The sequence below is a fragment of the Antechinus flavipes genome, chromosome 3 (assembly GCF_016432865.1).
Source record: "Antechinus flavipes isolate AdamAnt ecotype Samford, QLD, Australia chromosome 3, AdamAnt_v2, whole genome shotgun sequence".
In the NCBI taxonomy this organism is placed as follows: domain Eukaryota; kingdom Metazoa; phylum Chordata; class Mammalia; order Dasyuromorphia; family Dasyuridae; genus Antechinus; species Antechinus flavipes.
In genome coordinates, this window is record NC_067400.1 from 324,372,399 (window position 1) to 324,477,365 (window position 104,967).

The 104,967-nt window shown below is 37.3% G+C and overlaps 4 protein-coding genes and 1 pseudogene across 7 annotated transcripts; 4 read left to right on the forward strand and 1 right to left on the reverse strand.

Moving 5' to 3' along the window:
* Positions 1 to 1,705: 1,705 nt before the first annotated feature.
* On the forward strand, positions 1,706 to 14,468 carry LOC127554211 (casein kinase II subunit alpha'-interacting protein-like). Of its 3 annotated transcripts, none has more exons than XM_051985571.1 (3): positions 1,706 to 1,975; positions 9,980 to 10,032; positions 11,893 to 14,468. In XM_051985571.1, the coding sequence occupies exons 2-3, from the start codon at positions 9,999 to 10,001 to the stop codon at positions 14,403 to 14,405; spliced, it is 2,547 nt and encodes an 848-aa protein (XP_051841531.1). In that variant the 5' UTR covers positions 1,706 to 1,975; positions 9,980 to 9,998; the 3' UTR covers positions 14,406 to 14,468. The 3 variants fall into 3 exon arrangements, with proteins under 3 accessions (XP_051841531.1, XP_051841529.1, XP_051841530.1); XM_051985569.1 differs by having other exon boundaries at positions 9,984 to 10,032; XM_051985570.1 differs by lacking the exons at positions 1,706 to 1,975; positions 9,980 to 10,032 and adding an exon at positions 10,164 to 10,253.
* Positions 14,469 to 20,729: 6,261 nt separating this feature from the next.
* LOC127557947 (AN1-type zinc finger protein 6-like) lies at positions 20,730 to 21,761 on the reverse strand (annotated as a pseudogene).
* Positions 21,762 to 25,778: 4,017 nt separating this feature from the next.
* TF (transferrin) lies at positions 25,779 to 74,557 on the forward strand. 2 transcript variants are annotated; one of them, XM_051985572.1, is made up of 19 exons: positions 25,779 to 25,911; positions 26,667 to 26,711; positions 30,417 to 30,560; positions 33,337 to 33,500; positions 38,481 to 38,589; positions 41,407 to 41,595; positions 43,429 to 43,573; positions 45,459 to 45,514; positions 46,904 to 47,082; positions 49,982 to 50,153; positions 52,272 to 52,423; positions 53,508 to 53,598; positions 54,128 to 54,184; positions 59,217 to 59,372; positions 60,994 to 61,141; positions 64,380 to 64,447; positions 67,803 to 67,987; positions 71,537 to 71,726; positions 74,336 to 74,557. In XM_051985572.1, exons 3-19 carry the CDS (start codon positions 30,518 to 30,520, stop codon positions 74,368 to 74,370), a joined length of 2,139 nt encoding a protein of 712 aa, XP_051841532.1. In that variant the 5' UTR covers positions 25,779 to 25,911; positions 26,667 to 26,711; positions 30,417 to 30,517; the 3' UTR covers positions 74,371 to 74,557. The 2 variants fall into 2 exon arrangements, with proteins under 2 accessions (XP_051841532.1, XP_051841533.1); XM_051985573.1 differs by lacking the exon at positions 26,667 to 26,711.
* Positions 74,558 to 76,680: 2,123 nt separating this feature from the next.
* NDUFB11 (NADH:ubiquinone oxidoreductase subunit B11) lies at positions 76,681 to 78,038 on the forward strand. The gene is made up of 3 exons (XM_051985576.1): positions 76,681 to 76,905; positions 77,565 to 77,695; positions 77,868 to 78,038. Exons 1-3 carry the CDS (start codon positions 76,696 to 76,698, stop codon positions 77,992 to 77,994), a joined length of 468 nt encoding a protein of 155 aa, XP_051841536.1. The 5' UTR covers positions 76,681 to 76,695; the 3' UTR covers positions 77,995 to 78,038.
* A 1,289-nt stretch (positions 78,039 to 79,327) lies between these two features.
* On the forward strand, positions 79,328 to 102,031 carry SRPRB (SRP receptor subunit beta). Its single transcript, XM_051985575.1, has 7 exons — positions 79,328 to 80,344; positions 85,517 to 85,611; positions 86,447 to 86,524; positions 87,668 to 87,750; positions 94,133 to 94,269; positions 95,691 to 95,745; positions 100,000 to 102,031. The coding sequence occupies exons 1-7, from the start codon at positions 80,197 to 80,199 to the stop codon at positions 100,211 to 100,213; spliced, it is 810 nt and encodes a 269-aa protein (XP_051841535.1). The 5' UTR covers positions 79,328 to 80,196; the 3' UTR covers positions 100,214 to 102,031.
* Positions 102,032 to 104,967: the final 2,936 nt, after the last annotated feature.

Genomic DNA, 104,967 nt, shown 5'->3' on the forward strand with positions numbered 1-104,967 from the left:
AGCTGAGATTTCCTACTATGAGAATTCTGTGGCTATTATTTCATCTGTGGCTCTAGTTCCAAAAGACTCCCAAATGGGGACAATTGAGCTCAACAGGCAATAGTTGGGTCCTCTGAAAAGACTGTTCCCCTTACAATGTTCTTCTGGAATTTTTGTCAATGACTTATAAGCTTGGGATAGTATCAAATTGTTAGATTTTCTAGTGAAGTTGTCAGATACAAAATGATGATATATAAATTTGTTTAGGGGGTTTGAGTAGCAGATAGAGTGCCCCTATACTTTGGAAGCCTTATCTTCCTTCAAAGTTCAGTTCAAGAGTCAGCTCTTACAATTCTGGTTGATGGTGTCAATCCTGAAATAACTTTGTAAGGAAACTTCCTAATATTTTGCATTTAATGATATTGTAATGCCGGAGAAACTGAGGCAAGATAGAGATTAGAGAGTTTTTAATAATTTATTTGAATGGGAGAGATTTACTGGGACCAAATTAGGATCAATGTTTTGGTCCCAGTGCTGAATGAGACTATCGTCTCCAAGAATCCAGCATCCAGCCAGCATCCAGCATCCAATGCAAGTTCTCCATGACATATTTATACACAGTAGCCAAAGGCAGGGGGTGGAGTCCAAACAAGCTGGAAGTTAAGAAAGTATCAGACTCCAGACACAAAGTCTGGAGTCCCCCTTTCTGAGTTTACACATTGGCAATTTATAACCTTAGAGCAAATAGCCCTGAGTTATATCAGTCTTCATGAACCAGAATGGGGGTTTGCCATTAAGGGGATTAAGGCAGAACAATTAAGGAAGCTGAGGCAGAATCAATTTAGGGAAAATGAGTCAGGACAATTAAAAGAGAACTGTGGCACAACAATATGAGTTCATATAATTCTTCCAATAGAATGCAATAAGGTCTCGTCTCCCCAGAAGCTAAGATGATGAGGGGTGTTTATTTGAAATTGTATAAAAGATTATCGTTCAGTTGTATCTGATTCTCTGGGAATTCATTTAGGGTTTTCTTGGCAAAGACAATGGAGTGGATTGCAATTTCCTTCTCCAGCTCATTTTACTGAGGCAGACAGGGTTAAGTGACTTGCCCAAGGTCACATAGCTAGAAAATATCTGAGGCTAGATTTGAACTCGAAAAGATAAGACTTCCTAACTTTAGCCTGGCACTCTATCCATTGTGCTGCCTAGTACTAGATAAATATTTTTGAATAAATAAATGGTTGGTTGAAAGGGACATGGGAAATTGGATATGTGGCTTCAATGTTCTACTAAAAAAAGAGTCATATCCGTGCATGGATGAACTTTTTCTCTTCTATCTCACGTCTCAGTGCTTAAATAAATCAATCCTTTGACTTTCTTCACTGTCCAACACTTAACATAGTATTGGTACATAACAGGTACTTAATAAAGGCTTATTAAATGACTTGAAAGGAGCTATGAATAAGGAGGAGGGCAGCTAACTGATGAGAACCAAAAGGAAAATGAATGTTTTATATAGAGCCAAAATAGAGTATTGCTCGCGTCCAGTATCTCCTCACAGCTCCATAGTTCTCTGAGGGCCCCTGACTGCCTGCACTGACTAGTCCCTTAAATATGAGCAGGACAGCAGCTCTGCCTGTAAGAGGACAAAGGACAAGTGGTGCTTTATGATGTCAAGGCCACTTTAGGTCCTCTGGCTGGGATAAGAGAGCCAAGGCTTTAGTGCTGCACTAAGTATGTAAGGAAAAAACATCTACTTTTCTTTGTATCCCAGCACACGGTCCTCTCCAGAGAGAGTGCTTACTCTTTTGAAATGACTGGATTTTTATTTTAGTTACTTCATAATTCTACAGAACCAGTCCCTAACTAAGTAAGCCTTTCCCTATTGGAAAATCTTGTAACCATAAAGAACCACAAGCAAGAATCAGGCTGGCTGAGACTGCTAATCATTAGAACATTTGAAACACCCTGCTCTTCTTGGAAGTTCCTAATGGTAAGGTCTTGGTCCTCTAGGACTGACTCTGATTATGGAGGAACTTTTCCCCCAGGGACAAATGTGATATGTAGTCTTATGGGGCAAAAGGAAAGGGACGGAAATTGGTGTTCAACAGTGACAACATAATGATGAGATTTAGATTTGGGGTACCCAAATGAAATTAGGGTTTCTGGTGATCCGGGAGTTAAATAAGGTCTAGTGGCGGCACAAGGGTAGGGAGTTCTGAGGATTCCCTTTCTGGCATGCAGAGATCCTCTGTAAAGGAATTTACAGACCCAGAAACCTAGATTGATAAAATAGGTTTATTATAGGGATTGGAAGTAAGGTTCTGGTTAAGGAAATAGGTGAGGGTAAAGAGAAGAGGGCACTGGAAACAGTATTTCAGTGGGCAGAGACCCTTGGCGTGCCAAGCGTAGAGCTGGCATGTTCGGACCCTCTGCAAAGAGAGGGTTTTAGTTTGACTCTTTTATAATAGGGGACTTTGGCTACAAGCTGAAGGGGGCTTGTGGGTGAAGTCCCAGGTTGGCTCCTGGGCTAGAATTTGAATCGAATTCAATGGGTTTCAGGGCTGAGCTGACCCCACCCAGATAAGAAAGATGAAACTGTTTGTGCTTGGGAATCCCCTCACTGAGGCAGAGTTGAAGGAGATTTTCTTCTTCAAGGCTTTTCAGAGTCCGGGGTACCCTCTTCATTTCCTCCTCAAGCAGTCATCTTCAAATGCATCTGGGATAAAGGGGCAACGATCTCCTCTGAACTGCTTCAAGCTGGCAAGGGTCGTAGAGATTTGGGGGGGGTGAGGCGTGAGGTATGGGGTTTGTGTCAGCAGGGCATCTAACCGTGTTTGTCCCAGTCAGTCGTCCCATGTTCTCCTGGCTGAAGAGCAGTTGAGAATCTAAAGTTTGAAGCCTAGAGAAAACAGATCTTGGGAGCAGATTAAAAGTGGGGTGTCATCCCAGGTGGAGATGGCGACAGCAGGAAATGCATCAGGTCCCTTCTGTGGGCTGCCTGTAAGGATGCTGATGGCCCATTTAACTATCAAAGAGAAGTAGGAGAAAATGCTGGGAGCAAAAGATTATTTGCCAATAGTAAAAGGTGTTAAGCAGCCTAGAGTTTAGCCCTTTCACTCTTAATTTCCAGGAAAGCTAACTTCTGGGGTTAGGATTAAAGAATGTGGACTCAGAGAGTCAGAGTAGGCAGGAGGCCTTGATGTCTAGTAGATTTAATAAGCCACTGATATTTTTGTGAAGCAGGGTCTAGGGATGGGCGTATCCTCGCTTGTCAGGGCTGCAGATCAAGATAAGAATGCAATCTGTTAACTGTGCTGTTTTTTTTTTTTTTTTTTTTTTTTTTTTTTTTTTAAATAATAGAGAGTTGGTTCCTTGTTACGCCCCTATGGACTACTCTAACCTGGTAGCTCCTCTTTGAGCTATTCTTAATGCCTGTTCGTCAATGGCACAGCTAGGCCACACTTACCCGTCTTCAGGCACTAACCCGGATCCCACAGAGACGGACCACCAGTAGGTAGGGGTGAAGCAAAAGAGAACTTTATTCTTAGATAGCATATATTTATACCCCCTTGAGGATCTGGGGGAAGGGGAGGTCCTCTAGGAACCAGGACAGGCAGGTCATAACAGGATTGGCCAGCGAAGAAGTAGGGAGGCGTGCTAGGCTTTGAGAGCACTAAGGAGGGAGATGTGGTACCTGGGCTCAGACACCACCTCCTGGGGCTATGCCCCACCTCCACGTAGGAATCACCTGTGCCTCAGTACCTGTCATCCCTCAGGTCCTCCCACATGCCTTGAACTGCATTCCTTGCTTCTAGAGGCTTTTTAACCCTTACAATTCCTCAATCTTACCAGAAAAATAAGGAAAGATCCTGAGCCTTCCCTCCTCCTACTTTCCCCACTCTTTATGGGGAAGGGTGGAAGGAAGGGGTCAGAAAGAGTGCAAAGTATCAGTGCTGCCTACCCAGCTTACCAGCCCCTGAGGTGTTTGGATTGTCCTGGGGTAAAAGGGGAAACAGGACCAGATCCCAGATTCCCACTAGAGAGCAGGACGCTGGGGGGCCAGTTCAACCCTTGTGATGTTCGCTGATGTGTTGGAAAGGCAGTTCCTCCAGTGTTCCTCCTGCTCGAACTCAAGACAGGGACTGGGATCTCTTTGGACAGTTTCCCTGGCACTACAGGCCTAAGTCTGGGAGAGATTTGTATCAAAAGGACACCTCCGCTTTGGGTGTCTTTTCAGGAGGCAGAAATTGCCCTGAGAAGAAAAGAGCTGAGAGTCTCAGGTTACAGAGTTAAAGGAAAAACCAACAGCCGTTTTGAGGGCTAAGGGGGTGAGTGGGTCCCAGGTCTCATTAGCCTGGGAGTTTTTCAGCTTTGAAAGAGACTAGTCTGCTGGGTGTGTTTCTCTAGCCGAATTTTGTCTGAAGGTAGAAGTGTTAGAATGCAAAGGAGGCTTCTTTCAAGGGCTCTAGAGAGTTGGTGGGTGCATCCCTTTCAGCTAATCTAATCAGTGTTTTTGAGGTTGAGACATTTTTCTTTTTCTTTTTTCCGGTCCAGTGTGTCTCTGCATTAAGAGACAGCGTAAAGGTAGGAGAATAGGTCCCAAGCACCCCAATTCTATAGCTTTTCATTCTCTACAGGCGTCCCTAAGAGAGAGAAAGATATGGCAAAAACCTTAATTTTTGTCAATTTCACAGGCGTTTTCACCATAGACGTCTCTATGGGAATTACTCTGCAGAGCGTTAGAGCTCCAAAACAGTATCAACCATGTCTCAGGATGTTGAGCTGCCCTACCTCACTATAGAAAGGCTTACTGAAGAAAAAAAAAAAAAAAACCCTCATGAACAGTCACCAAATGGGAAATCAGAAAAACTGAACTCCTTAGACTGAGGCAGGGGCAGAGTTCTCAGAGGACTGAAAATGGAATAGGACTCTGACAGGGTGGGGTGAGCTACCAGAGATAAGATGACATAATGGGGGGGGGGCACTCTGGACAAGGGGAGAGGCATTCTGATACTCTAAAACATAAGATCTTTTATCCTTATCAAGTATTCTGATAAAGAGGGAGGGGAGGTTTTGCAGAACTGAGAAGGCGGAAACCAAGGCAGGACTGAGTCAGGATAATTAGGGAAACTGAGTCAGGACAATAAACCAAACTAAAACTAGAAAAATACAAGGACTTATGCAAAGACCAGTTTCTCCCTGATAACCCCAGAATTATTCGTGTCAAACAGCATTCCTCATTTAGGGAGACACTCAGGCCTCCCTGTTCAGGTCCTCTGCAGTTAGGGAGCTTCTCAGCCAGAGATGTGCAGTTTGAGGTCTGTGGTCATTTGTGCATTAAACTCAGCCTCGGCTAAGTAGCAGTGCTCAAGACAGTCCTGCTGCCCCAAGAAAGTACCCCAAGTCTGTCAGGGGCTCCAAAAGAGGAAAAGAGTGGGGCCTGGAGTAGCTCCACCTGTCCTCTCTCTATGGAACAGGAGCTGCTATTAGGAGACAATTTCTGAGCAAATTATGCAGTTAGACCTAGGCAGGCAACCCAAAACTATTAAAGTCCCGATATAAAAATGCTGAAATAGTAATTAAGGAACTGGGTAACGGGAGTGGAGAAACAGATCAGAGAGATTGCCAGTCCCAGGACAGGTGTCTGATTTCTGGTTGTTTCTAAAAAATAATCCCCAAAACTAAGTCTGCCAGGGCAATTCCAGCAGAATAAGGGAATTCAAAGTTAAAACATAACCCAGCAAATCATAGTCCAGTAAATTTTAAGCAAGGAGTTAAATAATTTCCAATTCAATCTGAACTGGAAAGTTCAGGCAGGGCAGAAGTGTCTAAGAAAAATACATCAGTTTCCCAATTTCCTGACCAGTTTCAGTTTCCTTCCTCCCTTTTTTACACGGAAAAGAAATTATCAGATTACCATTCCACTTATAAATCCCAAGAATGAATCAAAATTTATATACATAATAGACTAGTAAGTTTCCTAAAAATCCCTCAAACATACAGCAATAGTTAAACAGTTTTAACAAATCCCAGTTTTAGCAAATTTTAAAAATAGATCAGTTAACTTAAAAGCGGTCCTATCTCTTGAAATCTTTTGCCAAAGCCAAGCCTCTGCAGAAAGGGGCTGGAACATACTTAGTTGGGGGGGAAGAGAAAGAAGGGGGGATTCCATGTGGCTGCCCTTCCCCCACTCCACCTCCCAAGAGGCAGGGTTTCACCCCAAGCTAACTAGGTGCTAACAGAGAGCAGTGGGTGAGTTTAAGACAAAAGATCCCTATCCCACCCAACCTTTAGTGGGGTGGGGGTGGGAGTGTTGAAACTTTTAGAATAGTCAAACCTTAATTGGAGAAACATGGCCCCTTTCAAGTAAGTTAACAGATCTTCACCCCAACAAGTTCTTAAGATCTTACATTCAAAGATAACCAAATCTAGCCTGCAAAGGCAACAGTAAAATTATTTAGACACAGTGATACAGTTAAAATGTTAACAATAATTCAACCATTTTCCCACTCCCCAATATCAGTCTAAAGTGGTTAAGGAGTTTTCTAATAGTTTCAGTCTTTCCCTCTAACTCATTTCCTGCTGCAGTCAGGGAATGAGAAAAGAAAAGAGAGAAAGAAGCCATCTTTACTCTCTTAACAATGTAATTTGCCTTGATTCAGAATTTTATTCCCCAGCCATCATTCCAAAGGTCTTTCTTGAAGCTGCAACCTGGTCAGAGCTGACACTTAGAAAAGAAACTGTTAGTTGTTGGCAGGGGCATAGTTAGGGCTCCTCTGGCGAACTTGAGGGCGGGGTAGCTCATCCAAGCCCCAAGTCTTGCTGGGAGAGCAAGAGACTGCTTACCTCTGTCCAGGGAGTAGCAGCCGTGGGTAGAGACATATCTCCAAGCTCACCCCAATTCAGTGACCATCAGAAACTCCATTGTATTTAACAGTAGAGTGGGAGAAGGGCTCAAACATGATTCTCTTTAAGTTTCTCCAGTTATCACCCCAGAATAGATCAAAGAGAGCACTGGCCTGGGACTCTCCGAGAGGGGTGGGGTCCCCAGAATGGCCATGTGTCTCTCCTTGGTCTTGGGGGGGGGTGTTAAAGAGACACTTCCAATCATGTCTTGGAATTCCTGCCTGAATGCAGAGCTTTCTGATGAGAGAGAGAAAAAGATTAAAAATGCCTTGAGATGCAAAGGAAGGGCCTTTGTCTCTGGAGAGGCTGGGCAGAGGGAGTTTCAAGCATCTCTGCTCATCCTGGTCCCACTATCTCTAAAAATAGAGTGTGACAAAAAGAGGCCTTTTTCTTCCTGGAAGAATACTGCACCAACAGCTCAAAAAATTGGGGTTCCGTTCAGTCACGAAATTATGTCTAGTTTTTGGGGATTTTCCCGGTCAGGGAACCATAATAATGAGATTTAGATTTGAGGTGCCCAAATGAAATTAGGGTTTCTGGTGGTCAGGGAGTTAAATAAGGTCTAGTGGCGGCACAAGGGCAAGGAGTTCTGAGGATTCCCTTTCTGGCGTGCAGAGATCCTCTGTAAAGGAATTTACAGACCCAAAAAGCTAGATTGATAAAAGAGGTTTATTATGGGGATTGGAAGTAAGGTTCTGGTTAAGGAAATAGGTGAGGGTAAAGAGAAGAGGGCACTGGAAATAGTATTCCAGTGGGCAGAGGCCTTTGGCATGTCAAGCATAGGGCTGGCATGTTTGGACCCTCTGCAAAGAGAGGGTTTTAGTTTGACTCTTTTATAATAGGGGGCTTTGGCTACAAGCTGAAGGGGGAGTCCCAGGTTGGCTCCTCCCTGAGTTTCAGTTAGGGCTAGAATTTGAATTGAATTCAATGGGTTTTAGGGCTGAGCCAATTCCATCCAGATAACAAAGATGAAACTGTTTGTGCTTCGGGGTAGGGTCTCTCACTGAGGTGGAATTGAAGGAAATTTTCTCCTTTAAGGATTTTTAGAGTTTTGGGGTCTTCTCTTCAATAATACCAATAGTCAGCTCAAGGGCAGGTCTCAGGTTCTAGTTCCTGGACCTTATAGTGCAGCTTGCTTTTGACTCATGGACAATTCAGGACCAGGCCAACTTCTGAATGGATTGTGACAATGGAAGAGAGGGGATATTGGAATGGAATCAAGAAGACTGGGTTAGGAGAGTTTAGAAGGGGGGTTCTTAGCCTATTTTGCTATGTACCCTCTTTGGTAATTTAATGAAGCCCAGAATAAAGTTTTTAAATGTATACAATAAAATATGTAAGTTTACAAAGGAAACCAATTATATTGAAATATAGTTATTAATTTTTTTTTCAAGTTCCTGGACCTCAGTTTAAAAATCTCCAATTTAAAAGGAAAGACTAGATGATCTAGGCCAAAGATCCAAAGTATGGATGTGGTATTCCAGAGTAACTTCAGTTTAATATCTTAGGGATTGTCCAAGATATTGACAAAATAAGGATTTTAATTTCAAGAGAGTAGAATCAAAATAATTCCAAGTAATTTCTAAGTCAATTTAAGCCTAGTTTTCCAGTTGCTTACTGTGTATTATGTGCTAGATTTGGGCCAGTTGTTTCTCCTTAGTTCTGGAAGAAGATCATGACAGCAGAGAAGTGACACTATGACATGCAAGTGAATTGGATTTAAGGTAGGGAAAGCTGTACAAGATCACCTGCCTCACTCTCCCCTCCAGAGCCATCTGGCTCCAGTGGCCAGATATAGATCAGGATGACTGTAAATGGCCCTGGATGCAATGGGAGACCTTGGCCTTTTTAAGCTAAAGTCTTTCCAAGGTCTCAGTTTGTCTGAGGCAACTCCTATTCAGTGATTAAGATTAGATAGCAATTGAGGCAAAGAATCTCCCCTTTCACCTAGTCAAAAAAAATCTTAATAAATGAATCAATGAATCTGAAAAGGCCTTCAGGGTTTCTTGTCAAATCAGAAATAATTGCTATTTACATTCAATCTGAGTCAATCAAGATTCAAATAAATATCAAATGGGGTCTGGCCTAAAACCTATTGGTGGTCAATTAGAATCAGATTGGTTTTGTTTTAAGTCTTGGTCCTTTAGAGAGAAATCTAGATGATAAACTCCAAGATATCTTGGAAGGATTCAGAGGTGCCTATTTGGAAGGAAGGAAGGAAGGGAGGGAGGGAGGGAAGAAGGGAAGGAGGAAAGGAGGAAGAAAAGGAGGGAGGGAGGGGAGAAGGAAGGAAGGAAAGAAGGGAAAAGGAGGGAGGGAAGAAAGAAGGAAGGAAGGAAGGAGGGAGGGAGGGAAGGAAAAGGAGGGAAGGAGGCAAGAAAGAAGGAAGAAAGGAAAAGGAGGGAGGGAAGGAGGAAAGAAGGAAACGAAAGGAAGTAGGAAAGAAGGAAAAGGAAGGAGGGAGGTAGGAAGGAAGAAAAGAAGGAAGGAAGGAAAGAAGGAAAAGGAGGGAGTGGAGAAAGAAGGAAGAAAGGAAGGAAGGAAGAAGGAAGGAAGGAAGCAAGCAAGGAAGGAAGGAAGGAAGGAAGGAAGGAAGGAAGAAGGAAGGAAAAGGAGGAGGTAGGAAGGAAGGAAAGAAGGAAAAGGAGGGAGGGAGGGAAGAAGGAAGGAAGGAAGGAAGGAAGGAAAAGGAGGGAGGGAGGTAGGAAGGAAGAAAGAAAGAAAAAGAAAAAGAAGGAAAGAAGGAAAGAAGGAAGTAGGAAAGAAGGAAAAGGAAGGAGGGAGGTAGGAAGGAAGAAAAGAAGGAAGGAAGGAAAGAAGGAAAAGGAGGGAGTGGAGAAAGAAGGAAGAAAGGAAGGAAGGAAAGAAGGAAGGAAGGAAGCAAGGAAGGAAGGAAGGAAGGAAACAAGGAAGGAAGGAAGGAAGGAAAAGGAGGGAGGGAGGTAGGAAGGAAAGGAAGAAAGAAAGAAAAAGAAAAAGAAGGAAAGAAAGGAGGAAGATCCCTGAAAGTGTCATCAATCTTTAGTAGCCATTTTAAAAATCAGAGAGAGAACTTTATATTCCTTCATTAATATGTTGTTTTCTCAAGGAAGCCCTTTAGAGGAAGAATGGAGGTCAGAAGGGCCAGGATACCTCTGAAAGGTAAGAACTTTAGTTTTCAGTCATTTCAGCGAGGCTCCCATCACAAATGAAAAGAGCATCGCAAATAGAATCACAGGGTCTGGATTCACCTTTTACCTCTCTCATTTTACTTTGCTTAACCTCTCAGGACCTCAATTTACTCATATGTAAAAGGAAAGAAGTGGACAAGATGGTTTCCAAGGTCCCTTTCCACTCAAGATGGACTGTCTCAACAATTTCTTGTGTGGCTCATCTAATTATTCTAGAAGCTGTAAATTTTAGATATAACATTATAGTGGAAAAAATAATGGTTCAAACATCTAAAAACCTGAATTCTAATGCGGCTGCTGCCACTTATTAGCCATGTGTACTTTGGTCAAGTCAGACAGACACAATTTGAGCTCAAACTAGCATTTATTAGAAATGTGGTCCTGAGCAAGTTATTTAATCTTTCTGTCTGCACATTTTCTCCTGTTTAAATGGGGATAATAATACCTATTTCTCAGAATTGTTGTGAGGATCAAATAAAACTTTTGTAGTAAGAAGAAATAAGATATCTGCAAATCTCAAGTGTTATATAAATGCTAGTTATTGTTAAGTCACTTAAATGCTCTGAAATTCAATTTTCTAGGTTTCCTTTCCTGTCAGTGCACCATTTATTAGATGTACATAGAACTTAAAGCAAATTGCTTAAGCCCTCTAGATCCTAGTTTTCCTCATCTGCAAAATAAGAAAGAAAAAAATACTTGTAATTTCTCCTTGTAGGTTAGGAAAACAAGTTTTTTGTTTATTTGGTTAATTGGTTGAAATTTTTGTTTTTAGAGGAAAAGTATTATATAAATGGTTGCTTTCTTTGCCTGATATTTTCCTTAAGTTCAATGAGCCTCCTATCTGGAAAAAAATGAGTATATGTTTAAAAAAATTGTGAATATAAAGTTTTTATAGCAAATGTAAGTTATCTCCTAGCTAATGCTTCCACAGCTCAATGTTCTGTAGACCCCCTTGTAGACTCCCCATACATATGTGGTGGATATATAGATACATGTGGATATAAATACATATATGTATGACAAATATATAAAATATATACATTTATATGCATAAATCTATAAAACATGTATAAATATATGAAATATGCAATGCATATAAATATATACATATGTGTAGATGTATAAAATATAAAAATACATTGCACGATATAAAATAATACATGTACAAATATATGAAATATATGCATATGTATAAATCTGTAAAATAAACGTGTATATGAAATATGAAATACATATGTGAATGAATCTATAAAAACATATGCATGTGTACATAAATATATAAATTATATGCCTTTGTATATGTGAAATAGATGCATATATGTATAATATATAAGTGTAAATCTGTAAAAGTATATGCACATGTATGAATATATAAATATATTCATATGTATGTAAATACATAAAAGTATATGCATGTGTATGAATAAAAATATATACTGTGTGCACACATAAAATATGTAAGTATATAAACATACATATGTATGAACATATAAATATATGTGTGTTCATATAAACACACAAATATATGTGTATAAATATGTAAAATATGTGCATGCATGTATAAATATATAAAATAAACACATTCACACATATTTATGTAATATTTTTGAATATAAACACACAAAATATATGTGTATAAATATGTAAAATATGTGCATGTGTGTATAAATATATAAAATAAACAGTCACACATATTTATGTAATATTTTTGAATATAAACACACAAAATGTATGTGTATAAATATGTAAAATATGTGCATGTGTGTATAAATATACAAAATAAACACATTCACACATATTTATGTAATATTTTTGTTTCCCTTACTCACAGTTTCTCCTGCATCAACAACTAGAAAAAGCCCCTGTTACCAGGCTCCACAGACGCTCTTACCATGTCCCCCACACCGGATTCCACCACTCTGGAAACAAAACAACAGGTCCAGCATAAAGCAGATGTCCCGCATCAACCACTTGACCCGAATCATTAAGCAAACACCCCCTCCCTGCTCCTGGACCAAAAGCACACCCTCCCCATGGTTCCAGCGTCTAGTTACATCTCCAAAGGTGCCTCATACCTATCCCAAAACAGGGGTAGCGCCAGTAGGCCAACTTAATCACCAGGCTACAGCTAAGTCATCCACACTCCACAGAGGGCATCCACGGGCCCCAGCCAAGCCTTTTCCTAGGCCCAACACCAGGGCCAGGAAAACTGATGTGTCATTAAAAGCTGATAAACAACAACTTGTGCTGGTACCTAGCTCCAAACATCAGCCTGAGTCTCCATTGCATCCCGATCACCAGACAGCGAATTCTCCAAGCCCTTCCTGTCATGTTTCCAAGATTAACCAAAGCTGTAACCAACCACCTGAGAAGCTTCCAAGCTACGACCAGAAGTCCCCAAGTCCACCACCCCCCGACTGCCAATCCCCTGAGGTTCCATCCTGGGAAGATCACAGGAGCGAGGATCCCACGTCCGAGGCTGAAGATATCCCTAGTCCAGACCCTGAACCCCCAGAGCAGGACCCACCCGAGGCAGAGAGCCTCGAGAACCAGGATGAGACTTCGCAGAAGTCCACTCCGAGTGTTACCAACTTGAAGCACGTCATAATCATACCATCCTGTGATAATCAGTCCTATTCTTGGGCCACAGCTTTTGAATCACCGAGTGAAGCTCAACATTCTAAGACTTCACACACTAACCTGTGCCCTAGGGAAACAGCATCACCGTTAAGATGTGGTGAACATCCGATGTCCAAGGCGCTGGGTGTAACGCCGTCCCATCCGGATCAAAAAACTAGAGTTGCGCTAACCCCCAGCCCTGAAGAGCAGGCTGAGCATCTACCGGTCCCCACCACCCAAGCCTCATTTCCAATGGAGGTAGAATGCTGGGAAATGACATCACCAAAGACAGACCATCAGGCTGCAGTTCTAAGAGGTCAGGATCAGGAAGCCTTACATCTCCAGGATAAAGCTTTACCTGAGGGACGTGACCACCTGGAGACCTCTCAGGTGAACAAGGTCACATCACCAAGAGCCAGCCACCAGGCTGCCGCACGAAGAGGTCCAGACCATGGGAAAGCATCTGTATTATCACTAGACACAGAGAAAAAGACTCTATCGGCCTCCAGCCATGAGACCATAACTCAAATCAGCCTTAACTACCAGGCTAGGGATATAGTAAGCCTGATTTCTCAAAGCAAAGCCAGTGTCTCAACTCAGACAGAAACGTGCTGGAAAACAACTTCAGTAGAAAAAGACCACCAGAGCACAATTCTAGACCAGAATGGTAAGACAAAACCTGTTAGGAGCGCAACCTTACAGAATACAAGTCTGCCTGGCTTCCACCAGGCACCAAGTCCATCCCGCGGTGCCCATCACTTGGAAAGTGTTCCACGCCCCAACACACAGCCTTCCTTTCCATCATCCCACATAAAATTGTCAGGGGGTTCAGTACACCACTTCACACCTAGCCCCAACACTCTAGCCCACCATAAAAACCAGAATAAGGCTGTATCAGGCTCCAGAAATTTCCGTCCGAATCACACACCTCCAATTAGGCTGAATAATCATAAAATACCTCAGGCAAGACCCAGTTATAGGACTAGATCTCTACCAATTCCTAACCATCAGAATGAGATTCTAATGGCACTAGATTCTAACCATCAAGGACCGGCCCGAAACGGGTCCCAACATCAGGGCCACACTGTTCCAAAAAAACAAGGTCCACGGGGTTTTAACTACATCAAACCATACATTATTGAGGGAGGATCTGTGCCTGCTAAAATTGTTCATGCCATCATCAATTCCATCCCTCAAGAGCAAATAAAAAATGACATCAGCAAGCAGATTCACTTATGGAGGATTGGGAATTCTCCATCTCATTGGCCTGGTCAATTCTTTTCCAGTAATTACTTGGTCTGTTTAATTTGTGTCTCCTGGATCCCATATGGCTGTCCCCATGTTCAAAAAACAAAATATCCATGTGTCATACAATTACTGGCCATACCAATGCTGCTGCCTGGTTCTAAGCAAAAGCTAAATGTGAAATTTATCTTCCAAGTGCCCCAGACAATAGCATGCAACATTTTCAGCCTCCCATATACCCATTATTGTTTTCAAAGGCCCTTAAACCGCTCGCCAGTATTTCCCACATCTTCCCATTCAGACCCGGTACTCTCTGAGGCCGTAAAGAAAAAATGGCTTCACTTCATCCTTGGCAAGAATCACCACCTAAGGGGAGAAACCACAATTAGAAGCCGACAGTCATGCATTAAAGAAATGCCCAGGAAGAGGCGTAGGAGCAACAGAGAAGGGCCAAAAGGATTAAGACAAAGAGGAAATTAAATAATCTTTTTTTCTCTTTGAAAAGAAATGAACTGAAAACCTCTACCCTGTATATATTTGAAACCTGTGTTCTCTCTGTCTCTGTCTGTCTTTCTGTCTTTGTCTCTCCTTCTCTCTGTCTGTCTCTTTCTGATTCTCTCTGTCTGTCTGTCTCTCTGTGTATGTCTTTCTCCCTCTCTCTGTCTCTGTTTCGGTGTCTCTGTCTCTGTCTCTGTCTGTCCCCCAACTCCCTTTCTCTATCTGTAGCTCTCTCTGTCTCTGTCTGTAGCTCTCTCTGTCTCTCTCTCTGTGTCTCTGTCTCTCTGTCTCTGTCTGTAGCTCTCTCTGTCTGTAGCTCTCTCTGTCTCTGTCTCTCTGTCTCTGTAGCTCTCTCTGTCTCTCTGTCTATCTCTCTGTCTCTGTCTCTGTCTCTCTCTGTCTCTCTGTCTCTCTTAAAATATATCAGACAGTAAGAAAATTTCAGTTAGCGTCTGTCCTGGGTATTCAAGGAGAAAAAGTTTTTTGTTTTCTTCTTCCTCTCATGCCATAATCTAACCTCTGGTAAGATAACTTCTACCCTGACTAACTCCCCATAGAACAAAATGGTTTTTTGTTTTTTTTTTTCTGTCTCCATTCTATATGAAAGTGGCTCGATGTGTCTTTCACCCCATTAGTGTTGATAAAGTACACCTGGTATCCACAATCCTTTTTATTCTATTCCCTCTTTTTCACCCAAACCCCAACTTCAAAGAAAACAAATTCCATATTTCAATGTTTAAAAAAATTCATAATAATGAATATAACTCTTCTGGAGACATATGTCAGTTACATCTCATGTCATCAAATCTCAATGATATATTCATGAAGTCAAATTTGTCTCTATATTTAGTATGTCCAGTTCATTTTCCTTATTAGCCATACTTTAAGGTCATAGGTTTTATATGAGTCTTATTTCCTGGATTTTGTCTTTTGTGACCTCCTAAGTGTTGCAACTCCCATTCTTCCAACACTGTACCAATTCTCTACAGTATTTAACTTAGTGAGAATGCATAAACAATTTTTCCTCTTCCTCTGTTCTAATTTTTAAATTCCTTTTGGTCAGATTTACAAAAATTGAGATAAATCAATTTTATTAACCTTTGTTAGGTATATTTCATTCTTGCCCAGAAGTCTGCCATTCTTATATCTTAAGCCATGGTCCAGAAACCATTTTTTCTTTAATAGTATTTTATTTTCCTAATTACATATAAAGACAGTTTTCAATATTCATTTTTATAAGATTTTGAGTTCCATTTTTTCCTCCTTCTCTCCTACCCCATCTCCCTCCTCAAGTAGCAAGTAATCTGATAATAAGTTATACATGTAAAACCATGTAAAATATATTTCTATATTTTTCAAGTTGTGAAGCAGCAATAGAACAAAAGGAAAAAATATGCCAAGAAAGTGAAAATAGTATATTTTGCTATACAATTCAGATCCCACTTCTTTTTCTGGATGGATAGTATTTTTTATAATTAATCTCTTAGGATTTTCATGGAACATTGTATAGCTGAAAAGAGTTGAATCCATCATAGTTTCTAATGGCACAATGTTACTATTGTTATTTATAATGTTTACTTGGTTCTGCTCATTTTACCCATCAGTTCATGTAAGTCTATCCATGTTTTTCTGAAATTTGCCTGCTTATTATTTCTTATAACACAATAGAATTCCATCACATTTATACTACATCTTATTCAGCCATTTGCCAATTGATGGGCATCCCCTCAATTTCCAATCAGACATTATTTTTAACTAGATGTTCATCTCCCTCTCTTTTTTTCTCAATTGCTTTTCATCTGCAAGGGTGAGGAAAACTTCTGCCCTGAATTTTTGGTTGAAGTTCAAAGACTGTAATTTTTGGTAATGTTCTACCTTTCTTCTGACGATATCATTTATACCTACATGAATCATCAGAATTAGTAGTAGTCATATGATTTGGCAAGATTTGGGAGGTTACTATCAAATCTTGGATACATTCTCCAAGAAGACACTTCTCTACAAGAATGATACAGCAGTCTAAATCCCCCAAACCAGCTCTATTCATCTCTTCTTCCTCTGACATTCAGTGGATGATCTGTTGCTTGAGAGTACCTATGAATAGATTCACATATCATCCCATGGAGCAAAAAGCAGATGGTTCTTATTCCTAATGTACAGCTTCCTCTTCTTTAGAGAAAAAGACTCTCCTTTTTGTTTCTTAGCCCCAAGTTCTCTGGTCCTTCTTCCTTTTACTGCTCTGCATAAGAATCTTAGATCTCCAACATCTAGTCTGAGTTCCTCTTTGCTTCTTTAGATTTTTTTTTCATTTTTACTCTGGAGCTATCCTCTTCCAGGTATGTCTCATGGAATTCTAGTTCTTTGAAAATAAAATCTGAAGAACTTCTGAACAACAGTTCCCCGGGTTCTGCAGTTATAGCAAATGATATCAGCTGGAGAATACAGTACTATGTACTCTTATGAGTTAATTGTGCCATGCTGTCTCTGACTATTAAAGGTGTTCACAATGTGAATGGGATTCATGAACTAGGATTTAGCTGCATGCTATTTATTCTGAAATCCAAATCATTGTTAAAAAAGTCAAGTCAAATTGAAACAAGTGGATTAGTACACTGGAGACCTTTCAGGGTAATGGTCCATTAATTTACATTTTGGGGTTCAGAATTCTCTATCATGCAGCCTCCTGCTGACTATTAAAGTTGAAAACATTGGTGGAACTTCACAGGGAGCAGTGGGTCCAAAGACTTAATGTGAATTTGGAGGGAACCTTATTAGAAAAACCCACCATATGAGTTGGAGAGTAGACTAGCTAGAGGCATCTAAGTGGCATAGTGGATAGAATACTGACCCTGGGACTTCAGAAAGACTCATCTCAGGCACATCTGCTTCAGTTTCCTCAATTGGGTTGAGGAAGAAGATGCTTAATATTTGTTCCCTTCTCCCCATTACAGCACTCTCCCACCACATTCTCTTCCCTAAGGGTGAGGGGGCGACATTTAACAAATTTGCCAAAGACACAAAAAAGTAAAAGACAGATAACATACTAGACAACAAATTGGGATCCAAAAAGATCTTGAGTAGCAGAACATCAGGCCAAATCAAATGAGATGAAATTAATATGAAATATACTTGGGTTTAAAAAAAACAACACATGAAAATTTTTTTTAACAAACAATGGCAATGTGTAAGAAAAAAAGAGCTGGAGCTTTGAGCCCAAAATTCAATATGAGTTTAAAAAATAAACACATGTGCTCTGGCATGTGAGAAAAATCATGTAATCTTGGACTACATCATTATAAAAGAGGCACAGTACCCAGGAAGAAAAAGGCGATATATGATCTTACTGTATTCTATCTACATCTGGAACACTGTTCATTTCTAATTACCACTTTTCAGAAGGACGATAATAAAATAAAAATATCCATGGAAAGATATAGAAAGAGTCATGAAGGTTCTTGAGTTTATGCCATATGAATGTCAAATGAGGAATGGATGAAGGAACTAAAGATCTTTAGCTTTAGAGGAAAGAAAACTTAGTCTTCACAAATATATTCAAGTATAGGAAAGAAAAACCAGGGTCCCAAAAGATGGAACTAGAATCAACTGGTAAAAGTAGCAAAAAGATAAATTTAGGCTTGAAATTAGGGAAAACTATCCAACAATTAGCATTGTCCAAAATTGAAATAGGTAATCCCAGAAGGTGATGAATTCACTTTCACAAATGGCTTGTCAGTCAAGGTTGGACATTGATTTGTTAAGTATGTTAGAGAGGGAATCTTTTTAAAGGGATGGCTTAGTAGAGGGGATCTTTTTGTTTTCCAGGTACTGGTTGAACTGGATAGCCTCCAAGGTTCCTCCCTTTTGTGAAAGTCAGTATTTCTATAAAAATAAAACAAAACCCCCAGAATTTACTCTTGTCATTTGACCTGGCCAGTTTATTGGAAATGCACCTGGGCACCTGGGTTCCATTGTTACTACGAGCTAGCATATATACGACAATTTAAGGTTTGTAAAAAAAAAGTTTACAAATAGCATCTCACTTTATTCTCATAATCCTGAGAAGTTTACAGAAGAAGAAACTGAGGCAGATGGGTCACATAACTAAGCCAGTGAATGAGACTGGGTTTGACTTTGTCTTCCTGATTCCACGTTCAGCACTCTATTCACTGCACAACCTAGCTGCCAATATTGAACGTTAAATATTTCCACTAAAGAGGAAATATAATTTTCTGTGGTAATAAAAGTTTTTATTGAAAATATATAGTTTAAAATGAAGATTATATATAATATATATGCATGTGTGTGTGTGTGTGTGTGTGTGTGTGTGTGTGTAACTATTTCAGTTCTATGTTCTGGGCAAAGAGAAAGGAGATACAAAAAGCATGAGGGTGGAGGAAAGGGGAGGGAGACAGACAGAAAGGAGAGAGAAAGGAGAGAGGGAGGGACAGAAAGAGGGAGGGAAAAAAAGAGAGAGAGGGAAGGAGAGAGGGGAAAATTAGGAAAAGGAGGAAAGAGGAAAAGGGAGGAAGGGAGAGAATAAAGCAGAAAAAGAGATACACAGAAACAGACATGGGCATAGAAAAAACAAAACAAACAGACATGCCCAAGACTTAGAGGCATACCCTTTCATGGAGTAACAGCTCCATCTTTTGGTTTTTGGGTTAATTGTTAAGCTGAAGTTCTTGAATGCAATAAAAATAGACAATACCAAAAATCTCTGCTGGGTATAATTTAATTTTTCTTTGTTCAGAATGTTCCACTGTCTCATGTTTTTAAACCTTGATTATCATGTTACAAAATAAAATATTATAGCAATTTCTATAGTCAGAAAGACAGAAAACAGTGCTTATAATAATTTGTATTTCTCAAGAGAAAATGACTCCAATAAGAAAATAATCATTTTCAAATGGGACAGGAACATAATTTTGAAAGTTTTTTTCATAATTATAATTTCATCACTTGTGCAAAAATAAAAATACTGATAGAAAATTCCAAGAATCATATTTTTCATTGCTCTTTTAAATATTAATATAATAAAATCCATCTAAGGGGAAAAAAAGTGTTTTTAGCCTCTCAATTCATACTAGTTAACATCATTGTGAAGAGAATTTAAAAGGGGAACTATGAAGCCTTCCACCATTACTTCCTATATGAGTCTCATAGGACCCTAAAAGAAAAAAGCAAAGCACAAGCTCCCAAAACAACCCACTTGTTTTGCTGTCTGTCTCATCTAATATAGGTTCAGTAGATATGGAGGATTTATAAATTCACTTTACAAATATTTATTAAGTTCCTAATTATGTTCTAGATACTGTGCACTGTGGATTATTCAGATATTTCAGTTATCTCATTTTATGTGACCCCATTTGAGGTTTTCTTTTTTTAATTATTAATTTCATTTTATTTGACTTTTCAGTCACTTGGCTAGTCATATAAAGACACGTAAGACATTGTGGTTCCATCTGGTTATCTGTTATCTGTCGTTCCTTGCATTAAAAAAATTCAGACTCAGAGATTAGTCAAAATCAGCTGGTAGTGTGTCTGAAAAATGCTGAAATAAAATGGTAGTTGTTTGTTTTTCCCCCTAATTTAATCAAAGTTAAGACTGGTGAATAAACATAAATACAGCACAATTACTTCAGATAATTCTTCATATCTGTGCAAATACAGACTGATGAACTTAAATGAAGTGAAACTCACATTTAAAAAAAGATAAATTCAAAAAAAATTTAATTCAAAAAAAATTTTAAGTTGGTATATATTGTCCTATTACAAATGATTCATATATAAATAGTTCGTGGATGCAAAGAAGATATGTTAACATGTAGAACCTTCGTTAATAAAAAACAGAAGTATCCACAATGATTGAAATGCATTCAACTACTGATACCTAATTGTGCCATAAGGGGCATTATCCAAAGAGAAATTATGCTGCAGAGAAAATGCTGCAGTGAAAAAAACATGTATGTTTAACTCTGGAAAAACACAGTCATGCTTGCTATAAGAGTCTTTTGCACTCAACTAAAATCAAAATGATCTCAAAATAATAATTGTAAAATTTACTTACATATTTTCAGCTACACAGCTGAAACTGTGTACACAAACTACAAAAAATGTTCCAAGTCATTTTCAAAACAAAAATAAAACCATCTTCTGATGACATGCATGATTAAAAGTTCTATGCAAGACCTTTGCTCTAAGTTCCCAATAACGAGATGGAGGAGAGAGAAGGGGGCAGAAGAGGAGGAAGCTCAAGTCAATTTAATTTGCAGATGATCAGAAGGATTTTTGTGTTCCAGCAAGAATTCAGATCTTCTGGATCTTTCCCCCAACACAACTACCAGATTTTCTTTTCCTGGTTTTCTCAGTAGTATCAACTTTGTAATTGTAAGAGCAATTGTGTACACCTGAATACCTGTGCACACCACATTTTTACACCGGCAGTCCCACTTTCTTCCTGCACCTTAAACAGTGATTTTTGTTTGTTTGTTTGGTTGGTTTGTCGAGTGACTTGTTTTGCTCTTCAGAGGGCTGCTATCACTGTCTGATACTGAAACTTGCAAATAGTCTGTCTCAGGGACTGCTTCATCCACAGACGTACTTTCCACTAGGGTAGGTGCTACAGAGTCGTTAAAAAGTGGTTGATTTATGTATAGGACTGCTTGCCATCTGGGGTAGGGGGTGGAGGGAGGGAGACAGGGGGAAAATCGGAACAGAAGTGAGTGCAAAGGATAATGTTGTAAAAAATTACCCTGGCATGGGTTCTGTCAATAAAAAGTTATTTTAAAAAAAAAAAAAACATTTTTTAAAAAAAAGTGGTTGATTGGAGATAGGGCATGGCTGCATAGATGGAGAAGACGTAGAATCAAATCAACCTTAGATTCTGACAGACCACTGACAAAAGTTGCAGGTAGGCTATTATTACTATTACTTGTTATATTATTTATTATTATTACTATATTACTTATCATTACTATTATTCTGTCTTTGAAGATGTTCTTTAGATCATACCGAATATATGCCATTTGTCCGAGGTCTTCATAAAATCCACAGTCAGTGGAACAAAGCACCGGCACTTGGCTATGTTTTTTGGGCCATGTTCTTCTTCCGTGCACCTGGAGGTGGCTCCCCGCGCCTCGGGACACAGCCTCCGAGCCACCGCCACCGCAGTGGGTGAATGGCACTAATTTGCCCAGGGTCACACAGGGTCTGAGGCTGATACTGAAAATCAGCTCCTTCTCACTCCTCGCCCAACGAATACAGAAGCCACCGAGGACTATTTGCGACAGACCTGGGACAGAGCATTCCGAGCTCATATCCGCCTGATCAGCCGCAGCCCCGACACATTGTAACTCAACCCTTAACACAGTGATGTTTTTAATCCTCTTCCAGAATGAAGGATAACAACCAATCAACTTTCTTGAATGCTGCTCTGTTGTATTTATAGTGTCTGTAGGACTCCCTAGTTATCTCAAATACCTCAAGCTGAAATCCTACGTTTTCTTTTCCTCATGGAAAAGTGGGTACTGCAAAGCATCTGTAACTAAATAAAGCATAAAGGATTTTCCCATCTCCTTAGAAAAGACAAACTACCTTTGTCCCAGAAAAATCATGTAACCTTTTCATGCCTTGGTTTCCTTGTCTATAAAATGGGAATAGTAATTGTTTTACATATATGTTTCATTTATTTATACAGCATAAATATATATGTATGTATATATGTGTGTATTGACTACTTCAGAAGAATGTAAATTTCTTGAGGATAGGAATGGTTTTATGTTTGTCTTTGCATCACAGAGGAGTATAATCCCCAAGACCTTCATTAGAGAAATCAGTTAAGAAAAAAAAACATAAACCAAAAAGCAACCCAAACCTATTTCTTCATTGATAATGTGTGAATCATTTGGTCTATGTAGTTCTGATAATTTGGAAATGCTGTTAGAAATGTGGACTCAAAGGATGCTAGACCATACAATGTGTATGTAGAGAGTGATACACATTGTCACTCTCCAATCAGAAAGTGTAATGATGTGTATGTAAAAATGTGTATTTTTCTTCTAGATTCACATATTACTCTCTAGACAGACAAACTTCATGGGTTCCTCTGAAAAAGAAAAGATAGCTTTCTTTATGGTTGATTTAGGTTTGAAAGAAACTTTACGGTGATAGAATCCAGTCCTTTAATGTACAGATGAAGAAACTGAGTCACTCCTAGAGAGGCTGTTACTTATTCAGGGACTTATCCACAATAAAGATATTAGTCTTAGGACCAAAAATTTTGGTGCAATTCCAAATAAAAGTAATTAACCACTTATTAGTTGACAAATGTCTGAAGTGATATTTAAACTCAGATATTTCTGACTCCAACTACTTAGCTACTCAGGATAATCCAATTCTCGGTCAAATTAAATAAAAACTTTCCTATATTTAATATCTTGTTAGCCTGAGTATTTGCAAAGTAGGGTCTTTTTAGGGGGAGCAAGAATCAGCAAGAAATTAATCTTTCTAGAATTCTCCCTGGGGCACAATCTAAAGAGATTGTATGTGAAAGTTTCTCCAAAATTATATCTCTGTCTCCATGTAAGAATTAGGGAATATCTCAAACCCAGGTTCCATTCATGTCGGTCTTTCTTACCCTATAGGATTGTTGTATAAGTTGCATGAGACAATGTATTGTGATTTGAATAATTAAAAATAATATGAAAATACGTGATGCTGTTATTACTTTTTTATCGAGATGGAAATGGAAATATGAGATAGTGTCTGGTTCAAGTTCTGCCTCCAAATACTATGTGACTTGAAGTAAGTTTTTCAACTTCACTATGTCCTAAGCAATTCTCCAAAATCATATATTGCCGAAGAGATACTGATTTGTGCCAATAGAAGAAAGTTCCTAATGAATTTTGTTTATCAATGAAATCACAAGTTTGGTCTCCAATAAAAACAAAACTTGATATGATATACTCAGAGAACTATTCAGAGAACTGAAATGAATAGTTCAGGAAGAAATGAAAAACATGGGAATTTTTCCTCTTTTATACTTTATAGCAGTCTTTGTGGACTCTTGTATACAGATGGCACCCCAAGTGTGTAGCAATATCTTGGAAGTCTCAGTTATTTTATGTCCTAGGTGAAGCCAGCTTTATTCAGTACCTGCTGACCTAGAGTTTCTATCCAGAATAGTAATGTGAGGGCAACAAAGCCAGGATTGTTTCACCATGTGACCAAATTTGGGCTTATTTTTCTCCAGAGGAGAGCCAATTCCTATTCTGATCAGGCTATGATGCCAAATATCCTCTGCCTTAAGAAAACTCCAGTTCCCCAATCCCAAAATCTATTGTTTTTGCCTCTTGGATTGCCCCATTCATTTTAAAAACAGATCAAAATCATCAGTCAGCAAAATGAAACTTGAAAGATGCAGTACCTTGTTGTCCCAGACAGGGGAGACAGAAATTATATTTCCAGGCTGTAGAGCAAACCCAGGTTTGTTTGCTTAGTGAATTAGAAAGTCAAAGAAAATTTTTATGAATTCAAAACAGAATGAAACCTTTATATTGACCATCATTGCAGTTAGAAAATCGCACTGCAAACTAAGAAAAGACACTTATCTGGAGGTTATACAACCAGGTGGTGCAGTAGAAAGAATACTGGACATCAAATCAGGAAGATTAATCATCATGAATTCAAATCTCTCTTCAAACACTTATTAGCTATATGACCCTGGCAAATCACTTAACCCTGTTTGCCTCAATTTCTTATCTATAAAAAATGAGCTACAAAAAGAAATGGCAAACCATTCCAGTATTTTTGCCAAGAAAACCCCAAATAAGGTCATGAAGAGTTGGACAAGACTGAAAAATGATTGAATAAATAGACCTGTCCCAAGGTACCATGGGAGAGGTTATTCCTTTATTGTGTATGTCTTGTATGTGCCTAAAGATTTACATACTGTCGCCCTGCATTGAAATGTGAGCTTCTTGAAGGCAGAGAACCGTTTCCTTTCATTGTATCCCAGCAATTAGCATAGTATCTCACAAAGAGTAATGTCTTAATAAAAGCTTATTGACTGACTGACCTCCACATTTGTGAACTTGATTTTCTGCCTGTAACCCTCTTCTTCTCGAAGCTGCACATAATGCTAAAATGTAAAACAATATAGTCTTATCTTCCTGAGGGTGCATGTAGATAGCTGAATTTGGATTGCTATAAACCACAGTTTTCCTGCTGCCCAACACTCTTTCTACCTCCTATCATTTCTATTTAATTTTTTTAATGTTCCATAAATTGTCTTCAAGTTCTGAGTAGCCATGGCTAGTAAAGAAGCCAGCACAGGATACAGACACAGGGAAACCAGTTTATTCACTGAAGAGTGAACACACATACAACATGTGTATCTGGTAATTCAGTAGATGGTAGCTATATATATATGACATATGTATATATGTATTACATTATATATTTATATACATATAAAGATACATATAAAGAGAGATCAAGAGAGAAAGAAAGAGAAATTGCTTGCTTCTGGTCAAAGCAGATTTAACACTTAGAAAAATAATCATAGCTAATAACAGAAACTAACTTTTATATACCACTTACTATGTGCCAGACACTGTTCTAAGCATGTTACAAATATTATCTCATTTGATTCTTACAACAACACTAGGAGGTGTTATTATTATTCCATTTTTTTTAGATATAGAAATTGAGGGAAACAGAAGTTAAGTAATTTGCCCTGTACCTTAGGCCAGATTTGAACTCAGGGGAAAAAAGAATGGCTAATGCTTGCTAGGAAAGAAAAAAATATGTTCTTGCCAGCACAGCCAGTTTTATTAGACAAAAAAAAAACCTTGTACCTTTTTTTAAAGAATCAGTTGATCAATAAACGTGAAGTATCTACTTCATGTTTTACCAAATAAGTAAAGAGAAGGATACAACTTCTTCATACTATCAAAGTCTTCTTGAGTCCTCTTGTACAATGATTAGAAGGAATGGAGATACAGTATAGAAGGTGACATTTTGCTTTCAACTGTCTCTTCAGTGGATGCTGAAACATCAAAAAGCAAAAATGACAAATACAGAACAAACTTATGACAACTCTTGACAGGTCACTTTTAGCTCTTAAAAACAACTTCTCTTTCCACAAAAAAATCAAACCAAACCAACATTTCTACCTCCTCCCCCAGAGTTTTACAAAAATTCTCTTATCTTGCATTCAAACACCACAGTTACTCTAAACATCTGGTTGTAGAGACATGAAGGTTTCCCTGGGTGGAATGGGTAGATAAAAACCCATACTCTGATGACTCTGGCTAATGCTCACTAATTGCACAAGTCAAAACATCCCCCATGATGTCATTAGTCCTCTCAGGATGTACATTGTCTTCTCCAAATGCTTTCCTTCTTACTGGGCAGAAGCTTTGTCTTTGCTGGCAAGAAGTCAATCTGAGGTGAAGAATTCAGTGAGGGTGGCGTGCTCCTGGAAGAGGTCAGCTTTTTACATGCTTTATGACATTTCCTCACTATGTAACCTGACTTCTTTAGTAGCATCAAGACCAAACTTTAAGGTCTGTACCATGTATGATGAGAAACAGCTGGTATATTATTTGTGCTAATAAAAAAATAATCATTTGAGTCTAAATATGTTCAGATTATTTAATAAGAAGGCACTCCTTAGAAGGCTTTGCTGGGGCATCCCTAGATCCTCTAAGATAGGGGCACTCTTGGCCCCCTACCAAATGGGTGGTTATATGTAGCATCTTTTGATTAAAAGCTGTGTCTATAAAACTAGTGAGACTGAGATCAGCCACCCTCTTTCTACCACAGACTTTTTATTCAAGCTCCTTTCTACTTCATGGTGAAGATCCCAGTTTACCTGAAGTGCTATCCTAGTGCCACAAACAGAACCAGTGAGAAGAGAGATTGTGATTTCCTGCTCTTCTTTTACTCCACTTAGAGAAATGGACCCAAGAGCAGGGACTTTTTGTCACCATTTATCTTCAGTTTCTCTATTTCCTGGGGTGGCGATCATTCCCACTTGACTCGGGAGTTTGAACCCTAGGGACGTTGGAATCGGGACTACAGCCAAAGTGATGCAGTCAGTGTGGCCGGGAAGGCCAGAGAAGCCTGGGACCCTAGCACGAGGAGGGTTTTGAACTTTTAATAGGCACTGTGTATTCTAAAGGAACTGTAATTAACTATGAACTTAATCCCTACTGCCTAAAGCCTTTTTCTCCTCCCCAGACAATAAAAGAGAGCTTGGGGGAGAAGAGCAACATTATACCTCGGGTAGGTAAGAGGGTAAATTTGTATATTTGTGGTTATATTGTTGGTTGAATATTTCCTTATAAAAGTGAATCTGACTGTTAGAGAGAAAATGAAATTTGATTCAGGGGGCTCCCTCTACACTTGAGGGAATACCATTGGGTGGTGCTGGGGCCATTTTCTAGAGCCATTTCCCCCTCAATCCCTCTGAAGGATATCAGAGAACCCTGAAACTGGGGTAAAATGTAATACACCTTGCTTCCAATTGTTGGGGGCCAGGGGTAAACCTAGATAACAGAAATATAAAAAAGAAAAGTAAATATTACACCCAGGAACAACATCAACAAAAGAACAACAGGGAGACTACTGAAACTTCTTTTTAAAGTACAGAAAGAAAGCAGGTTGTAAGAGAAAGTCAAATAGAAGAAGAAATGATGGAAAAACAGGTCTGAAACATGATATTCTGTTTAAAGGTTTATCAATGTAAAGCAGAGGGAAATAAGTTGAAAAATGTAATGGTACATCAAAGGAGAGAAAGAAGATAGAAGTGACATATGTTTGATTTTATTAGTCAAGTTAAAGATTACTAATAAAGAGAAAGTCATTCCTGAAGCTGCTCAAGAAGAAGACCCACAGGAGAATGAGTGAAAAGGCAAATGGGGGAATAAATAGAAGAAAAACAAGAGGAAATCTTGTTTTAGTGATAGGAGTGGTCTCACTAAAGAAATAGTAAATATTTCTTTTTTATACCTTAATGAAATAAAAAGAACAATCAGTTCAGGGAGCACAAACAAAAGACATAGATCCAAATAAATCAAATTATCAAAATAGCAAACAAAAATTGAAATCAAAACAGATTCAGTAAAAATAAAAAGAATGATTAGAACTTATTGTGCAGATATGTATGTACTAATATAACAAACAACATAAAAAGCACAGTCGAATGTTTTCAAAAATATAAACTACCAAACTCCAAGTAAAATTGTAGATAATCCAGTCTTCCAAATTCTGAAAAGGAAATACAAGGTCTGCTAAAGAATGGGATTAAAAAAGCCCTGGTCTTGACTGATTCACAGGAGAATTTTTTCAGGACTTCTGAAGAGAAATTAGTAACAATATTAAACAAATTATTCTCAAAAATTGAGAAAGAAATCACCCTACCAAACTGCTTTTATGAGACAAATATAATTCTAATCCCTAAATTAGAGAAGGATTAAGCACAGAGAATTATAAATCAATATAATTCATAAACATTAACTCAAAAATTAAAAATATAATCCTATCAAGCTATAGTGATTCATCTAAGAAATAATTCATTATGACTAAACAGGATTTATACCAAGGATGCAAGGATGATTCAAAATCAGGAAAATAATCAGCATAATTATCAGATTAAAAACAAAAACACTCCAAACCATATGATTATCAGTTGGTCAATAAACATTTATGAAGTGCATATTATGTTCAAGGCATTAGGCTATGTGCTGGGAATACAAAGAAAGATAATTCTTGAAGATTGGATTTTAGCTAAACCTGAAGGAAGACAGAAGGCAGAGAGCCTTTTAGGTATGGGGGACAAAGAAAAGCCTAGAGGAGGGATAAGGAATATTTTATTTATAGCAAAGGGGCTAATATCAATGGATCACAGAGTATGTGGGGAGAAGGGGGAGGTATGAAGACTAGAAAGACAATAATGGAGTGGCAAGTTGTGAAAGTTTCTGAATACTTAAAGGAGGATTTTATATTATCTTAATAAACTATAGAAAAAGCCTTTTACAAAGGCCTCAACAACACTTGTCTATGTTGTTGTTGTTGCTGTTCAATCACCTCCAATTTTTTGTGACTTTTTGGCAGACATACTGGAGCAATTTGCCATTTCCTTCTCCAGCTCATTTTGCAGATGAGGAAACTGAGGCATACAGGATTAAGTGACTTGTCCAGGGTCAGGAAGCTAGTAATTGTCTGAGGTCAAATTTGAACTCAGGAAGATGAATCTTCCTAATTCTAAGTCTCTCATTTACATTCACCAGCCCAACCTAAGGTGGGTGTAGGGATCCATGACATTACTTTGTCCTGCTGCCTCCCAGGATAACTGGTCTTTTGTGAATAAACTCCCCTCATTTATTTAATTAGCCCTAAAAATCTATTAATAACCAAGCTGGGTACGAGATCCTCTTTCTTTGGTATCTCAGCATTTGCTTGGAAAGGTCACCACCCTACAATTGGTGTAATTCAGACAGAATAGATTTTGCCCCTTTACAAAGTGGTAAAATCAGGCTTCAAGCCTCAGATTCTCTGCTTCCTAAAAAGTGTGCTTCCCATTATTCCATGTTCTCCTTTATCAGACTTAAATTTAGAGGCACAAGCTAGAGGCTGGGTAATACAACTCCTTCATTTTACTTTTTGAATTTTATTTTACCTTTTTTCAGTTAACAAGAATGTGTTTACTCTCCTTCCCACCCTCCCTCTTTCCTCCCACACACACAGTTGGGCAAAAAGGAAAAGAAAAAAATGAAATCTCCATAACAAATATGTAAACTCAAACAAAACAAATTCCCATGTCCAAAATGACTATATACAAAAATACATTTTTTTGTTCTGCATCTTAAGCCATTTACCCCTCTGTCAGGAGGTCCTTTGGAATCCTGTTTTGTCATTACACTGATTGAGTTCTTAAGTCTTTCACGTTTGTTTCTCTTTATTATACTATTGCTGTTAATAAACTGCCCTCCTGGTTCTGCTCATTTTCTTCTGCATGAGATCATCTGGATCTCCCTAATTTTTTCGAAAACTGTCCATTTCATTATTTTTTATAACACAATAAGTTTCCCTTACATTTATATACCAGAATTCATTTATGGTAAATGGTAGCCCCTTACTTTCCAGTTTTTATGCTATTACAGAAAGACCCACTATTAATATTTTTTGCCCAAATCCAACCCCTTCATTTTATAGATAAAGGAACTAAAGCCTTAAGTGATACTCAAAGTCTTGCAGTTGCTATTCAAGTTCAGATCCTTCAACTTCACATCTAGCATTCTTTTCAACCAGGAGAAGCTGACTTTCAGGGACAAGTGTACACATTAGGACCTCAATAAACACCTGCTGCCTTTCCTTTATTCTTTTTCTTATCTGACTCTAGAAATCAGCATTCTTTTCCATTGCCACCACCCATTGCTACAATAGGTACTATACTAGTGCCTTTTCATTACTGAAAATGGTCAGACTGAGTGGGAGTGTGGAGTAAAAAGGAATGTGGGCAGAGTGGGGATGAAAAGATGGAATATAAGACAACAAGGAGGAAAGGACAGACACTGACAAACTGTTGAGTTGGTCATCATAGTAAACATAGACTGTTAATCCAAGGGGCAGGAGAACTATCATGGAATTAAGAGCATCCTTGTCAGATTGATACTATACTGTTTCCTAGCTGTCAACCCAAGAAACACATAGAATTGGGACTCCTCCTTTCTTTTATTTCTTCTCCCCCCAATCCCATTAATCCACATTCCTTACTTCTGCTCCCCCTGAAGCCTGCTCTCCAGGGCTGTGATAAACTCGATACTTTCCAGAAAATGGACTTATTGGTGTGTGCCTATGTATGGACATCTATGTGTGGAAAGAAGGAAGGGGAGGGGTGAGTGAGAAGGTTGAGTAACTATTAAGCAACAAGGAAGGTCAAACATTGATCACCAGTTGTGCTAATCCTGTTCCTTCTCTCCATAACAGAGTCAGGAGAGCAACTAAGAAGCCATTCCAGAGCTCTAGGGATCAATCCCTGATAGACACCTTACCACCCCACTGAAGCTAAATCCAGAATTAACAAAGAAATGCAACTCACCTTCCCTGCCTTGTTATCCTTTGGGATACTAGGTAAGTGACCAGTGGTTGGATGGATGCTAACTATGTGGGAAGTGGGGGAAGATGGTTTTGCAGTAACTGATCACTTATAGGCAGGAGACAAATGGGATGTCCCTGAAGTGCCCAGGTATGCTCTCATGTACCAACAGCATGGTAGGACTGCCAGCCTCTGGGCAACCCCCATTGTCTATGGACACCACCATTGTTGCTACACTGGTTTCCTTCCTCCATTTACTGTTTTTTTTTTTTTTCCTTTCCATAAAAGGGGCTAGTAGGTAGTCAGGGAAGATACAGGAGTCACATCTCATGACCTGGTTGCCCTAATCCCTCTCCAACCCCTTTCCAAGATCTTTCCAGATTGGCCAGAGCTATAAATATTCTGCTTTGCCAGCCCTGCGTGCTGGAGCCCGTTCCGACTGAAGTCAGATGGACTGTTTGCTGTCTTTCTTCCTATCTCCTATATTTTTATCTGATCAGAGAGCTCCAACTGGCTACTTCTGGGTCAGGAGAAAATTTAACTAAGCTTTTTTTTTTTTTTTTTTTTTAACCCCTTTGACTCCTTTGGCCACTGTATTAAAAGTCTCCATCTAGATTCTAGATGAACTTCTTAAACTTTTCCACTCTCGACCCCTTTTCACTCAAAAATTCTTACATGACCCCAGAGATATAAATATATAAAATAGGTGTACAAATCAAACATTTACTTATAATCAATCATAATTTCACAACCCCTACATTCAGTTACAAAACCAGGAGGTTGTGAACCACAATTTAAGAATCTGGGGTCAATAATATGTCATCTTGGAATTATGGTTGTTAGGCTAAGAAAAGCAATAAAAAGTTAAAAGTTTAAATTCTATCCTCCAATTCTTATGCTCCTCCTCCCTCCCCTCATGCTGAGTATGAGGCCAAGAGGGCAAATTCCAGCCAGAAACATTTCTTTTTGCCCAAAAAGATAAGGCTGAACATGTTCTCTAATTTAGGATCAGGAGAAAAATTTTATTTAAGGAGCCCATTGCAAAGTTTGTATTTTTAAAGTTTGTTCATTAAAAAAAAAAAGATTAGTTAATTTTGAGTTTTTAGATTATCTGAGAAAAATAATGATGCCCTTTATGATTCTGCTGTCTCTAGAATTGGGGCTCTGGGATCATACTGGGGTTTTGACCCTTAGCAACCAATGACTTTGAGCAAATCATTTAACATGGGGTTAAAAAATCAATCAAAAAAGAAAAGTAAGAATTAAGTAATATGCATGCTTTATTCTTCTCAAGTGAGCCTGCATACATACAGAATGGGGTTAGGCAGCAAGGGTTATAAAGACAAAACTTCAAGTCTGGTTGGGCCCCACCCTTTCTACAATCTCTTCATGGCTTAATCAGCTTTGTCCCTTGAGATGGAGTGTTCTTAGAAATTATAAGACACTCTCTGGGTACAGGGAAGTGGGTCAGAGCATGAGCCAGTCTGAGCCAATTCTATGACTGGTGTCACAGCAGAGGGAGTTCTGGGTTCAGTAAGTTAACACTCCAAAGGATCTCTACTATGTTTAGCTTAAGGGATGCTCAAATAGTCTCCTGATTAGCTGATTCTGATTCTCAGGTCAGTTCAACCTTCTCTGGATAGATAGTAAGGGAGATCAAGCAAATCAGTGTAATTAGTAAAATCATTAACTGCCTCAGTTTCATAATCGATGATAGATAGATAGACAGATAGATAGATAGAAAATGGAGCATAGTAAGTACTATAGGATAAAGCATGATTTATGGCATATGATATGGCAAAATAGGAATATGTTTTGCCTGACTTCACATGGGAGAGAGAATTTTAAAATCAAAATTTAAAAATGAATCTAAAAAAAGAAAAAAGTGTAATAGAAAAGAAAATATAAAGAAAAAGTATAAATATAGTCAATTACTTTTTAAAAGCCTAGAATAGTAAAGAGTTTTAAATATGCAGAGAGGCAAATTCTTATGGAAAAATAGGTCTTATAACTTTTTAAAAAAATAAATAATATTTAATAATTCATCTAGGTACCTGGAGATGAATAATATGTTGTATTTTTAGTAATTGAAGTGGAAGTCCTTGATTTCTATAGCATCAAATAGGAAAATAAGTAAGGAAAATCAGTGTGTAACCAGATTAAGAAAGAGAAAATTACCCCACCTCAAATATACTTCTCTAAAACCTGTATCAATTATCAAGGCTTGTCAAAGACTAGAATATATGGTGAGTTGCATTTCTTTGTTAATTCTGAGTTTAGCAACAATAGGGTGGTAAGATGTCTGTAAAATGATTTTGTGATGCCTTCTCTGGTGAAATGTAAGAATTGTTAAATATATATATATATATATATATGCAATATAATTTAAAAAGCAGACAAGTGGAAAACAAACTAATATGAGAGAAGTCTTTTTTTTTTAATTCCCCTGGCCTTCTCTATCCCCAATAGAAATTATGGGTTTTTAAAAAGGCAGGAAGGGGAGAATCATAGCAGAGTAGTAGAGATAGGAAAATGTCAGGAGAATAAAATTAACTAGTCTGGAAAATCATAACATGATCATAAAACAAAGTCTCCTCTTACTCATCTTCTCCCAGAGCCCCACAGGGGCACAGCTACCTGTTTTATGTGTAATTATGGATTATCAAAATGGAAACTGCCCTGCTATGCTCCTGAAAATGATCCTGCTAAGAGTTCTGACTGGCTTTGTTTTATTGCAAGCAAACATCTCTTTCAACAAAGATTATGGGTCACTTACTTCCTCCCTCTCTCCCTCTGGCTTCTTCCCACTAGGGTTGTGTCTAGCTACTGCAGAGCAACAAGTAAGATGGTGTGTCCAATCAGAAAATGAGCAGAAGAAATGTAATGAGCTTAAAGAGGCCCTGACAGGTACCACAAGCCCAAGTTTGACGTGTGTAAAGAAAATTTCCTACAAGGACTGTTTCAGGGCCATCTGGGTAAGCATCTTGGGGGAGAAGGAAGGTGTATTCGACCACTCCCATGTATTTGGGGGGAGTGAGGCAATTGGGGGTTAATGTACTTGTCCAAGATCCCTCAGCTAGTAAATATCAAGTCTCTGAAGCTGAATTTGAACTCAGGTCTTCCTGACTTGCAGGTTGGTGTTTTATCCACTACACCACTTGGTATCCCCTATCTATTTCAATATAGATCTTCCTGTGGGCAGTGAACAGGATTCTGGGTTTAGAGTCAGGAAGACCTGAATTCAAGTGTTACCTCAGATACTTAGTAGATGCTTTATCCTACACAAATCACTTAGCATCTCTTAACCTGTTTTCATATCTCTAAAATGAGAAGACTTGGATTCAAAATTCTTGAATTTCCGTTTCTGCTCTAAATCTTTGATCCTAATATTTAGAATATTCCTGATACTCAATAATTCGGGAAAATTATGCTCCCCACAGGAAGCATTGATGATGCATTGAGAATATTCAGTACCAAGACAAAAAAATAAAGATTTAAAGTAGAGAAAAATGGAAGACTTTTTAAAATCCAAAAAAATCACTGTAAAGGCTTTCATATTGTTTTTAAATGTAAAATGCATATAGAAATATCTCTGCTGCCTTATTGTGACTTGGAGGGTTCGTTCAGACTTTGAGAATGGAGGGTAATTTTGCCAGGGAATGCCAGGATGGAAAGCCTTTGAATGTGGATATAGTGACTGCAAAAGAGAACTTTAAATCATTTCTGATAAAAGGGCCAGGGAAATTTAAAAATACAAACATAGATGTTCAGAGAAACCTAGAAAAGTAAATTTGCTTGAATGATTGTATGGAGCCATGTGATGGTATTTGACTAATGATTAAATAAGGGGAGAAGAAACAAGCAACACTTCAGAATCTTAACATCTTCCAAGAAACTGTGGGAGTTAAAAAAGAAAAAGAAAACTTTATTGGCTCTGTTCTGAGGTTGTAACAGAAGAGGATAGAAAGTAAAAGAAGAAACTAGGATATAAAGGAGGAATAATGGGGTGGACCATCCTATTTGCATAATTGGGATTCATGAGAAAAATAATATACGAACATGGAGGAAAAGGTAGGAATTGACATTAGATGAAGCTCACTATTTTAAATGGATAAAGGAGGGTTGAACACAGTTTGCTGTAGAAATACAGCAAAATCAATAGGGAAATAGGGGGAGATAGGATAGAAAAAAGATTAAGAGAAAAGAAAATCCTGGGGAGTGAATGGTCTCCCTTTCACACCCTCTAAATCTAGCCGAACTAGTCTTCTTGCTATTCTTCATCTACAGTATTCTGCCCTGACTCCATGTCTTTGTACAGGTCTGCAGTGTACTCCTTCATTATCTCCATTGATCAGAATACCTAATTTTCTTCAAAGCTTGGCTCTAATGTCACTTTTAATAGGAGGACCTTTCCTAAAATTTCCAGTTGCTATTGCCTCCCCACCAAACCAATCTTTTATTTTCTATATACTCATATGTGGTTCCTAAGTGATGCAGCAGGTAAACATTCTGGATCTGGAGTCAAGAAAACCAAGTTCAAGTTCATATCTGGCCTCAGGTGCTTCATAATTATATGATTCTGGGCAAGTCACTTAACAAAGTTCCCTTTGTTCCATCTATTCTGTGAAATGAGTTGTTGTGATGATAAAATGAGATAATCTTTATAGAGCACTTTGCAAACTTTAAAGCACTGTGTAAATCACAACTAGCAGTAGTTTAGTGATAGTGGTAGTAGTAATGGTGGTGATAATGGTAGTGATAGTAGCAGTAGTAATAATGGTGGTAGTAGTGGTGATAGTGGTAGTAGTAGTAGTAGATGTTGTTTTTCTTAACATAATGTAAGTTCCACATGATAAGGGAATACTGTATTTTTAAATTTAAACCTGCAGCATCTAGTTTAGTACAAATTTTATAGTACATACAATAGCATAGTGGAAATTGGCTGATTTTTAATGGCTATATTGATTTCAAGTGGAGAATACAAGAAAGGACTTTGCTGCTTATGATAGAGAGGATGAAGATAATGGATGAAGAAAGAGGTGATCTGTTCAATTGTTCCCATGATTATTTCAAGATCCAACTCAGCCTTGAAATCAGAAGTTCAAATCTGACCTGAGGCACTTACTAGTTGTGGGACCCAGGCAAGTCACTTAATCCTGATTGCTTCAAAAATAAATTTTTAAAAATCCAGCTAATATTTCCTTTCTGGAGTAGATTTTTCTCAGATCATCTGCATCCTCAGCTCCTAGTGCCTTCCTCTATGAGATTGCTCTCCATCTACTCTATATAAATATTGTATATACTTACTTATTTACATATTGTCTCCACTAATAAATCACTAGCTCCTTGAAGGCAGAGAGGATTTTTTGGTCTTTCTTTGAATATCCTCAGCACTTAAAACATGGTCTGAAACATAATAAATACTTAATAAAAGCTTTGTGGCTGACTGCTAAAAAGAAAGAAGGAAGGAAGGGAAGGAGTGAGGGAGTGTAATGCTGGAAAAACTGAGGCAAGATAGAGATTAGAGAGTTTTTAATATTTTATTTGGATTTCTGAGAGGGAGAGATTTTCTAGGACCAAAGGATCCATTTTGGTCCCAGGGATGATGTCTCAAAGCCTTCAGCAGCAGCAGCAGCAGCATCGAATGTGAAATTCCAATGGTTTTTATATATGTGGCTCTAATTGATCAGGGTAAACAAAGGAGGGGGTGGAGTCCAACTCTAGTGATCAGTAATTTCCAAGGATGAATCATCAATCCAGTTCTGACAAGTGGGAGTGAGGACCATAACTTTTTGATAACTTAGGAGAATTTAGGAGCCAGGATGTCTGAACTCCCCCTTCTATTGAGATGACATATTTACAATTTATAACCTTAGAGTAACCAGCCCTAAGTTATATTAGTCCTAATGGTCAGGATTGGGGGGGGGGGAGGCAGGTTGCAACCAGGGGGACTGAGGCAAAACAATTCAAGGAAGTGAGGCAGAACAATTAAAGGAAACTGTGGCACAACAAGAGGAAGGAAGGAAAGAAGGAAGAAAAAGAGAGAGGAGGAGAGGAAGGGAGGAAGGAATGAAGGAAGGAAGGAAGGAAGAAGAGAGACAGAGATGGAGACAGAGACACAGAGACAAAAAGACAGAAAGAAGGAAGGCGAGAGGGAGGAAAAGAAGGGAGAGATGGAAGAAGAGAGAGAGGGAAGAAGGAAGGAAGAAAGGAGAGAGGGAGAAAGAAAAATGTGTGATATATTATAACCATATTGGTAGAGTTTTAAAGCAAGTAGGGTAAAATGTAAAATGAAATGGAGACAAAATTATAATGATTAAGCTTGGACTGAATTAAGAAATATGAGAAGGCAACTCACTTCTTATTTTGCAAAAGTGAGGGACTATGGATATCAAAGAGTTAATTTAGATTTTTATCAATAAAAATTTAAGTTTTTGATGTGTTGACTAGTTTTGAAGAAGTGGTTTTTTTTCTTTTTTAGTCTTATAAGAAATAGCTTTCTGTGAAACAGAGAGGATATATAGTAGTAATTGTAGGAGATATACAAACAAAAACTATTCATAAAAATGTAAAAATATAGCTATAAATGAATATAATATTTTGCTCTGTCTTTGACTTCATTGGGAGTATGTGCCTGGTAGAAATATCATTGGGTCAAAGGGTATATATATGTAGGTTAGTAGTTTGGTGACACTGGGGTCATAAATCCAAATTATGCATAGAATTATTGGATCAAATTATATCTTTACCGCATTTCTGTGCCTCTCTTCCCCTGAAGTTCCTCCAACATTTATTGCTTTTTATCATCTTAGCCAATTGAATGATTATGAAATAAAACCTCAGAGTTGTTGCTAACTTGTATTCCTTTTTGTAAAACTGCTTCCTTTGATCTCATAAATTAAAGAATGGCTCTTGTTCTTATATATTTATGTCAATTTCCTATGCATCTTGGAAAATAGACATTAGAAATGTTTGTTGCAAAGCTTTATCCTACCCCAATTAGCTTTCCTCTAATCCTAACAGCAATGATTTTTTTTTTTTTTTGGTAATTGAAATTGTTCGTTTCTTTTATGATCATCTGTATCCCATGGTTAGTAAAGAAGTCTTTTCCTAATTGTGCCTTATGCAAGATACCTCTTTGCATTTTCCTTTAATTATTTTAAGATGTGATCATTTCTATTTAGGCCAAATAACCATTTGGAATGTATTATGGTATAAGGTATAGGATGTTAATCTCAGATTAATTTCTGCCAAGTAATTTTCCAATTTTTCTGGCAGTTTTGTTGAGTAGGAATTCTTACTCTAATAGTTGGTGGTGAACTTTTACATGAATTTATAGGAAAGGAGATTTATATTTTACTGAAAGACATTTCCATTGATAAGGTCTGTGAGACACTAAAATGAATTACTAAAGAAAATTAAGAGAAAGGTCACTTTTTTTCTTCTTTAACGAAAAAGAACCATTCACCATGATTATATGCTTTGTGTCCAAGATGGATGTATCCTCAAACTGATTTTCTATCTAATACAAACCTTACATGTATTCCAACTTTTTGGACTCATCTCTTTCTTTTTTTTAAATTTTATTTTATTTAATAATAACTTTATATTGACAGAATCCATGCCAGGGTAATTTTTTTTACAACATTATCCCTTGCACTTGCTTCTGTTCTGATTTTTCCCCTCCCTCCCTCCACCCCCTCCCCTAGATGGCAAGCAGTCCTATATATGTTAGATATGTTGCAGTATATCCTAGATACAATATATGTTTGCAGAACCGAACAGTTCTCTTGTTGCACAGGAGAATTGGATTCAGAAGGTAAAAATAGCTGGGGAAGAAAATCAAAAATGTAAATAGTTTACATTCTTTTCCCAGTGTTCTTTCTTTGGGTGTAGCTGCTTCTGTCCGTCATTTATCCATTGAAACTCAGTGAGGTCGGACTCATCTCTTGCAGAAAAATGAAGCTGATGCCATTTGTGTCGATGGTGGCTTAGTCTATGAAGCAGTTGCAGCCCCGTTTGGTCTGAAACCTATCATAGCTGAAGACTATGGCTCTGAAAAAGGTGGGTTTCTCTAATGTGAATCTACTGACTCACTCGCCAGAAGATCTCATGGTTCTTGGAATTTATAGAACAAATCTAGGCTGTTCAGAAATAAAGGCTGACTTTTAGCACCAGGAAAGATCTTTTAGGAAGTGAAGGAATGGGGTTTCTACCAAAAATACTCTTAAATTGCTGGAAATGTCCTGGATGACAGAAACCTGATGCAATGAATAAACCTTACCTACCTATATTACAACCTCTTTGTGCCTATTAGATACACACTTTTGATGATGGAGAATCCAAAAAAATAATAGAAATATCTCTCTCCCTTTACTTCTCCCTCTCCCTCTCCACCCTCCCCCCCCTCTCTCCCCTTTTCTTGGATATTTCCTTACTTTTTATGGGCATTAAGTGGATTGGATCCCAAAAGACAATTTACTACTCTTCTCCTCAGGGTTCTAGAGCTAATCTTTGGAAGATGAGTTTTCTCATTTAAGTTTAATAAGGACTCATGGAAAATTCCCCATATATAAATCTCTTTGGGAGCCCCTTACCCTGCATTGGATTTTAAGTAGGTACCCCAATGGTTGAATTTCCATATGTCATGATTACTTATCTGTAGCCACTATAGAGCAAGGTGCTCCCACATAAAAAGTATACATATCAGACTAATGGTGACTCACTATTTCTTTGGGGATAGAAATTTTTTTTTTTCCTTTACAGAACCCATATCAGGTTCCCCTTAGTTATACATTTTGAGAGGTAGATACCCTTGTAGAGTAGCCAAGTTGTTCTTGGTGTGCCTCGTTAGTCCGCAATGTGCCCTTTCAGTCTTAATGCAGACTCTGTCATCAGTTACTGCTGCTCCAGGGATATCAACCCCCAGACTCAAATGTTGCAAATTTTCAAAATTCCGTGATCATCCTCTGGTCATTATAGGGAAGGTTAGTGTGAAGATAAAAGATATTTATTAATACTTGCCCACCCCTCCAAGCATGATTCTTTTACCATCCTTAGACTGTCTTGTTGGACTCCCTGGCTAGAATATTGGAGACATGTATACATACGTATACATACATACATACATATATATGCATATACATACACACTCTCTCTGGCTAGAATTTTGGAGACACACATACACACATATATTCTCAGAAGTAGTTTAAGACTGATTCTTTCAAATAATTCTAATGTGTAGCATTTCTGATTTCATTTAATGATTCAAGTACTTCACCCTTAGCAAACTGATTTATGCCTTATTGGCCCTTAGTTGATACTTTTGATTGATTGATTCAATCAATAATTATAAGACTTATATGTTTATTTTGGGGAGGAGGAATGGACCCCTCCATATCCTTTAAAAAAGTAAAAGGAAAAGAGAAAAATCCACAGGGATATCATGGGGGGTGATTAAAAAAATATTCTAGTCAGAAAATTTCCTAAAACAGACTGCAGAGATTATGCAACTGAACTCTTTCATTTGCTTAAGTGGAGCCTTGGAAAAAAATCTCTTGCATTCTAAAATTCAACAAGCGTGTATTAAATACCTACTGTGTTCAGAGTATTGTTGTGGTTCTGGGGAGACAGAGGCAACAGTCCTTAACATTCTGCTATTGGAGAAAGGCAGGAGGAAGAGGGAGAAGAGTATAAACATGTACATAAATGAATAAATAATATCTGATCATTTACTATAGTTTCATAGAATCATACATTTAGAACCAGAAGATATCTTGAGTTTATCTAGTCTAACCTTCCTACTTTACAGAAGAAGAAATTGAGATCCAGAGAGAATAAATGACAAGATCCTTCAGAGCACTAATAATTGGGGGAAGAGATTCCAAGGGGCAGAAGGGGGGAAGGCAGCATTCTAAGTAGATGGAGCAGGTTTTGCAAAGGTAGGAAGGAAAGAGGTAGAAAGTCATTTATGGAAAAAAAAAAGTAAAGCAGTTTGACTGGAACATAGAAGCTGTGAGGGGAAGTGCCTGATAGCTAGCATTTGTGTAGCATTTGCAAAATACTTTATAAATATCTCACTTGAGCTTCATAATAACTCTGGCTATCATTAATTACCTGTATTTAAATAGGGGAAGGTGCTCCCATGAGTAAAGTATTCAAGTTGGATGGTAGAGACCTACCATCCATGTAGTCAATCCCCTTTGGTCTTACTTATTATCATCTTTATGTTATAGATGAGAAAACTGAGGCAGAAAATAGGTTATTTGCCCAGGATTACACAGCTAGTAAGGAGCTGAGGCTGGGTTTGAACTCATCTTCCTGACTCCAGGCATGAGCACCCTATAGTTCACTGTGTCATCTCCTTGTCTCTGTCATCTATAATCAATCTAAAAATTCTCTGGAAAACTTACATGAACTGATGCTAAGTGAAATGAGCAGAACCATTTTTTTCCTTTTTGATTTGATTTTATACAACTTGATAATTGCATACATATATTGGATTTACATATATTTTACCATGTTTAACATATATTGGATTACTTGCCATCTAGGGGAGAGGATGCGGGAAGGAAGGGGTAATTGGAACACAAGGTTTTGCAAAGGTTAATATTGAAAAATTATCTATGCATATGATTTGGAAATAAAAAGCTTTAAAAAATAAATAAATAAAAATGCTCTGGAGCCTGATTATGGAGATCCTTTTTAATGAGATTAAGAACTTACTCCTCAAAACTTTGTACTGAAAGTCAAGGAAAAGTTTCCTGATCCTTTCTTCCATTACTTATCAGGTAAAAGTGAAGATTCCAAGATCTCTTGGTATCTCCCTATCCCTTGAGACTTTTACCCTGAGTACCTTCCCTAATTCTTTGCTTCTTACAGAACGGCAAATTTACTCCTTTGCTGTGGCTGTTGTGAAGAAAGGAACTGATTTCCAACTCAGAGATCTCAAAGGCAAGAAGTCCTGCCACACTGGCCTGGGCTTGTCAGCTGGGTGGATCATCCCCATTGGTAAACTTGTGGAACTTGGCGTGTTGAACTGGAACAATACTAATAATCCTATTGAGAAAGGTAAGCTGGCAAGAGGAATGAAAGCACTGAATACAGTGAGTAGCTTCTGGTGATATATAATATATATGCATAGCTGCCTATGTATGACCTATATCTAATTGCTTGCCTTTTTAATGAGGATGAAGGGGAGAGAGGAAGAGAATTTGAAACAAAATTAAAAAAAAAACAAATTTAAAAATTATTTTACATGTAGTTGGGGGAAATGCAATATTAAACAAATATATTTCAAAATTATATTTTATGAAGCAAGTAGTCTTTACTCGTATTTGTGTGTGTGAACTTTGGACACACGGTGAGCAAAGTATGAACTTAGATATTCAGGAAAAAGATTATCTAGACCAGAGACTCGGAAATTTTTTGTTTGCTGAACTCTTTGGCAGTTTGGGGAAATCTGTGCACCCTTCCCAGAAGACTACTTTAAAATACATAAAATAAAATATGATTACAAAGAAAACTAAATAGTTTTAAAATAGTGAAAAATGGTGATGAAAATATTTTAAAAACAAGTCTTAAGAACCTTTGAATTCTAGATAGATAAGAACAAGCAATGGACACAATGTATGTTGGCCCCATGAGAGTAAACCAATGAACTTTTCAGTGCATAAAAGTTCTGTTTTGTAAAAGATGCATTTTTAAAGTTTTGGATTTTTATTCAAACTCTTATGCACACATGTATATACTCACAACACACATGTATACATGCTCACATCATATCCACAATGGATATACACACATTCTCACACCATACCCCCATGTACACATGCTCACACTACGTGCATGCACACATGTGTGCTCATGTCACACACAATGCAGTGCCCACATATACTCGCACATGCATGTACAATGTATACAATGCTCACACCATATGTGTGCATGCATGCACACTGCGCCAACACCTCATGCGTGTGCACATGCTTACACCATATGCACGCACACATATGTGTTCACAGCTCATGAGCAATGCACATGCACACATATATTCACACCCCACACATACACACATGCTCACACCATATGCATGCACACATGCACAGATATGTGCTCACAGCTCATACACAATATACTTAGACCATGCACACATGCTCACATAATATGCATACACATATGCATACATATGCACAATGCTCACACCATATTGTGTATGCACGCACACACATGTGCAATACCATGTGCACACATGCTTTCACCACATGCATGCACCACATGAGCTCACAGCTCATATGCAATGCACATGCACACCATACACACATGCACACATGCTCACACCACATGCATGCACACATGCACAGATATGTGCTCACAACTCATACACAATATACTCAGACCATACATACATGCACACACATATACTCACAACACACTTGCACACGTGCTTATACCACATACACACATATATAGTCACAGCTCATACAAAATGCACATACACGCATGTACTCGACCACACACATATATACATGCTCACACCATATGCATGGACCACATGCTCACATATGTGCTCACAGCTCATACACAATACACACACACATACTCAGATCACACATGCACACTTGCTCACACTGCATGCACATACACGTACATATATGTGCTCACAGCTCATGCACAATATACTCTGACCATACATACATGCACACATGCATATAGTCACAATACACATGTACAATGCTCATACCACATACACACATATATACTCACAGCTCATATACAATGCACATACACATATACTCACACCACACACATACACATATACATGGATATACTCCCCCCACACACTGCCAGCCTTCCTGTGCACACACAGCCCTCAGTTGTTTCACGACTTGTTCTCCCCTTATGCAGCGGTAGCCACATTCTTCTCTGACAGCTGCGTGCCTTGTGCTTTTTGGACGGACTCTCGTTTGTGCCATCTCTGCGCTGGAGCAGGACCTGACCGGTGTGCCTGCTCAGACAGAGAACCTTACTTTGGCAGCTCAGGAGCTCTCAAGTGAGTGGGACTCTAATTGCAATTTCGACATCTTTGGACCTGTGAACATTTTTTTTACTTCCTATACATTTATTCTGTCTTATCTTAGCTTCAACAATGCTTTCTATATCTTCTCCCACTGAGAAAGAAAACAAAGTTGTGCTTCCTTTTTATTCTTTGTAGCTTTTATTTAATTTTCTGTTTCTTAGATCATCATAGTAACCCCAAGTATCCCTCCCACAGAACCACCCCTTATGACAAATAGTATTTTTTTTGAGGAAAAAAAATCAGCACAAGCGATTGTTATATTGAAAAAGTCTAAAGACATAGACAGTGTGTAACAGCTAGGACCTCCCACATCCACCAAGTGGTAGATCAGGAGTTTCTGAAGTCTCTTCATCCAAGTCCTATTAATCCTTATGATTTTGTTACGATTACTTTGTGTCATTGTTTTTTCCATTTACATTGTTATAGTCACTCTGTTGTGCTGACCCTATTATTGCCTGCCTATGAATCCTGGGCAGTGACATGCTAGAGAACAGGGTGGCTTCCACTTGAATTGTCAGAAAGATTCTGAAGATCACCTGGTAAGATAGAGTGCCCAACACTGAGGTGCTTTCTCAAGCTAAACTGTCAAGCATTCGGACTCTACTTCAGAAAGCACCACTGGTATCATTGTTCTAATGCCAATTTTGACTATTTTATGGAGAACTCACTCAAGGAAGGGACTTACATGGAGGCCAGAAGAAGCAAAAACAAGGAAACTATCAAAGTCTCTCTGAAGAACCTAGAATTAGTTGCATGGCATGGGAGACACTGGCACAGCATGACATGTCCACATTAAAGAAGGAGCTGTGATCTATGAGCAAAGCAGAATTGCAGGAGTTCAAAAGAAACATGAGAAGCGCACATTTAGAGACATTTCCACCCCACGTGTTCCCCAACTGCAGGAGAGTTTTCTGAGCTCATACATAGTCAGACACTGGAACCTGACTCCAGTGTAGTGAGGTCATTTTGGTGCTCTTTGAGAACAAAGGACAACAACCAAACAACCATTGGACTTTATCTCATTTAAAACTCACAAATCTATGAAGCAGATGCTGTTATTTTACAGATGAGGAAATTGAGGCTGAGATGAGTTATGTGACTTGCCCAGAGTCACACAGCTAACTGTCCCTAGAGGAATTCAAACTCAAATTTTCCTAATTTCCAGTCCAATTGTATCCACTTTGCTGCCATATAAATATTAGTACAGATGATAAATTGATGATTTATGTGGTATATAGCTTCATGGGATAGTGGCGCCAAATGTAATGACCGTGTATTTAAAATCAGCCAGAGTCAGGAACTCAGGTTAAGGGAAAAATCTTCAGTCTTTATTGAAGTGAAGAGGTGAAAAAAGATTGCGATAGCAATATGGGCAGCTGCGACAGGAAGCCAGCTAGCAGAGAGAGAGAGAGATCTGAGCTCTTCTCCCCTTCCTTTTTCACTCCCCTGCCTCCACCCACCAGAATCATCATTTCCTATACAACACATCAGGACTTGCACAAAGAGTGGGTGGGGGCCATTCTTTCTCCAAGCTTATATATTAATAGAGTATGGTCCAATTATTATTTAGCCTCATGTGCTTAGGACCTCAGTGCATCAACTCAAGCCTCAGCCCATTACAGAAAGACTCCTAGATTTAGAGTGGGGTGACCTAGTTCTGGCTCCCAGCTCTGTCATTTACTACTCATGTAACCTCAGGAAATTCACTTTACTCTTCAGAACCTCAGAGCAGGATTGAATTAGAGGATCTCTGGGGTCCCTTCCAAATCAGAACTTCCCCAGTTATGACTACTGAAGAAGGTCAAATACATTAATGATGGCTAGACTCTAACCATTCTTATGTTTCCCTTTTTCTTAGGTGCCTGAAGGATGGTGTTGGGGATGTGAGCTTTATGGAGCATACAACCCTTTTAGGTAACTTACCATAAATAGAAATCCCAACTCACCTCTGAGCTCAGTCTTGAATATTACCCTCCCCAATCTTACTCACTCTGTTTCCTATCCTTATGTTCTTCCTCCAGGGAAGGGAAAAAAATTCTTCATGATGATCTTATGTTTAGCCTGGACTTTTTCCTCTGAAAATTATATTCAGGCTCCTAGCAATTTTTAGTGTAGCATTCAAAACCATACGCTATGAGCTCCGATTCAATTTTTTCCTACCAGACCATACCTAGGGACATGTTAACTCAAAGCAAGGGCATTTAATCAAACGGAATATCAATATTAAGATATAAAAAAAATTCCCTCCTCTCTTAAACATAGGATTAGATAACATAGATTCCTATGCTACTGGTAGGAGAGGAAATGCACATAGACAACAAGAATCACATCCCAATCGGAACAAGTGAAACGCCAAGTCAACAAGTCAAAAAAAATTTAAATATACACTGTGTATATATTTAAAACTTGTATCTGGAATACAAATACAAACAGAAAGTAAGGTAATCCCTGTCCTCAAGGAGCTTATATTCTAGTAGGAGGAAATAATATATAAAAGGAAGATAGAAGTGGTAGGAAGGAAGGAAGGAAGGAAGGAAGGAAGGAAGGAAGGAAGGAAGGAAGAAAGGAAGGAAGGAAAAAAGGGAGAGAAGGAGAGAGGGAGAGATGAAGAGAGGAAGGAGGGGGGGGAGGAAGGAAGGGAGGAAAGAGGGAGGGAGGGAGTTTCCTAACTGACCAGTTCCAAGTTGGGTCCGCCAGTGAGTTGCAAGTGAGTTGGATTTAGGTGAGGGGAAGAGATTTCTTTTTGCCATGGGGAGAATACTTTGGTCTGCAGAGCTGTCAATTAACGCCTGAGAGCCAGGGCACCCTATCACTAACTCTTTTTTTTTTTTTTTTAATTTTTATTTAATAATTACTTTATATTGACAGAATCCATGCCAGGGGAATTTTTTTTTACATTATCCCTTGCACTCGTTTCTGTTCCGATTTTTTCCCCTCCCTCCCTCCACCCCCTCCCCTAGATGGCAAGCAGTTTTATATATGTTAGCTATGTTGCAGTATATCCTAGATACAATATATGTTTGCAGAACCGCTCTTACTGAATGGTTTTCTTGCTGAATGAAGTGGTTTCTCTGCTGAGCCACCAGTGCCATCTGCTGTTTTTTTGTGGAATTGTTCTTGTTTTTACAAGTTTGGCTCCCAGTGATTTTGGCCTGACAAGCTCTGGTCCGTTCTAACCTCCCAGGAAGAAATTATGAGACATGATTGAACTGAAGGCCTGAGAACATTGGGGGCGGCGGGGGGGGGGGGTGTTCCCTTGGAACTGCTCTCATTTTTCTTTTGTTTTATTTTGGATTCTTTCAGAGACACTCCCAACTGCGGCTGACAGGGACAAATTTGAGCTGCTCTGTGAGGATGGTACCAGGCTGCCCATTGATGAATACAGGAAATGTCACCTAGGCAAGGTACCTGCTAATGCTGTTGTGTCCCGGAGAGTGAACAGCAAGGAGGATCTGATCTGGAATCTTCTTTCCGAGGCACAGGTATTCCCTGCCTGGGACTTTTCCTTCTCTATCTGTCTGCCCTTCTTTAGGCAGTTAGATAGTATAGTAGATTCCTGGCTGAGGAGGAAGACCTGAATTAAAATCCTGCTTCAGACACTTCCCAACTGTGAGACTGTAGACAAATCACTTGCCTTTTATCTGCCTGAGAGCCTTCAACTGTAAAATGAGAATAATAACACAGTTTTTTATGAGCATCAAAAGAAATATGTGTGAGCCACTTAGTGAGATACCAGGTACATAGTAGGTGCTCAATGAATGTTTTTCCCCCCTTCCCGTAAATCCTTTTTGGGTTTTTGTAATGCAATCAGAGTTAAGTGATTTGCCCAGGGTCACAGAGCTAATAAGTGTTAAGTGACTTGAACTCAGATCCTCCTGACTCCAGGGTTTGTGCTCCATCCACAGCACCACTTACTTTCCCTTCTTAAATACTTTTTAATTCTAGAATATACCTCTCCCTACTCCAATCTGCTCAACAAAATATTTATTACTACAAAGTAATTATACATCACCTACAAAAAGCACTTTCTAATTCATAAGACCCTTTCAGGTGCACTACCCTACATTATTTTAAAAAATTATGGAAAACTAACTGGACTGGAATTCTGAAGACTTGGGTTCAAATTCTGTCATTCCTTCTAATGACTTCAAGTAATTCATTCCACTTTGCACACATTGACTTCTTCATCTCTAAAATGGGGATAATAACAAAACATATAAGATGCTTCAGTGCCTTGTGGTCTTGAAGAACTCTGTCACTTCATTATAAGTTATTCTTATCCTTTGAGTCCCACAATAGCCCTGTGAGATTTCTGATATTACACCCAGTTTACATATGAGAAAACCAAGGTTTAGAAAAAATAATGAAGTAGAAGCCCGGTCTTTTAATTTTGTCAGCAGACATTTATTAAACACCGAATATTTGCAATACACTTTGCTAGGGACTGGACAAAAGGACAAAAAGGAAATAGCTCCTGCCTCCAAGTTTATATTTGGTAAATGCAAAATACTTGTATGAAGTGTCTTTATCTGAATCAGCATAACTCAAATAAATGTGATTGGAGAGTGTCCTTTACTCTAATTAAAACAAATCAATAATCCATGAAGTAAAAGGCAAGATCAGGATAGGTGTATGAGTGTGTGTGTGTGTGTGTGTGTGTGTAAATGAAAAGGGAGGGGAACTGTTCCTTTGAGATTATCATTCTTAGAGACTGTGTTTCCTTTTCTGATCTCAGAGATCAGGATCTCCAAGGCTCCAAGGAGTCGAGACAGAGCCCCATTCTCCCAGGATAAGAGAAGCAATATAATAATAAAAATTATTATATATATAAAACATATTATATATAATATACATATAATTATATATAATAATATTATTATTATTCAGGGGCTAATCAACTGCCATAGAAATTCTAAATTCTCATTCAATTGAGGAATCCTGCTCTGATCAGCTCTGGCTGTCCCAGCCCCCATCAAGATACCCAATATAACAGCTTCCCTCAACTAAGGTCTTTGCAGATGCACTTTGCTAGGACCCTGCCCGCTGAACATTCTCAGAGCCCAAAACTACATTTCCAAAGAAAACTCTGCCACCATAGAAGTCAGCCCCTTGCTAAACTGGTTTCTATCCAACAATAAACTTTCATTTTGCAACTAATAATTCGGGAACGAGTGAATTTTTTCACTCCTAAACCTTCGGCCCATTTAAAGGGGATATTTAACAGCTCTTTCATTATTGCCACTAACCTCTTGACCATCAGGAATTGAGAGCCTTCAAACCGCATCATATTGAGATAAAACAAAAAACTAGTTTTTGAAAAACAAGTCAAGAAATGTATCCTTATTTCCAAATACTGAGCATTATATCTGTTCAAATTTCATTCTATCCTATATATCCATGGGGAAAAAACTGTTCTTTTGAGGCTATATATCTCAATAATTCTTCAGCCTCACTTTCAATATCAGGCAGCATAACAGATGTCACCAAAGTTTGATCACTTCAGTGGTTCTCTTAAAAAGTGATGTCATCTGCCTTTGGTGTCTCATGAGTGTCTACAGATCCTAAAGCCCATGAAGGCTACCTCCTACATTGCTGACTTATTGATCAGAATTTCATAAGCCCATATCTATACTAAGTTATGCAGTAGTTTGCAAGCATTTTGGTCTCAGCATCTCTTTATATGCTTAAAAATTATGGAGGATCCCGTTCTCAAATATGTTTTCACAGATAATATCTATCAATATTTACTATATTGGAAATTAAAACTGATTATATTTAAAATATTTATTTATTAATTCATTTTAAAATAACAAATCTGTTGCATGTTAGCATAAATAACATTTTAAAAAAAATAAATTTTCCAAAACAAAAGAAAAAAAAAACTAGTGTGAAAAATGGCATTGTTTTATGTATTTTTACAAATCTCTTCAATATGTGACTTAATAGAAGACAGTTGGATTCTCACTGCTGCTCTGGACTTAATTTGTGGTGACATGTCATTTGGTTGAAATGAAATATATAAATAAAATCTAGCCTCATATAGATACGTAGTTGGGAAAAGGATGAATATTTTGTAAATAAATGATATCTTAGTATTATTTTGAAAGTAGTTTTGATCTGACAGACCACTGAAAGGGTATTGAGAACAGTCAAATAAGAGATCCTTCCAAGGAGAAATACACCATAAGCACTCTAGCCAGTCACATCCATGTTTCCTTTTGTGGATCTATTTTATTCAAAGATTCCTTTCCCCTTTTGGTCTTTTTCCTTTTGCCCCAAGGAGTCTCCTTTTGTGGTATCATTTTCTTGTCCTTTTAAACATTAATTTATCCCCTCCCAAGTCATCTGTTCTTACTCATGGTTCTCTTTTCCCTTGAATAGAAAAGGTTTGGCAAGGGCAAATCAGAGATTTTCCAACTCTTTGGTTCCCATCATGGAAAGGACCTGCTGTTTAAAGACTCAACTAACAGATTTCTGAGGCTCCCTGCTAAGATGGATCACGAGCAGTACTTGGGCTACAAGCATATGAAGGCTGTGAAGACTTTGACAATATGTAAGCAATTGGATCATGGATCATGCCAGAGAGGGCTGGGGAAGTCTGATGGGAGCAATCTATAATAGCCTTAATTTTGTTGCAGGCATTGAGAGACATCTTAATATTTTGTACCAAAACACTTCCCTAAAATGAATGGATGAATATTTAGGTAAATAGACAGATAGACAGTTAAATAAATAGATAGATTAATTCTGACAAATGAATAGCCATAGAAACTAACATTGAGATTCAAATGACCCCTTTCCCACAGGTTTTCACAGACTCCTGACTCACAGATTTTTGATCTGAACAGTATCTCTTTTATAAGTCTGGTGAATCACTGGACACAACCAGCTTCTCCACCTATGTTGCCTTATGGGCTCCTCTGGCATTCTGGTGAAACTTACATACCCCTCCTCAAAATGCTTTAAAATAAAATTTTCTAATTGGAGGAAATGCTAGATTTTGGCTAGAAATTAGTGAAAATAAAGATGTTTTTTCTTTTTCCAAATGAAATGCCCAAACTTCCTGCAGTCTACCCACAGACCTCAGATTAAGAACTGCAGTTTAGTACCATTGTAGGACACAAGCACATAGGTTTCAAGAACTCCATGCTGAGTCTTCATGCTGCCTCCCACCATCACCAGTTTTCAAAACATCCCTTCCAATTTCTTGCTGTGAAGTTTCCTCCTTCAATCTAGCAGAACAGAAAATCTTTCTTGTTTCCCAGTTCAACCTGTCACCACTGAGGAAATACAACATTCTAAACTATCCTTTCTCCCTCAATAGCTATTCTACTTGCTGAGTCTTGCTGAATAGGAAAGGAATTCATTTCTGGGCACTTTTTTAGATTTCCTTTCTAGAAAATCATAAGGAGTTTTTTTTTTAATTTATTAATGGTTCTGGATTTTGTTGATCTGTCTCATCAAAATGAATCAAGATATTAGGATCAATACGTTGTGCTTGAATGCTGACACCATATTGAATTAACACTGATATTGTGTCCCTAGTGAAAATCTGGACTGTTTGATCCAGATGGTGAAATTAGATAGTAAGATAGTTAAAATTAGTTGTAAATTCAGGGGTTCATTGACTTAGACCTATAAAGAACTTCAGAAATTATCACAAAAAAACTCACATTTTACACATGAGGAAACTGATATCTAGACAGTTTGAGTAACTTGTTTAAGGTCCTACAAATATTATGTAATAGCATTAATATTTGACCCTAGATCATAGGATCATAGATTCATAACTGGGAAGAATCTTATATGTCATCTATTTCAACCTTTATTTTACAAATGAAAGGAGAAAGAAAGACAGAGACAAAGAGCAGAAGCAGAGAGCTGAGGGCAGAAAGAATCTGGTCCAATTGTTTTGTTTTCTAGATGAAAACACTTTTTCCCTGTCTGTTCCCCATGCCTAGAGAGCTTTGTCACCTCATCTCTGTTTCTTCATTTCTTTGGCTTCCGTTTAAGACTTAAATTTCACATTCTGCAAGGAAAATTTTTGTGACCTTTTTCTCCTCCCTCTTCCCCTCTCAGGTTACTATTCATCTACACAAAGGTATGCAGTAGCCGTTTAAAACCAGCTCACAAGAACTGATTTTTAAATTTTCAGTGTGAGCATTAACACCTCAGAAATCAGCAAAGGCTACAAATTAGATTCAGATTCTCTGTGTTGTTGATTGTCTAGACTTAAGAAAGGGATAGAAAAACTGCTGATAAATAACAAAATTAAACTTAATTTGAATCTACTACTTTTTTTTCTGAGAGAGTTGTTAAATATTTAGCAGTACTCTCTTGCCTATATATATATCTTGTATGTGCCTAATTATTTATATGTAATCTTCTCCATTAGAATTGAATTCCTACAGGTTGAGACTAATTTTTTTTCCTCCAGTGATAAGCATAGTACCTGACACAGAGTAGGTGCAAAATAAATGTGTGTTAGCCATCTAATGGGGTCAAGTGCAAGGAAATTATCTCAGAATGTCTCAAGGAGATGAAATGGCTGCTACTATTGGATAGAAACTTATGTTTAAAGTTGGCAAGTTTCAATAGAAATATTAGCATCCTCCTCCTACAGTGTTAAAAAACAACCAACCAAACTCTGACCTTTCCTTCTTGCTTCTAGCTAAGACTTCTCCCTTGATGCCCCAAAAAATGATCTGGTGTGCAGTGAGCAAAGATGAAGAGGTGAAGTGCCATGAGTGGAGTATGGTCAGTGGTTTAGCCATTGAATGTGTTGTGGCAGAAACCTCAGAAGAATGCATTGACAAGATTATGGTACGGAGCCACCATATTAAAACTGCATCATCTTTCTTGGGTTCTTCAGGCCTAGGATCTGAATTCTAGTTCTGCTACTTACCAGGCAAGATGGGTCAGGAGAGAGAATCCTGTATTTAAAGTCAGAGGAATTGCCTTAGAATTTTAAATTAACTCTGCCTCTTACCACTTATGTGGACGTCAGGGTCTCATAATGTTTCTGGGCCTGTTTCCTCATCTATAAATTAGAGGGATTAAAGCTGATGACCTTTAAGTTGTAATACTATGATTTAACACATGAATTAGTTGAATATGTAGCTGCCTGATCACTCTGGGCCCAGTCCTCTTCAAAAACCTGGTCCCAAATACCTACAATTATATTTACTTTTACCAGTCAGTCACAAACCCCTTGATTCACAACAAAGTGGGTGGGAGAGAGGAATAAGCATTTTACAAATATTTTATTTGATCTTTACAAAAACCCTGAAAAGTAGGGTTATTATGATTCCCATTTTATAATTGAGGAAACTAAAACAGAAGTTAAGTGACTTGGACAGGATCACCCAGCTAAGAAGTGTCTGAGGTCTCAATTGAACTCAGATCTTTCTGACTCCAGGCTCAATGTTCTATCCATCTTGCTATTTGTCTCAAGGACATTTAATTAAATTGAAATGTACTAGCAATACCAATATTCTCCCCACAAACGTTGAGCTCATTTTCTCACAAACTAAAACTCATTCAATGTGGTATAGATTTGCATAGGAATGCTTTGTAGATGTGTATATGGACAAAGCAATATATGGACAGAAGCTATTACTGTTATTATTTTTCTACATCTCCATTCCATATGGCTTATCTCTGAATAGTATCTGGCAGAAAATCTAGCCCTGGGCCTCCATTTGCCAGCAAACTCTTGTATGCAATGAAATTGTTCTGATGGAGGGCTATAAGAAAGATGGGACATGAAACGATCCAGTTACTTTGCTAATAATCAAATGATATAATATTTGTAAAGTGCTTTGCACAGTGCCTACTATGTAGTAAGTACTTAATAAACACTTATTCCATCCATTCTTCTCCCTAATTATTTGTTTTGCCATTATAGAAAGGGGAAGCTGATGCTATGAGCTTGGATGCAGGATTTATCTATATTGCTGGCAAATGTGGTCTGGAGATTGTCCTGGCAGAGAATTACAGTAAGTTGAATGAGATCTTCCTTTGATAACTGACTCCATCTTGTTCATGACAAAATTATATTTTATAAATAGATTTTATTGGACTATTTGCAGGTTTGGAATTCAGAGATGGTAAGGATAACAGAATGGGTCAACAGAAGTTCAGAGTTCATCGAAATATCTTAGTTTAGTCATTTATTTTAAATTTCTTTCATCATACCAAGGAGTAAGTTTCAGTTGTTCTCTCCATCCTGCCCATTCTCCACAGAATGGAGGATCTAATAAGTGTTAGAATGGCCACAAGGAAAAGAAAAAAAAAAAACAGGTGGGAAAAGGAAAAAGGAAAAAGATTGTCTACAAGCTACATAATCAGATAATAGCTAAATGAGCCTTGTTTGAATTCAATCAGATTTTTTTTTAATTCACTTTATGCTAAATTATGGAAAAATCTAAGGAATACGACAATAAACAGTTATTATTAAAAAATCCTGATATTCAACTCAATAAATGCTAATGAAAGATGACATCTCATTTATCCTTGTATTTTCAGAGACTAAGGATTCCAATCATGGGCAAGGGCCTCTTTGTCCCATTAAACCTATTGAAGGTGAGTCTACATTGGTAACTTCAACAGTAAAAGGAAATTTCTAATACTTGAGGGGAAAAAAAGCTGTAAAGAAACTCAATGAGTCTGTAGAAAGTCAAGTTCAGTTTTGAAAATGTTCAAGAATCATTAGATGACTGCTTCTGTGGACATTGTTCTCTAGATATGGCATAGCTTGAGGTCAGGGACTGTGCATTATTAGCCTAAGGTCAGATTAAAATAAAAAATATATGAATAGACTTTTAGAAACTTACTTAATTATGATGAAACCAATCAGCCCAGATGAAATGACCATATCTAGCTCTAAGAAATATGAATTATTCTAAGAGTCGTAGAAGGAAAAGAATGTAGAATGCAAGCTTCTTGAGGGCAGTAGTTGTTTCCATCTTAATTTGTAGATTCCCCTCTGCCTATCATAGTTCCCTAAGAGCTTACTAGTACATTTGTTGTTGTTTTTCCATCGTCTGACTTTCTGTGATCCCTTTTGGGTTTTTTTTTGGCAGAGATACTAAGTTTGGTTTGTTATTTCCTTCTCCAGCTCATTTTACAGATGAGAAAACTGAGGTAAACAGGGTTATGACTTGTTAAGGTCACTAAGTTACTAAGTGTCTGAGACCAGATTTGAACTCAGCAAAGATGAATTTTATTGATCCCAACCCTAACACTTTATCTAATGAGCCACTCAGCTACCCTACTAGCATGTAGTAAGTGCTTCCGAATGCATGTTGAAGAAGCAGTCCTGTGTAGTGAATAAAGAACCAGTTTTGAAGTCAGGATAACTAGGTCCAAAACACATGGGAATGTCTCAATGTCCAGAAAACAATGAGGAGTTTTCTCATTGAAATTTTCCCTACGCAAAAAAAAAAGAAAGAAGAAAATTCCCCTACAAAGATGACATCACAGGTCAGAACCAAAAATAACTAGATAAATGATTGTTGAATGGAATGTGTTTTGAAGAAAAAATATATATGTCCCTATGCTTATAGTAGTATTAATAATAACAATATCTGGAGTGATACAATACTTGACAGCTTAAAAGCTCTTTTAGATGCCATCATGGTTTAATTTTTTTTAAACTTCTCCCAAACACCCAATACTATTCCTTGAAGGAAGGATCCTGAAGGGAAAAAGCTCTAACACCTTGTAACACTCATTTATTAGGGCATTAAGTACAGTAAGGGATCTTCATAAATCCCAGAATCTCAGAATTAGAAGGGATATGAGTTCATCTGGTCCATACTCCTTTCCTAAATAGGAAATCACTTCTAAAGCCAATCTCATTTTCTGAGCAAATCATACAGTGAATTGGTGGCAATATCAGAATGATTCTGGATCTTTTAGTGCTGTGTCATGCTGTATCCATCAATGATCAATAAATTAATTTTTAAAAATATTCTTAATGTATTTATTATATTCCAGGTTCCTAGGACTACAAAGATAAAAAGGAAAGTGCCCTTGTCCTTAAGGGGCAGGAAAAAAATGTACATAAATGAATATATTAAAATATCTCAATCAGATCAAATTCATTAATTTAGGGAACTCCCATATGAGAAAACTCCTCCTGCCTATGTAAGCTGGCACTTTCTATGCAATTCAAAATCTTAAGAGACTTGCTTAGGAGCAGAGTTTCTTGATCTTTTTCTATTGCTACCTCTTTTCACCCAAGAAACTTTTACATGACCCCAAGTATATAAATTAGCTATGCAAATCAAAATGTACTGATAATAAATCATAATTTCATGACCCCCCACATTCATTTCCATGAGGGGCTGTTTAAGAAGCTATAGGCTAGAATACTTAGAGATTATGTAATTTGTCCAGGGTCATATGGTTAGTATATGTCAAAGGCAGCATTTGAACACAAGTCTTGATGGTTCCTCAGCCAGCTCTTATACCACAGCTACCTCTAATAGAAAATAGATTAAAAAATAAATATAAGTAAAATTTGAGCAGAGGCCCTATCAGATGGGGAAATCAGGAAAGGCCTCCTTTAGAAGCTAGGCTTGAGCGGAGCTTGGAAAGAATCTAGAGACTGAGAAGCCAAGTTGAAGAGGGAGAGCATTCCAAACATGTACATACACAGGAAGAAATGGGGAAGCAGAATATTATATGACAAAAGGCCATTTTGTCTGGGTTATACAATGTGAAGGGAAATATAGCAAAATAAGGCTAAAAGGGTAAATTGAAACAGGTCCTCAAATTCAAAACAGTAAATAAATATTTATTAAGCATTTGCTAGAGGAGGCTAGGTAGTGCAGTAGATGAGTGCTGAACCTGGACTCAAGAAATCCTGAGTTCAAATTTGACCTCAGACACTTACTAGCTATGTGACCCTGGGCAAGTCACTTAATTTTTATTTACCCTCAGTTTCCCCACTTGTAAAATAAGGATAACATTAACATCGACTTTGCAGAGTTCTTGTGAGGATCAAATGAGATAATAATTGTAAGGCACTTGATCCAAAGCCAAGCCATAGTAGGTGCTATATAAATACAATGCTATATTATTATGTATCCTTAATATTAAAGATCATATTATTTTTTAAAATTAGAAAAGAAGCAGATCATATACTTCTTGTGGCTTTTGGATAAGAGATATGCTTATAACCAAACAGACCGAGGCAATTATGAAACTTAAAACTGAAAACACAGAAAGCACCTACTATGTGTCAAGCAGTGAGCAAACCACTGTGCATACAAAGAAAGGAAAAACACAATTGCTGATCTCAAGGAGCTCATAGTCTAAGGTGGAGTTAGGAGAAGGCCATATATAATTATGTACAAATAAGCTATATAGAGGATAAATTTACAATAGGGGGGAAGACACTACAATTAAGGGAAAATCAAAAAGGCATTCTACAGAAGATGAGAATTGTAGCTGGTATTTGAATGAAGCCGGGGTTGGGAGAAGGCAGAGATGGGATAGGGGGAAGCATTCTAAGTATTGGGAGTCACTTGATCTCAGACTGTGTTGGGGAGAGGGGCAGGTTATGAAGGGCTTTGACTGACAAACATCCTGAAGGTAATAACAGTTTATTGAGGAAGGGGATAACATGATCAGAGTAGCTTGTATTTAACCTCAGAGGTATAGGAAGTCACTGAAGTTTGTTGAGTAGACCTATGCTTTAGGAAAATCATTTTGGCAACTGTAGGGGAAATGATTAGGTCAGGTAGGTAGTGCAATAGACAGAGGAAGTGGTTTTAGAGTCAGGAGGACCCTAGTTCAAATCCAGCTTCAGATGCTTACTAGCTATGTGACCTTGGACAAATCACTTAATTCCAATTGTCTCCCCCCAAAAAATCAATCAAAAAAAGGGAAGAGACTTGAAGGGAAGACTGTTGAGATAGTCTAAACAAGAAAGAGGTAAATAGTACAAGAACATTAGAGCTGGAAGGAATATTTGAGATCATATGTTGAGGTTGGGAAGGGGGGAATCCCAAAAGTTTGGGGTCTCAGACAAGTGTCGCAAGGTATTTCAAAAGAATTTTCAGGCTTGAACCCATCTCCTAGTCAAGAGACAAAGTTTTATTGCAATAGCAATTATAATGCCATTACAAAAAGTGGGCTGGAATTCTAAGAGAATTTCAGCACAGAAACAAAGTTTGGAGATATATTTATTTAACTTTCAATCAACGATATGCTAACTCTGTGGCTCATAGGTAGGAAGGAGTGGTCTCCATTATTGCTGACAAGATTACAGTCAGCAATGAATTGAATAGTGGTCTTAATCACTATGTCTAAGCAGTTTGATCTGTGTGAGTTTCCTGAGGCCAGAAGCTATCTGACTAAAGAGTGGTCAGAATCAGACAAATTGAGTGTGGGAGTTTCGTACTTTGTTTCTCTTTTTTTATTAATAGCTCTTTATTTACAAGTTATATGCATGGGTAATTTTACAGCATTGACAACTGCCAAACCTTTTGTTGCAATTTTTCCCTTCCTTTCCCCCACTCCCTCCCCTAGATGGCAGGATGACCAATACATGTTAAATATATTAAAGTATAAATTAAATACAAGTATGTAGTTATTTAAGAAAAACAGATGATAACTTTTGTTCCATGTGTTTTAAAAAAGTGAAGCTATAAAAAAGATTTGAAAACCTATATGAGAAATGAATGAGCATTTGGTTTCCACAATTATGAAAATTAAATTGGAGAAATTAAACTTAAATTAGAAAATTGAAGCCTAAGAGGACATCAAGGAATAATCAAGGGTGGAGTTTATCTTCCCCTAAAAGAATGTAAGCTCCTTGGAGGCAGTGTCTGGCTTTCATAATCAGGGATAGTGATGTGAGATTTGAAAAGAATTTTTTGTTCTTTACTCTTAGTCCTCCTCTGTTACTTTCCCCCTTCTAGAATGTAAACTCCTTGGGGGCAGATGAGGGGTGGAGATCCATGTCATGTAACTTCTGTAACGTCCAATTAATGGGGAATTAGAGGAGGGATTTGTACTTCAGGATAGAAAATAAAATGCTGTCTTTGGAGTCCCAGAGGTATGTCTACTACCTAGCCACCCATTTTTGCAAGAATGTAAAATAAATCTTTCCTGCATTCATTCATCAGTGAGCTTGTGGAGTTCTTGGTAAGTTTCTTATACTAAATTAAGTAGCATTATAACATAATGGGGAAATACCTGAAAAACAATCTGTTTAGTATCTAAGCAAGAATTACCTGTAACTTACTCAACAAATAGTTGTTTCATTTCTTGCTGGAGATTTCCATGAAGGGGGAACCAACTACTTCCCAGGGGAACCCAATCTACCTGTACATCTGATAAGTCTTTTACACTGAGTCTAAGAGTTGTGTGACCTCAGGTAAATCAATTGAATTCTGATCCTCAATTTCTTTATGTGAAAAAGAAGTGAAGATAGCTATAAAGGGAGGGAAGAGATGTAGGAATTGGGGGAGATCTTTTTACTTTCCCCCAAAATGAAGAGAAGACCTGGGTAAACAGAAGCTAGTTGCACTTGATGAAACACCTAAATCAAGGATTTCTCCTGGCCCTGCATTAATATTTGCTTTTCTATGTGTCTAACAAGGCTATTATGCTGTGGCAGTTGTTAAGAAATCAGATGCTGATCTCAAGTGGGGCTCTCTGCAAGGCAAAAAGTCCTGCCATTCAGGGATTAACAGAGCTGCTGGTTGGGACATTCCTATGAGCCTGATACACGATCAAACCAACTCCTGTGAATTTGGTAAGGTGGTTGTCTGAAACAAATAAGAACAGGGCTTTTTAGAAGTTGGAAAAGGAGTGGAAATCTTGGTAGAAAATCATACTACTCCCATACACAAAACATTTTTATGTAGGTGAAATCAGATTAAAATAGACACAAAGAGTCTCCTGAAGAACCAAAGAACCTGGGTGATGGTGGAGTTTGTATGCTAACTTATATATATATAGGAGATTCGATTTTTAAAAATTTTATCAGCTGGTAATTTTCTTTCCCTGAACTGAGCCCCTTAATTGTTCATAGACTTTTCAAAGTTTCTTTACAAATTTCAAATTTATTTCAGATTCCAATATTACAATCATATGCCCCTACTTAATTTAAACAATTGTGAAGATTAAAATAGAAATTTGTAACATGGTGAGGGGAGTAGGGGGTGATCAGAGAATCCTAGATCAATTTGATGAATTGTCCACTTAACCTTTGGTGACATCAAAAGGGCATAGTACAGGTGTGCTCACTAGTACTTTATAAAGAGGATGTAAATAGCACAAGATGATTCTTTGACTGGGAGTAGACTTTCTTTTTATTTCTTTTTCAAATTTTTCTTTTTTTTTCCTGTATGTTTTTTGAGCTGGGACAGGCCTTTGCAATCACAAAGTAGGACTGAGCTTTAGGAACTTTCCTATTTGTCTTCATTCTCCAACAAACATATTGCACTTCTCTGGTCTAAAGATTCGTAACCTTTTTTCTGTCATGCAATCCTTTGTCTGTTTCCTATAGAGGGAATCTTTTCCAGAATAATGTTTTAATGCATCAAATAAAAACATATATGATATGAAAATAAATTCCCATCCAAGTTCACAGATCTCCAAGAGGTCTGTAGGCTCTAGATGAAGAAACCCTGATCTAGAAGGTCTAATCCCCCAACTCTTGAAATTTTGAGAATCCTTCAATTTGTGAAGTCTTAAAATTGAGTTTACCAAGGAAGCATCTCCCAAACTTGCTGCTGTGTAAGAAATCTGTTTTCTCTGGCTAGCAAATTAGATTCCAGGATAATGCTGCCTGGGTCATTTAGTCTCTGAGGAAGATATAAACAGGGGTGAGGGTGAGAGTGGGAGAAACTGAGGGAAGATTTCCTGAAGAAAGGATCCGATCTGAGGTTTGAAGAAAGTAATGGAAATTAGGAATTTGGAGAAAGGTAGGAGAACATTCTAGGTTTGGGGGATAGCTAGCATAAAGGCAGGGTGGGAGATGGATCCAAATTGTCATTAATTGCTTGGAGCTTTGGAATAAAGAAACTGAACACAGTCTCTCCCATTCCCAAAATTAAGGTCTGTTCTGTTCCTTCCTTGTCTGTATTCTCAGAATATGTGTGTAGGTGTGTGGGGGTGGGACAAGGGGGTGGAGATCAGTACTAAGGATAGCTCCTTCAAAACCTATCCATTCCTTAGTAGGCATACCAACACTCCCTGGAGAATGGTCCCTCAGTTGCTTCTAAAATAAGGCTCATGTCCTTATAATTTAACAAGATCAGTTGGGGAAACTCATCAAAGCCACTGAGGAATGCTCTGATCACCCCCTTTGCTCTTGTAAAGGACAGGACTTCTATATTAATTCTGGTAATGACTATCTTTGCTCTTTACAGATAAATACTTCAGTGAATCCTGTGCTCCTGGTGCTGATGTTAATTCTAGCCTCTGTGCCTTATGTGTTGGGAGTCCAGGGAGAGGGGATTTGAACAAATGTGCTGCTAATAGCAAAGAAAAATATTATGGCTACACAGGGGCTTTCAGGTAAGTGTGACAGAAAAAATTAGTGTTCAGATAAAAAGTTATTTATTTCCTTTCTTGATCTTTTGCCAGGTCAATAAATAGATAGTTATACCTTTCTTCTAATAAAGGAATAATAGTTACCTGAAGAAAAGGGATGTTTCCTCCATTCTATGTTATATAGACTCATATATCTTCTAGAGTCATATATTCTATATGATCTAGACTACTGGTTCTTAATCTCTCCTTAAGGCCCAGTTTTGTGGTTTCATGAGAATAGGGAACTTTTAGATGAGGAAAGTCTTTTTGACAGAAAAGAAAAGAAAAGTCTTTTCTGTCAATACAGGTCAATACTTTTAGTGTCAAAGAGTTGTCTAGAGAAAAGGTGTCAAACTTGAAGTATGCAACTATATGCAAGTAGAATCTGTTATAAATGTAATTGGGAAATGTTTAATAAATTAAAAATAATAAATCACAGATAATATCAACTTGTGATTTTTAAAGTTAATATGTTACCTGCAAGGATCCATTTGAAACCCCTGATTTACAGCACTGAGAATTCAATTGACTTTTCCCAAATTCACACTATCCTACCTCTGTGCTCCACTACCTCTAATAAATCAAATCCCATTTCCTTCACCATCACCATAGCAGCAGTTTCTGTTTTTTATTGTCATTATTCCAATTTCAAGAAGCCTATATCACAATGTAGAGAAATCAGTGCTTGCTTCTTAACCTGTGAAGACAGAAGTAGCTTTGAAAAGATGTTTTTTGTCTTTCTTCCAAAAGGGATGGGATTTTTTTTTAAATTATAGGATCACAGATTTAAAGCTAGAAGAAAAATTGGAAGGCACATGGTTCAACTCTTTGATTTTACAGATCAGGAAACTGAGGTTAAGAAGGAGTAAATGGCATACCTAGGGTTATACAACTAGCTAACAAGTGTTGAAGACAAATTTGAATCATGTCTTTCTAATTGCATGTCTAATGGTCTATCTACCATGTTTTACTGTACTGCCTCCCAATTGAAGTCCATTAACTCCCAGGAAAAATCCATTAAAGCCCCCATATAAGAAATAAACAAACATATTCAGTGTTGTTTTTGAGAGAGAAATATTAAACATTTTAGCAACCAATCTTTTAAATTAAGAACAGAAAGTATTCTTTCAACAAAAAATGATGTGTCCTTATTACAATTAATAGAATAAATAATGAAAATAACTTCAGTCATTGTGATGGTCAGTTAAGAAATAGAGGTGGGAATAGAAATGGAAAGAGCAAAATTCATTGAGAGATAGACACAGAGAGACTGAGACAAAGAAAATACAGACTAAAGAGAGCATGAGAAGAAATAAAAATTAAGCACTTAAATATAGCCACACACAAAGGAACAATGTTTCATGGAATAACATCCCCACTTCTTTGATTTTAGAATATTATTCCTTAATCTAAAGAATTGGAAGCCATGAAAACAGAACGAATACCAAACCTATAAAAGACATAATATGATTTTGTTTTACTAATCAGAATCTCCCTGTGTTTGGAGGTCATAGATTTTGAATTTTGGCTACCACAAAGTAGTGTAAAGATGTCATTGAATAAATATTTCAAATGGATAGAATGATAAAAAATAGCTCCTAATGAAACCTAGATTTATCAGAAGAAATAATAAGAATTATGTCTCAGATTAATTTTTAACAGGACTAAGAATGTCATTTCATTCCTCATAAAACTATTGTACAGGAACAAGAATTCTGATAAAAATCTAAGAATTAGATTACCTATTTTTCTTGCAAACTTTAACACATTGTATAAAGCAACCAGACAATATGTCTTTAGTCTCTCAGTTAATATCAGTAATATATTGATTTATAAAAATTAAATTTAAGAGGAAAAGAGAGAGACTGTACTTTCATTTGGGAAATTGTGCAGTATTTCTGATAACCCTGTCTACTCCCTTCCCCTTCCATAAGAATTTCCTCTTGAAACAAAATCCAACAATTTTATAGTATCAGAGTTCTCCCAGAAGTGCTCTGTGACTATGAATCATGGAATTCTCATGTCTGAGAGATTAAAACTATAGATTATCCAAAGGGTAATGGAGAAAAAAAAAGATAGAGCATATTATGAATGATGAAAGGCATAAAAGATATCCAGGCTACATATGGATGGAAAAGGTAGTGGACCAGCAAAGTACAAGAATGAAACACAATTGATGACCTGATGCTATCAGTTCCCCATGTAATATTAAGAAATCAAGAGGAAAGTCTTCAGATAGTTGGACAGAATCCTTGGGAAGAAATTATAGAAGGACCATGGACAAGTGTTGGAATCCTTACTAACTGCTAACTAATTAGAGTTGATCTAATCTTACAAGAAGATTTTGGCCAGAACCTGAAACAAGGTACTAAGTAGAACTAATTAATACAAGGCTTGTGTTCACACCTTTACTCATTGGAGTCCACAAGTATGCTAGCTTCACAAAGTACACTTTCTAACTTCAAGGGAGTCCACATCTCCCATAGTGCTCTCTGGTCCAACGAGCTTTAAGGGAGGTGTGAACTCATTGAACTCCAATGAGTAAAGGTGTGGACACAAGCCTTGTATTAATTAGTTCTACTTAGTACCTTGTTTCAGGTTCTGTCCAAAACATCTTCTTATAAGATTAGATCAACTCTAATTAGTTAGCAGTTAGTAAGGATTCCAAGATTCCAACATCACCCCCTGTTGCATAAAATAAAAAAAGTATGCTTAAATTGCTCTTTACAGTGATGGAGGTGAGCATTCATAACAAATGAAATCATGCATATAATGAAATAGTATAGAAATGTGTCATAAATAATGCATTTTCGATATATTTTTTAAAGATTTCAATATAAAAGCCAAATATAAACCTCAAATTTTTATTTAAGTAAAAGTTACTGACTGCAAAAATTTTAGAAATTTTTTTAATGTAAAAAGCTTAGTGGAAACTTTTCCTTTTCATCTTTGTTTTTGGTGACAGTCTTGGATTGTTTTTATTATTGCTAGGAAGATGAAAAGCATTATATGTGCAAAATGGTTCCTTTAAATGAAAGGTATATGATCCTAAAATGAATTGTTCTTTAAGGAAAGAAAATAACATCCTAACACTGATTTTCTCTCTCTTTCTTTCACCTGATCCTCTCCTCTCTTCTCTCCTGTCTTCTCCTCTTGTATACTTTCCTCTCTTTTTTCCCCTCTCCTCCTTTCTCGTCCCCTCTCTTCTCTTCTTTTTCTATAGGTGTCTGGCTGAGAATAAAGGAGATGTTGCCTTTGTGAAACACAGCACTGTCCTGGAAAATACAGATGGTATGTCATTGACTATACTTTTATCTGCCCTAGAATCATATTATCCAAAATATATTGATCTCTGTGAAAGTCAGTTAAGTATATGAGAAAGTTTCATGAACTCTTCATCTTTGTGGCTCTAGGCACCAACATTTTTCTTTTTCTTTCTTTTTTTTTTTTTTTTGCTAAGGCAATTGGGGTTAAGTGACTTGCCCAGGGTCACACAGCTAGGAAGTCTTAAGTGTCTGAGGTCAGATTTGAACTCAGGTCCTCCTGACTTCAGGGCTGGTCCACCAACATTTTTCTTGAAAAAAACAAACAATAATAGGCCTAGATGACATGTTCAATAAATGTATAGATTTTATTTACAGATCAGCAAATTTACAGATTAAACTAAGAAGGATAGTTATCATACTTAGATTAGAGTCAAGATACAAATAGGTCTTGAAGAGTTAGGGTACTGAGCTAAATCTAATTATTTTAGTTCAAAAAGTAAATTTTACAAATAAAGTATTGAGAAAGGAGACATTGTGAGACAATAGCTGTTCTAAAGGGAGCTAGAGGTTTAGTTGACTTTAAGGCTGATATGAATCAGTAGTGTGATGGGGCAGCTGAAAAATCTAACTTATTCTTGGGGTGCACTGAGAATAGCATAATTTCCAGGATTAAGAAGGTGATAGCTCCTCTGTATTCTGTCCTTATCAAATTATATCTGAAGTACCTTGTAAGTTTCTGGACACCACAATTTGAGAAAGACATTGATAAACAGCTAGAGAATACCTAAAGATCACCCAAGATAGCCAAACCAAGCCAAATGCTTAATATGTAAAAAACAATTTATTAAGCACTGGGAGACATAGAAACACATACACATACACCCCAAACTCATAGTTCTTCATCTTAAGGAGTTCATGTTATAATGGGGGAGACACCATGCAAAAAACTATGTATAAATAAGAGAAAAGATAAATTGGAGGTAATTTAAAAATGGTCGAGTCCATAGCAAATGAGGTTTGATTCAAGGTGGTTATACTTATCTTGGAGAAGAAGAGACTCAGGGAAAACATAATTGTCTTCAAGAACTTTAATGGTCTCATGTGGAAGAGGAAATGTGTGGACTTACTCTGCTTGACCCCAAACTAGGAACAATAGGAACAAAATTGTAAGTAGATCTAGATTTGATATAAGGAAAATGTTCCTAAGGATTAGAGCTATCCCAAAGTGGAATAGTATACTTGAGAGATGGTAGTTTCTCTGTCCTTGAAGGTCTTCCAATAGAAACTATATGTGGCAGATATGTGATAGGAAGAATTTCTCTGAGATACATGTTAGACTGTGGGTTGATTTACCAATTCTAAAATTCTGTGATTCCATGAGTCTTTACATGAAACTTCTAAAATTCTATTTGGCAAGCATTTATTAAATACCTTCTTTAAACAGAGCACTTTCCTAGGTGCCAAGGAGTATAGTATGATACAGTGAAAAAAGGAACCAAAGACAGAGGATTTGGATTTGAATTCTGGCTCTGTTATTTTCTTATATACTTATATATGACTTTGAACAAATTATTTAATTTCTCATTTATAAAATTAATGAGTTGGACTAGATCATCTTTAATACCACTTCCAGTATTAATACTATGATTCTATGACATATGCAGCTTGGATAAGAAATTTTTCCTGTTCTTATGCAGCTTGTATTCTAGAAGGGTGTTAAAACATAAATGAGCCAGGCATGGTAGTGCATACTTGTAATTAGCTACCAGAGAGGTTGAAAATAGTGACTATCTTGAGCTTGAGAATTCTTAACTGAGATATTGGATATCATTACAAGATTTGGTATCAAAATCATAAACCCCCGGGGAATGAACCACAAAATTGTCTATGAGGTGTAAACTAGCTAAGATAAGAAACAGGGTAAAACTTCTGTGCTGATTAGATGTGTGATTGGGCCCAGAAGTTGTCCATACAGTTCCAACCTAGCAAAGAGATAGATAAATGGAAATACTTATTAAATGCCTCCTATATGCCAGACATGTAGATAACTGCCTTAAAATCTCTCATTTTATCCTCACAACCTTGTGAGGTAGGTTCTATTATTACTCATTTTATAGATGAGGAAATTTGGGCAGGAAGATGTTAAGTGACTTGCCCTAGAGTTAAACAGCTAGCAAATATATAAGGCTACAGGTTTTCCTGTCTTCAGGTTCAGGACTTTATAGATTATGTCACCTAGTAGTCTCTAGAGACATACATGAAAGTGAGACTTAGCACAATCATTAGCATCACTGCTCTATCCACTCACCCACATAGAATCATGGGATAATAGATTGAAAGCTGAAATAGACCTTCAAGGACATTGATTCTAGCCTCTTCGTTTTAAAAATGAGAGACTAAGAGACTAAGCCTGGAATCACAGCTAGTAAGCATCTCAAAAAGGATTTGAATTCAGGTCTTTAGGACTCCAAACCTAATCCTCAATCTACTATAACACCTTGCCTCTCAAACACAGAATCTCAGCATTGGAAGGGACTAAGAGATTATCCAATCCCACCCATATCTGAACAAACATCCTTTAAACGAATCACCACTCAGCATATACTGGCAGACCTCCAGTTTATTCTAATCTTCTAATTATCAATAGGAAGCTCTTCCATTACAAGGCCCAAATCGACCTCCCTGCAATATTTACCCATTGTTCCCAAAGGTGCCCTCTGAGCAGAACAATTCTACACAATTCCTCTTCTGAATGAGGTCCCTGAAGGGACTTGAAGACAGCCATCTTCTATTTCCATGGCTCAATGAGTCTGTGGCCTACAGACACAATTCATACCATATCTAATGTCCCCTCACTCTCGAAAGTACCAGGAATTTCTGCAGTTAAGCCAAGCACATGCACATTCTAACTCAGGAGAGCAGAGGAGCTTCAGGTGGGAACAATTGTATGGGACTGATTATGATGGGAGAGGAAAGAAAGATAAGAGAAGTAGTATATTAGAAGACAGAAGAAAAGAAATGGGTGAACAATAAGAAGAATTAAGAGCAGTAATTCTGTTCATAGTTCCTGATGATCTAGATAAACTCTAAGTTACTGAGATGACAAACCTTATATAGAGGATGGAGAAGTAGAAAGATAGATGACTTATTGGTGGTACACTGTCTAATGAGAGTTGGAGGAGTTTGCTTCTGAAGTTATTTCCTTGTAACTCTTAATCTATAACTTGTAACCTAGATCTAGCACAAATATATGGACTTCTATGGCCCAATATGTCCTATGCATAGATACTGATTATCACTCATGCCATCCCTATAGATTCCCTCCTCAAGAGAGCAAGAGTTGAGATTTTTGCTAATCATGAACTCCATTCTCTCTACAGGCCAGAACAAAGAAAGCTGGGCCCAAAACTTAAAGAGTGGGGACTTTGAGCTATTATGCCTAGACGGGAAACGGAAGCCTGTGAGAGAAGCTAAAGACTGCCACCTGGCTCAGGTCCCAAATCACGCTGTGGTCTCACGGCCAGACAAGGCAGCCTTTGTTCGCCATATACTGTTGAACCAACAGGTGTGTGGAATTTAGGGTGTCAACAACAACAACAACAATAACAATAAGAATAATATTTATTTTTATATATAATGTGTATATATAACATAATATATAATAATATTTATATATTTAAAGTTTGCAAAACACTTTACAAATATTTTCCCATTTTACCTTTGTAACAACCCTGATAGGTACCATTATTATCCCCATTTTACAGATTAGGAAACTGAGGCAAACAGGGGTTAAATTACTTGTCCAGATGCAGCCTGTAAGTGGCTGAAGTCAGATTTGAAATCAGAACTTCCTGATTCCAGGTCCAGTACTCTATTCCCTGAACCATTTAGGAGCTTAAATTCAGGTTCAATTAAATTCAACAAATATTTATCAGGTACCCTCTGTGGGACAGGCATTGTCCTCATTCCTAAAGATAAAAAGATTTTAGCACTTACTTTCAAGGTGCTTCCATTCTGTTTTAGGGAAGAGATAAAACATGTACACAAATGAGTAAAAGATATTTTGTGGAGGGACTCAGTACTAGCCAGGGTTTGGAAAAGTCTTCACAGAAGAGGTGATACCTAAGTTGAGCCCTGAATGAAGATAAAGAGTCAGAAAGGAAAAGTTAAGAAGGAAATATGTTCTAAGCATAAGGGGTGGCTTAAGGTAATGCACTGAGGAAGAAAATGAAATGTTCAGTTTGGGAAACTGGAATCTGATTTGGGTAAAATGAAGAATATTTAAAGGGGAAAACAGCGGAACAAGATCAAAAGATACATTGGTTGGAATAAAATTGTAGAGGGCCTTAATGCCAGGCTAAAGCATTTATATTTTATTGTCAAAACAATATGGAGCAAGCAAAGTTGTCTTTGAGAAAAGTGTCATGGCCAGTCTCTAGCTTGAGGGACCATTTTGACATTTATGTTAAGGATGGATTGGAGAGGGGAGAGACTTGAAATGCTGAGGTTAATACAATAATTCAAGTGAGAAGGAGGTGATGAGGGCTGGAACTAAGGTGATATCTAATTAGTGGAGAGAAGGGAGTAAATTTTAGAAGGAATGAAGGTGATGAAGAATTGAGGAATAGTTTTTCTTTTCAGGTATTAATGGAAAGCAGTATATTATGCCACAAGTGGAATAGGTAGATCCTTCAAAAATGGAAGACAAGAGAAGGTCTCCAATTCCAGTTTCTGAGAGGTCTAGGGCCCTGGAACTCTCATGTTACTTAGGGCCACAGTTGATAGAGAGGAATGGGTTTCAGGGAAGGATGTTTATTTCAGCAGTTCTTCCTTTCTCTTCAGCAGCAACCCCTATTCTAAAAATTAAATATAAATAAATAAATGTATATATATATATATAAAATATCATTATATTATCTTCATTTTCTAGTATATTCCTCTCCCTTTCCTGCCCAGCAAATCATCCCATGTAACAAAAAAACAAAAAAGAGAGAAAATCAGTTGAGCAAAACCAATCTATACAATTGAGTCTGACAGTATATGTTATATAACCCTACTTCAGGAAAAAAAAAAAAAAAGTGACATTCCTTCATTTTCTGATTTTTCCAGGAGCAAACTTCTTACAGCTTCCACTTTATAAATGAATGAGATTGAAATCAGTTAACAGGTCACAATCCCAATGACATAGACTTTTCCCTACTTAAGCCTGAAAACAAAGATTGCAATGATCTCTATATGTACAAAGAGAAAATTACCTTTGTGACTAGAGAGCAGAGGGGCATTGAATCTCCATCACTCTCTTGAGCTAGCTGGAAGACTGAAAAATTCACCTAAGGTCTCCCTCTAATCATTAGGTCCCTCCCCAATATATATGAGGGCAGTGTGTCTAACTTCTTGCTAGAGGCTGTGATAAGTGTGGTTATGCTTTCTGATCTGTTTTTTAATCAAATAGTTAATATTTATAATTAATTATAATTATAATTAATAATAGGCAGATAACACTTTACTAGCATGGAAAAGCTAAAACCCTTGTAATCTGAAATCTTTCTTAATCAACAACTATTAGAACTACTATTCTGAGAAAAAATGATTATTTCTTTCATATTAATGACCAATTATTGAGTTAGGATTGTTTTCCCCTTTCTACTTCCTCATGCAGAAATCAGCCACTTGGCAGGTTATTCAGCCAACGTGTGAACAGACATTAATGATAATGATACTGTATTAACTTTTTACTTAATCTAGTTCAAATCCCACTCAAAGGGAAAGCCCATTGTGTTCTATTCAGGCTTGAGAATGGGGGTCAGGTGTAGATCCTTTGTCTAGAATACTAGGTTGAGGTGGTCTGGTAAAGAAGAAAAAACAAGAAAATAATCTGAGGTCTTCTAGCCTCTCATTAAAATAGGTTCACCTATTATTATGTTATCCATCGTTCTCATTGTTAACCAAGTCATTTGGGAAAACTCATTCTTCTAAGGGTATATAAGTGTCAAGAAGCTGCCATGACCCATTGTTGGTTCACAAGAGCCACAAATGAACAGTCCTTTTATTAATTATTTGCTAGCCATAATTTATCCAGAAATTATGTCTCTGAAACATTTTTTACATCAAAAATCCAAGAGTAGCTTTTATACCTCAGAATATTTAACCTATCACTCTGCCTATTAATTAATAAATTCTTCAATAAGTTCTTGTTAAACACTGTAAGGCAGTATGCTAGGTACTGAGGATACAAATATGAAAAATAAAATAATTCTTGACGTCTAGGAGCTTACATTTTAATTGGGGAGGAGGAAATACATATAAAATATATAAAGCATAACTAGCTAATAAATACAAATATATACAAAGTCATTAAAAACAAGGTTATTTGGATAGGTATACACCAACTGTCAAGGATTAGGAAAGGCTTCATGCAAAAGAAAATACTAAGTTACATCTTAAAAGAGAAGAAGGATTCTATAAGGCAGAAAGTAAAGGAGGAGTATATTCCAACTATGTGGGGCAGTTTACAGGAGATGATTGAAGGATCATCTAAAAAGCCTCTCTGCACTAAATAAGTCTTTGCCATAATATTGTCCCAGTCTAATTCTACCATTCAGTCCTTTTGGAATAAGGTATTTTGTCTCTAGAAGAGCTTTGTTAAAATGCCTCTGAGTGGGATAAGCATTCATTTAAGAGATGGATTGGCTGTCAGAGACAGGATGGAGATTTAGGACAGGTAAGTTCTGATGGAGAGATGCATTATTAAATTTTTTTTTGAATTTCTCTTTTTTATTTTTTTAATTTAATTTTTATTTAATAATTACTTTATATTGACACTCGTTTCTGTTCCGATTTTTTTTCCCTCCCTCCCTGATGCATTATTAAAATTAGAAAAATTGAAGGCAGGCAAGTCTGACTGGGTGAAGACTTAGTACTTATTATTTATAATAAGTAAGAGACATTACATGAGAGTCCAACACACTTATGAATAAAGAAGGAAGACCTGAAATTAACTGGGTAGGAATGAGAAGGGAAAAGATTATATCAAGGTAAAGAGAGACAACAGATGAAATTTCCCATAAGTTTAATCCCATGGACACTCACCCATATGTATTTCCATTTGATACAGGACCTCTTTGGAACCAATGGAACAGAATGGCAGATGTTCCAGATGTTCCAATCCAAAATCAAAGATGTCCTGTTTACAGACAACACTGAATGCTTGTCAAATGTTCCAGACAAAAGAACCTATGAAAAATATTTGGGACCAGAGTATATCAAGGTCATTGAGTCTCTGAGAAAATGCTCATATACTTCAGGTAAGTACAATGAAAACTCAAGGGAGAAATCAGGAATGTACAAACAAATGCATCTTGAAGGAGCATGGATGTCATTAAGCAAAATAAATGTATTTTGAAGATTTATTTTGAGCCCAACAGTATATTAGATGTAGTGAAGACAAATAGATGGAAATTTACATATAATACTTACTTGGAAAATAGCTGGTAATGACAGAGATTGACCGGCCCTCTTCATATCTTTTGCTTATTCTTCTGAATAAGCAATTCTACTGAACCCTTGCTTCTCAGTTTACCCTAAGGTTGTCCTTTAGTTGGATTTGTACTGGCAGAACCACTATAGAGGAAAAGGGATATAGGAAAGAAAAGTGAGTTACAACTCCCCAGCTCGAAAGATATGCCTTTTTTTATTCATTCCACATATTCACATCACTGACTTTGTTGGCAACTCATTTTCACATTCATTTCCTCACACTCCAAATGCAGATGATTCATCCAGTTCTTTACTCAAGACCTTCAGACTTCTAAGAGAAAATGAGAGAAAACCTGAAATACAGATTTCAGATTTTTTTCTCTGAAATGTAAATAACTTATTTCAGAACTTAAAGATCCTCATTATTGTTTCTGCAGGATTCTTTTCCTGATAAAGAAGTGAACAAAAGGGGAGGGACTCCCCTTTTTCTTTACTTTTTGTTCCCTCCATCACTACCATCAAGAGGGAAAAACAAATCCTTAGGAAATTTCAAAAGAGCTGTATGTTTATGTGTTATCAATAGTAAGATAGGGAAAAAGAGAAATTTTGATTCAAAAGCCACAAGTGTTACAACTGAAAGAAAAAAAGGGAGATCAATTTGGGGAGACCTCAGAGGAAAGGATATGTTAGCTCAGAAGTCTTCTCAGTTTTAATTGGGTGGGAGTTGGATGGAAGGATGGGTTTTATCTTCTTATAAAATATTTGTGACTATAACTTACTTTTGAAACCACACACACACATACACACACACACACACACACACACACACACACACACACACACTCAAATACACACATTTTAAGCCAAGCCTTTACCCAATTACAACCACTACCCAAGCTATAAAAGCCAAAACCAGTGACTTGGAGCTGGAAGAATCCTGGTACAACTGCCAGCAAAAGAGGGACAGGAGAGAAGAGTCTCAGATTCCACTGTTGAAGGAAAGTATTTTTGGTACTCTAAGCTGGAAATTAGATTGTACCTTTAGAACCACTGTTCCACAAAAGATGAAATAGTACTGAATATACTTTAGAAGTACTGAAGGTAATTCAGGCAGGTCTCCAAAGTTAAGTCATGTAAAACATGACTTCTTTGAATTCTAGTGCTTTCCTTACTTGATTATCTCCAATTTATCTTGTATGCAGCTTATTTAAATAAAGTTACTTGCATGTTGTCTCTCCCTTTGCATCCCTTGAGGCAGAAACTGCATTTTGTCTTTAGAGCTTATCACAGTGTCTGGCACACAAAAAGTTCTTAATAAATGTTTATTGACTAACTAAATGTATTCTGAATTCTAAATAGCTGATATGAACTTCTGGGCACAGTCTATTTGCAAACTGGGGACTGACTATCTATATGGTTTTTGCCTGAAAGAACTTTGTAGATAAGTAGAAGAAGCAATATACATGGAAATAATTAAGGGGAATAAAAGAAAATACATAGAAAACTGCTAAATTGGGTGGTACAGAAAATAAAAGCAAGGAAGACTTCTATTCTCTGGTGTACCTGTGATCTTACTGATGTGAGTATCCCACCAATAGTCTAGATTGCTATCCATCATCACTTTGGCTCTGGGGAGACAAAAGGCATAAAGATGGAGATTTATATTGATACCTTGTCTATAAACATCAATACTTTCTCATTTTGCATCACTCTTTTTTTTGTTCAATCATTTTTCAGTCATAAGTGATTCTTTGTGACCCATTTAAGATTGTCTTGGCAAAGATACTGATTTGCCATTTTCTTCTCCAACTCATTTTACACAAGAGGAAACTGAAGCAAACAGATTTAAGTGATTTGTCCAGTATCATACAGTTAGTGCCTGAGGTTGAATTTAAGCTCATGAAAATGAGTCTTCCTAATTTCAAGCCCTGTGCTCTCTCAACATGTGATATATAACTGCCCTTCTTATATCACTCTAACTATAAATTTTCAACTTGGAGTTCACCCATCATGGTGGGGTTGCCTCTATGAATCCTGGCATTTTATGATAACCAATGAAACTGACCATGAGTTATTCATTATTCTCATTTCATGACAGATTCGTCTCTTTTTTGTAGTTACATTTTTTTCTGATGACATCCTTTATATTGCTTTATATATTATTATTATTATAATGAGTACCTTGAGAGCAAAAACTTTCTATTTTCTATTTCTTCATGCATGTACATTGTAGGTACTTAATAGTTTTCATTCATTCATTCTACTGTACAAGTCTTAATTGTTGTATATATGTTTATACATAATATATTGTAACATTAGTGTCCACTAAGCTCCTTTCTATTATTCTTTGAGTAACTCATGACTTTAATTCTTTGGAGACTTTTAGAGTATTCAAATAGTATAATATAAATAATATTCTGCTCATTCTGCTCCACAGACCTCCTGCCTATCTGCGAGTTCATTAATCCTTAGAAACCAGAAAAGTGGGACAATCTTCCAAATGGGCTTACAATCCAGAATGCCTCATTACAAATATGATGGAGGCCTCTCTCTTACGCCTTGTTAAAAGATGATTTCAGATTGGCATCTGGGTTAACTTCATGAATCTTCATGCTTATCTGCTGTCATTTAAGCAAGAAATAAAAGTAAATGAATATCATTCTGTGTGTCTTTCATCTTTTACAGTTTCTTCATTTCTAAGTTTTCCACTATAAACCACTATAATCCCCACACTGAACTCTATAGTTCTGTACAACTGGGGCCTTCCTCAGAATTTTGTGGATTTTTTCCTTCATCATCCCTTACAGTGGAAGCTAGAATACCCCAATCAAGTCACCTGCATAAAACTTAATTAAGTGATTCTTGAGAGATGGTGTTCAGAGGTGTCAAATTTGTACTCTAGGCAAAACTCAATGGCTGCCCAAATTTTACTAAAACCTAATTGTGGAATGTTAATAAAATAAATTTAAAATATAATACAACATAGGAATGCTAATTTGTTTACTAAATTCATCTGTATTTAAGTTTGACAATAAAGTAGTAGGTAGATTCTAGTAGTTTGGACTTCAATCCATTAGTATAAGAACTCCCAGCTGGGAAAGTATTCTAACAAAGTAGTTTCTTTATTTGTAAAGCAATAGTAATAATATTTATAACACTTATTTTTCAGGATGATTTTGAGTTGTCACCATATAAATGTGGTAAATCATTTGCAGTCCACATTAACAAAAATGTAGGAATAATTAACATATTCAATTTTGCTTGTCTAGCACAATGCCTGGCATATATTAATGTGATATTTAAAAATTTTGACAGATATAATTTCTGAGTAATTAAAATTTTATTGGTAATGGTAACCTTTTTTGTAATAAAAAAAGGTCAGTAGCACTCTCCAATGTCAAAGATAATCATGGTGACTGGTTGCATGGTTTATATACCTGAAAAAAAGTAAAGTTAACTAATTAGAGACTATTACAATGAGAAGTAGGCTCACTCCAATGAGGGACTGACATTAGACAAAGAGACCATTATTATACCGAGACCACCCCTAGTCTTGGGAAATCTAAGCAGAAATTCATTTTAGATAAGATTTCTTATATAGTTGGATGGGATCAGGATTGAGGAAAAAGTTAGTTTAACTTTCAATTAATTCAACTGAGTTTTTTTTTAAAAAAGATTTTAGAAAAAGGAGATAGCCTAGATCTTCCCAAATACTGGGAAATTTTGGATTCCAAAATTGGGATCCAAAAATTGGAAAATGGGAATGTTTTCTCATTAGACACTTAAGTATTTAATTTGATTAATGCCTGAAGTTCTTAAATGTTTTTCTCTGAAATAGAATAAGCCTTCCTTCTTGCAACCTAATTCACCCTATTGTTAATTAAGCAAAGGTAAACTACCTCCTAATTGTCTCAGTTAACAAAAATTCACCAGTTTAATTATTGAGCTTTTGCTATATGGCTGGCATTTACCACTATTTATTGGTTTTGAGATAGTCTGGTAATCCTTATCCCAACATCCCTTTCTCTCTGAAATAAGCTAGGGCAGGAAACCAAAACCAAGGTTCATTCGCTCTGAACCTAAAAAATCTTGCAGGAAGCTGTAACTGAATACGGCAGCAATCTATGGATAAGAGGACAGGTAGATTAAGGAAGGCAGTGGTCAGAAGCATAACAGATTCTTGAGCGGATCAAGGTTAAAAAAAAGGGGGGGGCGGGGTGGGGAGAGGCGGAGAAGATAAGTATAGAACAAGGAGTATAAGAGATGGAGGAAAATATAGAGTTAGCGATTATAACTGCAAATATAAATGGGATGAACTCATTCCTATACAAGATCTCAAGCTATGCTACAAGGCGATAATAATTAAACACCAGCCACGGCGGGTTGGGAATGAAGGACAGCGCTGCTAGAGCCCCCAGGAAGGGGAGACCCCGGCGCCACCTCCAACCAGCTGGTCAGGACGCCCTAAGGACCCCTGGAAGAAGCAGCTCCAGGAGGGCAGGATGCACGCACATAGCTCTGCGCACGGCTTCCAGAGTCTCCGGTAAAACGTCCTCGCCCTACAAGGGCATGGACTCTCGCAGCGATTGGTAGGAACGGAAGATTAAAAGACCCATCTTCCGGCAACGTGTTTGCGGCCCACGCCCATCAAACGCGCTGTCAAATGAGCCTGAAGTGGGCGGGGACGGTGGGTGACGGAAAAGCGAGAGCAGTAAGGGCTGGTAGGCGAAGGGCGCCTGCGCAGTAGGCTGTTCCTGTCTTCTTCCCTCCTCCTCCTCAGCCAGTAGTTCTGGAGCCATGGCGGCCGCAATGGCAACTGCGGGGTTGTTGGGGATTTGCTCTCGGAGGTTGTTCGGGGCTGCACGGAGGGTGCCGGCCGCCGCTTCTCTCCGCTGGATCTCTACCACGACCGTGGTCTCCCCGCCGGTGGAGGAGAAACCGGTCCGGGTACCTGAAGTTCACTGGCAAGAAGACCCAGATAAAGAAGATGTCAACCTTTATGAGAAGGTGAGGGGGCGGGGCTAGGGAGCTGGAAGAGACTTAGGGGGAGGGGCTAAGGCGGCCTGAGAGCTAGAGTTCCTGTTTTAGCTTACTCTTTCCCCTGCATCTTTACTTGGGGCTTGTGCCCTCCCTTGTCCACACTCGGGCATCCCTCCTCTTCCTGGGTCCTTAATTTCTTAAAATTAAAAGCTCTCATTGGTCTGATCAGCCATAGTCGGAGACTAACTCGACTCTAATACAATGATGGCATTTTGGCCGTCTTCGAAAACGGACAACCAACCATATTAAAATCAATTAATTAATCAAGGACCACTCGAGTCAATTAATGCAAGAATTTTTAAAACAATTTTTGTGATTTCTACTACCCTATATTATCACTTCTCTATTTGCAGTTATACTTTAAATCCACGTAACTACAAGCAGCTGCAGTTTTGCTCTCAAACATGTTCATCCTGTCTATGCCTTCTGGTTATATACTATCACTTCTCTTTGTGCAGATACACTTTAAATCCATATAACTATAAGCAGATGTAATTTTGCTCTCAAAAATGTTCATCCTGTCTCTATGCCTTGTGGTTAAAATAGCATGCATTGTGTCACTTGGCACAGCATGCTCCTTAGAAAAGTGTATGTGCCTTCTAACTGACTGCATCCTCCATACGCAGAATCCGGAGACCCACGGCTTTGATGAAGACCCTTTCATAGACATGTGGAACATGAGGCTCGTGTTCTTCTTTGGCTTCTCTGTTGCCATTGTCCTGGGCTCCACTTTTGTGGCCTATCTTCCTGATTACAAGTGAGTGTGGATTGGGGCAGAAGAAGATGAGAAGAAGGGGTCAGGGCAGGCTTCCAGTCTGGGGTCCCTTCTCCTTTAGTTATCTGACTTGTGGGATGCAGATTCAGATCTGCACCCTGTCCTTGCAGTCTGGTCCTCACTGTTCCTCTCCTTTCATTGTCCTCTTCCACAGGATGAAGGACTGGGCCAGGAGGGAGGCTGAGTACCTGGTGAAGCTACGGGAATCTCAGGGCCTTCCCCTTTTGGATTCCAACTATTTTGACCCCAACAAGATTATTTTACCTGAGGATGAGGACTAAAGTAAACCCCGGCTATGAATAAAGTGATTCTGATTCTGTTAGTACCTTTTGGTGTGCGTATTGAATGTTAAAAGTGGATAGGAGAATCTCTGGGTCTTTCTCTGTCTTTTGTCTCTGTCCCTGTGTTTTTTTCCTGTTTTTAGCTCACAGAAAAAGATCTGGGCAAGTCACTTGGGTTCACTTAATTTAACTTCAGTGATTTGTAAAGTTTCCTCAACTTTAAAATAAGGACTTTGAAAACAGATAGCTTCTGAATCCCTAGTTCTCTGATTCTCAAATAACAAGATGGTTAAGTTGTCCAAGACCATATAATTAGATATCAGTACAACGGGAACTATAACTATATAATCCTAATATCTACTCTTTTTTCATTGTAACACAAACTAAAATCTTGATCGACTCTTAGTATTCTTCAGTCTGCAAATACACATCCCATTTCCCCTATATCTGATTATCCACAATAAAGTATATCTGTGCCTTTATTTGCTAATGGGTAATTAGGTGGGGGTGTTGTATGAAAGAATTTTATAGATTCGTTTGGGAGGAAGCAGTATGGAAAGAGTCCTGGACTTAGAGTCAAGGGCACTGCAATCAGTTTCTCCTTTGACGGCCTATTACTTGTGTACCTTGAACAAGTTACTTAATTTTGTAGGAGCCTCTGTTTTCTCATCTCTAAAATTAGGAGGATGGCTAGAAAGATGCTATCCATCTTCAAAGAAACAATAGGAGGAAATGAGCATAGTATTGTTTTATATATGTGTACATATATGTATGTTTGTATTACATGACTGTATATATTCATGCTTAATTGTAGTGTTTAGGGTGGGGAGGGGAGGCAAGGAAGAAAAAATAAAGTAAAAAGTGCACAGCAGAAAACAGAAGACACAAGGAAGCAAAGAAAAGCTGGGCAGCTTTGAAAACAATGTATAGTATTGTTTGAAATAGAAATTCGTTTTATATTGAATCCTTTCTATGGTCTGTTGTGTACATGCAATGTTTTGGGGTTTTTTTTGTTTTTCTTTTAAGTGTAAAATTTAAAAAGTTGCCCAAAAAACCCCACAACAAACCCCCTAAAACTGGGTTTGCTTAATCACTCCATTGTCTCCTGGAATGAAGCTGGAATGTTGGAATGGTAGGATGTCTAGTTTTAAAGGCATCTTCTCAACAAAACATGATGATATTTTTGTTTTGCTTTAAATATTTAATACCTCTATATTTTTATGCCTGTTTGTTATTTTTATCAATCTTAGTATAAAGAGTCTATCTGGATGACTTTAAAATTTGGGTGACTATTGTCACTTAAAAGGCAGCTAGATAGAGGATCAGACTTGAAGTCAGGACTTAATGTTCCTAAATTCAAATCTGGCTTCAGATATTTACTAGTTGTGTGACCCTAAGTGAGCTACTTAAGCTTGTTTTCCTTCAGTTTTCTCATCTGTAAAATAAGTTGGAAAAGGAAATAGCAAACCATTCCAATATTTTTGTCAAGAAAACTCCAAATGCAGTCAAGAATTGGATACAACTGAAGCAGGACTGAGCAACAAAAGTCACTTAACCTTTATATCTTAGTTTCCACAGGTATGAGTCATTCTCATTAACACCACCACCATCATCATCATTTACATAGAGCTTTCAAATTGCACAGGGCTTTACAGTTTGCCTCACTTCTAAAGTCTCTTTCAGCTTGGAAATGTGTGACACTCCCCTGCATAAGAAACTTTTCCTATTGTAGGAACTCAAATCATTAACATGAGCTTTTACAAGTACTATTTGCCTAGATTTAGAGAGACTTCATTTTGTAGGAGGATGAAAAAGCTTGTGAAAGTTTTGGAATTAACGAGTTAAATTTTTATGGAGTGTGCAGAATTGTTACTTGGGGGATCGATTGTAAATAATAGGAATTACTTGCTTAGAACTTCAGATTTTTGACAGCACGGGCTACAATTAAGTTCTCTCACAGTGTGGACATTTCATCGACTTTAATAATTACTTTGCGACCAAAATATATGGTACTTTTAGGGTATGTAGGGAAGGGAAGGGACGAGACTACAACTCCCAGAAAGCTCGCTTCAGGAAATACATTTTGTCCACTACCGGCTTGGGAAGGAGGCCCGGAAGACTACGATTCCCATGATGCTCCGCATCTCTACGACTGCGTAAAGCTTCGAGGGCCACGTCTTTCTATCGCGGCGCCACTCTTCAATGATGGTCTCGGCGGAAGCTGAGCAGATGGGGGGCGGAGGTGGTACCTTCCAACCGTACCTGGACTCTCTGCGCCAGGAGCTGCAGCAAAGAGACCCGGCAATGCTTTCCGTGCTCGTGGCGTTGCTCGTCGTTCTGCTGACTCTAGGTGAGAGGCGGCCACAGCAGCCGGGAAGGGCCGTTTGGATTGTCGAGGGGTTCGAGAGCGCAAGCTTGGGGGGCATGGGGGCGCCTGGTAGGGAGGGATTCCTTTCTTGTTGGGCCCCGCATCTGCGTGGTACGTTCTCCAGTCCCCCAGTCTATCATTTCCTGAAAACCCAGGAACTCGCCCTATTCCTCGGCCCTGTACAGATTCTATCTTAAATTACGGGTCAAATAATCTAACCCGCTGCCCCCTCCCCCTCGGGCAGGAAGACAGGTGTGTATACTCCCAAGGTATCCAATCCTACCTATGAGCATAGTCCCTCCCCATGAAGCAGATCTCCATCCCTCGAGTGCCGCTGCTGGCCACGTTGCAGAAGAGGAGCTCGTACCCATGGGCTGGGGTCTTTCCCATGCTCATTACATCAAGGGCGTGCCAGTGGGTCCTTGCACGGTCCCATAGCCGACTCCTGTGAACTACAAGACCAGCGCAGTTATCTCGCATAACATTTATCAGACTTGTATCCAGCGTTACATCTGCCATTAGATCCACTTTTTTATAAGACTGCTCACACTTGCCTCGTGCAGAGCTCTTTTTTTCCCTCTATCTCCTGTTTGTTATCAGTTCTTCATGACCTGATGCAAATAGGAAGAACTAGTAGAATATTGGAATTAACATTTTTTAAAATAGTGACTTTTGTTTCTGAAAGAAATGTGGTAGCACGAAGGAGGACCTTGTAGTTCTCTGAAGACATTCTAGTCCCAATTCCCTCTGGAATTTGTAGAGAGGAGCAGTGTAAAAGATCGAAAAGTCAGGAAAAAGCTCCAATATGAGAAGAATTTATATTTGATAATAGAGCTCATCGTAGAGATATACTGGAGTTTATTAGATGATATGGGCAGATGCTAATCCTTCAGTAAAATCATTTTGACAACCCTATGGGTTAAAGAGGGTTAAAATGGGGATAAATTTGAGGTGAGGAGACCAGTTTATAGACTATTTCCATAGTCCAGCAAGAAATTCTGAGGGCCAACCTTAGTGGTTGTATGAGGTTTTAAGCTAGAGATGTTGTGAAGGTAGAAATATATGAGGGTTGGGAATTGAGAATGAGGATTTGAGAATGAAAGAAAAGTTTTGTACTTTAGTGATTGTGGAAGGATGGTTGTGCCTTTGACAGTAATAGTGAATTTTAGAAAAAGGGGTCTGTTTTTGAGGGGAAAAGATAATTTTGTTTTGGACATGTTGAGTTTGAATTATCTCCAGAACATTTAGTTTGAAATGTCCAGATGCAACTGGAACTCTGCAGTAAGTTTTGAACTGGATAAATTGGTTTAGGAATCATCAGCTTACAGATAATAATTGATCCAAAGGAAGTTGATGAGATCACCACATCAGAGTATAGAGAGAAAAGGAAAAAGTACCTTAGATGGAGCCTTGGAGGACATTCACAGTTAGTAGGTTTGACATCAAACAACTGAGACTCAGAATCAGAATTGTAAGAATATGTTGAAGGACCAGGCAAATTTTTTTCAGTTGACACATTGTCAGAGATAAAATTCAAACTCGGAATTTCCTAAAACAGTACTGTACTGTTTTTTATTTATACATGCAAACATAACATATATATAATAGACACATAAATATATATTAATATGTTTGGGGTTCTTAGGTCCAGAATTTTTAAAGCATATTTTTTCATTTGGAACCTTACAATAACAAAAAAAGAGCATTTCTGTATGCAAAGTAGAACACAAAAAAGAAAATTATATATAAATCAATGAATCTTTTTCATACAGCTTTTTAAAAAGCACCTAATTATTACTTTCAGAAATGACTTTTTCTGAACTTGCTGCTATACTTTAAAAAATATCAGTAACCCTTTTTTTAAAATTTTATTTTTAATTCTTATTCTTGGTATCAATTCTGTACTAGTGTGATTCTTTTGCCCTCCTTATTCGTTCCCTTCTAGAAATCCTCAGACAGGACAGGTTTCCAATTCCTGCTATGCTTTTGAGTATGGTGGTTAACTCTGCTTGTTTTCAACCTGGGTCATCCATGTTGGCCTCAACTTTGCACCTCTGGATCTTTTAGGTATATCATATGACGGACAGAATTCTAGGGACTTGATGGTCCTGGGCCTGTGGTATTCAGGTCTGAGCATTGATCATCTGAACTGGCCATTGGCCCTCTTAGGAGCTTCACTTCACCATGTGTGTTTCTTTTTATACTGGGATTTTGTTGGGAGAATCCTCTACACTTATCATCTCAGAATATGGCCTTATAGCCCATAAAGTTTCCTGGCATGTCTCTGGGAAAGCTAGAAGTCTAGCTTTTGCTTGTTTTCTATGCTACCGCTGATTTTGCTAGAAGTGCCCCTTTTTTCTATGGTGCCTAGGCTTCTGACTGGGTTTGTGTGCCATTCTTCATGGAAGTAGTACCATACTGTAGTTTTCCCCCTGAATCTCTTGATTATTTTTCAGTCTTTTTATGATTTTAGGTCTGTGCTGGAGAAGGTTGGCTGCCTGCTTCTATTTAGATACACATCCTGACAGAAGATTCCCCAGCATTGTTTTTTGTCTTTGGTCTCCGTACCTTCTCTGCAGAAGAAATATTTGGAAATTGTTTAAATTTGAAATTGTGCAAAAATATTTGTAGCAGCCTTTTTTGTAGTGGCAAGGAACTGGAAATTGAGGGGATGCCCATCAGTTATGGTATGTGAATAATGGAATATTATTGTTCTATATGAAATGGTGAGCAGGCTGATTTCAGAAAAGCCTGGAAAGACATACATATTCGGCCCAGGAGAATCGAGATCACACAAGTAGAAAGTGTCAGAGGTGGGATTTAAACCCAGATCCTCTTATTCCAGTCAGTGTTCTTCCAGCAGTCTTGTACTATGACATCTATTCAGCTATTTCTGGTATCTCTTCACCTAAATTCTAGGCCTATTTATGAACATTTCCTGAATGTTCCATTGATATGGATTAGCAAGTCTGAAATTGCTCCCTCTTCTGACCTCCCTAATTCTATCAATGGTACTGCTTTTCTCTCTCTCAATCAGCTTCACTCTCTACCTCTGATCCCTGCATCCATGTCAGAGGAAAGAACATTGGTTTTGAATGTGGAGACCTTGATTGAAATCTTATTAGACATTTTGAAGTGGAGGTCCTGTAGGAAACTCAAATATAGCATGTCTAAAATAGACTTACTATTTTTCTCCCCAAACCCAGTCTTCTTCCTTAACCCATTATTGTTGAAGGCACCACCATTCTTCTGGTGGTTCACATCCAAAAACTTGGATTTGCCTGTACTTCTTCTCCTCTCTTACTTTCCATGTCCAGTCATTTCTCAAGTCATTCATTTTCTCTCTATAACGCCATCCTAGTTCAGGTCCTCATCCCCTTTTTCTGGCCTGTTGGAATAACTTCCTGATTGGTCTCCCTATCTCAATTTTCTTACCTCCAGTCCATCCATTACACACATATCACATTAATATTCCTAAAGCATGGGTCTGACCATGCTGACTCTCTCCTAAGAAAGTTTTAGTGTTTGGATTCTAAATCTCTCTTTATGCCATGGCCCCCTAGGGCAATCTGGTGGATCTCTTTATATAAAGTAAAATACATAGAATTACAGAGAAAACCAATCATATTAAAAAATACTATTATTAAGCTATTACTTTTTTATTTTTCAAAATACATGCAAAAAGAGTTTTCAACATCCATGCTTGCAAAATCTTTTGTTCCAAATTTTTCTCTCTCCTCCATCTCCCCCATCTCCTAGACAACAAATAGTCCAAGATCGATTTAACATGTGCAGTTCTTCTAAATATATTTCCACATTTATCATGCTGCTCAAGAAAAGACAGATCAAAAGGGGGAAAAAATGAGAAAGAAAAAAAGAACAAAGGTGAAAATATAGTTTGGTTCACATTCAGTATCCATAGTTCTCTCTCTGGACGTGGATGGCACTTTCTACCACTAGTCTATTGAAACTGCCTTGAATCACCTCATTGTTGAAAAGAGTCAAGTCCATCAGAATTGGTCATTATATAATCTTGCTGATGCCATATACATTGATCTTTTGATTTTGCTCACTTCACTTAGCATCAGTTCATTAAGTCGATCCAGACCTCTCTTAAATCATCCTGCTGATCATTTCTTATAGAATATTCCATTATATTCATATACCATAACTGATGGGCATCCTCCTCAATTTCCATTTCCTTGCCATTACAAAAAAAGACTGCTTCAAATATTTTTGCACATTATTTCTGAAAAGCACAAGTTCACAGAACCAGCTTAAGAACTGTTGTTCTGGTAGCTTTCTTTTGCCTCTGTGGCCAAATACAGCTTCATCATCTATTCGTAGTTGCCTTCCAAGCTTATTACATATTACTCCCCTTCATTTACTCTGTGTTCTGGCCCACTGACTTGCTTGCTCTTCTTTATATGCAGCCCATCTCCCATGCTTGTATTATCACTATGGTGAGGATGCACTCCCTCCCCCCATCCCTGCTCTTGAGAACCCTTAGCTCCCATCAGAGTTCAGTTTAAGTGCCATTTTCTTCTGAGACCTTTCCTCATCTCCCAGCTGATAGTGCTTCCCCATTCCCAAATTACTTTGTATTTACTGGTTTATATTTTTCATTTACCTTTAGGTAAACAATTAGGCATTGTTTCATACTGGTTTCACAATAAATATAGTGGATTAAGATATCTTTAATATCTATTCCCTACTACAAAAAACTTTACTATCTAGTATTCCTTAATAATAGTAATTTATGTGTCAATAAATAATAGTAGTAGTATTTATATAATAAATGCAAAGTACTTTGCAGATATTGATTTGTTTGATTCTCACAACCATCCTGTGAGGTAGGTGTTATTGTTACCCTATTTTACAGATGAGGATACTGAGGTACAAAGAAATTAAGTGATTTAGGATCACACAGCTGTTGAGTATCTGGATTCAGTCAGGTTTTTCTGACGCTTAAGGCTTCACTGAGCTGCCTAGTATAGTGAAATGAATTACAAATAAAGATTGAATGAGAAGACTTGTTCTAGTATTGGCTTTATTTTTTGGTAAAATGAAACATTTGGACCAAGTACTTTCTAAGGTATTCTCCATCCCTGAACTTGTGCAACTCTATTATCTCTTTTCTTTTCACTTTCACAGTATGCTGGAAACTCATTCGGAGCAGGAAGAGCAGTCGAAGGGCTGTACTTCTGGTTGGACTTTGTGATTCAGGGAAGACGCTCCTTTTTGTCAGGGTAAATGTTTTTATTGTCATATAAAAGAGTCGTGTGATAAATATGAGAGATGTGCAGGTTTTTTTTTTTTTTTTTGAGCCATTGGTTGCTTTGTAGAAAATTTTACATTAATTCTGATAAATCTGGAAATAATTCTTACCTTCTTGGGTAGGAAAAAGGGATCTTGGAAAGTTTGTAAACTGCCAGCTTTTGAGCACTTCAGTTTTCATGAGATCCTACAACTGATATGAATGTTTTTTACTGGATGTTAGAAAATATGTTTAGCAGTTTTCTTTGCTCTTTTCATCTGATTACTGAAGTTGCTAAAACAACTAATGAAGTAGAAGGAGCAGAGATATTGTAGTAATCATGTTAAAAAGTTACAAAGATGGCATACTTTTCAGTGAAAGTTGGTATGACTCTTCTCATGATGGCTATTCTTTTTGGTATTTTAGAATGATTGAGCTTCTTTTGAAATGAGCTGTTTCATAGTTAATTTTATAGAATTACAGTAAAATTTTTCCTTTTCTCCCTTTTTAAAAGTAGAAAAAATTAAAAATGGCATTTATGACAAATAAATACATTCAAGTCATTAATACTAATTTCTTTTGAAATGTAATTTTGTTTCTCTCATGAACTGAAAGTTGTGTGTCAAGTTGTTTTGGAAGTGTGGGATTAAAAATGTCCTATTCTGAGTGATCCCTAGCAAGACTGATCATTTGAAAAGAAGAATAATTTTGATACTTTATTTTGACGCTAGTCAATTTGTTGGACTTAGCTTGTTAGAGGATGAAAGAATTTCATGCTTAGTGAGTTTGAGAATTAATTTAATCTTATCTTTTGTCTTGTTTTATAGCTGTTAACAGGACTTTACAGAAATACCCAGACATCTATTACTGATAGCTCTGCTGTGTACCGAGTCAACAACGACAGGGTAAGGAGTTATCAAAATCTAGAATAGCCATGTTATTATTTGCATGAACATACTGGGAGTCCTCAACTTACAAGTGGGTTTCAATTATAAATCAGTTGCTTATAACTTAGAATTCATTTTTCCATAAAAACTATTTTAAAGAGTAGTTTGGTTCTCATGAGTCTACTTGGGAAGCTATTTTACTTATTCAAAAGCCAGACTTCACTTTATTATTTTTATACAAGAATATTTTATTCATGCTTTTTGTCTTTAAATCACACTCATTTTTAGAATTAAGGAACCTTCTTCCCTTTCAGATTGAAACCTTTTTTGTGATACTTGAAAAACAAGTAATAGATCCCATGCAATGACCATATCATATCAATATATGTAATATTCTGCCCTACTACTCCCTCATTTCTTTGTCTCTCGTCTCTCTGACAAAGATTTTCCAGTTTCTTAGACTTCCTGATGGTGATTTTTTCATTTACACTGTTGTGTATTGTTTTCCATGTTTTTGTAGCTTTCATTTGAAAAATCAACTTTTTTTCTCTCTTTTGTTAATCTTTTAAAGTATTGCAGTGTAGACAAGTTCTTACAAGTAGGATTCCATTACCTGTTCTCCCTTCCACCCTCTGTAATCTCTCCCCTAATCCAGATCCTTTCCACCTTCCCAGAGCCATCTGAAGACCCATGTAGACTAGCCTTTCTTGACTTAGTGTTTACTGATTCCCCCTTTCTTCTGAACTCTTTCAGAGCTTTATACCAAACACTTAGTATTTTCTTATTTTCTGTTGCAGGATGTATTTTATTCTTTTTTCCCTCTCTCAACTAGATTGTAAGTTTCTTGAGGAGAGAAGAATTTTGCCTTTTAAAATTATCCACAGAGCCTAACAATACTTAGTAGTTATTTAACAAATAACTATTGATTAATTCCACACATTTTTTGGTCTTTTGACCACATATTATAATTTGAATACTTAAAGTATTTAATAAATTATTAAATAATTACTAATTTGAGAAAATAAGTTACTTCTAAAATAGCATATTGGTATTTTGCCCTCACTTGCTTTTCATTGAATACATTTACTCTTTTCTGAATCTGGAATTTCCATAATAGTGTTTTTATTGGGACATTAATTTTATGTTATTGTCAATTCCTAGGGAAATAGTTTGACTTTGATTGATCTCCCTGGTCATGAGAGCTTGAGGCTTCAATTCTTAGAGCGGTTTAAGGCTTCAGCCAGGTAAGTAAAAGAGGTGTAATATTGATAATCCTATAGAAAGTACAAAAAAAAATCGCACTACTTGTGTAATGTTTTGGTTTTGGTTTTATTTATTTATGTGATTTTTATTGAATGCTTTTCTGATAGTGCTATATTTAGTATTTGTTATTTAGTTATATTCATTACATGAAAATATTTCAGTGAATGCTAAACTTCAAAAAAAAATCTTGGGAGAGACTCTAAGAAATGAGAAAGGTCTCAAGAACATTTCAAATCCAGTACTGCAAGTTATACTACAGCTAAATCATTCTGTACTGATGCCTTGCCTAAGCCTCAAGAGAGATAAAGAAGAAAAGGACATATACATACAAAAATAGAGTAGCTCTTATTGTAGAAGCTAGGAACTGAAAAATAAGGGAGTTCTCATCTATTGTGGGAATGACTAGTATATATGCATGTTATGGAATACTGTTATTCCATGTCAAATGAGAAACCTAAGAAGATGCTACAAAGGAAAGTAAACATAAGGAGAATAGTTTGTATAGTACAACATTGAGGAGACAGAAAGACTTAGAACTCTCATCAGTATAATGACCAACCCTGATTTCAGAGGCCTGTTGGTGAACTGTTACTTTCTTCCTCATGGAGATGAAGGATTCAGGGTATCAATTGAGACATGCTTTGGACATGGGCAACATAGGGATTCATTTTACATGACTGCACAAGAGATTTTTCCTCTTTTGTTCAATGGGGAGGAAGTAGAAATGCAGACAGGAGAGAACATATATTTTTGTTAATTAAAATTTTTTTGAAAAGAAATTGACATCTTAAGGATCACGGGAGAAAGAATTTCCTAATTTGAGTAACATGTTTTACTTATTTGAGCCTTTAAAAACTGTTCTAAAATTCTCATTTCAGTTTAAAAGCCTTTGAAAACTCTTATTTAATTCATGGCAAAAATAAAGAATTTAAATAAGTTGAAGAACTTAACTATGTGTAAACTATGTGTTAAGCACTGGGAATACAAAAAGGATCAAAAGAGACCCTCTGTTCCTCAAGGAGCTCACACTCCAATGAGAGAAGTAATAAGATTTTTTTCTTTCCTTTATGAAAATGTCCAGGATTCTGTTTCACTGCTACTGTCTCTTGAAGCACTATATAATGAAGGAAAATAACATTGAAAGATATCAGTACTCTTGATGGATGAAGTTACCAGTCTTGACTTTAGAGGCCCGAAAATGAAACATACTCTAGAGGCACTTTGGTTCATGGGACTAGAATGAGGTCTTTGTGGTCAGAAATGGCTAGTATGTTTGTTTCCCTCAAGTATGTTTCAAAGGGAATATATGATAAGGAGAAAGAGAATGGCTATTGAGTGATATTTTAAAAATTTCCAAAAAGCATTGTTTTGTGAGGAAGACAGTGACAGTTAAAAACTATTTTCCTGTGGTGTTATTGTTAAAACAAGCCCAGTTTTGTTGTACAAGTCAGAAGTTAGAGTTGGAAAATAGGAAAATCATTAACAAGTTCTCTAGAGTTCATTGGTTGGTGGTTGTCCTTTGTTCTTAGATTTCATTCATTTCCTACACATCTTACTCTGAGTGAAATGATAAAAAAAAAAAAAACACATGACTAATTCTCATGCTCTCAAATGAAGCACAAATCAAGTCAATGAGGGAAGTTTGCTGAAGCCACGATGTACCTATCTTCTGTTCCACAAAAAAAATGCATAGATTTCAGAAGTAATGAGATTTAATTTTAACAAAAAAGATTTCATTTCAGAAAAGTGCCCTTTTCACTCCTAGAAGAAAATAGTTTTAGTTCCTGTGAATACAGGCTACTTAGATGCACTCTTTTGGGTAATCTAATTTTTTCCACCAGTTACTAAAAAAATTTAGTAACACCACTCTATACTTTTCAGACTCATATTCTTTCCTGATATTTTTTCAGGAGAGAAATATTTGCATAGCCATCACTGCTCCTGATTCTTTTATTCTCTAGTGATGAGACCCAGTGAGACCCACTCATCCTTCTGCTTTTTTTCCACAATTTTTTCTCTCATCAGTATAACTTCATCTATGCAGACTACATCTTCCCCTTTGTTTCTTGCAAGATCTAGCTCTATTTTTCAGATGACATAATACTGAAATTTAGAATGACTTTCTTCAGATCCCTGTCTTTTACTACCTTGAGAACATCTTCACATTTACCTTATTAGTCACAAGTCGTCATTGTCAAATTTTTTTTCCCCAGCCTTTTTACAGGATCTTTCAGAGTCTGTTATTTTGACTCTTATAGAAAACTTCATTGTGCAAATATAAAAACTCCAGAAGTTTCACAGAGGAAATGTTGTAGAAAAGTGTTACATATAGGTTGATGTGTTTATCTGGTAACTAGAATTTATGCACAAATTCCAGGAGTTACAGTTTGTATAGATTTCTCCTAGTATGTAATGTAATGTATGGTATTTGTTTGACAAAACAGAATTCATTGTGTTCACCCCTCCTCTCCATCTGCTCTTCCTTCAGACTTTCCTATTTCTCTTGAGGGTGCTGCCATTCTTCCAGCCACCCTGCCTTAGAAGCCCAGAGTCCTCATTGGCACTTCCCTCTCTCCAAGTTTTGTTACTTTCATCTTCAGAAAATCTCTAAGCTTCCTCACACCCATCCCTGTACTTCAGGCCCTTATTGTTTTTCATGGAGGCCTCCTAACTGGTCTCCCTGTTCCCAGACTTTCCTGTCAATCCTCTGCACAGATCCCAAAACCATCTTCCCAAAACCTATTGATCAGTATACTTATACCTTTTCCGTGTCTCAAAACTTCCATTGTCTCCTTGTTTTCAAAGTAAAATTCATCAGCCGAAAATGGAAAACTCACCTCAGCTTCTTAAGTCCAACTCCCATCGCTGCTAATCACCAGAAGCCCTTCAATCAGTGCCCAGCTTAGATACCACTTGTTTCATGAGGCCTCTCTGCCCTTGGTCCCTGTACCCGTTCCTACCATAGCTTGTTAGTGTTTTTTCCTGCTCAACTATCTTATATTGACTTACTTCTGTCCATGTTGTATTCATACAGAGTTATAAACTTTGTGAAGTAAAGAAATAATTTTTGTCTTTCTGGTACAGTCCCTTACACAGAGTAGGTGCTTGATAAAAACGCTGGTTGAATTGATTTAAGTGCTTTAGTTAGAACTTGTCCTTTGCTTATTGAAAACGACTGAGGTTAGCATTAGCCATAATATAGAATAGTTTATTTCATTCCTTTTATATATATTTTTTTGTGTGACTTGTTTTCAATGTCTCACTTTCTCCCTTCTAACCATTGTACTTTGCACTTATATATTTTCTTAAATCTTTATCTTTGGTCTTACCTTTTTTTGGTTTTTCAGTCATATCTTAATACAGTTACAATCTTGTTCTACTGCTATAATTATCCATTTGTATAATTTACTATCAGCTGTTAGTCCTAAGCCAAATTAATCTCTTCCCTTTCAGAAACCAATACCCACCCCTGCCTCTTTCTCATAAAGTCTCTTCTAAAGATTAGGATCTAGCTTTTCTTTTCGCTGTGCTCTGCCCCTCAGAGCTGGGATCATATAATATTTCAGAGCTAGTGAAGTCTCAGACATTAGCTAGTCCAAACTCTTCATTTTATAGAAGAGGAATCCTCTCAGTTCTTTCAAAGAAATAGCTTCCTTTTATAAGATTTTTTATTGCCGTCTTTTGCTTTTTGCATTATTTTTATTTCTATAAATATCCTTCATTTCTCCCTACTTAGGGAGCCATTCCTTATAACAGTATAGAAAGGGGGAGGGAGAAAGCCATTCAGCAAAGCTCTATTAGATGCCTCAGTAGCCTGAGAGCATATACAATATTCTATTCCTAATTCCCCACCTCTGCAAAGAAGGGCTAAGGTCTTAGAACTGAGTGTGATTATTTTCATCTCACAGTGAGTGGTCAACTTCATTTTATTGCTTTTTCATTGCCATTGGTCACTTATTCACTCTTTCCACTGCCATTGTTGTAGTTCTTAGGTTTTGCTTCAGTTCATAGAAATCTTCCTGTGCTTTTCTCTATCTTTTTTTTTTTTATTTTTTTCCAAATCTATTGCTCTTTTCATTGTACCACATTTTCACAAACCTTACTTTAGCTGGCTTCAGGGTTCTCCTCTGCCTGGGCCCAGTTTCTTTAGCATTATTTTCCATTGTTCTCCTATATCAGTCTTACACTAAGCCCAGCTGCTCTGCTTTGTCCTGAGCACACTTGGCCCTGCCTTATCTCATGTTGATGATGTGCTTACATTTCTCCTGCTTGTGATACATTCTCCCACATTTATATGTGGAAACTGCCATCTTGAAAGCCCATTTTTCAAAAAGGCCCTCTCTTCCACAAAGCTTTTCCTTGTTATCCTAACCAGAAATGGTCCCTGAACTCCAAAAACATCTTATTCCTGTACTATTTATAGGCTTCCTACTTTATTTCTATCACTCTTGAATGTATCTTAACTCTCCTTATAAACTGAAGGTTATCAAAGGAAGAGATCATCCCTCCCATGGCACATCACACATATGACAGCATTCATGCTACCATGACTTGGACTGGAGCTTGAATCTCAGCTCTGCCACTTATTAACTGTGTGACTTTCAGCAGGTCTCTCATGTCTCTGCACTAATATTTTCTTATCTTTAAAATTAAGGAGTTAGGCAAAGTAATGTTCTCTGGGTCCTTTTCAGCTGTAAATCTATGATGCTGTAGCTCTGTGTAGCCAGTAGTAAACTTAGTGAAACTTAGCAGAAGAAGGAACTTGATCCAAGAGGTACTTTGGGAAGCTGATTTTATGGTTTGTACAACATAGACCTTGGGGAAAAGGGACTGAGACTGAAGGCAGGAAGATTAGTTAGAAAGCCAGTGTAATAGTCCAGGTAAAGGTAGGCTTGAACTAGTTTGATGATAATATAAGTGGAAAAACTGTGAAGAAAGAATTAATAGAATCTGGACACTGAAGGGAGGCAGGGGGAGGACTGAAGAATGATTGAGTTTTTTTAACTTGGATGCTTTGGAGAATATTGGTGTTAATAATAGAAATCCAGGAGACTCATAGATCCTGCCCATTCTTCCTTCCATTAATCAAAAATTTGAGTTCTCATATTCTTTTCAATTTTTCAATTAAAATAATTTATTTTATCTCCTTTTGACATCATTCTTCCACCTCAAAAGAAAAAAAAAACAAAACTCTTAGAACAAATATGCATATTGAAGTGAAACTCGTACATTGGCCATGAGTATATGTATTCTTTAGGAGAACATGTCAGAAGGTCCATGCTCCAGTGGGCATAGGAATTTTGTTTTAGAAATGTTGAATTTGAGGGGTTGTTGGGATATCTGAAGTAGGACTGCTGTTTGGGAGTAAGCAGTGAGAACTGAGATGGAAATAATTGGTGTTATTTGCACAAAGATTATTATTGATATGGGAGAATGAGAGTTCTAAGAAAAAATAGTATGAGGATAGAAGAGAATTGATTTGAGGACTGAGCATTAGGGAAAGCTTATACTTAGGAGTATTAGAAAGAAGAACCATCAGGGATCATGAGAAATGTTTGCTAGTGAAGGACAATGTACAATATCATAAATTCAGGGAATGAAGGTGTGACTGAAAAAGCCATTGCATTTGGTTTTTCCTCTTGAGAGAAGGCCATCCACCTTCAACTCCTTATTTCTTATCTATATATACCTGGCGGCCGAGGCCAGCATCCTGTATTTTGTATTCTCTCAGCTTCTGGCACCTAGACGGTTTCAGAAATCGGGAGTAGAGGACTACTCTCAGCTACTACTTATTGAATTTTCCTTACATTCAAGATTTGGTGCTGAGAAAGTCAAGATTAAGTGAACAGTAGTGTTTGGTCTTTTATCTTGACTTTGACTGAACATTAGTCTTTTAAGGTATTGCTTAACTTATTTCAGTTTCTGCTCAGTTGTTTTTTGTTTTTTAAAAAAGTGGTAGAATGATATTAATGACTTTTATTTTGGAGGCATTCTTTTTGGATGTTTAACACTCATATACTTTATTCTTTAGAAAAGAGAATATTAAAGCATTTGTAAGAGTTGAGTTGAGTAGAGAATATGTCCTATGGAAGGTCGCATATTGTGCTTTCAAATTTATCTATGGATTCCAGGAGTCTCAGTGACTGAAAAGGATAATTATGGATTAGAATCTGCAGATATACTGATAAAAGTACCAAACCTGAGTCTGATCTTTGTTCACCAGCAGCATTCATTTGTTTTACTGGTTCATGCCTGGAATAAAGACCGATAGTATAGTCCTTAAAGACACTGTAGATGATTTAGTTCAGAACTCATAGTTCATTTTGACAATTCACTCTTACTTTGTTTTTTCATTTTATTCAGAGCAATTGTGTTTGTGGTGGATAGCGCAACATTCCAGCGGGAGGTAAAAGATGTAGCTGAATTTCTGTATCAGGTCCTTATTGACAGCATGGTATTGAAGAATGCACCATCTTTATTGATAGCCTGCAATAAGCAAGGTAATCATCATATTGATAAGCTTATCTCGCCACATCTTCAGATGCGATACCATTTTGGCATAACTATTCTCTTTTTTTTTTTTTTTTTATAATAAATTTTATTTTATTTAATAATAACTTCGCATTGACAGAATCCATGCCAGGATAATTTCTACACGACATTATCCCTTGCAATCACTTATGTTTCGTTTTTTCCCCTCCCCCCCTCCTCCCCCCCCCCAGGATGGCAAGCAGTCCTATATATGCTAAACATGTTGCAGTATATCCTAGATACAATACATATTTGCAGAACCAAACAGTTCTCTTGTTGCACAGGAGAATTGGATTCAGAAGGTAAAAATAACTCGGGAAGAAAATCAAAAATGCAAATAGTTCACATTCATTTCCCAGTATTCCTTCTTTGGGTGTAGCTGTTTCTGTCCATCATTTCTCCAATGAAACTCAGTTAAGTCTCTTTGTCAGAGAAATCCACTTCCATCAGAATACATCCTCATACAATATCGTTGTCGAGGTGTATAATGATCTCCTGGTTCTGCTCATCTCACTTAGCATCAGTCCATGTAGGTCTCTCCAAGCCTCTCTGTATTCATCCTGCTGGTCATTCCTTACAGAGCAATAATATTCCATAACATTCATATACCACAATTTACCCAGTCATTCTCCAATTGATGGGCATCCATTCATTTTCCAGTTTCTAGCCACTACAAACAGGGCTGCTACAAACATTTTGGCACATACAGGTCCCCTTCCCTTTTTTAGTATCTCTTTGGGGTATAAGCCCAATAGAAACACTGCTGGATCAAAGGGTATGCACAGTTTGATAACTTTTTGGGCATAATTCCAGATCGCTCTCCAGAATGGCTGAATTCGTTCACAACTCCACCAACAATGGCATAACTATTCTCAATCTTTGACATTTTTGTACATTTTGACAATGTTCCCTGAGTGATGCAAAAGCCAATTCAACTTAGTTATTAAGAGTTACATTTAGTAATGATGTTAGAAGAGAAAGCAAGTATGAATAACAGTGTAAATTCAGCAATTTTGAGTCTTGATTTTAGCTCCATGACTGTCTCATTTTGTGATCTTGTTCTGCCTCAGTGGTCTTATTAACCTTTTTATGGATGAACAAAGGAAAATGTTGTAGATCATTTTTATTTTAATAAGGCATTTAAGAGTTGCTAAATTCTTTTCACTTTATATTTAAAATTGTGCCCCTTTTGTCTAGCATAGAAATTTTGTTTAAAACAACTTGTAGGATGCAGATATATGTGATGGAGAAGGGAAGAAAATAAAAGTTATCCTTTTTCAAAAGGAAAACTGTAAAAGATTGATCAGACATGAAAGTATCTCAGTATAGGAGGGCTTATTACTAATGTCATTCTTGATTTAAACCAATGATAATATTTTCATCTTTCTAGATCTCACAATGGCAAAATCTGCCAAGTTAATTCAACAGCAGCTAGAAAAAGAACTGTGAGTATGGATCTAAGATTTTGAATAAAATTTATAAATTGGGTATCATATTATAAAGACTTTAAATCATTGAGATATATACACTTATGCATGTGTGTTTCTATGTATACATATAGTTATATGCCTATATGTCTATTTATATATGCATACATATATGTAGTTTATCTCTGTGTATATAAATAAAAGTAATTTCAAGGCTTACCATGTGAGTTTTTTTCAAAACAGCCTTATGAGGGAGGTAACACATTGTTATCTTCATTTTTTAGAAAGAGAAATTGAGGCTCAGAGATAACTTAGCCAGAATTTCTCAGCTTGTTGCTGAGACATCAGAGTCTCCACCTATATTGGTGGAAAGGATTTCCTGATTTTAACTGTTGTATAGTATATAGCTGTATAGTTGAATGTTTTGCTCTGATTGGAAAGAATTAACTTACATTTTGAGAAACATCCTATATATACAGAAATGATGTTAACAATTGAATCGTTTTTAACAATAGAGAGGTGAGATTTTTGGAAATTTTTAAGCATTAGAAATTTTTTCCTAAAATAAATTTTTGGAAAGATTTTAAAAAAAATGCCATACTTTTAGAACCTGTAACAAATCTAAAGTTACCATTTGGAATACAAAATATTTTGTGCATACTTCTTTGCTTATTATATTTAATATATTATATTTAGATGTGATTTATTTATTATATTTGTGTGACTCAGAAAAATATCACTTGATCCCTGTGCCCAAGGCAACTCTCACAGTAAATACAAATTCATAAATATATCTGCATTATGAGGGCAAGTTTCCACACCAGGAGTTCCATATACATGAAATCAAAGGCCCAGCTTTTAAAAAAATGTCCTAGTACTTCCTATACCAACATAGATTACAATCTTTCTAAGACTGAATAGATTGTTTTCAAGAATTACTATAGCTGAAAAATTCATCAGTCTCGTGGCCAATCTGTTGCTGTACTTCAGACTTAGGTAGTCTGGTTCTCAGGCAGCACACATATTGGAAACTTTGTGGAATTGTCACTTTTCTGGTCAGGTCTTCATGAGACCCGAATCACTGTGCTACAGTGGGTTGGATTGGTATATTAAGGAAGAATGAGACTAATGGCTGACATTTATATAGCTCTTTATGGTTTACAAGATATTTTCCATGCATCTACCCTATTATGTAGATAGTTCAAATGTTTTTATCTCCATTTCACAAAAAAGGAAATTGAGCCTGAGGGTAAGGCCCATACTCACACAGTTGGTAAATGTAGGCTCCAGAAGTTGAACTGAGATCTTTGTTCCAAATTCACTACACTTTACCATCTCTAGTCTTAAAACTCACTTTAACTCTATTATCTAGATTAACATGAAACTTGAGTCTGATGTTAACATTAAAAAATCAAGCAATTTCTTTACTATGTACTTACTTTTCTTTATGATTGTATTAATCTGGGTATTCTTTCCCTTAGACTTATTTTTTATTAGCACATGAATTCTTTTGAAGCACCAATGAACTAAAGAAGTCATTAGCAGGTACCCAACCTTCTAGCACTGAAATTGTACTTTTCTAGGTTGGACTTTGAGGACAGAGGTAGCCTTTCTCTGGGCCTCTGCTTAATACCTTAATCACCCCAACTTGCAGTCCATTGGAAAGACCTTCAAGAATGCAAGGTTTCTTCTGGGCCACAATAAGTAATTCGAGTAGTGCTTTAGTTGAGGATTGGAGATTTAACTGCTTAAATGAGCAATTTATAGGTCTGACTATAAATTACATAGGGAAGTCTGCAAAATTTACTACTCTGAACCTAGTGTTCATACTCATGGGTTGAGTTCACTAGAGAGTAGCTAATACTATCAGGTTCAAGGTACATTTTGAGTCCTAAATGATTCCCACCACCCCAGTGGGCTTCAATCTGTAATTGGCTTCTTCCTTGTTGCCCAAAGTTCTGACCACTCATCCCTGACCTTCCCTGTCTCCCGCTTTCACTGCTACTCCTGGTGGGTGGCAGAAGCCATCATGACCTCTGAGAACAGAGAGGAAAGACAACTCTCCCCTCTCCTGCATCCAACACAGTTGCTACCTGCTTCTGAGTCCTTTGGGACTGTCAGGCTTAGCTTTTTAAAAGCCATCAAGAAGAGGGCCAACCTTTGGCTAATCTGTACATAACCGGTTGCTTTTCTAATTCCTTCAGGGACTATACTTTTAACATTTTGCAGATGGATAATAGGGCACAGACATATTTTCACACTTAGTTTGACATAATGAACACTTTGCAACTTTTATTATCTTCCCCTTGCTTTCTGTGATTATATCATCTAGGTGAGAAAAGGACCAATTTCTCCTTTCTCCATCTTCTCTCCCCTTCCCATCCTCCTCCAACATGGAATAAAATCTTCCTTTCTTAAATTTTGAGGCAGTGATGCCTCCCTGAGAGAGACTCCCTGTGCTCTAGATTTGGTATTCCCTCTCATTAAACCAAACTGCTTTCAGTTTCTAGACAGGAGATACTACCCTATCTTGCTTGAGTTTTTCACCAAAATACTTTAAAGAATGGCTACAGAAATAATTAATTGGGTGCTTCTAACCAAACTGAACTTCCAGAGACCAAGTCCTAGCAGAGGTAATCCATTCAGTTTTGGAACTTCTGGGTTGATATGTCCTCATGAATGAGTGAATGAGAGCAAACTCACAGAGCAGCCCCAGACTAGCCTGTTCTTTGCATTCATCAGCCATCTTCTCAGTCTTGTCTTTTTGTCAGCTTCCCTGCATCCCCAATTCCAGCTACCTACACATGTACGCACGCGCGCGTGCACACACACATACACGCACACACATACACACACACACACACGTTCTGGGAATTATTAAATCAAGGGCTCATCATCGTGACTGCTCCATGGATCATCCACCATCCCTATGACATTTCAGAGCAAAATGCTCTCTCCTACTCCCTTCTCCACATTGTTTCCTCGAGTTTTAATTTAGATCCTTGAGGGAAGACACCATCTCATTTTTATATTTGTGTTCCTGGCATTCTGACTGGTCTCTCTGCCACAAGACACTCCAGGTGCCAGGCATTTATCCAGATGTCAAAGTGATCCTCCTAATGGTTGTGGATGATCATGTCACCTCTATACTCAGTAAATTCCAATAACCTTCACTGAAACATCAAATGTAAAATATCATGGTGTTCAAAACCCTTTATAACCTGTTCCTTCCCCATCTTTTCAGTCATCTACCTCCCACTGTCCCCAATTCCAAGGTGCTCTGCAGTCCAGCTTCACTGGCTGTCTCCATGCTGGGTGTGCTCTCCCTCTTTAGCTTTTCCTCCTGGCTTCTTTCAGCTCCCTGCTAAAACCCTGCCATCTCTAGGAAGCTTTTTTCTCCCTTTATTCTGGTGCCTTCCTTCTTTGACTATTTTTAACCTATCTACTATATAGCTTATGTGAACATAGTTGTTTGCATATTATCTTCCCCATTAGATGTGAGCTAGCTCCTTGAGGATAAGGCCTATCTTTTGCCTTTCTTTGTATGCCCAGTGCTTTTCCCACAGTAGCCACAGGACCTGGCACATAGTAGGTGCTTAATAAATGTTTTTTTGACTGATCAGTTGACACATAGCAATAATATATGCTTTTCATTCATCTATTTGTAAAGTTTTTTGTAAACCTATTCTGTACTTTAGTTGTAAATAAATCATTAGAAAAAAGTGACAAGCTTTTTGTCTCCAACTTTACCATCTAAGAGGAACAATTTGGAGCAATGTATATTTCCATTTAATAACCAGTAGATGGCACTAAAATGATTTGGTACATTTGGTGAACAAGTACAATCTAGTGGGAAGGGCAAGACTAGAAATATAAATGTAGATGAATGATTTCGCCTTTTGTCATGTCTCAATTTCCTCATTTGTAAAATGAAGATAATATTATTCCCCTTTCTTACCTCATAGTATTATTGTACAAAGAGAGAAGTGTGAAAGTTCTGGGGGGAAGGCAAATAGAATAATAACACGTAAAGGATTCTTCTTAAGATTTACATCTATATCAGAAAGAAAAAGTTAAATTATAATTGGTAAAATTATTCTTTTATTTTAAAAAGTTTTAAAATGAAATTTCATTATAGTACAATGTACACAAAGTATAAGTGCTATAAGAGACGTCTGAAATAATCTAGTTTTCTAAGGAGCTTTAGGGCTATAAATTTAGACTGTGGATGCTTTCTTATATTTTCTGATATGTCTTTCCTTTGTCTGACAGTAATACCTTGCGAGTTACCCGTACCGCTGCCCCCAGCACACTGGAGAGCTCAGGTGCTGCTATTACTCAGCTTGGAAAGAAGGGCAAAGAATTTGAATTCTCTCAATTGCCGATGAAGGTGGAATTTTTGGAGTGCAGTGCCAAGGGAGCTATGGGGGACGATGGCTCTGCTGACATCCAGGACTTTGAGAAGTGGCTGGCTCGGGTGGCCTGAAGAGGCAGAGCTGGAACAGAACAGAAGTCTGACCCTAACACATATAAAGGGGTGGGTTAGTAGTGAGTTGAAAAGGGGTGAAAAATATATTGAAATGTTTGTTTATTGTGGAAAGAAATTATTGTGAGGATATTAAGGATAAATGTACTGTAACCAGCTTGGGGTTTTTTAAAGGCCGCCTAGCTTCCTTTTCAAATAATTCAGCTCTTCTTTATCATCCCATTGCCAAGTACAATGGTTTTCATTTCTGCCTTGGATCTGTAATAGAGATTGTAAAGTTTTAGTTTATTCTCAGGAAAGATAAAGGACTTTGCTATCTCCATCAGACTCCAAATAGAAAGGTTTATTACTTAAGCATTTTTATATCAAGAAGAGTTTTCATCCTTTCTGATTTGATGTTTTCTTGTAGTTTTACTCTGGAATCAGATGTATCCATTTATGAAGCCTAATTAGTTGCAGATTTCTCTTGCTTTTTATCCTCTCTCATCTCCCTTGGTTTTTCTTAAGCAGTCTCAACTGTGTGCTCACAGTTCACAATTTTTCATAGCCTATAACAGTATGATTCTTGGATTGGCTAAATTCATTGTGACAGAACCAGTCAGAGCCACTTTCATAGAATACTGGATTATGTCTTACTTTGCTCCCTTAATTTTATTAAAACTAAGTGATGAACAAATAGCAGATTCTTAGCAAAGTTTTTTGGGGTGCAAGCTCAACAGTGTTAAAGAATATCTATGTTTTTGTAATGAAATTGTTGGTTTCTTACATTTGTGGTTTTTAAATGATACATTTTTTGGTAAATAATATGACCAGCATGGACTTCAGCAGGCATGTAAGAGCATGATGAGACCCAAGGTCATGTTGATTCTCTGTTACCTTTGTTAGTTTTCAGTTAACAGACTGCCTCGAAAAACAGCTCAGTCTGTACACCTTACTGGTAGGTTAGCAGTGCCGTCTCTGTATATGAAAGACCAACATTATTATTAGGAAAGAGTAAAACCTGGAACTGACAAGGACTTTTCTTATGTCTCATGTCAGGATTCTGATTTGAGCGTCTCTCTACTGCTAATATTTAGTCTTATGGATGGCCTTTGCTAGCAGTAATAGCAGCTTAGGGAAACAAAAGTAGGGAAAAAAACCAATAAAAAGAAATTTAATGTGGTCATGTATGTCATTATAGCTTCCTTGTTTAATGTTTGTGCAATGTAGCAAATTAAAAAGTCACTGTGACCTAACATGGACCCCCAAGTGGAGGAGAAGTATTCAAGCAGTTACTTGAAAAACCTGTTAAATGACATATTTTCTCAGTCTATTTTCTTTCCCACAAAATTTCCCATTTAGTTTCATTCTGTTTCTTGGTTTATTTATTTTTTTAATTATGTGTTAAGCCAGTATTTCACCCCTTTAACAGAACTAATAGAATGTCACAACAAAGGCTGTTTAAAGAAGGGCAGAAAAACTGGTTATTTATGACATAAACTAATTCACAGTGTGGAGAGAGGAAATCTGCAATGAGTATATACTGCCATTAGGAATGTGTCATTTGAGGGATTTTACAAACAAAGATTTTGAAAGCATTTTATAAACAGTAATTTAAAAATATCTTCATATTTTTCCAGTGGAGAAAGCATAAAATATATTAATTGAATGACTTAGAGAATTATCTCTATAGGATCAAACAGTCAGACTTTTTAGTATGCTGTTAAAATATGTTGTATCATTGACTTACCTGTTTTGGAGCAGCCTGTGGCTATGATGTTTGGTCCTTGGGACCCTTGAAACAATTTTCATAAAGTAAAAGCAAAGAATTCAAATGTTTCTTTGATGTGTTAACTTTTGTATGATTGCAGTCCAAAGGTCATATTTGTTTTTGTGAACTTTGGAGCTTTTGGTTGAACTATTTCTCACCATTGGAATGCAGGTTTCCTATACCATTGACTGACCCTCTCTCTCTGATTCTACATAAAAGCAATCCTTTGGTGTTGTACAGAGGACCTACTTTATGGGTACTGTGCAGATTCACACCTATGCTGTTCATGGTACAGGGAACAGATATTGGGGGGTGCCCATTGTCGTTAGGTATCATAAGTTCTACCTGTGATTTTGTCTTACTAAAATGGAAGCCTTTAGCTGGTCCAGAGGACACTTGGCAAACTGCAGGTGGTTTGGTACTATGGACCACATTCTTTAGCTCCTATTCATGCTTCTTTTCAAAGGGTTCCTTTGACTTTTCTGCCTTCTCTGTCAGCCCTTCTGCTAAGAGCCTGGCAATCTTTGGTTATCTTTATTAGTCAAGCAGACCAACAATTTATAATTTCAGTGATACCCATTTAGTTAATGAATGAAGGAAATTCCTGAAGTCTATGATTTAATTATATAGCCATCAAACTCTACATAAATTCTTTTTAGATGATCATAGGACTTAAAATCCTGTGGCTTGTGCTTATTTGTTTCATTACATAATTTGGTTTAAGCAGTAATGTGTTTTCCATAGAAGAATTCATGATCAGTATAAAGTCTAGTCAGGGTTAGATTATTTTTTGTAAAGGTTATATGCACAATTAATAGTATTCTTCACAAAAGGAGAAGCTACACTTTCCCAAATTTTCTCAACCATGGTTGTCAGCACTCAGTTTTGTATAAAAGTGAATATTGTTCAACGGAGATGAATTTTTTTCTTGTTCTATTCTCAATGAAGACAGAGAACAGATGGTTTCTTGCAATCAGAGAACATGATTGAACTGCTTGTGTTCAGACTAAATCCACAGCCCTTATTAAAAAAAATTCAAACAAATGGAACAAATTACTCAATATGATTCTCACTCAATTCTGAATGTTTTACTTCTATCAAAAGTCTGGGTAGGATACCATTTAATACATTACTTAGTATTCAACCTTTTCTTCACATCCATTTAGCCTTCTTGTGACTATACTTGGCTTCCTTACACTATCTTATGTTCTATTATCTATAGCATTAGTAGCGCCCTCACCACCACTCTTGGTTCCTTTTGTCTGCCTGCTTCTTTATGCTGCTATACCCTTCATACCAACCCCTAACCAAGCTAGAGCCATCCCTATCATCTACTTTTCTATCCTTGCTACTGGGCTGCAGAGTACTACTGGAGGAAAATGTAGAACTGAAAAGTTAGCCTACAATGTAGACCAGATCATTGGGAAATAGGTCTTTTACATAGCTATCTAGTTGGTCTTTTGTGTCTTTATAAGGAGCCATTTCTGAGGCACAAATGATTAAGGCACTGTACCCATTGTTTCCTGAATGTTTGGATCAATTCATAAGTTCACCAACATTAACTCATTTCTTCTCATCTGTCATTTTTGCCTGTTTTCTAGGTAAATTGAAACTTAATAGTTATGATTTTCATTTTTCTTATAAGTAATTTAGAACTATCAGTCATATGATTGTTTAGTTTTTAATTCTTTTGAAAATTGTTCATATCCTGTGACTGCTTTTCCAATAGAGAATTGCTCTTGGTTTTAAATACAGTGTTAGGGCAACTTACAGCTTTGACAGATTGCCTGAGTGAGTTACTCAAGAGTTTAGCCATTTGCCTAAAGTCACTTAGCCAGTATGTATCAGTTCACCATGAATCACAGCCAACCCTCTAGCTACTAACATTACATTTTTGTTAATACTAACTATTGGTTATTAATACTAAGTTCCTATTAGCCATTTTGGCATCTAATACATTATTGATTGATATTTATTGTAATAACAGCTCAAACAAATTATATCCTACAAAGAATCCTTCCCTAGTGTCTCATTGTGGTGTGAAGGTGCTCCTTGGTTCTCAAATGCTGTGCTAGTGCTGCCCACAGCATAATGTCCAAATTCCTTTGCCTTCAGGATTATGTTCTAACTGCTTAGTCTAACATTCAGAACTCTCTTCAATTTGACTCCACCTTATCCTTCCAGCCTTATCTTATATTATTCCTCTATACAAATACTCTAGCTAGTGCATTTATAGAGATGAATACTAGAGAATAAGTATCTTTTGTGCTGTTGTTCAATTGTTTTGACTCTTTTGGGGTTTTCTTGGCAAAAATATTTTTCTTTTCCAGCTCATTTTACAGATGAAGAAACTGAAGCAAACAGCATTAAGTGACTTGCTCAGGATCATACAGCTAATAAGTATCTCAGGTCAGATTTGAACCTGATTCCAGGCTTGCTGCTCTATCCACTGTCCACCTACCTGCAAGTAGCTATGAAACTGGTCATTTCCTTGCTGGCAAGCCCTCTTACACTCTCCAAGTTTGTATGATGGAGAGATTTGGACTGTATGATGATATAGTTAGATGAATTCAAGAATGTGTTAGTAAATGTTTAACAACTGGCTTTGAAAAATGTACTAACAACACACTTTTTAATATGAATTATTAATGTTTTTTCTCCATCACTTCGTTAATTCTAGAAAATCGAGCTCTAATTTTCTTTCAGTGTTTGCCAATTTCCAAAGAAGAAATACTCACACTGAAAATTTAACATTCGGCTCTTGGAAACTGATTGGAACTGATTTCAGCACTGTTCCAATTTCAGGGAAGTTGTTGTATTCAACATTTTTATCAGTACCTTGAGCAAAAATCACTTAGCACACTGACTGGTATGTAATAATTACTATATAAATTAAGCTATTATTACTACAGATTTTTAATCTTTGTTATGTCATGAATCCCTTCCAGTGTATTAGTAACTGGTTGAATGCCTTGACCCAGAGAATGGTGATTAATGAATTGAA

Coding starts and splice junctions, on each gene's coding strand:
- LOC127554211 (XM_051985569.1), top strand. Junction 10,033..11,892: donor GGCCAGGATACCTCTGAAAG/GTAAGAACTTTA, acceptor CCTTACTCACAG/TTTCTCCTGCATCAACAACT.
- TF (XM_051985572.1), top strand. CDS start 30,518: ATGCAACTCACCTTCCCTGCCTTGTTATCCTTTGGGATACTAG. Junction 43,574..45,458: donor GGCAGCTCAGGAGCTCTCAA/GTGAGTGGGACT, acceptor CCTTTTTCTTAG/GTGCCTGAAGGATGGTGTTG. Junction 67,988..71,536: donor ATATACTGTTGAACCAACAG/GTGTGTGGAATT, acceptor CATTTGATACAG/GACCTCTTTGGAACCAATGG.
- NDUFB11 (XM_051985576.1), top strand. CDS start 76,696: ATGGCGGCCGCAATGGCAACTGCGGGGTTGTTGGGGATTTGCTCTCGG. Junction 76,906..77,564: donor ATGTCAACCTTTATGAGAAG/GTGAGGGGGCGG, acceptor CTCCATACGCAG/AATCCGGAGACCCACGGCTT. Junction 77,696..77,867: donor GCCTATCTTCCTGATTACAA/GTGAGTGTGGAT, acceptor CCTCTTCCACAG/GATGAAGGACTGGGCCAGGA.
- SRPRB (XM_051985575.1), top strand. CDS start 80,197: ATGATGGTCTCGGCGGAAGCTGAGCAGATGGGGGGCGGAGGTGGTACC. Junction 80,345..85,516: donor CGTCGTTCTGCTGACTCTAG/GTGAGAGGCGGC, acceptor TCACTTTCACAG/TATGCTGGAAACTCATTCGG. Junction 86,525..87,667: donor ACCGAGTCAACAACGACAGG/GTAAGGAGTTAT, acceptor GTCAATTCCTAG/GGAAATAGTTTGACTTTGAT.